This window comes from Hippopotamus amphibius, chromosome 8, assembly GCF_030028045.1.
Source record: "Hippopotamus amphibius kiboko isolate mHipAmp2 chromosome 8, mHipAmp2.hap2, whole genome shotgun sequence".
Classification (NCBI taxonomy): Eukaryota; Metazoa; Chordata; class Mammalia; order Artiodactyla; family Hippopotamidae; genus Hippopotamus; species Hippopotamus amphibius.
Genome location: NC_080193.1, coordinates 83,766,936 through 83,911,114, shown reverse-complemented (window position 1 = coordinate 83,911,114; position 144,179 = coordinate 83,766,936). Strand labels below are relative to the sequence as shown.

Here is a 144,179-nt window from a genome sequence, read left to right as displayed (position 1 = left end):
TAACTGCTGATGTTTGCTAGAGGAGCAGACCCAGATGGCAGCAAGGCACAGTGCAACAGACACTCAACAAAACTTCACAGGAAGAGCTTCTGAGATATTTCTTTGTCTTATCCATTTCACACTCTGCTGTGTTTTGTTTGTTTGTTTGTTTCCTGCCTAGGTTTCAATATGAAAGGACTATAGGTATTCTCTGAATTTAAAAAGTCAGTTTTAGAGAGGAAAGGTAACTACTGGAAAATGACTGGATATATCACTGTTTCATTAAAGAGAGCCGGGTTTTGAGATGCCATCTCTTTACTTCCTCTGCGGAAAAGGTCCTAAAGAGGACTCAGATATGTACATGAGAAAATTCACTGTGACATGGAATCCTCCTCAAACGCCTATATTTCCCTATGTCCCCAGATCTTTAGCAGGATTTCCTCCTTACGCCTCCGTTACACAAAATACACATTCATTGTGGAAATTTCTTGGAGAACAATGTCAAGAAATGTCTTAATTTTCTGTGATGCTACCTATCAGTGACGAACATCATTAACATGTTATCTATAATATTCTAGACTTAGGAAATATAAATGTGTACATATAAACGTGTAAATGTATCACATCCTCTTCATGTGCATACGTGTACATATGTACACACACATATATATATTCTTTTTACAAAAGGTATCATCCTGAAACATATTTTATAATTTACTATTCTTTAATCAACAATGAAGTATGTATACATTTCACATTATTAAATATACGTTTGAATTTTCATTCCAAATAACTACACTGTATCTTGTAGTATGGATGTCCTATAATTCATTTAAACCTGGGATCAGAAATAAAGTCCAAAGCATGACTCAGATAACTGTGATTCCTAACTTCCCTGGATACTCTACTTAAAATACAACTTGACACTTATTCATGCACGCACACAGGCATGCATATTGTGTCATAATATAATGAACCTAGGAAGTGGCAGAAATCCTGGAAGGATTAAAAAGTACACTGAGTGCTGGAAATATTTTTCAAAACTTGCTGGAGTGTGAGTTGATAGTAAGCTACCTTAGCTGTCTTTGTCTGCTGTAACACCCACCACAGTTGTTTTGCGCATGGTGGTGATCAAAAAATATCTGTTGATTGAAAATGAATAAAGGAGAGGAGAGCCTACATGATCCTTGCCATGAGCTGGAGAACTCTGAACTAAGCCACTGATCTTTAAGTCCTTTCACTCCAACTGGGATTAAAGTATAACTCTTTAGAATAAAGGTAAAAGGGGGTGACTGTTGGTCCCAGAAATCTCTAGAGATTCCAAAAGGAACTGTAAGACACAAAGAAAGCCAACTTCTATCTCAATATTGAAAAAAAAAAGAAAAAGAAAAAGAAAATTGAAGAAAAGGTAAGAGCTGTCTTCTTAAGTATAGGCTGCAGTTAAGGATATTTACAAGGTCTGAGTACTTTAATACAATCAAGTTGCAAATTTTCAAGTAAGTGTTAATTGAGATTAGTTTCACTTTCTGTACCTGGCTAGTGTATAAATGGCTTCTAGCATTTGTGGAGGGAATATATGGAATTGGCAGGCAAAGACTGCAATTTCCACTTTATAGAAAAAAATAGGTAAGTACATCTGTGGCTCTGGAGAATGTGTGATGACCATAGCTGTCAGTGAAATTGGCTGAAAACTCTTCAAGGTCCCTGTGCTAGATGGAAAGAACCTAACCTTTGATCTGAATGATAAACCACCAAGCCTTTCTGCGTTTCTTCTCTGTAACAGCGTTTTTTTCCTCAACATCTAAAGTCTAACAGGAATCTCGCTTTTCAAGCTATCAGTAGCAGGACTCCAGCTGGTTTTTCATCATCTTTTTATTGTAAAATGTCTACCAACCTTTCATTTTGTAAAATAGCTTCTATATATCCTTTCAGTAAATGGAATTTTCTTAAATGCACACACTCGATGGATGAAGTTTAGTTATTTTTCACCACAAAGACCAATGGCAAACACCCCAAAGCCAGCCATTGCAGCCCATAGCAAAGGTTTAAAATGCTGCTGAAGTTGCCAATCTGATCCCAGTACACTCATGCCTTCTGCTTGGTGAAAAGCAGCTGCTCCTATGTCAAGTTCATCTGTTTAAAATATTTACTGTATGTAATCCTCACTTAGCTGGCGGGCCTTTGCCATAGAAACTGTCTTAGCAACCGAGATGAGCACGAGCAGGAAGACAAGCAAATATTTGAAAGGACAGAAGCACCTTTGCAAAACAGCCCTAGTCTTGAGAGGAACAACTTCTGTGGTGAAACACTAGGGAAACAAGTACCAGGTACATAAACAAGAGCCCACTAGGATCAAACCCTCTGCCAGCTTTTTGCCATCATCCTTGGTTTTCAGCAAAGAAAGCCAGGATAAAGATGCTCAACTCGATCTGTAATTACACACCAGCTGGAATTACAATTATTGAAGCTCGTAAGTCTTCCTGTTCAGCCTTGCCAGTTTCAGGCACAGTAACCTGCAACAAGCCAACCCAGTCCCATCCAGATTCTGAAACAACCCATTCATTCCTTCAACAATTATTCATTGAGTACTAACCAATGTCAGGCATTTAGCTGTGGGCTGAAGATGCAGTAGCGATTGAGATAGGATCCCATGTTTCATGAAACTTGCATGCCAGTAAGTGAAGGTAGTAAATCAATTCATTCATTTATCCATGATCCATAATCTATTCGTACATATAGCAGATATGAATAAATAAGCAAACAGTCTCAGATACTAATAGGTGCTATGAAAAAAATTTAAGCTAGGTAGTGTGAAAGGAGAGTAGGTGGGGGTAACTCGGGTAACTTGATTAGTGAAGGTCTATTTGTGTGTGATCTAAGCAGGGGGAAGAGCCAGTGCAAAGGGACTAAGGAACAAAAATGAACAGAAGAAATAAACATATAGTTCCATGAAAAAGGCACACAAACGAAAATATAAGCCAGAGAAGATGCCCGATTTTGCTTATGGTAAAATAAATTCACAACACAATACTGAGACATCTTTTCTCTCCTCTCAGATTAGCAAAAAGCAAAAGTGTGAGAAACACCCTGCTGGCCAGATTTGAGGTGACAGACAGTATTGTCATATGTAGCTGATCGCTGCATAAAATGGTACTAACCTAAGCTGGGCAGTTAGCAGTATTTTACAAAATCACGTGAATTTACTCTATGACCTAGCAATCCCAATGCTAGAAATCTACCCTAGGGCATACCTCCACAAAAGGAAACAACAAAACAAGGTTATTCATTGAGGTATCATGTACCGTTATGAAAGATTGAAAACAATTCAAATATTCAATAACTGGGGGCCACACAATGAAGTACTTGTCAGCTGTAAAATAAAAAAAAAAAGAGGAAGAACTTTATGCATGGGTGCAAAGTGGATTCCAATATATAACGTAAGGTTAAAAAGGCAAGATACAAAATAATGCATATGTTACTACTTTTGTTTTTTTAAAAACAGTTTCATTGAGATATAATTGACATACAAAGAACTGAACATTTAATACATACAATTTGAAGAGTTTGGACATATGCAAACACCCTTAATATCAACACCACAATCAAACTCACTGACATGTCCAACACCTCCCAAAGTTTCCGTGTGTCCATTTGTTTTTGTTTTGCTTTGGTAAGAACAGTTACCCTCTGTCAACTACAACTGGCATTCACCTTTGGCATTGCCATCTACCTCTACAAAGATTAAGTCATGTGCTGCTGCAGCTGCTGGCTGCCAACACCCCCCTGAAATGTGTTCAGGGTGGAGAGCTGAAATGAGGCACTCTGTGCTCTTTGAAAACCTGGCAGAACAGGTCTTTAGATAGTCAGATATTTTCAGGAGCCGATTTTATGAGCCCAATTCTTGGATCTCCTCATATCTAGAAAAACACCAAAATCCTTCATGGTGACAACTGCTCCTCGTGACTAGCCAGCATGAGACTAGCAGAAACCTTCTGTAAACAATATGTGCTTGATTGCATGTTTTCCCCTTTCACCAGAATCACATATATACTGAGCTTCCTCTCTGTCTCTTTGGAACAGTTTCTCAGAGCTATCTGGGATGCTGTCTCCTGGGCTGCAGTCCTACTTTTGCCCCCAGTAAAATTTAACTCACAACTCTCATGTTGTGCATTTTTTTTAAGTTGACACCTCTTAAATTGTGAAATGCACCAGATATATTGTTAGCTTTAACCACTATGTTGTACAGCTGATCTCTAGAGTTTATTCATCTGAAACTTTACACCCATTGAATGACAACTCCCCATTTCCCCCATCCCCACCCCCAAGTCCTGGCAACTACTATTGTATTCTCTGCTTCTATGAGTTTGACTATTTTGTTTTAATTTTTTGGCCATGCCACGTGGTTGTGGGATCTTAGTTCCCAACCAGGGATGGAACCCAGGTCCTCAGCAGTGAAAGCGCAGTCCTAACTACTTGACCACCAGGGAATTCCAGAATTTGACTGTTTTAGATACCTAATATAAGTGGAATCATGTAGGGATTTCCCTGGTGGCTCAGTGGTTAAGAATCCACCTGCCAATGCAAGGGACACAGGTTCGAGCCCTGATCCAGGAAGATCCCACATGCTGTGGAGCAACTAAGACTGTGTGCCACACCTACTGAGCCTGTGCGAGCCACAACTATTGAGCCTGTGTGCCACAACTACTGAAACCTGCATGTCTAGAGCCTGTGCTCTGCAATAAGAGAAGCCACAGCAACGAGAAGCGCATGCACTGCAATGAAGAGTAGCCCCTGCTCTCCACAACTAGAGAAAGCCCATGCAGCAAGGAAGACCCAATGCAGCCAATAAATAAATTAATTAATTAATTTAAAAAAATAAGTGGAATCATGCAGTATTTTTCCTTCTGTGACTGTCTTCTTCCACTTTGCCTCATGTCCTCCGGGTTCATCTGAGCTGTGTAAACAGCAGTTTCCTTCTTTCTTAAGACCGAATAATAGTCCATTGTTTATATATACCACATTTTTTTTTAACCCATTCAACTGTTGATGGACACTTTGATTGTTTCCAGGTTACTTTTGTGTGTTAAAAACAAAAACAAAAAACACTGAATAGCATAGACATATATACACTGCCAACTGTAAAATAGATAGCTAGTGGGAAGTTGCTGTATAACAAAGGGAGATCAACTCGATGATAGGTGATGCCTTAGAGGGCCAGGACAGGGAGGGTGGGAGGGAGTCCCGGGAGGGAGGGGATATGGGGATATATGTATAAATACAGCTGATTCACTTTGGTGTACCTCAAAACTGGTACAAAAGTGTAAGGCAATTATATTCCAATAAAGAGCTTAAAAAAAAAAAAACACTGATAAAACAAATGAACATGGGTACGTCTGGGATAACCTAGTGGGATCAGGGTTGGAGAGCTAGGGCTAAAAACAAGAAATCTATGGATGTATCTTTTTAAATGCCTTTTGAATCATCTAAGTGCTTTACATATTCAAAAAATAAAATTAAATCAAAAGGATGAAGAAATTCACAAGATACCAGCAGTCTAAATAGACCCACCTGTTTTGCCACAGATGACCTATGCAATTACTGCAGGCTTGAGGACTTCACTGGCTTCCTAAGGTGCATTTTAAGGCTGTGAATAGAAAATATGTGCTTAGGGAAGGAAAACTGAGATTTTAAATTAGGTTAAGCTGATTGTATTCACCTTCATGAAAACTAATAGCCAGTTACATTACAGTTAGCTGTTTAATTCAGTTACCTCACAAGGCATAGAAAGATATTAATCATAAGTTTTTCATTCTGGCTTTTAATTTTTTTCCCTAAAGTGACTTTGATCACAGACCAAGTTCAATAACTTATTATTCAGTTTCTAAGATTTCAGGAAACAAGGCCAACTTTCTCCTCATTGCTATCATCTGACTCACACACCAAGCCCCCGAGGCAGCAACAGCAAACATATTGATGTCAGCAATTATGGGCTGACTCATCTGAGAACATGCACAATTAACCCATTGAACGTGTCTCTGGCAGGCGTTTCATCCTCAGTAGGACCATCTGCACCACACTCACCCAGGGTAGGAGTCCAGCCAACCCCCCATGTGTTCCCACACATTTCCATTCTGATGACTGGCCAGAAACAATTCCTAACCCCACAGCACCAAGCTGCACCAGCAACAGAGCTCAAACCAGAACAACCCCTCTAAGCTGAACAGACCACCTCCAGGTTACTCTGCTGCCATGGTGCTAACCCTGAAAGCACCCCAAGCCCTGGGAAAATGATTACCTATTGTTGCTATAGTTCACATAACAGTTCGCAAAATGCTGTAGGGATTAGGAGTCTAACAATTTCTGTTTGACTATAGATTTAGCCACTTGGCTTGCTGAGTACATATATAAAAATCACTTAATCTCTCTAAGTTTCAATATCTTCATTTGTAAAACACCCAGCGAACACACTTTTGGTAAGAATTTAAGGTGATACTTGGTATACTGGGATTGCAAATAAACATTCAGACACTACTATTCAATGTGCTGAGAAAAGTAAGCTCTTATTTCCATAGCAGATTGAAATCCTCTTCCCTAAGGATCCTCACGCCTAACCCACCATGAGTAAGGGGGATAAAGAAATAACTGCAACACAATAAAATGCTAAAGTCTGCTATCTAAAAGCTCTCAATTCTTTCTAGTTTAAGAGTCTCTTGAATAACACAGCATGTTTCATATAAACATTGTTCAATCTTCCCACCCTACTTCTCTTTTGCAAGATGGCTTTCTAGGGAGACTTACATTTGCAGGGAAGATGGAGACAATGTTTAGCTGTGATATTCCCTGATCTCTCCCTACTGCAGAGTGGCTGAGCTGGTCTTGCCCAGGCTTCAGCTCTGGTGGAGGTACCAGTGATAGTGAAACCGTGTAACTCAGATTGGGACTTGAATCCATGGTCTTTTAACTGGGATCACACACCTGGTCTCAGGATATAATGAAGTTCAGGTTCTTGATGTCTCATCACAGAAAGAATTCAGTGAGAGACAAAGTGATAGGTAAGAAGTGGATTTATTTAGAGAGAAACACCCCACAGATAGTGGGCCATCTCAGAAGGCAAGAGTGGCACCAGGGAATGGGGCTGTCAGTTTTTACAGGGGTGGGTAGTTTCATAAGCTAATGAGTGGAAGGTATAGTCCAGCTATTTGGGGGAAGGGGTGGGGATTTCCAGGAATTGGGCCACTGTCCACTTTTTGACCTTTTATGGTCAGCCGTGGAACTGTCATGGCACCTGTGGGGGTGTCATTTAGTGTGCTGATGTGTTTCAATGAGTGTACACTGAAGCTCAAGGTCTAGTGGAGGTTGACTTGTCCTCCATCTTGGACCTATTTTGTTCTAATCAGTTTATGTCTTGTCCTCGGGCTATGTCATTCTTTCAAAGGTTGTGCGCTGCCCCCTTCCCTCCTGTTTCATTAGGGTCCCTGCCTGGGGGTAGTCCTTCTCCTGCTGCCCACTGCTCATCTGAAACCGACACATTTGTGATCTATTTTTTTGAATCAGTGAAGACTTGCCTTGCTTCCTGAGCCCTGCTTCAGTGTGCAGGTTTGCTGTGACACCTGGTTGTGACCCCCATATTTTTCTGTCTCTAGCTACTCTAGAAAAATCTTAGCTCTTCTCCTTACCACCAGATAAGGGCTTCGGATACCAAGCAGGACCCTGTAGGCCTCTTGGGTACAAAAGCCTTTCTGTGTCCCCCATTTCTTAATTATAGGAAATAGGCTGCATTCAACCTCTGTGACCTTCCCTGAGTTCCAAAGTGTGGGTTCAAACAGTGGCTCATTAGGGAAGGGAGGGGATGCAGGAGACAAGGGAGGAACAGTTAAAAGAAACAATAGTACAGCCTTGGGGCAGGGTCCTGGTTCCCCCTCAAAAGATATACATAACAATATCTTTGATCTGTTCTGCAGATACTGAATCCCCCACAAACAGTAGACCCCAAACTGGTTGGAACCAGAAGGTTGATGATCCTGACTCCCACGTACCTCACCACCAACCAATCAGAAGAATGTCCACGAGCTGATTCCACCCTCTCTGAACCATTACAATAAAACGTCTCACTACCCCTTCCACATTGGGACACACTTTAGCCTGCTGTGGCCCCCTTTGCCTGGCAAAGCGATAAAGCTATTCTTTTCTATTTTACCCAAAAGTCTTTCTCTGAGGTTTATTTGGTGTCAGGATACAGAGGCCAGATTCAGCTTCACTTCTAGGAACGTCTGGGTCCCTTGCATGCTCCACTGGAGCTAAGTGCAGCTCAGGAAAGTTAGCTTGGGGACTTCCCTGGTGGTCCAGTGGTTAAGACTCCTCCCTTCCACCACAGGGGGCATGGGCTTGATCCCTGGTCAGGGAAATAAGATCCTGCATGGCGCACAGGTTGGCAGAAAAAAAAAAACCTAGCTTGTCTGGTTAGCACTCTACTTCCTTTATGCCACCATTCTCTTGAACATATGGGGCCACCTGCAAAGCAACTTCCTCCCAGGGTTTCAAAGAGAGAATGGGATCAGAGTCCTTGTTTCAAGTGTATCTCATCTCATATAACACCCTTCTCACTCTTGTCCTCCCTGGATCTTTGGTCCGGAGAGAGCTAGCAAAACATATGTCATCCTCCAACAATGCTCTCTTCATACAGGTTCTTTACTGCTTCTCTTTGTCTGGAAAGGACATTGCAGTGGCATATAGTCCTTCTGGAAGTGGCATTCAACTTGCCCACTTCTCTGGGACCATAAAGGTAAAAGAAGATCAGGAAGAGAAACCAGTTTACTGATAAGGGGATCTCCAAAATAGAGTTTCTTTGCTATATATGTAAAGCATTTAGCCCTTCAGTACAGAACATGTACTCAGTAATGCCAGCTATTACTAATAAGGCTCTATATTTGTTTACAGGAAAATACCACTAAGCTTTTGCAGAGTGGATCAGATGATAAGAAATCTATACATTTATAGGTCAGTTGAATTTTTATTGTTAATAAAGGTAAGCAGAAGGTCCATGTTTGTCTTACAAATATTGGAAATGATTATTGATTCAAATGTACACAGTTTTTATCTCTATTTTCATATTGCTAGGAGCCCTATTACCCTGGTTTCATGATGCAAATGGAGAAAATTACATGTGAAATTTCCTTGTGGACAATATTTGCTATACATATTAATTCATTCATTCAACAAATATTTACCTATTACATGTCCAGGTTACATGAATAAAATATAGTCTCTGTTCCTCCTGGACATAAGACAAAGAGCTTATTCTATAACACATAAAGAGCTTTTACAAGTCAGTAAGGAAAGGTCAAACATGAAATTTGACTAAGGATATGAAAAGATAGTTCTCAAACCCATGCCCACACAAAGAAAAACACACAGGAGACCTATCAATATTTTTAAGTGTTGAATCGACTCATAGTGAAACGCAAATTAAATTTCTAAGACACCATATTATAAAGAGATTGTTTCTGTCTCAATTTTAGCTGAGGCACAAAAACAGTAGATTCAAGGGAGACCACAATGTTGAAATTTCTAATTAAGTGATCGAGATCAACCAACTCTTAAACCTTTTGTGTGTAATAAGGAAGCAGAGGGAAAAGGTTAGAACACTGGAAATTGACAGAGAATTTGGGAAGAATGTTTTTGAAAGCTATTGTTTGCTGAGTTCCACTCCTCGGAAGAACAGTAGGGGCATCCCAGCCTCTGACCTCATGTCTGGAGAGAAGAGCTTCCGTGGGATCCTCAGAGCCAAGTCACTCATTCACATATGCATTCAGCTGTGAAAGTCACTGCTGTACTAAGAGATGGAGACACAGCAGTGAAAGAAGGCACAGGAAACACTACCTTATAGAACTTACAATGTCCTGTGAACAGAATTACTGTCCAGCTATTCAATTCAATTTTATATGTTGATCATTCATTCATAAGGATTAGACTGGAGGGACATAGCAAGTGAATTGCAAATAAATCTACACAGATAGGCACATATTAATTCACCTGCTAGAGCAACCAGATTCCAAAACTCCTGTAAAAAAGATGAAAAAAAAGCCTCAAGTACTTGCTTTTGTGTTTTGTTTTGCTGTTTCTGTAAGTGATATGCATTCAACTGATCTTTTTCTTCATCTCAAGTCCTGTTTATCAAATTGCTTTTGCCATAAAAAAAGAAAGCTCTTTATTGTTGATGTATCATCTTCTTAAAAGGTCAAAATAAAACTCTCAACAGAACATCAGCTTTCAGTCTGGCTTCAAAGAATAATTTTTTTTTCCATAAAACTTTCTTTTGGAGACTGATTTCCTTGGCAAGGCAATCTTCCAAACAACATACTGCCCTACTGTCAGTATTTCTGTGGAATGTGATGGAAAAGCAGTGTGCTCAGGGCTGGATGTGACACTGCTTCCACGGTTGTCTCCAGCTCACCCCCCACTTCAGGATGTGACAGGGGGATTGGAGGTCTAGGCTCGGCCTCAGAGAAGAGCAGCTTTGTGCATTTGGAAACTGAGCTATCATCCCTTTATTTCATGTCTCTTTCATGCTAGTCCCCTAAGGATGGTGTGGTTGTGTCCGTAGCCCCTTTCCAGTGGCTTGAGATGGAGCAGCTGTCCAAATAAGGCCACCTGGCAGCCAGTGACTGTTCTCCCCTTTTTTTACCTTTTCTCATATGACCCTTTTGTAAGATTATTCTTCACATCTAAGCATCTTCTCAGGCTCTGTGGTAGACACATACAGCACATTTTGAGTGTTTTGGAAGATGGATACCTCCATCTTCTCCCCATGCAGCTGAAAGTTCACAGTATATCTACTGTCCTCTGTCAGCAGTTTTGCCTCTGAAGAAACTGTGGCTGGACTCAGCACTTCGTACGGAACCGTTAGCCCTCACTCTCAGTCCCATGGCTTTAAAATAAGAAGACTTAGTGAGAAGAGTTGGGAATTATTTTGATACCCAGAGTAATACAAAAATGACAATTAGCAGGAAAACAAGACCACGTTCCTTCATTATTTATTTTTTTAAATTTTTTGGCTGCACCACGCGGCATGCGGAATCTTATTTCCTCAACCAGGTATCGAACCTGTGCCCCCTTCTGTGGAAGCGCAGAGTCCTAACCACGGGACCGCCAGGGAATTCCTAGAATCTAACTTTTAATGGAGAGAAAGATTTCTGAGGTCAGGCAGAGAGTGTCAAAGAGGATTACCCTTGTTATCCCCCAGATTTTTCCATGTTTGCCTGATATCTTATTAAGTGCTGACACCTAATTCCCTCCACCTCTGAAGCCTGGAACTAAGCTCCGCTTTACCATGTAACAGCTGGTTATAAATGCCAGGAGGTGGTGAAGAAGAACAGTTCTTCCAACCTAATTGATAAACTCTAGTGGTTCCCTCTAAGCAGTGTTTAGACAATGTTTGCTTGCTGTTTATAGTAACTATTCATTGTGATGTAATTTCACATGTACCAAAAAGTTGCAAAAATGGCATAGAGAACATGTATACACCATACCCAAATTTATTGACTGTTTATATGTTTGTGAATTTGGTTTGTTTGCTTACTTTCTTGGTTGCTTGTTTCTTTTTGAATAACGTGGCCTTTAGCTTCCCACATTCTCTAATATGGGAATTTGGGTTTTCTTCTTTAATGATCAGTGTAGAGCTACAAGGAGTCTGGCCAATCAAGAATATGCACTTTTCAATTTGGAATCCAGATCCTGTCACACTGTAAAGGAAGCAGGGCATTTGAAGAAATGAATGGGGGATGATGTAAGAATGTTGAAAGAAAGAAAGAAAAAAAAAAGCCAGAGTTCTACTTCAGAGGAGTGAGGGAAGGCTCATTAAGAGCAGCTCAGATGACCAGGGACTACTGATAAAGAATTAAGTTGATGAGGGGCATTAAGCAAATCTTTCAATGCAGTTATCTCTTTTTTTTTGGGGGGGGGGGGTACACCAAGTTCAATCATCTGTTTTTATACACATATCCCCGTATTCCCTCCCTTCCTTGACGCCCCCACCTCGAGTCCCCCCCACCCTCCCCGCCCCAGTCCTCTAAGGCACCTTCCATCCTCCAGTTGGACTCCCTTTGTTATACAACAACTTCCCACTATCTATTTTACAGTTGGTAGAATATATATGTCTGTGCTACTCTCTCACTTCATCTCAGCTTCCCCTTCACCCCCCGCCCCCTCCCAAACCTCGAGTTCTCCAGTCCATTCTCTGTATCTGCGTCCTTGTTCTTGTCACTGAGTTCATCAGTACCATTTTTAGATTCCGTATATGTGAGTTAGCATAAAATATTTGTCTTTCTCTTTCTGACTTACTTCGCTCTGTATGACAGACTGTAGTTCTATCCTGCAGTTATCTTTTAATATGTGACTCTCTGAGAATTGCAGAGAGAGGGGAATGAAATGAAAAGGAGAAGGCAGTGCTGCCTGAGGGAACAGTATGTATTTATTGCTAGGCATTAAACCTGCGTGGCGCCCTATACCATGCACTGTTGTGTGGTGGTCGCAAGCAAGCGCTCCTCTATTCCAAATCCTGTTACGATCACAAAAGAAATATAAAAACATGGTTGCTGCAGCTCCAAAAGAAGGCAGAAGGGTTGTCAAAAGATGGAACAGTTGGTCATGATCTGCATCATTTACTCACCAACAGATACTAATGAGGGTGTACTGTGTGCCAGGCAAGGCAGAAGTCCCTGCTCTTAAGAACCTGCATTCTTGTGGGAGAGAGCTCCCACTGTAAGGGAGTGGTTCACAGTCAAAGGAACTCCATGCAGGCGAAAAAGAGGTTCACCGGGAAAAGGAGTTTTCCCAACAGAATCACAGAATAACTAAGGTCTTAGGGACCCCATCAGCAGACACAGGTAAGACTCCTTAAGTCATAAGAAAATACTCTACACAGAGTTATGCCGAAATTTTTGAAAATGTGTATAAAAAGGATGCTTTTCTCAGAAAGTTTACATATAAATATACATGTATTATATGTAAATTAATGTATACAAGCAATGGCTAGAGCTCCAGTATCTATCTTGGATCATGAGGTGAACTTGAGCATAAAAGCCATACGCTAAAAAAAGTGTAACAATGGAAGGAGTGGGGGAAATAATATGTATAAAATAATCTGATTTGTGTTTTTTAAAATTATGTAAATGTGTTTGTATGTAGTATATAATTCTACATGTATGGTTGTGTATGTCTAGGTGTATGTGGGAGAAGCTACATGGAAAAAAATTTTAATGTTATGCCCCAAACTGGTACAACAGTTTTCCTATGGTGAGAGGAGTCCAATATGATGGGTTATGAGGAATTTTCTTTCTCTCTTTCCCTCTCTCTGTCTTTTTACTTTCAAATTGTTTTAATCTTTAAAAGCCTTTCACATGTCATTTTTTAAATTTTAGAAATAACTAAAAATGTGTTGTGTCATGTTTAATTATAAATTTAATTCTGAATATTCATTTATATTTGATTTTTTTCAAGAATTGTAACTTTGATAAAATGATATTAAAGCCCCAAGAGATCTTATAGATTTTCTAGTTCCATTTTAAAATTTTACAAATAAGCATCCAATGGCCTAGAAAGATGAATAACATACCTCAAGAAATGAAGCTTCCTGCAAGAGTAGCCTAGAACTAAATTAACAAAAACCTAATATAATCCAGGTGCCTTCTTATGTATTTCATCGTTTATTCTTTATTTGAATCCTGCAAGAGATACTGATATCTCTATTTTACAGATAAGGAAAGTAAAGTTTGGATAGTTTACATAATTAATTTCCCTGAGGACAAACATCAGTTAAGTAAGGGACCAGGATTCAAAATCTGACCCTCCTGCTCCCACTTCTTTCCATTTCATCATGTTGCCTCCTACACAGGCCCTTGTGCAGAGCTTTTAAACAACAGTGAATTCTGGCAGCTCCCAAGTTAATTATCCCACCTTTATTATTTGTTTGCTGAGTGTTTATATAACACACACCAGAGAGCTTCATCTCCAGGGATCCTGTCACACTAGACTGCCCATGTGGGCTATGTGATTTAAAGTTGGTCCCCAGGTGTCAAAGGAAGAACGTCAGTTGTTCTATTAATTGAAATGACATGATGTAAAATGTCAGCGATGCATGGCAAAGGCTCACAGAAAACAAGGAGACATTAACGAGATACAGGTTAGGCACTTCAAAGGTTCAAGAAGCAATATCCTCCACTGAGTTTCTGCAAATCATTTGGCCATCAAGGCAAGTGACAACTCCAGGACCACAGACACTCTGCTGACTTTCTCAGTGGATGCCAATCCAATGCAATATGAAGGCTTAACAGGGCAAAGAAGAGTCCTAATGGCAGACAAGTAACACCGGCTCCGAAAAACAGATCTCATAGCACAATGAGAAATTTCACAATTTCTTGAAGGCATATTGTTTTGTTATAGGGTTTTTTTCCCATTCATATCTCTGTTTGTTTTAATATTTTTAAAAGTTTTCTCTTCCAAAATCTTCACCCAAAATTTATACCCTGGAAGATATGTCAGATTTTCCTTTTATTTTTGAGTTTCCACTGCACTGTTGCACACCCAGGAATCTCTTGCTTCAGTAAGAAGTGGGATTCTCACTGAGTATAAAATGTAAGCTCTTGACCACAGGGCATTTCATGACATGACTCCTACCTACACTTATAGTCTTCGTTTCCCATCCCTTCCCCACACACTCTCCAAGGTCCAGTTTCAATGAGCTGTTTGATACTCCTGTAACATGTCATTCCTCTCATTCCTATGCACCTTTGCATATGCTGCTGTCCTGCCTGGCATGCCCTCGCACCTATTCTTTGTCTGGCAGTCTCTCGCTTACCTTCCAAGACAAGGCTCGGATGTCACCTCTGCTCTTCCCAGTCTTCCCAGATGTGACATAATAATCCACCAGTGATGTCTTGGCCCAGTTTTGAAGTCATGGCTAAAAGCTCTTGACTCCTCTTCCTGAGCAGTTTACCAAGGCCCCACCTCAACTGCTTCTCTCATTAGACTCTAACACCCCTGCACTACAATACTCAGGGCTACCCAACTGCCAGAGACCCCCAGACACCTGATACCTGGGGCAGCCCCTTCTTTGGCTCTGCAGAATTACTCAAAATTTCAAATCCCTAGGAAGCCCTTGTGAAATTTGTCTAAACACCCCCCCCCACTTGTTCCAAAGAAGGCACCCCCTTCAGCTCCAGTTTGCTGTTCCCCTGTCCCCAGGTGCCTTCTCTTGTTTAGAGTTATAAGTAAAAAAAAAAAAAAAAAAAATTGTGCCTTTGAGTGTCTTTGTGTTGTGTTCTGCCACTCAAAGAACCAAAAATCACACCTAATATCATATAATTATGAAACACCAGATGGGTCAGATACTTCCTTCTCTGTGCTTTATGTGCTTAGAGATCAGATCTGTTGAATTTCCAGGCCATCGGTATCAGCTGTGACTCAACAAAGAAACTGATAATTATATTCAACACTTCCATCCCCTCTTTCTGAACTCTGTTTCCCCTTTTTTGGTGTTTTAAAATATTAGAATCAACTTTTATTTCTGGCAATATGGTATATCAAATACCTTTTAAAATATCCCAAATAAGAGCTCTTTGAAGATGGAGGGCTAGAACAGAGACTTCTAAATGTTACAGGAACACTTCAACGTCAGGAAAAACCCACTTACCTACCAGTGAAATGTGTCTGTCCTGCCTGAGATGGTAGTTGGGGAAGGAAGGTTTCTTTGAGAATTCGTAACCACAAGTTACCTTCACATGGGTTTGGTGTTAGGATGTACACTCTCTGCTTGCTTGAAAAACCTAAGCCAAAAAAGTAATTTACGTTGGTAACCCCTCAGGACTTTAGATACAACAAATATTGTTTTTCTCTTTAAGGATATACCCCATAGTCAGACTTGCATGATATCCATGGTAAATTCACACTGCCCAGGAGTTCTCAATCCAAAATTTAAATCAAAAAAAAAAAAAAAAAAGAATGGGGAAACATGATGTCACCATGTGCGAAAGTGATCAAAGAAAACAGGCAGCAAAATAACACCCTCCCCCCAAGAATTTCACATTGGAATGATTATGGATAGAATAAAAAAGTATGCCTCAAATGTCTAAAAAATAAAAAATGAACTATAAAACATGAGAAAGGAACATTATTATCCCAAAATGTGAAGCATAATTGAAAAATAAAAAATGTTTAAATTAAAAATATAATGATAATTAAAAACTTATTTAACAGTTGAAAGAGCAGATGAGATATAGCTCAAGAGAGAATCAGTGAACTGGAAGATGCATTTGAAGAACTTACCCATAATGAAGTCCAGAGAGTCAATAACAGCAAACACTCATATGGTACTTTTTATGTTCGGGTATCATACAAAACTCTCGAACTGTATTAACTCTTTCTCCTCTCAATAACCCTATAAGTTAAATATTGTTTTGTTCCCATCTTATAGATGGGGAAACTAAGACAAAGAAGAATTAAATATCCTGTCCAAAGTCACACTACTAGTAAGTGGCAAAGCTAGAATTGGAACCTAGACATTTACACTCTGAAGTCTACAGTTTTAACTAATGTATTAAAAGGCATAAAGGGAAGAAGGAAAATTTTTAACATTTCTCTATCTATTTGGAGTTTCATACATGAAGAAAAGACAGGGGAGGAGTACATTTAAAGAGGCAATGGCTGAGAATCATCCAGAATTGATGAAAAAATGAATTATCAGGGACTTCCCTGGTGGTGCAGTGGTTAAGAATCTGCCTGCCAATGCAGGGGACACAGGTTCCATCCCTGGTCCAGGAAGATCCCACATGCCACAGAGCAACTAAGCCTGTGTGCCACAACTACTGAGCCTGTGCTCTAGAGCCTGCAAGCCACAATTACTGAGGCCCGCGTGCCTAAAGCCCTTGCTTTGCAGCAAGAGAAGCCACTGCAATGAGAAGCCAGCACACACAAGGAAGAGTAGCCCCCACTCACTGCAACTAGAGAAAGCCCACATGCAGCAATGAAGACCCAATGCAGCCAATCAATCAATCAATATGAATTATCAGATTCAGAATAGACCAAGTCTCAAGGAGGATAAGTAAAAATAATTCCACACTGATATGACAAATGTAATTCATACATATTGTTTTAGGATAATGGTTCTATCAGAGATCAGAATATTTCATCTTTATCCATGAAAGTAGAAGTAAATTTCAAATATCTCTGGTAAACAGACAAAAACAGCTATTTAATGTATCTTCCAAAATTATAGGTATTAACATGTATATCGTTATCCATAACACCCAATTAACATAACATAATTGACAAGCTTGATCTGAAGAACATACATGAAACCTTGCAAAAACAACTAGAGAATAAAATTCTCAGCCACAAAATAAGCCCCAATAAATGTCCAAGAAGTGCATTTTCACCACAAGGTAATAAAGTTTAAAATCTATTTTTTAAATGATAACTATTTAAAAACCTTTAAATATTTTGAAATTTAAAAACACATTTCTAAATAACTTATGACTCAAAGATGTCATAATAGAAAGTTGAAAATACCAGAAACTAAAGTATTAATGTCCCAGGGGTCTATCTCCCTTGCATTCATACCTCCTTTTTGGTGAGAAGTTGGTGTAAGTCATTTACCCCTTGGTGTAAATCTCAGACAATAAGCTTCCAGCCCTGCAGAAATTTCCATTTAAAATATGTCAAGGTGGTGAGAGCCTAGGCAATGGGCCAGTCTTGTGGGTTTAAATTTTGTTTCTTCTCCTTACTAATTGTGTGCCTCAGTTGCCTCATTCATAAAATGGGAATTAACATAACCATTTACAAGGTTGTTATGATAATTAAGTATATACATACTGCTAGCATGCTGACTGACATAAAGTAAGCACCATATAAGTCTTTGTTGCTCTTTTTGTTGTTAGCAGAATATCAGTGAACAGATGGATGTAGTATTTGGGGGACAGAGAGGCCTTTGCAAAAGTCCAAAAATCATGTTTGTAGGCAGCCCCTTTTTTTGCTTATGTTTGAACCCAAACCTATCATTTAGTTAGACCGCAATTAGCAATCAGCACCTTTCTCTGCATTCCATGCTGCCATAGGCTTTGTTTGGTCATGTAGGTAATGTTTCCTTTGAATTATTTTTTTTTCCATTCTGAAATTTTCACTAGCAGGCCCTCCTCAAGTCAGCCAGAGGAGATGGATAAAACTGGAAAATTCCAGCATCGTCACATTCCACAATCTTTTTCAGCAATATGTTGATGCTGCATGAAAGAGTTGGCCATTAAAAAGTAAGGAATTATGTTCTATTCAAATAAAATTCAAAATCAAGTAATCACCTTGGTACTACACATGGTATTTGTTTGTAATATGCATCCTTTGAGTAAGAGTAATAAGTCTCCTGCTTAAGTGAGAGAGGGTTAGGATTATTGCTTTTGCTTGTCATGCCCATAAGAAGAAGGAAAATCTTCAGGGTCCAGAGGAGCGGAATTGATTATTTTCTTATCCTGGGTCATGAAGTGCTAGACCTCTCATTTTAAAGGTGACAGAGCTTCCTCTCCTCTCTCTGCAGGTGACATCTTGGAGTGGCCATTTCCATCATCTGTGTTTGTTGATCACTCACTGCTTCCCCTGTGTGGGAAGAAGAGTGACTCATCTGATTGTTTAGGGAAAATCTAGGAAAAAAGGGAAGATTTTGTGTCTTTCCATCTGCATCCTAGAGAAAGACTATCATTCTCAACCTCTCTCTGTCTCTCTCCCTCTCCTCTCCTCTCCTCTCCTCCCCTCTCCTCTCCTCTACTTCTCTGCCCATAAACTGGTGAGTAAATCAGTCTGTCCCTGCCTCATTTGTCTGGTTGTCTTCAATTTCAGGTGGAAGCCAGAAAAGAGAATACTCTACCTTTAATACACCCAGAGACCCTGCACTTTAGTGAATGAAAGAAACTCACTGGGCCATTTATAGAGCCTCCCACAGGGCTTTCAGTCCCTTGGAAGCACATATTACCACCTAGAACTGGGAAGGAAGGGATTGAGTTTAAGGACTCTACACCTCTAATACAAACACACTCATCTCTAATTTAGAATTATGAATATTGAATAACACACAAATAATTTTTGCTAATATATAATTATCTGACTTATAATTTGAAAAGATGAATTAATAACCAGTCTGGCCATAAAAACCTAGAAAATTCTCCTTATGAACACAAGCTATCATTAGAGTTTATCATTAGAGTTGTGTTCAATGATTCCAGTCATTTCAGACCATTGGCTAACACAAGTGAAAGAAAACTTTTCATGGCTCAAACAGGATTAGATATTAACAATTCTTAGGGAAATACCAAGAAATTTTACACCAAGGAAAAAACACAAATGAAACAACGTGTTACTATTCAGATTGATTACAGGAAGCCAAAGTAACCAATGAAGGTAAAATGCAAACCATGGAGAATCTTTTAAATGAGACATGCCTCTGGTCCTCCTCAAAAGTAATAGATTCAACTATGCAGTTGGATCAAGGCTTATGGGAATGTCCTCTAATGCAACAAAATAATTTTTTCAGAGTGATTATAAAGAAGGCAATTTGGTGGCTTTTATTGAACTGCACAGAATAATCTAAGGACATGAAAGCACACACCCTTCATAAGAGCTAACCCTCTTATTGGAAGGCTGCCTCTGCATTGCAACCATGCGGGAGGCATTCCAGGAGCCCGCTACGATTTTGATTAATTACTTTCCTTGTATTCCATTTTATTAGGTAATCACGCAGTGAGAATGAGGACTGATTTGATCAGAAAATAGCTGCTGTTGAGTCAAAAGCTTAAAAATAGTATAGAAATCTGGTGAATCAGGGGAAAAAAAAACAATGGGCCATAATGAGGATCTCAACAGCTGCTTTCATAACATGGGGTCTCCTAAACCCCGTGTCCTTCATTCTGATTCTTGGGGTAAGAATTTAACCCAAATTCAATTGCTTTCTAGCTGTATGATCTGGACACCCCTCTATGAAAAGGAAATGAGAACTTTAAAAAAAACAAACAAACCACTAAACAGATGTTTCTGACACCTCACACAGTTGGTTAGGCTAGTTAGAGAAGGCAGTTTGGAGGAGCAGCCATTGCAAGTGGAAGGGCCAGAGCTTGTGTGATGTCTTATACAGACCACAAGAATTGGAGGATACTAAGTTCTCTGGCTTGAAGAACAGCAAACAGTATGAACCCACATGGGAATTAATTGTCTAAACATAGGTGTCCCAGGACCTCAGTCAGCCCCACCGATCTCTCCCTCTTCAACTTTCACCCCCAATGCAGCTCTTGCTGGTCAGAACCACATAGTTGGCCTGGTATTTGGTTAATATTGGATATTGTTCTCTAATTATTTTGTTTGTTTCTCCTATCACCCCACCTAACTCAAGGGTTCTTCAGGAGCCATAGAACAGATCTCTCACTTTATTAGAATTTCCAGCAGTGCCCAGACCATGCTGGGCACAAAAGAGGTGATCAGCACCAATATTCAGAGTGCTGCTCCCTGCTGCCCTCATGATAAAAGTCAGATAGCTTAGCCTGCTCAAAAGGGGCCCTTCATCCTACCCTGCCAACTCTTCAGCTTCATTTCTCACCAGTGCCAATACCTGCCTCACCAATAGTATGCTCAAGCATACTGAATTTCTTGCAGAGTCTGAATGCGTGTCATATTCTCTCTTAATTTGAGACTTTGCATATGCTATTCCCTCTTAGAGCTACACTTTTCACTTCCTCCCCATCACCTGGATTACACTACCATGGACTTGACTTAGATAATCATTATTATTACTTAAATATTCTTTAGGAGGCTTACCCTGAGACCCAAGTCCACATTACTCTTGGGCACCACTGTGATACCCAACACCCACCACTGTTGTACCACTTGCCAGATTGCATTATAAAAGCCTTACAGATGCCCATTTACCTGGACTACCCAGAGGTAAGGGCTGTGCCTGGGTCACAGTTGTATCTCAGAAACAACAGTTCCTGCCATGTACTCCGTATCCATTTATATTTACTGAGTTAATCAATGAATGAATGATTGAATGGATGGCCTGATCTTGTTGGGTGGTTCTGAATGATCTCTTCTAACAGAAATTCTCATGCTTGAAGGATTCTAAATATTTCATTTCTCACCTGAGATATTCTGCTTTAAGAGGTAGGTTGTTTATTTTGACATGTTATGGGTACCACTTGAAGATTGTCCTGGAAACTAAAAAGTAATTCTTTAAACCATTGCAGGATTTGATGTTAATAAAGTAATGTTGTGCCTTCTCTGAAAACTGTTAAAAAGTGCCTATCCATTTTCACATGGAAATCATCATAAAGCTTTTAGTGTGGTACCTATACACCACATGTGCTTAATAAATGCTGGCTGAATGAGAGAAAGCACAAAATAAATTATGCTCAGGAAAACACTTTGCTAGTAAAATTAGGATACACCCATGGAGTCCTCACTCATAGATCAAGAAAACTGAACAAACTGAGACAAACAAGAGCTTGATTTACATGACATATATGACTTAGCCAATATAATGTAGTTTTAAAAAATTATTTTATGTTTGTATGTGTGTTTTATAGTAAATACACAATGCCTTAATTACAGTTTTCTTTTTTCTTTTTCTTTTTTTGACTGTTTTTTGGGTCTTCATTGCTACACATGGGCTTTCTCTAGTTGCGGTAAGCGGGGGCTACTCTTAACCACTGTACCACCAGGGAAGTCCCACAGTTTGCAATTATGTTTAATGTTTTTCTCCTGGCTGCTTTGGTGATTAGGTAGACACTAGGTCTGTGGTCTTGCCTAGCTGGATGAATTGCCAGCCTCTTTATTTCCTTTATGGTTTCAGAATGTGGAGGGAACTATAAAACCCTGAATTACCATTTGTTCTCTCTTCTTGAGGCTCTTCTGTAAATATCCCAGAGTATTTGTTTAGGGAATAATATTTCCGGCCCATCCTTGATTTTCTGAAATCCTTAAGAAAATTGGTTTAATCAAAGATTATTGAACTTTGTTGACATTCTGGAAGCCTCCAGAGTCATGACTCAGGAATTCAAATGATGCCAAAGGGAAGGCAGTAATCCAAACAAACTCATCCTTAAGGGATTTGAATTAAATTTTCAAAGTTTGAGAGATGGATAATGGAATGGAAAACACTTAACCCTAAACTACAAAGGTGAATATTGACATCAACATCAACAGGGGTTTTGCAAATCAGTTTCCTTTCTTATCCAGAAGGCATCAGTCTTCTAGGAGTCTGCATGTCCAAGCTGTCTTTATTCCTCCATTACTTCATGCCACAGACTCGAATTGAAAATAAAAAATCTGTTGAATTTAGGAAAAAGTGGCAGGTAGGTAACTGTGTCATGCACTACTAAAACTGAAGGAAGGAAATCATAAAGAAATGTAAAAGTCCAAATTACAGTTTAGTTTTGTTGCCAGGAAGAGCTACATTGGACTCCAAGTTGGATCTGTTTCTTTGCCTTTAACCTTGGCTTTTCATTACTTTAATCATACACAATGGCCTGCCTCAGGGAACCCTACCCACATGTGAAATTAACACATCCCTTCCCCAAGGCTAGTCATTCCAGGAGTTGTTTTGCAAGGTTGATAACCCTTTTTACTTTACTTCCCCACCTTTCCCTCTCTGATTCTATAAAAGAAACTGGTATCCAGACCCCGATAAAATGGTTTTTTGACAGACACTAGTCTACCATCTTCTCTGTCTGCCGGCTTTCCCAATAAAGTTGTCTCGTCTCCGATTCATTGGCCTGTCGTGTGACAAGCAGATTGAGCTTGGACTTGGTAAACATCTGTTTAATCCCTTGTAAAGCTCAAGAGAAAATTTTATATCTTGTCAGATGGAAGTTAAAAATGGTCTAAATCAATGTTTTATAGAATTAATATAACCTTCAAACATCAATGTTTTAATAAAGATTTTAGAAATTTGGATTCTCATCATGTAAATAATAACTGATGATAAATTATAATTACATAACTTTCATATTTATTAACTCTGTTTGCCCTGGTAATAAACCTGTGGAATAGTCAGAATATTTTTACTATTTCACAAATAAAGAGACTAAGAATTAGACAGGAAAGTGAAGTGAGTGGACCAGAGTTATATAAGTATTTTTCCTCTTTTCCACTAAGCCCAAAGAAATCTAATTTTCCTCTGGTTAGCAGTTTGGAGTAGAGCAAAATACATCACTATTTTTGCCAATGTCATTTTAATTCAGTTTGGCGATAAGTTAAAACCACTTTACACTTACACAGAAGTAAGTTTCTATAAAGAGAAAATAGATTGTTCCTCTTGCTCAGAGTTGGGAGAGCAGTGAGAACGAAACAATAATTCCTCTACCTTGAGTTCTATGAAATGAGCTAGTTGGCCCCTCAGGATTCAAATATGAACCTGAAAAGCACCTGTAAATCCTGAGAAATCCTGGCCATGTTTTAGTGCATCCTGGATTGATGTTATCCAATATTTGTGTTGCTCATCCTTATGTGAGACTTTTATGCCCTTTGAAGTAGACACGTCTGAAATAGTTTTCTTTGTTTCACTTGATCAGCAATAAGCAGCAAGTGCTCTAACATTTTAGTTGGAAGGGAAAAGGTATGTATTATTATTTTTAAATTATTCAGTTTAGGAAAATCTGATCTTTAGAGACACACTGAAAGTGTAAATAAGTATTAGTAACTTCTCTCCCCTGTGCTCTGGTTTCCATGAGGAGGAATTTTTCTCAAATACTTTAAGCATCTGTCGCAAAGCTTACTCTCTCCAGAAATAGATCCAGTTACCTGTTGGTGAGTAATATCTATAGGTCTTGGGTGGAGTTAATCTACCAAAAGCCATAAGCATGGGGATTTGGGTCTCTTTCCCCTTCTTCTTCCACCCTAGATTGATATAAGGCAATGATTTCCTTACAGATTAAAATCTACCCTTGGATAAGTAGTCCCAAAGTCGAGATTGGGTGAGCAAAGGGGATAAAGAGATCATTTGGTTCTGTCACAAAGCTACATTCTTACCATTAAACTTACCAGTAATGAAGGTGACATGTTGTTTCTACATATGCTGGCTCTTTTGTTTGCTTTCTCAATGTGTTGAAAAAAAAAAAAAAAGCAGGAAGGAAGGGTGATATCTAATGGTCTTTCCTCAAAAACCCTACCAAGGAGAGTAAACTTTACTCAAGTATTCAACATATAAGGAAACAGGATTTAGAATGCAAGCTTATTTTGGTAGACTGAATTTCAAGATGGCCCTCAAGGTTCCCACTCCTTGGAGTTCTCACTTTGTATAATCCCCTCCCCTTCAGTATGAGTGATGTAGTGAATACTGTAGACTATTGCTCCTGTGATTAGGTTACTAATAAAGGGACTTTGAGTTCATCGAAAGGGGGTTATCCTGGTAGGTCTACTAATCAGGTATGCTCTCTAAAAGAAGATGAAGCTCCAAGAGGTATGCTACTATTGACTTGGAAGAAGACAGATAGCTGTATTATAAATGGTCTACGGAGAGACTATTCACATATCTAGAACCTGAGGGAAACTTTAGGAGCTGAGAAGAACCCCTGGTCAACAGCCACCAAGAAAACTGGGACCTCAGTCCTGCAACCACAAAGAATTTAATTCTAAAAACAATCTGAATGAGTACAAACAGGATCCCAAGCTCCAGATGGGACGTTAGCTCCACTGCCACTTTGATTTCAGTCACTGATACCCTGAACAGAGAACCTAACTATGCCATGGAAAGTACAACATAACAAACATACCATTTCAATCTATTATTTGTGGTAATTTGTTATGTACCAATTTAAAACTAACACAGCCATTGAAACTTACAGCTCCAGTTAAAGAGTTGTATCCAAAAACTTCTAAGCCAGTTGCTTTGAGCTGAAAAGCAATTTCTAGAGGAGTAAATTAATAACTTAAAAATTGTTTGTTATTTTCTATATGTAATGAGATCTTTAAAAAAATGTTATTCACCAGAATTCTAAGGGAGGCATCTGAGAGGAAAGCAGGTAGAGCAGGAGACTGATCTACATGTCCCAGAGCTGTGTGTCACAAGTCTAGATCATAGACTTTGAAAGGGAAGGGTGTATGAATGCATTATCAAAAAATGTATGGGCCCTCCCCATGAAGGCAGAGTGCTGTGACATGGGTAGAATGATCTCTCTACTCAACAACTCAAGCCACCAGTAAAAATAACAAAGAACAAGGGATATTTGGGAAGAGAATTTTGCACTAACTGATAAGAAACTAAATGGCTTGTATGAATAAAAAAAAGAATAAATCAAAAGGATGGAAAACTCACCCAAGTTAAGACATAGAGGATGTCAGCCAAGTTTAGTCAAACCTCTAAGGAGAAAAAAAGACTCAAGTTACATTCAGAGTAGAGGAAGTTCTGCAATGCTGTCTGCTCTCTGTATTCCTGAGTTCCACATTTGTGGATTCAAACAACCACAGAGCAAAAATTTTTTTTAAAAATTCCAGAAATTTCCAAAAACCAAAACTTGAATTTATCATGTACCAGCAACTATGTACGTAACATTTACATTGTATTAGGTATTATAAGTAATCTAAGGCTGATTTAAAGTATATGGGAGGATGTGCATAGGTTATATGCAAATACAATGGTAGCAGGAATCGGCTGCTGCAGACAGGACACCGAGGCTATAAGCAGGAAGCAATATTTATTGTACTGGCACAGGCTCAGCGGATTCATATCCAAAGGCTGAGCCCCCAGCACAGCAGGGCACCCCCTTATATACTTTCATTAAACTCCTATACGTTGGAATTTTTTTGTCTCCCAAATAAGGTAACAAGCAAAGGAGCGTATAACCTGATTGGGTACTTCCCCTTCTATGGCCTCTGGGCCGTTGCTAAGTTACAGAGTTAGGCAGGAGTTACATAGCAACAGATTTATGCAGGAACCATGCAAGAGGGGCTTCACAGTTAATGGACACATAAAGATAATGGCAGGATCCAACTGCATTCCTTTCTAGTTGAGTTATGGCCTCTGGGCCCTAGTGTTACTTTGTTCTGGGGGCGCTCCCACCACATTATTCCATTTTATATAAGGGACTTGAGCATCTGTGGATTTTGGTATTCGTAGTGTAGTCTGGAACCAATCTCCCAAGGATACCAAGGGATGACTGTACTTCAAACACAAATATAATGACTCAAATTTGAACCATCAAGACCTTGGACCACTAAGGGGAAAGGAGAAACCTAAGAAAATTCAAAGTGGCGTGCAAAGCATAGGAGAAAATATGGATTTGCCAAAGTAAATGTTGGGATAAGTAGATTTCTATATGTAAAGGATAATGTTAGGTTTTTATCTAACATAGCATTTTTAAAAATCCAGATGTACTAAAAACCTAAATGTAAGCAACAAAAATTTAATGCTTTTAAGGAAAAAAATAGAAATTTTAGAAAAAAAATTAGGGAATTTTCATAAAAGTTAGGGAATTTAATAAACAAGAAGCAAAATGTACAAACCATAAAGAAGAAAACACTAAAATTAAGCTACCTTAAAAATTTTAAACCTAGGCACAACATAAGACATCGTAAAGTTAAAAGATAAGGCACAGCTTAAACGAAGGTATTTTAAACATTGATAACCAGCAAAGATGAATATCCATACTTTATTTTTAAAATAAAATAAAGCCAAGCATATAAATCAATATGAAAAAGACAAATAGTTCTATAGGAAATTGAACAAAAATATACACAGGAATTTCTCAGAAGAGAAAATTAAGTGACCAGTAAACAATGTAAATATTTTCAAGTCACCCATAACACTGGGGGAAAAAAATCGCTAGGGTATTGGTAGTGTTGTGGGGAAATGAGAATCATGCATTGTTGATAGGAGTGTGAGTTGTTCCAGCCACTCGATAGAGCAAGTTCTGGAACTGCCCTATGACCCAGCAATTCATGTCTATCTTGCTGTCCAAGAGAAACTCATTCATATGCACAAAGAAGCATATTCAAAGATGTGCATGTGTTATTTGTGATACCAAAACAGTGAAAACAACCTTATTACCCACCAGGAGAGGAATGGAGACATTACCTCTGGTCTAAGCATATTATGAAATACTACAGAATGAACGAACTAAGTAGAATCAAGAAGGAATATCACAGAACATAATTATGAGGAAAAAAGTTGAAAAATACATTCTGGAAGTATATCACTTACATAATATGTCATTTAATATAATTAATACTAACTATGTGTTAATAAACTACATAACTTTTAATGTATACAAGATATAATGTATATATGCATATGGTAAATATATAAACACACATTGGTATGACATACATCAATTTGGTAAGTGGAGCTTACAATCAAAAATGAGACTATACATTTCATGAGGATAAGGACTTATTTACAGCTATTCCCCATGCCTAGAAGAGTGCCTGGCAAATGGTAGGTACTCAATAATTATCTTTGAATAAACAAATGAATGAATAAATTATTATATCTGGGGAGCATGAAAAGCACTGAATGGGGAACGCTTTGGGGTATATTTGTAACATTTCCTTTATAAAAGAGTTAAGACTCACATATAACAAAATGATATTTTCAATTAAGTCTAAGTGATGAGATTTATTTTTTGAAATAATACCTGATTTAATATTAAAATTTTAAAAACATATCTGTAACACTTTTTCTTATATTGCATATAAAAGAATTACCACCTCCCTTATACTACTATCAGAAAAAAAATTTTTAGAGAACCCACATTTTGTTTCATAGAAGAAAACCTTCAGTGCACAAATCAAAGAACTGGCCCGAATCTTAAATGCTATAGAATAAAACTTGAACTAATAGTTGAGCTACTGCTCTACTTACAAGCACAAGTAATAACCTCCTTTTTTGAAAAATCACATTATTGCCATTTCTAGAAGCAATAATTAATTACAAGGGAGAGAGTAGGTATACTTCAAAGCAGAGTTAATTTAAATTGTCTACCTTTTGTGTAATAACATTTATTCTAATTTCATTTCTCATGGAAGAAAACACAACAAAAATAACTGCAGGCTAGACAGCTGTATCAAGAACGAGATAATCAGATGTCCAAGACATAGTTCCTGCCCGCCATGATCTCATAGTCTAGCAGGCAAGTCAGAGAATTAAATCACTAATTGTGATACAGCATACCTGCTATCACAGAATTATTCAGAAGAGCATTGAGCATGCAGAAGAGGGTCCTCAAAATCTGGGGGTATAAGAAAGGCTTCCTGGAAGAGATGATACATAAGCTAGACCTTGAAGGATAAGTGTTTGTCAAATAGGAAAATTAATGGGTTGAGGAGTTGGGGATAGTGAGGGATTTTTTTTCATGCAGTGGTAGAGTATCTGTAAAGTCCCAATATGATAAGGAATCATAGCATATTTGGAGAGTTAGTAGGGAAATCAGCAGTAGTGTAAAGGTGTGTTTTGGAGAGTGGCAGAAGAAAAGTCTAGAAACAGAGACAGGTACAAGACCTTGAAGAACCTTACAATGCCAAGATAATTCTGGACTCTGTCTCATAAATTGTGAAGAACTATTAAAAACTTTTAAGCAGTGGAGTGACATATTCAGCTTAGGTATAATTTAGATTAGAGATGATGGTGTGGAGCGGGGTCAAATTGGATGCAAAGAAAACAGGAAAGAATCTATTAAAGCAAGAGAGGAGGAGGCTTCCCTAATCCATGACTGAATCATGGGAGTGGAAAGAATATTCAAGACACACTTAGGATATAGAATCTAATATAATATTTGTGGGTATAACTTTCAAGAAGAGATTGTGGCAGTTTGATAAAATGGCAACAAATATTGCCTTCTCTACATCTAGATCCCTCTGCAATGTGGCTTTGCAGCCCCTTCCATCATAATGTGGAGACTCTCTCTCCACCCTTGGCATCTGTGCTGGCTTCACCCCTTGCTCTGACCAAGAGAAGGAAGCAGATGTAACACTGTGTCACTTCCCAGCCTGGGCCTTCTCACTCTGGAAACTGTTAAACTCTGTTCCCTCCTGAAAATTCACTAAACTACAGAGAGGTAAGTGTATGCAAAGGCTTAAATACTCATGGCATCAGGGGGAAAGGGCATCAGAAATGACAAAAATATTGGGGTTAAATTAACTGTTTTCTATCAAAATACCTAATAATACTGATATTAAACTGGAATAAATTATTTTGAGTCCTTCTGCTCATGAAGCCAACACATTGGCAGCTATTACCTTGAATTTAAAATGAGTTAGATTAATTTAAAAATGCAGTAACTTGATCTAAATGAAAAATCATGATATGTAACTAAATCTTCTTCAGCTACACATATTAAGGCATTGATTTGGGGCACGGTTTCCACAAAATAATTGCTGATTTTTAAAATAGTTGCAGACCAAGGATGGATTACCTAGAGATTATAATACTGAGTGAAGTAAGTCAGAAAAAGAGAAATATCATATGATATCACTTATACGTGAAATCTAAAAAAAAAAAAAAGATACAAATGAACTTATTTACAAAACAGAAATAGACTGTAAGACATAGAAAACAAACTTATGGCTACCAAAGGAGGGAGGGGGAGAGGGATAAATTAGAAGTTTGGATAAAAATATACACAATAGGACCTACGGTACAGCACAGGGGACTGTATTCAATATCTTCTAATAACATATAATGGAAAAGAATCAAAACATGAATTATATATATACACACATATATATGTATGTGTAATGGAATCACTTTGCTGTACACCTGAAACTAACAAACACAACATTGTAAATCAACTATATTTCAATAAAAATTCAAAAATCAAAAAACAAAATAAAATTGAAAAACAAAATAGTTGCTGATGTTACCTTAAAAGATTTGTGCCCCCTGGATCTCCTATGGTCAATTTTATTGTAAGAGTTCCCGTGGTGAATGACAAACGTGGGCAACGTTTTAAGCAAATTAAAAGTCCATCATCAACTTTCTTGAGGAATAGAAACTTAGCAGTTAATTTATTATTAAGCACACACACATCATTCTTTAGCTCATTTCAGTTTTTAAGGCTTATTATAGAAATTTAAAAAATCATCAGAATATATAAGCAGTTGTTGACTTGTAGCATAGGATAAATTATAAAACAACAATAGTAAGAATGTTCCAATAACTTTCCAAGCACGCTATGGCAGAATAGATGAGTATCTCTTCCCCACATGTATTTCATGGTACCTAACCTATAATTTTTGGAGTTTTTCCACTGACCTGAACCCCCACCAAATGGCAGACTGGCAACCATCTGAATCACACAGGTCACAGCTAAGGTCATAGCATCACTGGGCAGCACAACAAAGCTGGCAAGAGCAACAGCTTCAAATACTTCTCCCACCACCATCTGATACTGGGAAGAGTTAGCCTCCCCTAATCTCTTGTGTCTGAATGTGCTTTGCTTTGTTAGGAAGCATCCTCCATGCTGTCTTTGAAAGAAAAGTGGTTGTTACATTGCATCTAGAAATGGTTAGGGAAAGAAAAATGAGTTATTTCCAATTGTCTTTCAGATATAACCATGTGTTAAAGAACTCTGTTCTCTACACAGGAATCTCAAAACTCTGTCAGTGTGGCAGCAGTTGGAAGTACACAGTGGAGAGTCTACGAAACCCATCCCAGCATATTCAAATATAAGTGCTAATTAGAACGCGTCTTAAAAATGAAAAATTCAAGAAAATGTTAAACAGATAAGACACTAAGACAACAGGCCCAAACCTATACTGCTCTGGGTAAACTGGGACATAGGGTCTTCTATTTTATGCCCCACCCCCACCTCTACCATGATAGTCCATTCTCAGCTCTTGATCCATTAGCATAGGCCAAGGACCCAGGGTCCAGTGGCAGGGAACAGAACTAGGAATAAAGTACCATGAAAGCCACAGGGAGGAGATGCACTCGTGGCTTTCAGACTTAGGCTTTCTGTCCCAGCAGCTACACCTGCCTTACCTTTGAAGACTAGCACGTTGGTTACATAGGTTATAAACCCTCCACACCAAGGTATTCCAGTTAACATTCCACTGCATATAAGACGTTTAAGGACCAAATATGGTCAAAGGCACATATAATGCACAGTCATTGTCCTAGAGGCAGCTCTCAGTCTTGTGCAGGCAATATGTGTGTGACAGACAGGAAAAGCATGGAAAAAAATCCATGTTCCTTTATTTCCCTCTTAATGTCTCTTCAGGTTGGTCACCCATGTTCTTCTCAACCTTATTGCTGAAAGAATTATTTGTCCCCAGTGATCGCAGGAAGTTGCTCATCAGAATGAGGTAGAGAGACTGGGGACAGAGAACATGTTTAACTTGCAGCATGTGTGATTGGATTAATCAATTCTGTGAACTTTATAGCAGAAGACACTGTGCTTCCTGAGTCCCAATAACCTACTGAAGATTTCATGAGTCACCTATTTTTATCTTTTACAATCAGTAGATATGATTCCCACAGAGTCAGGATGTCATTCCAGAACCATGAATACGTGCCTTCAGGACTTTCGCACTTTCACATCCACAGCCTCCCTATCACTCTTTTTTTTTTTCCCCTATCACTCTTAAGGAAAGAAACCTGAAAGATGCTATTCCTCAAAAAACAGACAAACGGACAAACAAAAAGGACAGTAGCATCATTTCCTCTTTTCTTATTCCCATCCAAAACCACCAATTGCACCTTTTTGGAAAAAGAGACAGCTTCTATACTGAAAGTTCAGAGACATTGGGAAGGGCATCCACCCCACTCACCATGCATCTGCTGTTAAGGCAATCCATTATGAGGGATCTCAACCTCTCATTCTACCGTTAGAGATAAGTGTAAATCCGGTGCAATCTTCCTGGAAAGGAATTGATACAACAGTGTAAAATGACAACAGTGTCCTCATAGACAAGGCATTCACAGACCCATAAATACTTGTGCTGAAATGGATGAGTCTTTAAATCATCTGGTGCCTGATTATGTTTTACAAATGAGGAAAATGAGATTGGAGCAACCTAAAAGTGGCCGACCTACACAGTTAATTGTGATCAGGACATGGACCCAGATCTTCTGATTCCTCAGCATTGTTCTTAGAGGAAGAAGGTAAAGGTGTGTATAGAAGACACTGGGTACAAATGGAAGCCAGAAAGGGGTCCCAGGAAAAGAAAGGGCAGAAAATAGGAAACCTCATGTTGCCCAACAAAATCCATTTACGTCTCCATTGCCCCAGACTAATTATAGGGTTAGTATGATTCTGGGCTTGCTGTTCAAACTATAGAATCAGACCAGCTGCATCAGTCCCATGGAGAAGTCTGTTAGAATGCACAATCTCAGGCCCACCCCAGACCTTCTGAACCAGAGTCTGCATTTTAACAAGATATCCAGGTGATTTGTGTGTACATTAAAGCGTGAGAGCACTGGACTAAGACACAGGAAGGTTAGATCCACAGGCAGCAACTCAGATCCACCTTGCAGACTTTCCTCCTGCAGAAAACAGGACCAGCCTCTGGACTACCACAACACCTTGTTATTTCAAGACCCCAATTCCCAGGGTTTTTTATATAGACCCAGAATCCTCAAAGAGGATAAAGGCAGAGTCATGATGCATGAAGAAGGGGAAAGCCACCAAAAAATGCCTGAGCAGTTTGGAAAAAAGCAGCCAGGACTTTACAGGTGTGCCTATAACCTAGATCTGCTTTGTTTTACTTTGTTTGATTTGATTTGATGTGTTTGTTTTGTTTTGTTTGTCCATATCAAATTATTGTACTTACTTCATGAAGCAGACAAATTTGAAACTGTTTCACAGACTATTCCCTAAATGTCTTATTCTTCTTGTTCTATAGTAATTTACACATAGCTCTATTTTATAGTTTTTTTAATAGTTTTTTTTCCAAATAAGCACTTTCATAAGGCAGTTCCCTAACTGGATTGTGAGCCCCTCAAAGGCAAAGCTGTATGTCTGATTTATCTTTGTCATCCTAGCAGTTAGTGCCCTAAGTTTAATAAAAAAAAACAGTAATGAACGATTTTAAAAGGAACGAGTGAATGGAAGCAGAATGGAGAATGAATGAGTGAAGCAGAAAGGAAAGTTCTCATTGTCCTGGTTTCAGCTCCAATACTCTGCTATTATTTCTCTTGTAGCTTGACCTTGTCACGTGACTCAAGCTTCAGTTGTTGCATACATTACAGAGAAGTCAGCCAGACTAATTGTTGCTGTGTCCTGGGATGCAGTCAGAGCACATAAGCTACAACACATAACATGCCAAAAATAGGGACTTCCCTGGTGGTACAGTGGTTAGGAATCTGCCTGCCAGTGCAGGGGATGTGGGTTCAAACCCTGGTCCAGGTAGATCCCACATGCTGTGGAGCAACAAAGCCCATGCGCCACAACCACTGACCCTGTGCTCTAGCGCCCGAGAGCCACAACTACTGAGCCTGCATGCACAACTACTGAAGCCTGCATGCCTAGAGCCTGTGCTCAGCAACAAGAGAAGCCACCTCAATGAGAAGCCCAGCTCCACAATGAAGAGTAGCCCCTGCTCGCTGCAACTAGAGAAAGCCCGGTCACAGCAACGAAGACCCAATGCAGCCAATAAATAAATAAATAAATTTACACAAAGACAAACAAACAAACATGCCATCAATAAATCACTTTGAAATCCTCAGGTGAGAGTTACCCTCCAACATGCTTTCACTGCAAGGACCCAATTTTCTTTCTTACACTCTGTTGTTGATTTACAATGTATATGCAAGGGAAGAAAACACATTATCAGAGGAAAGGAAAAAGAAGTAGCAATTTTTTCTCTTTCCCTCAACACTCTCAATCAAAAAAAAAAGTTAAAACTATGAAAAATCTTAAAAATAACCATCTCTTGCAAGTACTTTGCATGCACTCACGGCTAAGATGGTCTTCTCTGCAGCCATTTGCTGGCACTACATTATGAATCTGACAGTAAAAATAACACTGATGATAGGATCACAAATTTCAATTACTATTTCTTTATGATGAGAAAGAATAAAAATCTTTATTTTGCCCATAACTAATCCAGTCATTCTCCTGAGCCCTCGTTACTGGATTACCAGAAAAACAAATTAACTTAATATTCAATACAATAATTTAAACAGTCTCTTCAGGAAATAATCTTCCAATTGTTAAAAATTCTAGATCTCTTAGATCATCTCCTATCTCTTTTCTCACCTTAAAATGGTGTTTAGTTTATAGGGTAAAGGGTCAGGGGAAGACATATGTGTCCTAGAAATCCCAGGAAATAACTGGAGTCCTCTGCAGTAGTTTTATCATCTCCCTCTGGTCTCCAAGTGTTTCAGACACGGAGGCCCAGCTCTCAGATCTCACCCAAGAAACAACTCTCTGCCCATTTGCAACACGTTAGCTGACAGCCTCCAGATGTTAATTCCTTCAGGGTCTGACTCAACTTTCAAGCTGGGGTCCAGCTTTTCTTAGGTGGTCTTGATCAATGTCTGAGTAAGGGACTGTTCTTGGAAAATGCTTTCTGCCCACCATTCATTCCTACAGTGGGAGTTTTCCAAGGATGTAGCCTTGAAAGAGTGTGGTATTGCTGAGCCCATTTGGACTTAATTCATGGCTGAGCCCAATTAAAGCCTCTACACAGACTTTCAAGATTCTGGTGGGTTGGTGCAGAGATCTACCCAGCTTGCAGCTGCCCAAAACAACCTTCCCTAACTTATGAAAACGGCTACCTACCAACCTGGAATGGTTTGTCTCTTTCTTTGGTCTCTGCTTGCCCTCTGTGCATGGGTGCCAGTTTCAGATTTCACCTGGGTAGCTCCCAAGGGCACAAACCAACACTCCCTTTTTCTTTCAGGGGTGCTACCCTTCAATAAACATTTTGTACCCTTACCGCCATCTCAGGGCCTGCTTCCCGGAGAACTTTTACTGGCACTCTGGGACAATGGCCCTTGTCCAACTGAAGGCTACTTGCCCTGCTGGTTTTCCAGGCTGATCTCACTCATAGTTTGATCTCTCTAAGTTTTGTCAGCGACTGGTAGTAGCCCCTGGTCAATTAAGTCTCACTTCAGTTTCCCCTGGACACATTCCTTTGTCTGCCATGTCTTTCAACAGCCTCAAGCCTGGGAGTCCAGCAAGGCAATAGACATATGCAGATATAAAATATTCAAAGTCCCAATAAATTCTATCTCATAACATCATATATAAATCCTTAGGGAGGAACCCTGTTTAGCCCAGCTTGGATCACATGTCTATCCCTAAGCCATCAGTAAGAGGATGGAGTACCATGATTGATCAAACTCAGGATTCTGTGTGGTTCTGTGGTGGCAGGTGGGGATGTACCACAGTTATCAGCCCCAACATATACATAGGAAATGGGAGAGGCAGTCCCCGAAGCAAGGGTGGTGGTGTGATCAGAAGAAAGAGGGAGTGGGACGCTGAGTGTACAAAAACAAACAAAAATACATAATTCCTCACTATATATTCCCTGTTTTTAAGAAGCTCAATATTTTATCATCAAGCTACATAGAAACAGGTAACTACAGTAAAATACAATAGGCACTGGTGAAGGAGTAGTTACTACAAAGAAGGAAAAGACTAAATCTGGGAGGACAGTGAAGGCAGGGTGTACAGGGCAGGAAGTAAGGCAAAGCCATGTCTGAAAAGGCTTCAAAAGGTCACATCTTAAAGAATGAACAGGACTTCCTAGGTGGCACAGTGGTAAAGAATCCGCCTGCCAGTGCAGGGGACACAGGTTCGAGCCCTGTCCTGGGAAGATTCCACATGCCATGGAGCAACTAAGCCCGTGTGCCACAACTATTGAACCTGTGCTCTAGAGCCCATGAGTCACAACTACTGAGCCCATGTGCCACAACTATTGAAGCCCATGCGCCTAGAACTCATGCTCCACAACAAGAGAAACCACTACAATGAGGAGCCTGCACACCACAATGAGGAGTAGCCCCCGCTCGCAGCAACTAGAGAAAGCCTATGTGCATCAATGAAGACCCAATGCAGCCAATAAATAAATAAAATAAATAAATAAATTTATAAAAAAAAAAAAAAGAATGAACAAAAGGTTGGTAGAAAGACAAGATGGAGGACCATCCAGATGGAGAGAATGGAATATGCCAGGTCACTGAGGTATAGAACATCATGGTGGCACGTCCTTCCTACCCTGAAGTCCGTATTGAAGCACTTCCGCAGAGGTATGCTAAGCTTCAGAATGGACTAGACACTACACATCTCTAGCCCTACTGCACCCTTAGTCCCAAGATGCTTCCAATTCATGGCAAATAAGAATAAACTGTGCATTTAAGAAATCAGGCTGTTCTGTTAACTTACCTATCTTTTTGTAGATTTTTTTCTTTAATTTTATAGTCACAGCTGCATTCACAGAAAAGTTTAGGATTTCAGCTGGGTAAAAGAGAGATGACAATTCCTTATGAGGAGAGGATGGGGGGCATATATTAAGTGACATTAGCAATTGTTAAACTTGTTAAGACTTTAAATATGTAAAATAACCAGTAGACTTGTGTATATTTGCACATGTGTACATGTAAGATTAACATATGTGGAGTTTATCGCGTGAGTCTGTTCATTATGTGAAAAATGCCTTTTTAATACACATATATTATGTGCATATATTCACATATATTATCACATATATTATGTATATCACATAGATTTACATATATTAAGAAGGCATCTTTCACATAATGGGCAGACTTAAAAGTGAGCATTTTATATTATATTGAATTCTGTTCTCCAACCATTCCAATTTTAATATAGTTGCAGTGTATCTGTTGAACATACACATTTTTAAAATTAAACCTTTAGTTTAGCTCTGAATGGAAGTGAATAGAAATATATTGAATAGAACACAAAATTAGAAACTTTTCTCATTGTTTTTTGTTGCATGTAACTTTCCTTTAATAATATGAATCTCATCAGGATCCAATCTTAAACTCAATAAATAGAAAGCACAGACTCCATCCAGCACTCTGGAAATGCCGCTAAACCACCAAAGAGGCTCAAGTTGGCACTGCAGTCTTCTTATTTTTATTTCCCAGAGATGCAGGAAGCCTGAAGTTTAAAGCACAAAATTGCTTCCACCAGTCTCATGAATTTTGAAGCAGCTCCTGCGCTGTGTTAATTTCATATTGCAGCATGGTGCTATAACCCTGACTCTCCTGCTACCATAGCAACCTGTTGGTTCAGAATGAATTGAATTGTGGGACTACCACGAAGAGGGAGGAGGAAAGGGCTTCTGCTTTATTTTTTAAGTCAGTTCACTGTGTAATGCCTGTGAATGGTAAGACCAAGAGGAAATAATTCTGCTGTTTCTTTTAAAATCTATGTTACATTTTGAACACACTGTGGTTATTAAATACTCATGTTAAGTTTATAGGGCTGAGCTTATCAGTGCACCCCCACTGGGGTGTAGAGAATAAATAAAATCAAGATTAAAGTTTTCATTATTTCATTGAAAATTCACTTTTTAAACAAAAGACGGGATTTGGGCAGTGTGCAGAAAGGACACTATATGAAATTGGAATTTGATCCCATCAGTTTTCTCTGCCCACATTGGGTAACTTTAGCAGGATTTGCAATTTTAAGCTTAAAATAAACCTGAAGTGTTGGTTCATACCACCCACAGACGTCTGAATATTCCAATTCCCGTGAAATGGCCCCAGTTAAATTGGAACCTATGACAGATGGAATCAGAACTTGTTGCCTCATCACAAATCATTTTCTCAAAATAGCCACAGCATGAGAAGTAATCCTGTTCGTAAATGGAGTAAAAGCTCTTTCCCAGTGTGATCTATTTTTTGTAGAAATACATTATATTTATCTTTTACACCTCTCTCTCTACATAATGTCTAATGCTAGGATTTACATATTGCAACTGGTTAATAATAGTTGTTAATTAATTGATTGAGAAATTCTACCTTATATATTTAGCAACTACTTTGTTCTGGGCACTGTGAAGCCACTTCACACACATTACTGATAAATCCTCACAAAAACTTTGTAACGTAAGTGTAACTCCTACCTCAGATCCAGCTAGTTTAAGTACCTGATCAAATAAATCACAAAGCCAGAATTTTACTCAGTTTTGTTTTGTTTTGTTTTATTTCGTTTATTAGCTCCAAAGCCTCTTCTCCAAGTAAATGTTCCAATCCATCAGGTCAGAGGGACTTTCTGGAATTGAAGTCTGAACACTTTTTGAGCTGTGATGCAGGAATTGATATGCCAGCCAATGTCAGAAAGGCTAAATTATTATGTAGTTGTCCAAACTCACCCTGTAATACATATGTGAAAACTTAATTGTTCAAAACAGCAAACTCGTGAGTGTTTCTAGATCTCAGAATTAGAAAATTGCCAGTTAAAGAGGGATACCAGTGAGGTGAGCTACAGTTGGATTCAAACTCAAATTAAGGTAAATATTAAATTAGATACTCTTTGGGACTTCCCTGGTGGCACAGTGGTTAAGAACCCACCTGCCAATGCAGGGGTCGCGGGTTCGATCCCTGGTCCCAGAAGATCCCACATACTGTGGAGCAACTAAGCCCATGTGCCACAATTACTGAGCCTGTGCTCTAGAGCCCACAAGCCACAACTATTGAGTGCAAGTGCCACAACTATTGAAGCCTGTGCACCTGGAGCCAATGCTTCGCAACAAGAGAAGCCACTGCAATGAGAAGCCCGTGCAGCCCAAGGAAGAGTAGCCCCCACTCGCTGCAACTAAAGAAAGCCCCACAGGCAGCAATGAAGACCCAATGCAGCCAAGTTAATTAATTAATTAATTAATATTTTAAAAAATAATAAAAAAAATAAATTAGATTCTCTTTAAAGCATAAACCATTGTACTATTCTGGGATTTCAGAAGTTCTGAAAACACCAGAGTAAAAAGCTCCTCATATGACAATGTGGAATCCACAGAAGGCACTTTTTTCTTTTCTATTAAATTGAGCTGAGGTTACAGTAGGTACATGCACAGACTCCATAAAGCACCAGACAGCAAAGAGGAAGGTATGTGAGATCTTTCCATTTATTCCACACATGTATACTGAGCAGCTCACATGAAAGAGCCATGGTTTGGGCATTGTAGAGGATATGGAGAGGGGATTCAGAGCAAGTCTCTGCCTTCAGAGAGCTTATAATTTAACAGGTGAAACAGACAGGTCAACATGATTAGTCATAGCTATGTAGAAAGACCAAGAGAAAAAAAAATATTGCAACAAAAGTGAAAGGAAGTCACTGTGAAAACTTAGAAAAAGGAGCAATCAGTGCACTCTTCTTTTTTTTTTAATTGATTAATTTATTTTTGGCTGTGTTGGGTCTTCGTTCCTATGCACAGGCTTTCTCTAGTTGTGGCATGTGGGCTCAGTAGTTGTGGCTCACAGGCTTAGTTGCTCCTCAGCATGTGGGATCTTCCCAGACCAGGGCTCAAACCTGTGTCCCTTGCACTGGCAGGCAGATTCTTAACCTCTGCGCCACCAGGGAAGCCCGCAATCAGTGCACTCTTAATGGAGGTGGCAGCATGTACACTAAGTCCTGAAAAATGAGTAAAATGTGGGAAGAGTCCAGCAGGCTGAGGAACCAAAAGCATCAAGATATAAATACATGCTGGAGCAACAGGAAGTACCAATGTGGCTCTTGCATCATTATGTCTTAGCATAGACCTTATAGCCCATCTTCACCAAGACCTTCCACCTCACCACCCACTGTTCCCCAATGACATCTAGAAGTCACAACAGTGAGAATGATTTAATAAAAGGTCATCAAGAAAAAAAGGAATCTGATAAAATAACAAACCTCAAGGCATAAACAATGCATTTTTACTTGAAAAAGTCCTGAGAATAGAAAGCAAAGTGGATGTAGGCGTATGTAAATGATATGGAAATTAACTACAAATACACTTGTGGCTTTGGCCCTCCAGAAAGAAACTTGCTGATGATTGCTATAATAAACCCTTTAGAAGGTAGATACTGTCTGAACACTTGCAGACAAATTGTCATCTTTGTTCCAAATCAAAAGGCTTAAATTTGCTAGGAAAACTCCACTGGCTTTTCAGTCCCTGGTTCTTTTCACCCTTCAGAAGTTCCCTGATCAAAGCCCATGGGACTTCCTAGCCTTCCAACCGTCAAGAAGAATAGGTATAGCATAAATATCGTTAGCTGTTGTAGCTACATATTTGGGCTAGCATAACTTATATCAGCATGTGACCAATTTCCATAGCATTTATAATAGCAGTAATTTTTGTTCTTCTATGGGGTAAAATAACTATAATTCTCACCTATATTGATAAAAATACCAAAATAACTATAATTTTGTAATGCTAGAGAACTTTAGAGGATTTTCTAATCATGGCATAGGCCCTTCTGATAATGCGTAAGTTAAAGTGAAAATGTATCTGGGCCCAGTTGTCACAGCTGACAGCTCCTACCTACCCCCTTTCTGCTAATGCTCAATTGCAGACGTAATTGAGTTCCAATGCTACTGCTATGTTTCCTTTAGGCAAAGGTGAAAGACTTGCTAAAGAAAGATACTGAAATCTAGATCAAAATTTTTTATTTCATTAATTTTATTCTATAAAAATTTAATTACTTCATTAATGTTATTAATTTCATTAATTTGATTCTGTAAAAATTTAAAATGAGTCCAACAAATCTGCACTGATATACTAAAATTGATATTCCTTTATTCTTTCAACAAGGATTTACTTGTTTCACTGTTCTAAATTGCAAGTCAAGCTCAATTCTTCCTATTTTCTCTCTTTTTTTCCCTACCTTATTTCTTCATTCTAAATTCATTCCTTTAGTCACTATCTATTTTCTGTTCACTTTCTATATTCCAGTAACTGCTCTAGGGAGTTAGAGGTACTACAGTGAATAAAAGAAACAATAACCACCCTCAGGAGATTACATGTTAGTGGTGGAGGAGTAGGCAATAGAGGAAAAAAAGTAAACATTAAGAATGTTAGATAAAAGTGTTAAGGATAAAAAAATCAGGCAAGGAATGGAGATAAGAAAAGTATGCAGGAGTTGAAGTTTCAGAAAGAGTGGCATCGAGAAGTCCATATTTGTACAGAAAACTCGAAGATAGAAAGAGAGAAAACCATGTAGATGTTTGGGGAAATAGCTCTTCTACAGGAGAAAACAGCAAATGCAAAAGTTCTGAGGCATATTGAAGGAACAGTGAGAAAGCCAGTGCAGGTGGAGAGAAGAGAGTGATGGGGAGAGTACTAGGAAATGAGTTCAGAAGCAAATCATGCAGGCGATGTAGACCATGGCAATAACTTCGGCTTCCATTCTTTGTGATCAGCTGATCCAGATTATAACTGGATCAAATTGGTAGCTGTGTTAGAATACGGTGGAAGCAGGGGAAACCAATAGAAGGATGTTCCCAGGTGAGAGATGATCATGGTTTGTAGCATGTTGGTAACAGTGGGGGTAGTGAGAAGATGGAATGTGGACATATTTTGAGGTTGAGACAACAGGATTTGGTGCCAGTTCATGATAAAGAGAGGAGTCAGAGACAAAACCATGGGTTTTGGCCTAAAGAACTCAGATGGAAAAGTGTGTGAGAGGAGCTGAAATTTTTTTAAGGAGTAGGAAACCAGGAGTTCTTCTAAGGTCATGTTATATTTGAGACACAAATTGGACATCCAAGTGGGGATATTTTTAGACAACATTGAAGTTCAGGGAAACATGGGCTGGACATACACATTTGGAAGTTGTTGGCCAATAGTTGGTGATAGGCTCAGTGAGAATCACCTAAGGAATGAGTGTGGACAGAAAAGAAAAGGGTTCCAAGGTCTGAGTTCTGGTCTCAAATGTTCCAAATTTAGAGAGATAAAACTGGATAGCAAAGGAGACTGAGAAAGAGTAGCCAGTGAGGTAGTGTGAGAGCCAGGCATGTGTGATGGTCTCGACACCAAACAAAGAAGGTATTTAAAGGTAGAAAGGTGATCACATTGTCAAATTTGATTGCTAAATCAAATAGGATAAGAACTTGGAATTTATCATCAGATTTGGCAATAAGGTCATCGTTGACCTCAACAAGAACCATTTCTGTGGAGAAGAGGGGGCAAAAGCCTGACTGAAAAGAGTTTTAGAATGTGAGGGGAGAATTTGGATAAGTACACACAACTCTCAGAGTTTCCTATAAAGGGAAGAGGAGACGTGGGCAGCTGAGTGTAAGGCAAAGTGGGATCAGGAGAGGTTCTTGTGTGCTTGTTTTGTTGGTTTTGCAGATGAAAGAAATAGCAACCCTTTTGTACACTGGTGGGAATGATCTAGCTGAGAGGGGAAAGTTGATGCACAAAGATGGGGAGAAGGGGGAGAATTACTGAAGCAAGTTTCTTGAGTAAGTAAGAGGGCAGGGTTGAACGCACAAGTGGAGACATTAATAAAGACAGGAGCGGGACTTCCCTGGTGGTCCAGTGGTTAGGACTTCGCACTTCCAATGCAGGGGGTGCAACCAAATAAAAATAAGTATTAAAAAAATAAAATAAAAACAGGATCACAGACCAGTTACTCACAAGAACAGGAAAGCAGAGAATGTATCACATGGATGCAGGTGGGTAGGTAAAAGCAGAGATGAGAGTTTGTAGATGTCTCAGGTGCTTCATTTTTCTCAGTGAAACAGGAAGCATGATGATCACATAAGAGTGTGGATTGTGAAGGCAGGATTGGGTATTTGTAGACAGAGGAGAAAGTATGATATTATTGTCTAAGGACAGAGAGACTTAATGGTGAAGGGAATATTAGGATTCCAGGACAGCCTTATGGGCCACTTGAGGTCAGCAAGTGTGTGTTTAAAGTGCAATCTATCAGTGTGGTTATGTGTCCTCTCCTGTTATGTTCAGTTGCAAGAGAGAAGGTAAGAGTGGGTAAAGAATTGGACTTGACTAGAATTCTTGTTTAGCAAAGAACTTACAATGAAACATGAGAGACAGAAGGGAGTTAAGAATGTTTACAAGGTAATGATTATAATGATGAACCATGAAATTTTAACTTAACAACGTGGGTGGTGAAGAAGAAAGGGGATAAGAGAGAGTGGAAAGATGGTAGGGTCCACAGATTACATTTTTGGTGAGTGTGGGGTTTATTGGAATTAAGGCACTAGAGGGAGTACAGTGGAAATATAGAAGGTGGTTATTAGAGTGAAATGTTTGGAATTCGGATTTAGGATATGTTGCAGTTATTAGTAAGGAAAAGCTCAAGGGCATAACCATGCGAGGGAATAGCTGATGGAGGATGGAGCCTGGAAAATATTGGAAATATCATCTCTATGAATATTGAAATCAACAAGTATTAACACAGAAGCAGTGCTAGAAAAAGTGACAGTGAGCAGGAACTATTTTTCACGAGTGAAGGTAAATGACCTGGGGCAGAAGGTGTCTGCAACAGTGGCGGGGTAAAGGATGGGTAGTAAGTGATGGTATGAGATTCAAAGAAGGATGTTTTTATGGAGAAGAGAAAATGTACTGTAAGCAGGAAAGAGGAACAAGACAGAGAGTTTCAGGGGAAGCAGGAACCTCAAAGGAGAGGTAAGTTGAAAGAAGGTTAAAAAGAACATTTACAGAAGAGGTTGAGGATGCAGGGGATTTTGCTGATGACTGACCTTAAGTATCAAACCCAAAGAACAAATGAAAAAAAGATATAGGATATGGGACAGAGTGGGAATTGGGGTCCAAAGAATTGATATACAAAGTTTGGGGGGATGAGTATGAGAAATGAGGGATGACTTGGAAGTCTTGTTATGAAGGGCACCATCAACTGTCCCCAAAACGGGTAGGGTCAAGAGGCTGTGAGTGTTGAGGGGAGGGAAGGGTTGGTAGGTGGTGGTCTTGCCAAAAGCATACAGAGTGCTAGGCCATCTGGCTCCTGATCAAGGCATGGACTCCTACAAAGGGGCGCAGTCTTAGTGCAACCTTCCAGTGGTGGCCTGCAGAGGGCATTTGTGAGGAGGGCTCAAGCTACTTCCTGACTTCTGCTGAAGGAGGCTTCTGGGCAGGAAAAAGGGCAGGGTTGCCCTAATCCCAACTAGCCTGTCATCCACATCCTTAAATGATACTCAGAGCTTTATTTCTTATGCTAGTAAGCAATGTACTAAAACACTTATGAAAAAATATATTTGGATCAGGAATAAACAAATCTGACGACTCAATAACCGGGGTATGGTGATACTGCAAAAAGGCAAAGATGCTTGCTGACTGGTGTCTGAGAGAAGTCAGGCAGAAATATATATCCTAAATTAATATATCTCCCCAACTGCCAATCCTGATGCCAGAAATGTCACCGTTAGAGAATCAGGGAATTTCAAATATAACTGAGACTTTGAGAAAAAGCAGAATGGTGTAGCAGGATAAATGCAGGGTTTGCCATCCCACTGATCTGTGTGTAAATCCCAGCCTGAGGCCTCATCAGCTGTGTCGTGTCAGTCAATGTGCTCTCATTTTCTAACCTCCTGGTAGAATATTCACACATCACAATGTGGGCAAGTTTCTGCTGGGTGGAGACATGCCGAGGTCTCATTTCTGCTTAGGGCAAGCATGGAGAGAGTCACATGGTTGATCTAGGATACTAGGAGTGACTGGCTGCATGAAACAGAAAATCAAAGGGAATATATAATGGGCAGATGGAGCATGTGAACATCTGCAAAGCCTGGCATATAAGTATGTACTTAGACTTTAAGCTGCACAAATATCCTGGTTCTCTCCATAATCTTCAGTTCAGGGTACTGCCCCATGAGGGATTTGAGTAAAAACCACTTATTAAAAACACCATAGAGACAATTCACCTCTAATGTCTCCTCCTCATATAGATTCTAGAATTCCATGAAAGTGTATGAAAATTGGACAGAAGAGTCAGGGCAAAGTTATAAAGTAGGAAAAATCTAGTGTTTTCCCCAAGGTATGCAGGGCCTTCTCATTGCCTTTTGATCTTTCAAGGATTGCCTCTCCTCCCTGCCTCCCCCCCCCACCCCCACACACACAGGTGCCGTCCCTTGGAAATGACCCATACTGAGACTGCATAGCCTCTCACCACCCCACCTCCACTGCCCCATCCCTCAGCTGAAAGGGCCCTCCCCAGAGAGGCAGTGTAGTGAAGTGGTTAGGAACACAGACTTTGGCAATTTATAATACTGGGTGACTTGGGGAAGTTATTTAAACTTTCTGAGCTTTGCTTTTTCTGAGGTAAAAGGGAGATAAAAAGAGACCCTTGACAGCGAAACAATACAGACGGAAGGAGGTAAAATGTTCAGTACTGTGCCTGGTGCACAACAAATATTCAGTAAATAGTAACTATGATTTATTCCCTTGGTTTTTTGTGACCACTGTTGTTTTGTTGCTCTATGTATTTTCTCACTGCTGTTGCTGTTGATTCCCTATTGATGTATCAGGATGCTGATAGCATCTACCCCTGGAGCTATGCATATTGTAACAATTATGTGCTTCCTAGCCCACTCAGGATTCTCTCTAGCACAGGAATGAGAGAGGGCAGCTGATGTATTCCCACTGTGCCTGAGCCATTCACTTACCTGACAGTCAGTTGGGAGTCCTTTGGCCCCTCTCAGATCATACGAAAGAGTAGCAGCCTTGTCTTCTGGGGACCAGGGTGACCTGAGAATAGGTAGATTGCTTCCAAGTCTATAGTCATTTCTGATTGCCCTGTATACATCTCTTCTTTTTCAGTGCTGGTTACGGAAGACTTAAGTGTTTTTATATAATTCAGGGTAAAAGGTATAAATATGATACCAAAAGTCTTATTCCATAATCACAAATATGAGAAAAACTGTAGGAAAGCATTAGGTAGTGGGCTGCTAGAGGATGTTGCATTCTACAAATGTATAGTATGATCATATATTTAAATTCCTTATTTCTTACCTGGATTGACTGTGGAAGGTAATGATTTTCTCTTTTAGCTCCAAACTTCTTGTTCCAGAGTCATCATCTCTGGTTTTCCAGAATGAATAACCCACAGTTGTCCAGAAATAACATTTATTAAACAACAATAAAACACACAATAGAAAAGGCCTTATAAATAAAACTATATATTTATAATGCTTTATTTTTTTTGTTGCTCCAGTACTCCACAAAACACTACAGACAGTAACAAAATAATTCAATAGATATTAAAAACTTTCAAGAGAATCAGAGGACACTCTTTATCATATGTGAGCATCAACAATGCCACAGCCATTAGATACACTATTAAACACTATCATAGATATCTTTCTTGAATAAGGGATATGATTAATATTTTTATTCAGAAGTCATAACATTTACACATATCCATACACAAGAGAACAGCTCAGAGTAAGTGAAGCAGACACTCCAGTGAAATGGAATCATCTGCCTGTACATCATTTAAAGGTATTACAGTGTTAACAAGATAGAAGTCAACACACTAAAGAGAAATGTTGGTGTTTGCTTGGGGTGGGAGGGGTGAAAGTAGGGCAATTAATGAAAGCTTCTTACATATTTTCCATTGCTCTCTTAGCAATATGCTCCCTTCCCTTCTCTGCCTTTTCTTGGTTGAGGTATTCCAGCACTTTCATTAACAGATCTTCATCCAAGTACTGTCTGTTGGGGGTTTCATCACTCTTCAGGGACCCCATAGGGAGCCTTTTGCTTACCGAGGCCAGTTTGTCAGTCTCCTGAGAGCTGTGTTGATTCAAATGCTCTTTGAGGACCTGCTCAATTTGGTTCTCTTCCTGTAGATCATCTTCGGATGAGCCTTGACTGGGAACTCTCTTCACTTGGCTTGAACTCATGATCTCAGGGTATTTAACTAGCATCCTGGCCAAGTACTCCCCTAATTCTTGATCCTTATCATTCAGGTTTTCATATGCCATTTGTCTGTTTTCAACATCTGGCATCCAGACAGCTTTGGGAAGTTGGTTTACTTTAGATCTTCCAGTGCCATAGGGGAGTGTCGATAGAACCTTCTCTTGGTTATACTGATTGGGAAAATATGGAGGCTTTTGATTTGCTGCATTCTCCATCCCTAAAAGATTTAAAATGTCCTCAACACTGAGCCCATCTGGTAGAGCCTCTGCCACAGCACGACCAGGTGTTTTGGGGTAGCCATTCTTGGAGAGCATCTTATTTTGGAACAGATCTGGATGGTCTAAGTCAACCTCTGAGATGTCTTCAGCGTCAACGGGAATTTCAAGCTCCTGTTCCGGTTCCGCAGATCCATTTGGCTTCTCTCCAGTTTTGAGCATGTCAATTAAGTCTTCAGGGGGTATCTGTAAATTCCTTGAGATTTCAATCAGCTGATAAATAGATTGAGAATCAAGTGGTTTCTCAAAAAGCCTGGTTGCTCTTTCCCCATTTTGCCCATTCTGTGACCTACCACTTCCCACAGCATTCACTAACCTTTTCAGGTAGGCAATTACTTTGGAGACATCATCTGAGAGTTGGTCTTTACTCTCTTTCCAGAGATCTTCATCCTGGAGTCCCAGCTGCCCTGAACGCTTCATTTCATCATTGATTTGTTCATTTTTTTCTATATTCTCTTTGCTGTCTCTTACCTCTTCCTGGGTTTGACTTTCTATTTTTTCCTCTACTGGGTTCCAATCTTCTCCCCCAACCACGTCTTCATAGGCAATGTTATTGGCCTTGTAGATATCATCTTCATCTTCAGTGTAAAGTTTTTGCCCCTCATCAACCCTTTCACGCTTCTGGTTGTTTGGTCCCGTCAGTTTCCCCAGCTCTTGGAAGACAGATTCCAACGTAGCAAGACTTTGAGGAGTATATTGTTCCTCCACTATTTCATTTGTGCGTTTAAAGGGGTTGTCCCTGGAATTCTCTTCATACATAGGAGGGAATCTCATGTGCTTGAGCTTTCTCTCTGGCCACTGTTGAGTCTCATAATCATCAGGTATGTCCATTGGAAAGTTCTTTTCTGAATTCAAGGCATAGGGCTTGTTTTCTTTTGGTGCAGACTGGGGCTCATTTTCAGCCTGTCTCAAAGCTTCAAGTATTATCTTCATCCATTCACCTTCACTCAGGGAATCCCTTGAACTTTCTGGCAAGTCACCATTTTCTTTTTGCTGAAGGGGAACAGAGATACCTTGGTAGGGATTGTAGTCTGGGTTGCTTTCTTCTTTGTGAGCTTGTTGTCGGAGCTTTTCTATGTATTCCAAAGCCCTGATCATTTCAGGACTGGGAAACCTTTGGACATTTTCCAATCTGAGATCTGGTTCCTTCTGAAGCAGCTGGTTTCTCTGAAATGAAGCTGCTTTGGCATCAGAGAGGAGGAAAATTAAAGGGATGAGAGACAAGGCTGCTCCAAGCCAGTGAGTCTTAGCTTCTGCCATGTTTGAAAGATTCCTTAAAGCATAGAAAACATGAGTTAACACAAATGAAACAGACTAATAGACGCTATAGCAAAAGAAGTAATTGACCAATGAGAGGGGAAAAAAACATAGTAAACATTATTCCACATTAATTTAGGATGACTCTTTTTAAAATCTATAAATATTTCCTTACACGATCCTCACAAGCTAACCACAGGAATCTTTAGCAAAATTGTTACCCATTTGCATCAAATTTGTATGGCATTCTCTTGGTTAAAATAATTGCAATTACATAAACACTTTCCAAGATGAGTTTTAGTTATCTTGAACAGCATTCCTATTGAAATCACTGGCAAAAAAAAAAAGTAGCTGGCTTAATTTAAACCATGCATGTACACACACACACACACACACACACACACACACACAGGAGTTATCTCCTTAGCAAAAAAAGCTGTGATTTTGTTCCTGAATTGTCCATCTAATTTGTTGTAGAAACAGAGCAGCAGTGACATAATGAAGTGATACACCACGTTAATGTTAACCATACTGAATTACCTTGTGGATGAGTCTCATTCACATACATTTTCAGAAATAACTTGTTCTCACTCTGACACCAAATCATACTATTAATTTTGGAAGGTCTATACCTTAATGACCTCCAGAATATGGCTCTTCTCAGGTCCCAGCTAGTAGACAAACCTAATGAAATTTTTTTTTACTATCCCCAAAGCAGTATTTATTTACCCTTGAATTCCAAAATATTTAATTTAGAAGTCTGGCATTTTATAATCACTCATCTTGATTGACATGTAATAACACACATGGTACTGTCAGGATACACAAACATAATAGCCAGAGTTACAAAAAAAAATCCATGGTATCCAATGAAGTTTATTTCAGTGAAAATGTACTAAAACATAAACTGTTTTAAAATATCTGTGCTTCATATTTCTTCTAATAATTATATTGTGACTCTCTTGTAAAATGCAATCATGGTTATATTTTTTCTCAGCCCTCAAGAGTGTATAGTAAATAATAACAGATGCTACAGAAAGAACATAAGTTTTCTTAACCAGTCTATTTTTGAACTTGTGAGTGTTCAGATTCAGCTTGACTTATGTGTGTGTCTATTTGGGTGTGGACCTATGAAATCTTAAATGACTCATACTGTTAGAAAATCTTAAAATAACCACTATGTAACTCCTAATTTAGATAAATACAGACACTGTTTTGAATTCTTCCTACTTGAAATTTTTCATTCATTTTTTTCTCCAAGGCCTCATAGTCTCACATATGAATTAGCAAAAGGATTAGTTTTCACAGGTTTTACATTTGGCATTGCTGACATTAAAACCTATTTTAATAGTTTCAATTTTTGTTACAAATAAAGTAAATGTAAAGGAATTTTATGTGTGTTCATGATATCTTACCTGAATTATGGTTTTTTGGTATATAAGCTAAGTTATGTGGGTACAATTATCTGTTAGCTTAGACATCAATTATAGAAAAATATCATTGTTCACTAGATCATATTGGTATTTAAGTAATGTTTTCAGTTTTTAGAACCTAAAAAAAGCTGTACTTACATAAATTTCTTTAGCACAGATTTATGTATTAAAATGATTGTTAAAAATAATTATTAAAATACACATGTATTTAAAAGATCCCCATTAACTTGACTACTTAATTTACTGAAAGGAAAATCTTTAAAGGCATGTCAGAGAAAACTTCTCTAAAGTATTTACTATGAATCAATGCTTACTAGAGGAAATTGTATTCATAAATCCTTAAGTTTTAATAAAAGTACATTAGGTATTCTTTTTTATATTATTTCAGGATTTAGATTTGGAAATCAATTTTCAATATTAGGATTTGGGCTAGTAATTTTAAGAACCTCAGTGAATTTATTTTCTTTGAAACCATTATCCTGAAGTATTCTTAAAAGACAGGTTTTATATGCTAGTCTTTAAAATCATTATCTTGTAGGTGGACTTTGCTGTGGAGTTGGGGCAGAATATTCAACGCAATTATTTAAACCACAGCCTAACAAGAGCTACCATTTAGTCATGTATTCAGATTCAGTTTGGATGACATAGTTATTGCCTTTGAGTAAGACTCAAGGGACTTTTTTCCCCAGGTAGCAGCTCATCTAAGTAGTAAAGGTGGTTTTAACAGCTCTAATATTCTATATAGAGTTTGAACTAAAGCCTCATAAGTCAAAATGTCTTTTCTATTGAAGTTAGACTAGAGCATTGACAAATGCAGCTGGATATATCAAATCTGAGCAATTCAACTAGTTAGGATACAGAAAAAAGAAACACTTATCCCATTCAAAATATTTAGCAAAATATTGTACAACCTCTTTCAACCAAAGCATAATAATAATAATAGTTTATACAGTTATGAGTGTTTTCCACATGCATTCCAAATTATGATCTCTGTAATCCATGGTCATATCCAACCTACAACCCAAGGCAATATTTCACCCTGAATAAACGAAGAAGCTCATTCTAATCTTACTTCCCTAGAACTAAAATTAGGAAATAATAACATAAGCCCTTTCAGAGTCATCCAGTTGAGAAAAAAGATTATATAGTTAGTTAAATTTGAGCTCTTGCAAGGTAAATGTCAAAGAAAAAAAGAAAAACCTAATTCCAAAATTGGATGCTTCTGTCACTAACGTGTTTAACAGCCTTTGAATCATTGGAAACCTACTGTTAAGAATATTAAGCACATAAATTACATCCATGGCCTTGTACCTGGTTCTTAGGGAAAGAAACAATAAATTAAGGAAAGAAACAAAATATCAAGCTTGGTTAACTTTACATTAATAATGTGTATTGACACAAACATCCTTAACTTTTTCATTCTTCTTATATATGGTTATCTAAATAATACTGTGATTAGTAAATATCTAACAGCAAGTGCTATAAATCACAGATTCAATCATATATACACACATATATAGTGTCCTTACATTGGCCAATGAGCAGCAGGTTGCTGTTCAGTTATTCTATAGATATAAGCTTGCCAAATGGTCTTTTTCTTCGTAGCTAGGAATTAAGGAGAGAACACGCAATTTAGAACTTTCCAGTAAATCGAAGGGAAAAGCAATCTTACCTCTTTTTTATAAGGTAGAGAAGGTCCACAGCATGTTCCTCCCGGTCCGCTGCGTGAGCTGCTCGGACCGTTTCAGCACCCGGACAGCTCCTCGGCTTATAGGGAGCCGCCGCGCCTGACTCCGCACTGCCACACTGACGTCACCGGCTCAGCCACAAACCGGAGCACAGGCGAGCTTTTTCAAAGAACCCGAGAAAAAATAAGCACTTTATATATTTAAAAAAAAAAAAAAAAATGTTGCATGCTTACGCCACCTGTCTTTTTGTGGCCAAAATTGCAGTTTCCTTTTTTCTTTTATCAAAATCCTTGAGGCTTGAAATAAAATGCTTTGCACAATTTACCTTAGAAAGAAAAATCCGTCAGACAGACATGGCTAATTGCAAGACAATCTCATCTGTGTTCTAATAGCTTGTGAGAAGGGTTTCCTGTTGCTATTGCTGTTGTTGGCATCGTCGTTATAAGAAAGTTTTACAGACAAGGACTTTTTTTATTTTCCCTTCAATGGCCACAAAGAAATTACATTACCATTCCTCAGTATGCTCCAAGAGGAACAGAAGACACATTATCAGTAAGAAGTCATATTTCATATCATAGCCACAAGCAGCACTGTTTTTAAAACCATATTTATTTGAGTAAGAAGTTTTCTCCTTTTTATGCGAGTCAATTTTAAGGCTCTAATGAGTTGGAATTTTGCTTTAGAGTTTCAATATAATTTTGAAGTGGGTATTTCTAAGGTCTCAGGCCCAGTAATTGATAATTCTATATGAATCTGTTGGCATCTTGTACAACATCTGATCTCAAAAAGAGAAGTTCAGAAGTTGAAAATACTTCCAATAAGAAAAAAATATATTCACTGTTTGAGAAAAGAGTGACAAGTATGTAATTGTAATTCATTTGTAACTGAAAGGAAGTTATACCACAAATATTTTCCTTCTCCAGCTGAATCAAATTGAATACATTCCATAAATGTGACCAATTCAGGGAATAATACTTAACTTCCAACCTCTCAGACTTGTAGTTCATAATCATTGCTGTGATTTACCAGGTAACCTGATTATATATTTTAATAATTTATATGTCTAAATTTTTGACTTTATATTATTAAAGATATGATTTTTATAAAAACTAAATATTTTGAAATATACTTTAAGTATGCAAAAGAATTTTGCTGTATAAGAGATCCCTTTGTCTGTTAAATGAATAATCAGCCACTGACTTATCCATTCATTAAGCTATAATGCCTACTAAGTGCCAGATACAAAGACTAACAACATATATATATGTATATATGTACATATATATGTGTATATATATATACATATACACCTTTTTTCTCTTTTGAGGATCCTTTGGTCTAGTGGGGATGAGAGACAAGCAGATTATTTTGATTTGATATAAATTGGAAAGCACTAAGAAAGATGTCAGCCAGCAGAAACCGGAGCACTGTTCAATATAGAAACTTGCAGAGAGAGGAGGGGGTCCTGAGAAAAGAAGCCTGAGATAAGATTACTCATTATCAGGTTTTGCTTAATGATTTCTAACTATGTTTGGTAAACCACAGTACCATTGAACTCCTCAAGGAAAGAGAAATAGTTTGAAACCTTAGGGAAAAAAAATAATCTTGGGAAAAGTAGCCCTTGATTCTCTCTCTTTGATCTCCTGGTGAAGATATCTGATTCCTAATGACTGGTAGACCATAGTTTGTGGATTGACATGGAACTCATTTAGGCTTAGACTGGAGTCCTATGGCCAGTTTGTCTAATCTATTTATGCCTCATAATGGGTTTTTAGAGCAGAGTTAAGTGCTAGGTTGAAGAGGCCTGAGTTAACAAATCTCATTTCTCAAGCACCACCTCAATGAAATCAGTTCATTTGCAGATATCTTTGTCAGCTTTACATACATGACAACATTTTCTTAAATCTTGACAAAGATAAGCCACTCTGAATTTCACCTAATTTGCTTCCCCGTAGTTCTGTGTGGCCAATTGAACTAACCAGTATTAACAAAGCCTCAGAAAATTCCAGAAGGTTACTCTTAGGAGGTTGAGTTGGTTCAGCAGAGGTCTCAACAACCCTCAAGAAAGTCACTCATGATCAGACTAGTGCATATGTGTGCAACTACAGTTCTTCGAAGGCCCCATAGTTAGCTTCTTTCCTGAGAATGTCTTTAATCATCCAAAATCCATGTAAAATCTCATTCAAAAACTCCAAGTAGAAGTGAGATGTCAGGAGACAGTCATTCGGATGGACCGGCTCCATCAGCTGATGGTGTGGGGGGGCAATGAGCTGTATGTGAGTAACTGAATTCCTGCCTACTATCTAATGCTATGATAAACACCCACCATTCACTGAGTTCCATTATGTTCCAGGCACTGTACTTGGAGCTTCAGCAACCTAATTTAACCCTCATGTCAACTATAATAGATAGTTATTTTTGTCTCCATTTTGCAGATGAAGAAACCGAAACTCAGAAATAACTAAATTGGCCACTGTTAATTCACTCATAATTGGTAGAGGTAAAGTTTGAGCCCAGTTCTTTCCAAAAGTATTTCCATAATAAAGCCTATGATTTAGGCACTCTGCTGGGTGATAGGAATACAGAAAGGACTATGGCCTGGATCCAGTCATTAAAGACCCAAGTCTAGAATATGGTCACTTTGACAAAAATCCTCAGGGGTTGTCCCAGTTGTTTTTCCTGGTCACTGCTCAGGTGGCACACACCCAGACGTCTATCTGGGGCAGCAAAAATGGAAAACAAGAGTCAACATTAGATCACTTCCTTGATGCTATGGGGCATATTATAATGTCTTCCAAATAAGAAAGCAGTTATTGAATTTAGCAAATTCTATCCAGTGGCCTGTGTTTTATGGATTTTTCAATGAGTTATATTTAATATATCTCTAGAAGTCATTAATTTTTTTGGCAGTAGTTATTTGTTCTAAAGGGAACTATTTTCTCTAATAGAAATCTATTTGGAGAAGAAGTTAAAATGCAATATACATAGAGAAAGCAAGCTTCATGTTGCTGCGAAATCTTTAGAGCATGTATAATATATTAAAGACAACCTATAAATCTTTTTATCGCTAAGCTTGAGGTAAGATCATTTGAAACATTCCTCACACAATTTTAATTTTCTGTTAGGTCTAAATTGCCAATTATCATTGCCTCCAAGAAGCAAAGCTCTATATCTTAGACATTTTCAAAATAATTATGTACTGTGTATGATAATGGTTTTTACTAAATTAGTTTGCATCCTCACCCTGGTGCTGTTAAGATCCAGCTAATCATTCACAACTTAAATCTAGGTAATTAGAATGGACTAATTTCTTTTTATGATCAGATTTTCTTAAATCTTAAAATCTTAGTCATTTTGTTCTTTGTTATTCAATTTCATATTTCATTTAGACCAGATTTGAATTTTCCTATCACTTGTACATGCAATCTTGTACCTTAGTAATCCTTCAATTTGAAAACTCTCTCTTCCACTCCATTACACTTCTCATTTTGTTTCAATTTATATGAAAGCAATTAAGATCCAGAAGGCCAATACGTCTTCTTTCTCCTCTTTCTCTTCCTTCTTCCCTGACTCTAACTTCCTCCCTCATCCTTCTCTCCCTTGGAAGACAAGACTTCCATGGAGGATCCAGCCTGCAGCATATGTGACCTGAGGTCCTCCAGCACTTGCCAGGGGATAGGGGTGGTCCGCACTGTCTTCCCCAAGCCCCTCAAAGGCCTGGAATACTTTTCATTGCTCATTCCTTGCCTGTTTTTTTCCTCTCTTCCCTTCTTTTTATTTTCCTTCTTTATACTCCTTGTTAACTTTTTACCTCCCTGATGCATCGCTTCCAAAATTTACTTAAAATTCTTTCTTTTAATTATAGTACAATTTATTAATAAATGTTCCTTCCTGAGGAAAGATAACTTTTTTAAAAAACTCACTATTGGGACTTCCCTGGTGGCACAGTGGTTGGGAATCTGCCTGCCAATGCAGGGGACATGGGAAGATCTCACGGGAAGATCCCACATGCCACGGAGCAACTAAGCCCGTGAGCCACAAATCCTGAGCCCACATGCTGCAACTACTGAAGCCAGGGCACATGCCTAGAGCCCGTGCTCAGCAGCAGGAGAAGCCACCACAATGAGAAGCCCGCGCACTGCAATGAAGAGTAGCCCCCACTCACTGCAACTAGAGAAAGCCCACGCTCAGCAATGAACACCCAATGCACCAAAACAAAAACAAAAACTCACTATCAAAGAAGAGTAAAACGTCTTTCCACTTCCTTTGCAAAAACAGAGCCTGTCAAAGAACATATAAATCAGAAACTGAGTATACTTAATACTGCAACTACCTAGTTTTCTGAGACAAAATTCATTTGGTTCTAGGAGGCCTTGGACAATGGCTGGCAAAAAATATGTTCTGTTAAATTGAGTTAACATTTTTTCATGCTTACTGTCAAAGCTTCACACACTCCATTTTGGAATTTTTTAATCCTCTCAAAGTGTCTGTATGCAAATGAACTGCCTTTATTTGTTTGAGCTTCAGGCACTACTAGCAAATTATGTTTAAAAATCTTGCAACAGGGCTTCCTAGGTGGCGCAGTGGTTAAGAATCTGCCTACCAATGCAGAGGACATGGGTTCAATCCCTGCTCCAGGAAGATCCCACATGCCTTGGAGCAACTAAGTCCGTGCGCCACAACTATTGAGCCTGCGCTTTAGAGCCTGTGAGCTACAACTATAGAGCCCATGTGCCACAACGACTGAGGCCCATGCGCCTAGAGCTGTGCTGTGCAACAAGAGAAGCCACGGCAATGAGGAGCCCATGCACCACAACAAAGAGTAACCCCTGCTCACTGCAGCTAGAGAAAGCCTGCATGCAGCAACAAAGATCCAACACAGCCAACAAATAAATAAATAAATATTAAAAAAAAAAAAAAAATCTTGCAACAAAAATGTTTTCATTATAGGATACTCTGTGTTTTTCTACTCTTTCCCTTATTTTGTAAAACATTTTCCTGATATTTGAGTTAAAATTTTAGATTACACATAAAGAAAAATAAACTACTTATTTTGCCAGTATGTGTTTAGTTTTTGTAATTTTTTTTGCTTTCTAATCAAGATACCACTTTACTGGTGGCCCTATATGGACTAGATAACATTTAAAGCCTCTTCTAAACCCTTGGACCCTGTGTCTCTTTTCTTTGTGAAATGAAGATTGGCTGTGAAATTATTTTTGCATTTATCTGCTAGGTACTAAAATATGATCTTTCTCATAAACCCTCAGTGAGAACCACTTAAACCAAATAAATTTAGACTTTCTTCTCCATTGCGTTTGGATTCTGGAACCGTGTGGTGCTTGGAGAGAGAGAAAGTACCATTCTCTTAACCTAATACCATGCATGTTTGAGCATCTGCTGCTTCAATGGGTTTTGGGAGAACGAAGTTTGTGCACTAGAAGTTAATTACTTTGCCTAAAACAACACTGAATGTCTCAATCTTTCAAATTCTCCTGGCATAATTGTTTTGTGAATCAACATTCTTGGTATTTACATGCAAATATTTTAATAAGGATCTTTTCTGTTTGGAAACAACCCAACTACATACTCCTACCCCTCCTTTTAATAAGAAGCCCAGAAAGATGTAGGAGAATCTTTAAAGTCAAAGTTTAGCATATTTAAGGTTAAGTTTAGCAGTTTGTGTCTGGGGCTCCCACTGACTTACTGGATGACCTTCACGGTTCACTTAGCCTTTGTATGGATTTCAGAGTGCTATTTTGATAAAATGAATATATCAGTTCTGGAGGTAGGACACTTGCATACATAATATGAGGTAGAGAGCTGAAAATATCCTCCTAAAACCTAAAACCTCCTCCCTCAAACCCAGCCATCATGTCTGTATTCCACATCACAGTCAATTTTTTTCTTGGATTTTTTTAGGTCCAGAAATTAGTGCACAAGTGGAATCATCTCACTACTTTGACACTGAAGCTGTTTGAACTGTAAGTGCGCTGTTGTAAAGTACATGTTAGAGCAGTGGTTCTCAAAGCGTGGTCCCTGATTGGCAACATCAGCATCACCTTTTAGCAAAACATTCTCTCATGGACCACATATCTCTCCTGGTTAGTACTTATTACAGCTATAATGCAGCATTCATTTGGGAAATTCTTAGATTACTCTCTTCCCGGTTGACTATAGTCTCTTTGAGAACATGAAGCCAAGGATTTTTTTCTCTCGCCCTATACCCGAAAGACATCCAAACCAACCTTAAAAATAATAACATCTACAAATAAACATATCAAGACCCAAGCCAATCACATTCTCTCCCAATCTCTTACCTCCTTTTCAATGGCCTCACATGATTAACTATCATCTCTGACCCTTGGTTTCAACCACAGAATCATTATCTCCTCAGCTCATTCCTGAACTTTCTCCCTCTCCACTCCCTTGCCCCCTCCTTCCCCAACCCCTATCAAGTCTTCCCAAGTTGCTCCTGTCTTATTCATCCATCCATTTTCACATCCTCTTACATTTGGTTTTTCTGAGAATCTTGCCCCCACATGTCCAGTGTTTATCACTAATGTCCTTCTACACATGTCCTTTTCCTCCAAGAAATTAGGTTTTGACATCTTAAGGAAAATACTTTCTACTTCTAATCTGAGTCAGCACTCAGGAAATCCTGTTGACTGAATGACTGGGGTATTTGATTTAAAAAAATTAAACACTCAACTTATATTAATTGCCTAATAAGTACAAACCATGGGGCTCAATTCTTAAAAATACAGTAGCAAATTAATTTTCAACATTTTTCCATTATGAGTCTTCCCTGCTCAACAGATACCAACCAGGTTAACTTTCCATAGTTTCAGGTCTTTCACTGATTTTTTTTTCTTAATGATCTCCCAAACCTCTCTAGTCCCACATCCTTGGGTTTTCTGTTTCAGTTGTATAAACCTTTCTACCAGAAGATATACTTCATCTCTTCAGACTTGTTTCCATTCACATCACTCTCCTTGCTCAGAAAATGGTCTACCCTTCTTCTCTACTATTTTGGTTCTTAAAAAGAGTTTGCAGTTACTTCATTTATTAGAGCATAGATTTTTAACTTGAGGCCCATTGAATCCATGAAAGGGAATACAAATATTTATATGTCTATTATAATATGTTTTTTATCAGGCAGCTCCAGAGCTGTATACAGATGCTCAAGTGAATATGCAAACTTAATTTTTTAAATTGTAGCTCTTAGTACTATTCACTAAATATTTCTGATTCTCCCTTCTTCTGAGCATATGAGAGAATTGCTCAGAATTCTATCATATGCTTGGACTTCTTGGACTCTAATGATTGGGTGCTACCCTGTGCAAATAGTAGCCCATGAGCTAGAGCGGACATGTCACAGAGTTCAATTGCCCTCACTATAGCAATAGGCAAGGTTTGAGATGGTGGCTGCTCACATATCTTGGTCCCTGAATGACAGCCACCAATGTTCAGCTTTGCCTTCCAAACCTTTTATGGGCATGTAATGTGAGCAAGAAATAAAGTTGTTTTATTGGTTTAGGGGGTGTTCTTTGTTACCACATATAACCTACCCTGTCCTGACTGATACAAATATTGAAATCAACTGGTTTGGGACTTTATTATAACTTGAATATCTATAGCCTTGCAGTCATTGTCTTAACCAGAGAAGAACGATGAGACGAGCTGGCAGTGAGGATCTTGTCTTGCTTTTTCCTGGGACTCCTGTTCTCAAAGGAGCCAATCAGATGCATCTATGTTTCCCAAAGTATAGAAAGCAAATACACAGCACTATGGATTTTAGATTTTATGTGATTTCATAAAGTGATTTTATGCCAGGTATAGGCATAGCATCAAGTATTACTGTATATCATAGTCCAAAATGTATTCCTTGCACAATTTTCTTGGTTATACAAAGAAGAAAATTTCGGTTGGGGGCTAGTCTGTTTTTAACACTTTCTAACACTTGAAAATCTTCCTTTTTGATCTTAGGTTCAGAGCTCTCTATAGGTTGCAGGATCTAAGACATTTATTAACAACTTTATATTTTTATTGAATTTATGCTTTGCATTGCCTCCTACTTAGGTGGGTGATAAATTTTTCAAATTGAAGCAGTGATACAAACCTCCTTATATTAAGCTTAACAAAAAAAGTAATTATAGAACAAATTTTTCTATATTTTCTCTTAAATATAGAAAGCATATACTAAGAAAATAATAGTATTGATAATGCTTATAGATAACAAAAAGAATTCTTCAACCGACAATTTTTTTTTTTTGGCAATTTTGTGTTACACTGTAGTTTAACTTTGAGTGAGGTTTACTCCTCATTTTGGTCCAGAACTATTGGTTGTATAGTCACATCAGCCTCCTCCCCTTCCCATCTCCAAGAATGTTATATTCAATGACCAACAAAAATTTTTAATTAAAAAAAAATGTTTCACATTTAAAAGACAGACAATACCAAGTGTGATGAATGAGGTGGAGCAGCTGGAATTCTCACACACTACTGGTAGGGATGTAAATTGGTACAACTACTTTGGAAAACAGTTTGGCAGTTTCCTAAAGAGTTAAACATTCCGTGTGATCCAACTGTTTCACTCAGATATTTTCCCAAGAAACATGTCAATGCAGTGACTTGTACACAGACGTTCAGGGCATCTTTATTTGTAATAGACCCCAAATGCAAACAATCTAAACACCCATCAACAGGCTCATGGATAAACAAAGTGTGATATAGACACACAATGGAATACTACTTAGCAACGAAAAGGAATAAATGGTTGATACATGCAATAACATGGACAAGTCTCAAAATAATCCCACTGAGTGAAAAAGACTAAACAAAATCAGAGTTCATATGGTATTATTCCATTTACATAAAATTCTAGAAAATGCAAACTAATCTAAGGTCACCAAAAGCAGAACAGTGTTTACCTAGAACAGAGAAGGGAAAGAATGGAAAAGAGGAGGGATAACAATAAGGTATAAGAAAAGCTTTGGGAGTAATGGATACGTTCAATATCTTGAGTATAGTGATGGTTTCATGGGTGTGTGCATATGTTAAAACAATAAATTGTATACCTTATATATATTTTGAAAAAATGTTTCTGTTCCACAGTAAAACTTGTCTCAGAACAAATTCAACAGGCAACAGTTAAAAGCTTCTGTCTAGCTGTGTGCCCTCAGGCAAATCACTCAACCTCTCTGGGCCTCGGCTGCTTCATTTGTCAAATGAGGGTGCTATGACCTCGGCTGAGGGCCTCAGACGGTTGCTGCAAGAATCCAGTTACATAATAGCTGCAGAAATGCTCTGGAAAGTTTGAGGCACTCTGCCATTGGGCTGCCTGATTATTGGAGGTGATTATTATTCACTTTCCAATCCCTGGGAATTCACTGAAACCGAGCTTGCGGTACCTGAATTTTAAAACGGTAACCAGGTCAAAAAATCATTTCCTTTATACCAATGTGATGAGAATTGATTTTTGGACGCTGCTGCAAGGCAAGTCATTTGCAACCTCGCCTCAATTAGAACGAAGAGAAGAAACGCAAGTGTTTGCGTAAATGCTGGAAGCAAGTCCGGCTCTCCGGCCGGCGGAGGTGGAGTTTCTTCTGGGAGACTGACTGCTTCTGGCACAGGCTGCCTTGACTTCAGCCCCGCGTGGCGTCAGACGGATGAATTTAAAGTCAAAACACACACGGTGATAGGGAATAAGACGTGAGTCACGGTTTGCTGGGGCTGAGAGGCAGCTATGAATGAAAGCGAACGCTTCTTTTCAAGCGCCGCCTCAGCTCAAGGCCAGGTTCCCGGTTTAGTCACCAGTATCTCCGCGCAGCCCAGCACGAAGGGGCACAGTGGAAGCAATTTTCACATTACGCTTTCACAGAGGCGCGGCCATTCATATCATTCATCCCCTGGCTCGCTCCTAATGAGACTCGGGAACGAGGCTGAAATGTCATGACACTTTGGTGCCTTTTCCTGATGCGGGAACCGCAGGATGCTGATGATGCAGTCAACGCAGCAGCTGCGTTTCAGAGAACCAGGGATGGGGTTCCGCACGCAAACCCCGAAATGACTGCCCTCCCGAGGACTCCCTGCCAGCCATCTTGGTAGCTGAGCCAATTAGAGTGTGCTGAGCGAACGAGAGCCTTCAGAGTCCCTTTTGGGCTTTTACTTCCTGACCTCAACTCCGAAATCTCTAAATTGCCTGTGTTTGTCTCACTAGTATCCATCAACTGAAATAGGATTTGGGGGACTTTTAACAGCAGCAATCAAAAGCCGAGGACATAAAATCCTGTTTTTCTCCTACCACAGTGAATTCCTTCCTTCTGAACTGTGCTGCATTACTCTTCATCTTAGCTGAACGTCAAGAATCATTCATCTGTTTAAAAGGAGGGAGAGGCAGTTAATGGGCAAGTTCTGGCGTCAGACTGCCCGGGCTTGAACCCTGCCTTCTGCCACTTACCAGCTGTGGAGGCCTGATCAGGCTATTGTCTTTGTGCCTCTGCTTCCTCCTCCATAAAACAGAAATCATAATATTAGGCACCTCATAGGGTCTTGTGCAAATTCAACCAGAACAATAAGCATTTAATAAACATAGTACTATTACTATTAGCAAACATTTATTAGATATTTTCTTGCTGCCAAGCATTGCATTAGGTGAATAAGACTCTGGGGCTGCCCACGTGGAGTCCTAGTGGGGAAAATAGCTTTGAGGGAAAACATCTATACATAAATAAATGTAATAGGCTGGGGTAAATGTATACGCAAGGAGCTGTGGGTGGAGAGAGACCACAATTAGTTCTGCATAGGAGAGTTGGAGAAGATTCAGATAGCAGGGAAACTTTAAACTTGTCTAAGATGGTTTGAAGCTGCCAGGAAAATAGAAGCATTTGCTTCACCTCAACCTCCCAAGCAGTCTGGATCTTTACACAGAGCTTTCTTCAACTGTCTAAACAGCAGGCTGGTCCCATACTCTGCATGTGACCCACAGGGTATGTGGCTATTCTGAAGTCCACATCAGAATCATGTCTGCGTCCACAGCCTCTTTCCCCACACCTGTGCTTCTCCAGAAGACACCACGTGTTCCAGGGATTAGCTGTGTCTCCCAAACCCAAAGATAATAAACCCAGTAAAAGAATGAGTCTATTTTAAAAATAAGAAAGGGATTGCCAGAAGCCAAGATTTTCTGTACCCTCAGAATAGCGTACTCTTTGGGTCTGGAAATTATGATCTCATAGTTTTTATCAAGTAGCCACGATGCAACAGTGAGATAGCCATTTTTCAGGAATTCTTGGATGAGGAAAGGTAACGTACATACCATACACCAATATGGATGACTCAGAACATAATGGATACAGGTACTGGTTGCAAATGACATCTACTCTGGAATTCATAGAATACAGCACAAGTTTTGTTTTGTTTTTTTTCTTTACAAATTCAATTAAATCAAATTCAATTCAATAACTATTTATTGAATTCCTACTATATCCCAAATGCTAGGGATACTGCTATAACTGTGATAAAGGGAGCAGAAAGCCACAGAAACACACACAAAAATATAAAGTAGAAAAATGAAGGGTATGGTGAGAATAGCTAATGTTTATTAAGTTTACTATGTGCCACACACTTGACAATTACTGTATCTTTACAACTAACCTGTAAGGTGGGCAATATTATATATTGCACTCTCTGAAATTGTCATTTTTAGATAAAAATAGTTGAATACAGACAATATTATGCAATTCAAACTAATGTCATCACTATTTTGTTGATGAGGACAGTGAGGCTCAGAGAGTGTCATGAACGGACACAAGTGACCTGGGATCAGACTATCTGGGTTGTATTTCTGGCTTTACCACATAATGTTTCCTAACCTTATAAGGACTCTGGGAGAGTTAAGTGGCAAGCCATAATAAATGCAAAGTGTCTGGTACATAATGAGATCTTAGTACTTTTTTCTTCTATAATAAACTCCATGCTTAAGGGAGAAAAAGAAAAGATGTAGACTGACCCCATTTCCTAGGCCATCAGGGGATTAGGGTTGGGGACTGGGCTTCCTGGGACCCTGGGCCAAACACCAGGTCTGACCCTGCTTGCCCCAGGTCCCAGAATCTGGAAATATAGAAGCATGTGAAGGTAGCAGTTCAGCATAAGGCTAGATTGGAGCTAAAAAAAAAATCATCCTACATCAATGATGAACACCAGGGAACTGGACAAGAGGAAGGGTCTGAGTTAGAAGTTAAAGGAGCAGACTCTGAAAGAGGGGATACGGTGGTAAGTAGAACCTGGAGAAATCAGTGAGTTCAAGGTCAGAAAACTGGAGAGGGAGGACTTTTGTTGAGTTTCTGGAGACTTGGGTGAGCCTGCCAGGTTTAATTAAAGTGAATGCTGGGAACTTGACAAAAACTACTGGAATGGAGCATGAAAAGAACATAGAGAGTAAAAGAGCTAAAATGTCAAGAGCATCCCATTGGTGGTGTCACTGATGGCAATTTCCCAGAAGCCATGGAAATGGAAAAGCTTTCTAAAGATTCTCAAAAAACTTCCTCTACTACTGTCTTCTGTTTGCTGCCCTGGGGCTAACTATAAAGGAGAGCTGGCACCTGGCAATTATGCCAAACAGTGATAGGAACTCTCAATCCCCTATCAGAATTGAGATTACAGTTTTCACCCTCACAGTCTCACTATTTTCTCCCACCCCCAAATGTGATGATTTAAATGAAATAAATTTGCTCGAGAATCTGGTGATCATCTTTGAAATAAGTGGAACAAATTTAAATCTAATTGGGGATTGCTGGAACCCAGTTTTATATAATTGGATCTCACAAAGGGCTACATGGTGAATGTGTTTTCCCTCAGCCTCCCACTACACACCATTGATCTTTGATAGAAGCAATTCTCTCCTTCAAGAGTCACCATTACTCAGGGTTGCAAAATCCAGCAAGACAGGTCAGATTTTCATCATGCAGCGCTTGCCATCATCTCTCTTGTGATTACTTGTCACCATCAACACAAACCAAGGCTGTAGAGCATATTTTTTTAAAAAAAAAAGTGAAGTAGTACCTGTTGGGGGGCCCTTTCCCTTCCTTGGCCCCACACAGGCCTGGCCCTTCTTGGCTGCATTGCCAACCTCAGACCTTAGCCTCCCATGAGCACCAACCACATCGACACTTGAATTCCCTGAAGCCCTGCTCCCTGATTCAGCCAATCTGTGCTAATGACAGAAAGTGTCATTTGAGTAACCTTCCACTCATGCATTCATTCAGTCATTTGCTCATTCATCAGATGTTTATTGAACTGATTGAATTATTCAGGAAGGAATGAGCTGTGTTCCCTGCCCTCTTATAGCTCACAGCCTAGTGGGTGGGAGTGAGGGTGGGTGCATGGAGGTGGGTGACAAAGGCACACAAATCATTGTTAGAGAAAAAAAAAAAATACATTCTCAAGAGAGTCACAAGGAAAGGGCCATGAAGGAATAGGAGTTATTAATTCTCCCAAAATTCAAGAAAGGCTTCATGTATATGTTAGCATTTGAACCGGGATTTGAAGAAAGAAATATGAACAAGATACAGAGTGGGGAGAAAACAGGTCTGTAGGAAAAAATAGAATCTGGCTTGTCACGACGAAAGCTAACATTTATTAAATGTTTTCCTGTTCCAACCACAGGAAGTTTTTAAAAAGTAAATTATAATACTTAATCCTTGTAATAATCTCGTGAGATAGGTATCCTTATTCTCACTTTACAGAGAAGAAACATAAAGGCGAATAAATCCAGCAATGTTCCCAAACTCAGGCATTTACTGAGGGGAGGAGCTGTCTGCCTTCTAACCATGCCCCCAAACTGCATGGGATGCTGTGTAGAGCAAGTCCAGCACCTTGATAGAGGACCCCGCCCGCCTTGGAATGCCAGGTGAAAGGGCTTGGGCTTCATTATTGTCAAGCCTTCTAAGGAGAGAAAGGGAATAAATGACAACACAAGGAAAACAACTTGGGCAGCTGCATAGAGAATTAATTTGCATTTTAATGAGAACGTTTACTGCCGCCAGCCAGAGCCTTGAACTAAAGGAAGTTCATTGTCTGGGGTAGCCTAAGAGGTTAGAGACTTCCAGATGGAGCCAGGGTGGGGGCAAGGTCAGCAGAAAGAGACTCTTCACACATCCAGCGAAGATAGCTCTCCACTGGAGTGGAACCCACCCCCACCCCTTCTCAATCTATAAAGAGAGAGAAAACCTCTGTTGTTTTGTCTAAAGTCACAGAGGTGGAATGTGGCAGAACAGAGATGCAAACGTGGGTCTCCTGTCTCCAAGTCCTGTGTTCTCTCCATGGCATGACTCGTGTTTAAGCTTCCCAAAATTTAACTTGGAAGAGCCCTGGAACGGGCTGCCGTTAGCGGGCTGTCTGGAATCCAGCTTCCAAGCTCTGCAGTGCTTACAGCACAGGGGAGACTGTCAACTGCCCCTCTTGTCCCCCCACCCCCAGCCCGGGCTACTTCAGGGTTCACTCCTCCACTGCCTGGGTGCCTCCCACTCTCACCCACTCATGCGTTTTCTTCAAAGTTTAGATCGAAGCAAATAATCCTGAAGTTCCCAGAGAAAAGTTAAGACAAATCAGGTTGGGATGGCAGGTGAACCAGATGCAGAAGATCAAGTTCTTTCTGTACTTTAAACACAGGACTCTTAATGAGAACTGAATCTCAAGGGGGCTGTAGGACTTATGCTCCTTCAGCTTCACGATTGGACACATGGACCTATTGGCCTTGTACCTAATTGGTCCAAATTAAGTTTTGCATCTAATTGCATTCAAGCCTTGCTGATTTATTATTTGTGTATTTTTAATGGGAAAACCCAGTCTGATTTCAGCTCTGTGCTCCTCTGCATACCATTCTCTCATTCATTAGCTAGAGTGTCTCAGGAGGAGACAGTGCTTCCTGACAGAGGAGCGCTTTCCATCAAGTCATTCAACATTTTGCAAATTTGACTAAAGTAGCCCCACTAGAATGACCCTCTGTTTGCTGGGACGGCAGCTACACGGACTAAGAGAGGAAGACCAGAGCTGTGCAAAGGGAGTTGCGACACTGGCTCAGGCTGTACCGTAAAGACAGCCGGTGGGGGCAAATGCAGGCATGGTTGGTCAGCCATCTGTCTAAGGAAGTTCCATCTGCTGGGTGAGGTAGGGGTAAGTCAGTGATACTCCAAATCAGGAATGTACCAGCGCCGATGGTGATTCTAGTATCTAGAGGGAAAGCAACAGGATCCACTTACACAGAGGAGGGCTCTGTTTATATCCAGGTCAAGTATGAGCGACCAACCAAGCAGATGGGTATGGATTCTTGACCATCCCCTATTGAATATCCTTCGATGGCTAGCCACTGCTTTCAAATTAACATCCCAATTCCTAACATTGCTCACCATTTCCTGTGGAGCCTGCACCAGCTTGCCTCCCAAGCTCCACCTCCTTGCACTCTAGTCTTACCTTTCTGTTCCTCAATCACTTAAGGCTTTCTGCCACCCCAGGACCTTTGCACATACCATTTCCTATATGTGGAGCATAGCTTCTAAGCCCTTCTAATTAACTTCCATTCAATGTGTAGCCTTCCCTTTAGTCATCATTTCCTAACAGAAGCCATCCCTGAAACCCCAGGTTAAAATAGGTTCTTGTTTCACAGACTCTCAAAGAATCCATTTTCCTATTGTATTGACTATATTTTCTTAATTTTTGTATTATTGATGCTCTGACATTCTTGGTCCTGGAGAGACTGCCCCTTTCAGGGATAGCTAACACCTAGACACAGTAAATGACTCGCCTTGCAACCGTGCCTTTGAAATAGACCAACCAATCCAGAGCCTACACCCTACTGTCTCCCTTATCCAACTCTCATACACCAAATCAGTATTCCATCTGCATTAAATCACCCCATGGCCATGTACTAAACAATTTGGGACCTACTCTCCAAAACCCACCAAAATTCTTCAAATTATTCAACCCTAAACTTACTCAGAATACCTACCTTGTCTCTCCCCATTCCTTCCCACCCCAACCCCAATAAAGGTTCTGGGTCATGCTCTGCCCTTTCCCCTTCTCTGCCTCCTGATTGACGCTGGTCCTTTACCACGTGGCCCTACATGGCATGTGATGTCTCCTGTTTTTAGGGATCTGTGAGTATAAACTTCCTAAACTTATGAAAAAAAATTTCTGGGTTTTTTTTCTTTGTATCTATATGAGATGATGGACATTAACAACTTATTATGGTAATAATTTTGTGGTAGATATAAGTCAAATCATTATGCTGTACACCTTAAACTTATACACTGTTATATGTCAGAAATATCTCAATAAAACTGAGGGAGAAAAAAGCCTTCCTTCAAGACAATCTTTTCCATGCCTGCTGTCTTACCATACCCGATGAAAACACATCCTGGGTATACTTGAACACACTTACTGTCATAGGACTTTTCTCGGTCACTCCTATGACTCCTTCACTAGATTGTAAGCTCCCTAAGAGAAAGTTCTATATCTGTCTGTGCTTCGTTTTGTGTTCCTAGCTCTTGAGAGATGCTCTGGAAAAAAGAACCAATATTCCCAGCCCCAGGAGAAGAACTAGCAAAATTACAGAGGAAGAATAAGGCAGAAAGCTTCACAGAGCTTCTCCAAGACAGAGAGGATGCCAGGTGAGTGACAGGAGAACCAGCTCCAAAGCCTATCAACTGGAGAGATAAACCTAATTCCAGTTAGGTCTGGGTCACTGGTCTGTAGGTTAAAGGCATCAATGACTTGTTAAGAGAGTCTGGGGGCTTGGAGGGACATAGTCAAACTGGCCGTTAAATCAGACTTTTAGTATGCCCTACCTGAGTGAGCCTCCAGAGCCACTTACCTCACCTGAGGATTTCTATTATCAACATGAGGATGGTAAAATCATATATGAACGAGGGGGCAGGACATGGGAGCTCCACCTTGCCAAGGAGAAAGTCATAAGTAGTCAGGAACTTACTTTATGTGTGTGTACATATGTGTGTTTATTTTTTATTATTTATTTAATTCTTATTGTAATATAATTGAGATATAACATTGTATAAGTTTAAGGTATACAAAGTGTTGATTTGATGCATTTATCTACACACCATGATTACCACCATAACATTAACAAACACCTCTGTCGCATCATATAATTATCATTTCTTTTTGGTGGTGAGAACATTTAAGATCAAGTCTCTTAGCAACTTTCAAGTATGAAATACAGCATTGTTGATTATAATAGGAACTTACTTTTAATATTTGTCTGAAAGAAGGCATCTGTGTTCTCAGCAAGCCCTTAAGACATTGCAGAGTGTTTTTGGAAATATGTCCATTCCATTGACGCCCAAGGGCATTTAGGAACACAGTCTGAGTGATGGTTGACCTAGATGTAACTGTAAAATAACAGCACCAATAGCCAACTCCCAGGGCTTAGTCACAGGATGCAAGAGTGTCACTGTTGCTTCTTGCTTTCTCTTTAAAATGTGTCACAGAGGCTAAACATACATCCTGTGCGTTTCTTTGGAAGCCCCTTCTCTGATCTCTGACACAGCATGTCCAATTAGAAGCCCAGCATCCAGCACCTCTGACCCCATCTGTGGGAGGCAGGCTCCCAAGCTCTGGATTCTATTTCCAGCCTCGGAGATGATGAGCCCAGGGAGGTGACGCATCCAAACACCTCGCTTGTTGTTTCCTAATTGACAGCCTGAGAGCATCACATCAAATGATCCTCTCTCCAAACCCAATTAAGTAGCTTGCCTCTCCCGGAAGGCAAGTTTTTTTATAATTCACTTTTATCCCCATTCTCCATTCCCATTTCCCAACTCCTGCCACCTCCCCATAGGCAAGCATACTAATGTATTTACTCTTTATCTTTTTTGCTTCTTTTTATCCTTTCAAAATGGGCTTTATTGTTCTATATGCATGTGTTTTAAATTTATGTGCATTGTATTGTGTTAGATGCCTCCTTGAGTTTCTTGCACTTTTTTTTTCCACTCATCACTATGCCTCTATGGTTTAGTTGCTACGCATGCATCTAATCTGTACAGTACGAATGTTCACGACATACCTGGACACTGACTCAGTGATGGGTCCTTGCATTGCTTCCAACTCTCCCTCACTGCAAACAATGTTGCAGAAGACACCCCTGTGCATATCTCCTTATATCTGTGCATATTCTTATTTTGCTAATGGCCAGATTGCTCTCCAGAGGCTCTTAAGAACTCCTCTGTCTTCACATTCTCATCCTAGCCAAGCCTTTGGCAAGCCTGCCATTTTTTGCCAAACTAATGTGTGTAAAGCATTATCTCATTAATTTAACTTGCATTTATCTGATTACTAATGAATCTGAGCAAACTTCCATATGTTTGATGGCCTTTTGGATTTATTTTTCTGGTTAAATTGTCTACTTATATCCTTTGCCTATTTTTCTTTCGTGGTTGCTGTCTTGTTGAGTATGGATATTAATCCCTTGTCAGTGTTAAACATTGCAACTATCTTATCCCATTCTGCCATCTATTAACTTTGTCAATCGTGTTCTTTGCTGAACATAAGTCCTTAATTTGGATGTCATTGAATTTAACATTTTTTATCCTAGGGTATTCATTAAACATTTTATGTTAAAAGATTTCCTTTACCCCTGTGTCACAAATATTTTTTTTTACTCCTAAGTTTATAGCTTTCCTACTTCTGTTTGGTCTTTAATCCCTTTAAGGTTCACCTTTAGCTGTGGTATTAGTAAAAATCCAGTTTTATTTTCTCCATATGATGAGCCACTTTTCTGAATCTCATTTACTAAACCATTTGTCAATCCCCCCATGGATTTACGGTGCCACATTATTGTAGTATATGGAGTTCTGTATATTCATGGGACTCTTTCTCAGCTTTTCATTGTATTTTACTGGTCTGTATATCTGTTCTTGAACATATGCCATACTTTTTATTGTAATAGCTTTGTAAGATATTTTTACTTCCTGGAAGACTAGCATGCATTCAATGCTTTAAAGGTTAGCTTAGATATTCTTGGATCTTCCTTCTCCAAATTAAATTTTAGTTTATTGAGTTCTTTTTAATGTCCAACTGGAAAATTGAATGGTATTCATTAAATTTAAAGATCAATTTTGTGAGAATTTAAGACATTATATCCAAATAAATATGTTTTCATTTACTTATATAATATTCAATGTACTTGGTTTAAAAGTGTATGCACTTTTGCACAAGTTAATTCCTAAATACTTTATGGGTTTTGTTCCTATTATAAATGGTATTTAAATTTTCATTATATTATATTTGGTACTAGTATAGAAAAAATTGATTGCTCATTGTAGTTTAATTTTATATCCTTAAACTTACTGAATCCCTTTGCTAGTTCAAAGAGTTTGTATGTTGATGTGGTTGCATTGTTTTAGATTAGTGTATATCACCTGCAAATAACAACTGTTTTATCTCTTTTCATAAGAACTTATATCAATTTCACATGGCCCAGGACCTACAGTTCTCTGAAAACAGAAGTGCTGGTATAAGGATCTTTATCTTTTCTCCAGCCTTAGATGTAATACATTATAATTTCTCTATTACATTTAATATTTGCCATAGGTTTTTGCCAAAGTTAATCAAGCTAAGGAAATTTCTTTCTATTCTACTTTTTTTCAATGCCATAATGCTTAGCTTATTTATTCATTTCTAAATCTTTCATTTCTCATATTATTGCATTATTATTATTGAAGTGCATGGTCTGCTAGATATCGATGCTATAGAGTTTTCTCAAAGACACCATGGTAGCTACTCCAGTCATGCTTCACCAACCATGGTATTTGGGAGGAAAGGTCAAAGTTTTAACCAAAAAATAACTTTCAATTAAGAACCCATTTATGGTTGATTGTGTTCAATGCTAAGCTGAAACTGAGGGAGATTCAAGGGGTAAGTATAAAGCCATCTCCTTTCAGCCGAAGAGCTTATAAACTTTCTATGGTGTCATGACTGGAGCACCTGACAAAGTGGCAGATTTTAGTTCACAACACAGTTGAGACATTTGGAGGTTTAGAATGCTATTTAGATTTCAAAGGAAAAGTCCATCAACAATTTGACAGGAGGCAGAAAGGCTGCATGTACTTCAATGAGGCCTTAAGAGTATGGAAAGATTCTAACAGGAAATGAAAAACAATAGAAGCTGAAGAAATCAGGCAGAGCAGAACACAGTTGAAAAAGTACGAAATAAAGCTGGATAGGCTCGGTGAGGCCAAAAAACGAAGAGTCTTGAAAATCAGCAGAGCAACTTAGTTTTAAAATGGTGAAAACTAAAGGTATTTGACAAGAGATTAACATAATAGGAGTGTTTTTAAATTATAATTTTCTAATTCTATTGGAAATATATGTATGCACCCTTTATAGCACAGGCATTAGTGAAGTCAGGCACTGATAAGAGTGGAAGACCTATAGTCTGAGACTCAGCTAAAGTGTTCTGTTTAGACAATCGATCAGACCCTCCCAAGAGCTATTCAGGTTTATTCTTTGCATTCACTTGCTTGCTCTTTAGCTGCTTTGTTTCAGGCTTTAATTTAGCATGTCCATGTGCAATAAATCGCTTAGATCTTATTCGAGGATTTTTTATTTAGCCATGCTTTACACAGTGTAGAACTTTCCATTCCTGCTGACTGGAAAACAGGCTTATTCATTAACTATATTTTTTACTAAGCCCTGGCTAGATTTTTCTAAACAGAACTTATTTATTTGACTGGTAGATTAGTTGGCTGGAGTTATGGGTTGAATTGTGTCCCCCAAAATTCCTATGTTGAAGTCCTAACCTCCTATACCTCAGAATGAGAACATATTTGGAAATAGGGTTATTGCAGATATAATTAGTTCAGATGAGGTCATACTGGAACAGAGTCCACCCATAATCCATTATGATGAGTGTGCTTTAAAAGGGGGGATCTTGGAGACAGACATGCACAGGGGGAAGGCTCTATGAACATGAGGACAGAGATAAGGGTGAGGCCAAGGAACACCAAAGACTGTCATGAAACCACAAGAAACTAAAGAGAGGCATGGAAGAAACTTCTTCACTGTCCTCAGAAGGAACCCCACCCTTGCTGACACCTTGATCTTGGACTTCTAGCCTTCAAAACTGTGAGACAAATTTCTGTTGTTTATGCCACTCAGTTTGTCGTTCTTTGTTACAGCAACCACAGCAAACTAATACAGTAGGTTCACAATTTTGCATTACTTTGGCTCTGTCCAGAGGGCAAAAGTGAATCGCAGCAGTAAAGCAGCAACATGAGGAAGGAAGAGTGACAGTCTGGCTCTTTTGCAGATCCTTGTAGAATTAGCTCAAGTTAAGAGATTCCTGTTAGAATTTTAGTTGAGAAGTTCAAAATGTCTGGATATGACTATGTATCATGGAGGACATGTTTCTCCTCAACTCCTGGAGATAATGGTAAAAGCTTGTTCAGGAGAGAAACAAGGTATCTCTCAAGAAGTAGTGTGCATACAAGTGTCCTATTGTCTGTGCAGAGAGCCCTAATACTCCACAGCTGAAGGACAAGGCCTTGGGCTGGAAGAGGATGCTGGTGAAAAGGTTGGCCTCCCAGGAATCAAGCATCCTTAGCATGTGAGAGAATTCCCAAATAGGTGGGAGGCAGGCTTGGAAAAGAGCAACACTAGTAAAACAAAGAGGATGAGGCATTTTCAAAATTCCTCTTGGCATCTGGATTTGGGGCATTTGACTGAACTTAGCCAAGCAACAATGAGCACTTTGAATCTTGGTGAGAGTTTCAATGAAGTAGGAACAGTTAGAGGTTTTCAAGGATGTGGAGCAGAGTCCAGTGGCATGGTGACAAGTGTCTTATTTGGGAAGGTGCCAGTGGTGGCTACCTACCCTAACTAGTATGGTGAGGGGACTTTGCCTTGACCTTATCTTCCAAACTCCCTGCTTTGCCAGTTTGCCAAGCCTGCCTCTATAATTCCCATTGTTTAAAGGAGCTGCTTTCCAATAACTGCTGCTTAAGTTAACCAGCATTGGTACGTGTTGCTGGAAACCAAGAACACTGACTGGTATAGTCACTTGTCTATTTTACCCATGTGGGCTCCCAACACTGGTGACCTCAAGTTTCTTGAGACTCTGGGCCCCCAGAGAGCTGTATCCCTCTGCTGTGCTTCCTCAGCATCCTGTGTGTGCCTCTGCTGCCCCAGCCATGACCCTCCATCTGCTTTTCTGCCTGCCCAGCATGACTATGAGCTGTTTAAGAAACAAGAAATAGATAATATTTGGCTTTGGAGCTTCGGGCTCAATCTCAGTAACATATGATAAAAAAAATTGTGCGTGGTTGACTTCCCTGGTGGCACAGTGGTTAAGATTCCGCCTGCCAATGCAAGGGACATGGGTTCAAGTCCTGGTATGGGGAGATCCCACATGCCACAGAGCAAATACTGAAGCCTATGCACCCTAGAGCCCGAGCACCACAACCACTGAGTCCTCGTGCTGCAACCAGTGAAGCCCATGCTGCAACTACCTAGAGTCCGTGCTCCGCAGCAAGAGAAGCCACTGCAATAAGAAGCGTGCGCACTGCAATGAAGAGTAGCCCCTGCTCGCCACAACTAGAGAAAGCCCTCGCACAGCAACAAAGACCAATGCAGCCAAAATAAAATTTTTTTTTCTATTCATCATGCTTATTTATGGAGTTGTTTCCTATCTCCCCCTAAACCTCTTACTCACTTTTGAGGATCTGAAAATAATACAGTTCCCAAAGGAAATGGAGGAACAGTGTATGAAATACAACCAGGGATCTTCAGGATTTCCCTAGGTGCTCTGTTGCCACACTCTTGAGCTGGCTAAACTCCAGCCCCATCCACCCTTAGCCTAGTGCTCCTGCCTCTAGGTGAATTCTGTCTCTGCTACTTTTATTTTTGTATCAGCACCATCTTTCCCGTTGGTCTTCCAGCAAATAATTGAAAGTTGAATGTATTGCATTCTAACTTTTTTAAAAAACTAATTAGGCTCTCTTAAGGCAGTAGTAGGTCTGCTAAGACTCCTGCTAATACCTCCTCAAGCATATTAAATCATGAGATTACACAAAGGGCCCTTCTCCCAGCTCTTTTTGGTCCTCTTGGACTTCCATTTCTCCAATTTCTCTTTGGTTCCTGGAAACTCCATCTCCAGCAGGCAATATTACTTAATTAACGATATTTGTCTACAAGCTTTAAGTAAGCTTTTCTAATTGCAACAGTTTCACATCACTTTTGTTCATGTTGATAAGTTATTTAAACACCATGAATAATTCAAATTCAGGTTTTGAATTGTTAATCAGAATAATGATAGCAGCAGTTCAACACTCTAACAATTTCACTTGCAGTGACTTTGAAAAACGCCCTGAAACCATTTCCTTCAACAACCTGAGGCTCTGCTCTCAAAGCAAAACAAGAAATAGCCAAAATAGAAGCTTCTCTGCTCCTCAGACAGCCTTTCCTCAAGAGTGACTATTTTGTGTTGACTTTGGACGTAGTAATACAGTGCAGACTGATGCCACTTGATGGGTACATTTCACAACTGCAAATATTTTGCATTCTCCCTCACTTTGATTTGCAATCTCTCTATAAGCATCATGCCCTAAAAGGCAATGGAAATGCCCCTTTCTGCTTAAGGACTGACAAGCAGGCAGAATTTAGCAAGTGAGAACAGTTAAGGATTGCTATCCGTACAGAATATTCCTTGCTTCACCTGTACCACTTGGTAGATGACACACTTCCCAATGTATCACTGCAGGTTCTGTTTTCATAATAAGCCCCAGCTTGCATGCCCAAAGGCACCTGATAGGGCCACTTGGATATCCCCCCATCTCAACACATACACAATTTCACTGATTCCCCACAGCTTAGTTTTTTTTTCCCCAAACACTGAGTCTTGGTTAATGCTGGGGTGGCAGCAGGGTATAGTGGTTAAAAGCACATCAGCTGTAGTTCCCAGCTATAAATTCTAACTTGCCACTTACAGCTACATAACCCGAACAGTCTTCTCAGCCTATCTGTGCTTCAGATACCCTCATCTGTAAGATGAACATGATAATACTCTCACTTATTTCATAGGGTTATTATGAGGATTAAATGAGTTAGCATTTCTAAAGCACTTTGACCAGCTCCTGGCACATAATAGACATTCAAAAAGTGTTAGTTAAATAAAATGTTGTCCTCACACCCTGAATGGCTCTGGTAACTATCTTCTCTCCACCTTTCTTTGCCTGTTTCATGTCCTACCTCCCCCATGAATCTCTTCTTTATCACATCAGCTCACAGTGGTCCCTCCCTTTCTCAGCTGCAGATAGCACATGGAATTGATGGAGTTCTGTTCCCTCAGGGGTACATATCTACCTTACTCATCATGTCTCCCACTCATTTGTCATTCCTCCTGGGGTAGATATCCGAGGGTGTTGATGGACTTTGTTTCTCTTTTATTAATCATCAGAGATCAGGACATTCACAATTACCAGCCGACCATGCTTCCCAGTGCTAAGCATATAGTAAGCATTAGATAACCAGTGATTAATCTGTTTCAGTAGTTGAGTGAAACAAAAGAGAAAAAAGAAAAAGATTATTACAGGAAAATATAAGAAGCACTGAGCCTGAGAGAACAGATCGTGTTCCCTAGCCCTCTGCTCTCTCAGGTCACAGCCTTCGGCACAATTTTATTACTTGTTTAATGATTACATCCTCTTCTAGAATGGAACATCCAGAAAGGTGAAAATCATGTCTAAAATTACTTGAGAAACAATGTTCTAGAGAATGCATTTCCACTGCTTCCACGATTCTTAACTAAGTATGTGGCCATCGCTCTGATAATGCCCCCAGTCATGGCAGTTATGACATTTATGTGGTGATACAGAAGAGCCTGAGTGTGAGAAGAATTAGTCATTTATTGTAAATCACCAAAAGTCACTACAGTTAGATTTGTGCAAAGAAAACTATTTACAAAGGATTAATAAATAACCCTCTACCTATAGTTCAACTCCAAAGACTTTCAATATCCTAGACCTGAAATTCAGCATTAAGGAACTGACTGTTCCACCTTAACTTCACAAATTTGTTTCTTTTTCTGACACGTAGGAGAAATCTATAAATTCAGTTTGGTGTTGAAACAAGAATGAAGGAAAAAAAACTAAAATCATCATAATTTACCACGTCACCAAGCTCTATTTGTCTCTGCAATTTACTCTGACAGGCATCTCATAGTTTGACTGGGGTAGAACAAGTTACCTGAAGAGTGATTGACATTCGATTTGTTTCCATTAATTTGTGGAACTAGAGAAATAAAAAATTTAACAACCACAAATTACGCTGGTGACATTTTATCTGTTTTAAGCATTTTAGCAGATTGCCAGTGAATAAAATGTCCTATTTCAGTACATTCAATTTAAAACACCTCATTTGCCCTGTAAAAAAAAAAAAGACAACCATTGGTAAAAAGTTTATTTTTCAAAAGTCAAAAGCAGCTGAAACACATCATGGTCTGTCAGAGAGCCTGCCTCAGTGACCCAGATTTTCCTTGTGTGCTACTCAAGAGATAATCTCTTGAATGGCAACTAAGTTACATGAAAGACACTAAACTATGAAACATAAGGTTAGAGACCATTCAGGAAGGAATCATGACTATCACAAGTTTCCCTTCTTATAATGCCTATCAATGAGGCAACGTATTTCAGCCAGAGGTTTCTCTAAACACTAACTCATTAATGTTCCTATTAAAGTATAATTTTCAAAAAGTTAAAAACCTGATTCTAATATAAATACAAAATGAACACATTTCCAACTTCAAATTTTCCATTCAACTCATTAATGAGTGAGCTGGTAAGATATTAAGACGTGTTAAAAAGGGAAGTAGAGTCAGACACTCCATAGAAAACTAAAATATTTGCTAATAGTTTCAAAACTTGTAAATGTCCTAGTAGGTGATAAACGGTAACCCAAAGGGTGACCTATTTTATGGGTAGGAATTATTTGCTTTGCCCCCAAACATCATTTGCAATGCTGTCAGTTTTCTACAAGCTAATATCTACCTTTACAAGGTTGTGAAAATCCCTCATTAATAGGAAATAGGAAGTTCAACAAAGAAATCCCCTCCCCTAGAAAATTAGATAGTTCCCAGGAGAGATGGGCCTGCTAGAAACATGCAATATTGCACTGAAAAAACACTCAGTAATGCTATCCTAGTTAGCTTGGCTGCCATAAAAAAAAATGCCATAGACTGAGTAAACTGCAGAAATTTATTTCTTACAGTTCTAGAGACAAGAAGTCCAAGGTCAAGGTGCCAGCAAAGGTAAGTTTCATCCTGAGGCCTCTTCTCTTGACTTGGTTTGATTTGCTGGCAGCCACCACTGAGCCCCTTCTGTGCACTCAGCAGAGAGGCGGCAAACTCACAATGCTTCTCCTTATAAGGCCATTAATCCCATTATGAGGGACCCACCTTCAGGACCTCTTCTAAGCCTAATTACCTCACAAAGGCCCCATCTCTAAATACCATCGCTTTGAGAGTTAAGGCTTCAAGGTACAAATTGGGGGGAGGGGTGCATATTCTGTTCATAACAAATGCCTTTTGTCTGTTTCCAGGTTTTCAGATAATTTTCTTAGCTCTCCAAACACTTCAACCTGATAAGTGGAAACATGATCTGTTCTGCTTCAAAGGCAAGGAAATTAAGACACCGGAGATAGTTTTGAGGAAGGCTGCTCTGAACAAATATGGGAGAATTAAGTGCGATGTGAGAGATTCAAGGTCAGAGACTGTGAGTTTGTGAGGAGGAGAAAACAGAAAATTTCTCACTTCCTGGCCAGCTGACCTGCACTGGCGTTTCCTGGCCTTTTATCTGAATGACTCAGGCAATCAATAGAGTGTCCATAACAAATAGGAGAAAAACCATCTGTTACGTGCCTACTGTGTCGGTCACTTCATATACATTGTCTTGAGAGCACACAGTCATCCCACAGTGTTATTAGTCCCATTAGGAAAATGGCTTGTTATGAGAGCTTGGTGACTTGCTCAAGGACCCTGCTAGCAAAAGACAAAGTTGAGAGTGAGGCTAGTTCTACCTGGCTTCACTGAACGTGGTTCATTCTGCAACAGAGCCTCCCACTCTAGGCTTCATCCGTGAGCGTTATATTCATGGGAAAGCACCACACATCCATTTATTCTCTTACTGAGCCCCTCACATGTGGAGAAATAGTGACATCCAAGACATACCAGGTCTCCGGCACCATTAATTGGGGTGGGAAAGACTAGGAGAGAAACAGAACCTCTGTGGGGGAGATAAGAGTTCTGCTTTGGAAATGTGAAGTCTGACATGCCCGTGAGACATCTAGGCAGAGATGTCAGGTAGGCAGTAGAGCAGAAGAGGGCTAGAGATGTAAATTTGTGAGTCATTAGCATAAAGTAGTTACTTAATGTGATAAGCAAATTCATGCCTCCAGAATAATACTCCTCTGTGAGAATAATCATGGGAATAACAACCAAGCCTGATACTCAGGGGTGTGGTCATGCGAATTACTGAAATATTTCAATAATTCTGTACCAGTTGATTAATTGTGGCTGCCTCAAGTCTCCCAAAGGCTCTTCATCTCCCCGCAAATCCCCAATACCCCTGGGCCTGCACACCTTCCAGTTACTAAAGGTATGACATCTCCAGGCAGTGACAATTCAGATTGTTCTCTGTTCATGCCCTACCACTTAGCACATTTCAAATATCACCCCTAATTCATGACTAATATTTCTTCAGCTCTTAACATATGCCAGGCACTATGTTAAGCCTTGTAATGGATTGCTTCATGCGGTTCCCACAACCACTCTTTGTAGTAAATATTAATATCATCCCCATTACACAGTTGAGGAAACTGAGGCTCAGAGAGGTCCGTAACTTGTCCTAGGCCACATGGTGAGTCAAGACTGAGCCTAACAATCTAACTTTGGAGCCTCTACACCATTCTGCTTCCCCACACCTGGAGAGCCTCTGTCCTTGGCTGGGTGGCATGACAGCCCTGACCAGAGCACAGGGATCTATTCAGCCTATAGCCCCGACTTTCTAACCTGCTAGGACAGTGCATAGACAAAGCCCTTTCCTGGCGCTGAACGCAAAGTTGCTGAATGGTTATTTACTTCCTCCAAACTCTCTGTTATAAAGTACAACAAGAATGGGGAATTGTTGTATCTATTCTTTCCTGCCGGTCTGGATGATTTGTGCTATTCATATGTATTCATTACGTAGTCACTTTGTGTCACCTGTCACACTTGGTAGCACTTAAACAATATGATTGTCTGAACATCCCTGCTCATACTTCAAGGATAATGTTCAAAGACACAAACAGCGTGATCTGCTGGATGATTTTCCTTTATTTCAAGTCCTAATAATTCAACAATGATGAGGATGACGGTGATGGAAAAATAAAATTTTAAAGTAGAAAGTTAACAGATACATACTACTATATATAAAATAGATAAACAACAAGGTACTACTGTATAGAACAGGGAACTGTATTCAATATCTTATAATAACCTATAATTGAAAAGAATCTGAAAATTCTTATTCTTATGAAACTGAATCACTTTGCTGTACACCAGAACTGAGCAACATTGTAAATCAACTATAATTCAATTAAAAAAAAAAGTAACCTCTCCTTAAAAGATGTTACCTGCTTTTTGTTTTCTGTTGTGTCTCCCCAAAATTCATATATTGAGACAGTTCTCAATGTGATGATATTTGGAAGTGGGGCTTTTGGGAGATAATTAAGTCATGAGGGTGGAGCCCCCATGAATGGGATTAGTGACCTTATAAAAGAGACCTGGAGAGCTCCCTCACCCCTTCTGCCATGGTGAGTACATAGCAAGAAGACAGCCATCTACGAACCAAGAAGTGGGCTCTCCTCACCAGACGTGAATTTGCCAACAACTTAATGTTAAGAGTTCCAGCATCCAAAACTGTGGGAAATAAATTTCTGTTGTTTATAAGCCACCAAGTCTATGGTAGTCAGTGATAACATTCTGCACAAAACACTAACTCACACATCCACCTTCCTTCCCATATTAGAGTTCTGACATATGCTACATCATGACTGAATTTTAAAGACATGCTATGTGAAATCAGCCTGTCACAAAGGGACAAATATTGTACTGGACTAAATAAATTCATAGAGACAAAAAGTAGAATAGAAGTTACCAGAGTTGAGGATGAGGGGAGAAAGAGGAGTTATTGCTTAATAGACACAAGGTTTCTGTTGGGGATGATGAAAAAGTTCTGGTGATGATTGCACAAGGTGAATACACTTAATCCTGCCAAACTGTACACTTAAAATGATTAAAATTGTATTGTATTACGTATATTTTGTCACTCTAATTTTTTTAATCCAACAAACTACTCATACCTGAGCAATTGACAAAACTTGGCCACTTTAAGGGAAAAAAAATTGCAAAGGCAAGATAAAGATTTTTTTTTTTACCCATACAGAAGCTGACAAAATTTTTCATCAGCAGAAGCTCATTACAAGAAATTAAAGAAAGTCCTTGGTACAGATGAACCCAGGGGAAGGGCAAGAATAAAGATGCATATGTAGAGAATGGACTTGAGGACATGGGTGAGGGGGGTGAAGGGAAAGCTGGGACGAAGTGAGAGAGTAGCACTGACATATACACACTACCGGATGTAAAATAGATAGCTAGTGGGAGGCTGGTGCATAACACAGGGAGATTAACTCCATGATGGGTGAAGACCTAAAAGGGTGGCATAGGGAGTGCAGGAGGGAGTTTTGAGAGGGAGGGGATATGAGGATATATGTATAAATACAGCTGATTCACTTTGTTGTACAGCAGAAACTGGCACAACAGTTTAAAGCAATTATACTTCAATAAAGAGCTTAAAAAATAAAATAAAAATAAATTAAAAAAAAGGTAAGAAAGTCCTTCAGGCAGAAAGAAAATGGTACCAGATGGAAACGTGGAAATATGAATCTACATAAAAGAATGAAGAGCTCAGAAATGGTAACTACATGGGTAAATATGTATTTTTTTTATTGACTCCTTAAAAGGTAATTGACCTTTTTTTTTTTTTTTTTTTTGGCCACACTGCACAGTTTATAGGATCTTAGTTCCTGACCAGGGATTAAACCCAGGCCCTTGGCAGTGAAAGCAAGGAGTCCTAACCACTGGACAGCCAGGGAATTCCTGATAATTGACTATTTAAATAAAAATGTTAACAATGTAGTGTGGGACTTCCCTCGTGGCTCAGTGGTTAAGAATCTGCCTGCCAATGCAGGGGACATGGGTTCAGTCCCTGGCCTGGGAAGACCCCACATGCCGTGTAGCAACTAAGCCCATGTGCCACAACTACTGAGCCTGCATTCTAGAGCCCAAGAGCCACAACTATCGAAGCCCACATGCCTAGAGCCCATGCTCTGCAACAAGCCCACCGCAATGAGAAGCCCACGCAGCACAACAAAGAGTAGCCCCCTGCTCGCCACAATTAGAGAAGAGCCCGTGCACAGCAACGAAGACCGAACACAGCAAATAAATAAATAAATTTATAAAACAAAACAAAAAACAATGTAGTGTGAAGTTTATAATACATGTGAAAATAAAATATAATAGCTCAGAGGTCAGGAGGGGAGAAGAAATAATTATACTATTGTAAGGCCCTTATACTATATGTAAAGTGTATAATATCACTTGAAAGTAAACTTTTTTTTTTTTTTGGACACACCATGGGGCTTGTGGGATCTCAGTTCTCCAACCAGGGATTGAGCCAGGGCCACGGCAGTGAAAGCTGAGAATCCTAACCACTAGGCACCCAGGGAACTCTTGAAAATAAACTTTAATAGCTTAAAGATATCTTCTATAAATGCTAATGAAACCAGGATCATAGGTTCAGATTCATAATTTGGGGAGAAAATAAGGATTTCACTAAATATAGGAAAATTGGTTAGCACATCCTGAGAAAGTACCAGTATAAATATAGAGTCAGCCCTATTTTATTCAACAAACATGTGTTAAGCACCAACTACATGAAAGGCATTGTTCCAAGTATTAAGAAGGACAAAAAGACAGTCCTTGTTTTAGTTGAGTTAAAGAAACTCTTTGCACTGATTTTTTTTTTTTTTTTTAATTTATTTATTTACTTTATTGGCTGTTGGGTCTTTGTTGCTACACACAGGCTCTCTCTAGTTGCAGAGAGCGGGGGCCACTCTTTGCTGTGGTACACGGGCTTCTCATTGTGGTGGCCTCTCTTGTTGCAGAGCACGAGCTCTAAGTGTGTGGGCTTCAGTAGTTGCAGCACATGGGCTCAGTAGTTGTGGCACACGGGCTCAGTTGCTCAGCTGCATGTGGTATCTTCCTGGGGCAGGATCGAACCCGTGTCCCCTGCATTGGCAGGCAGATTCTTAACCACTGCGCCACCTAGGAAGTCCTGCACTGATTTAAAAAGCACACAAGGCTGCATAAAGTATGTGCTATAAAATATGGAGAAGTAAATGCTATTGACTAGGGTCAATACACCTAGAAGGGCCAGGTAGAAAACTTAAATCAAGGAAGCAGGTGAGCTTGGTGAAATAAATCATGAGTAGTGGGATTGTTGCAACCTCAGAGCACACGTCTTTCTCAAAGCAGATTTTGCTCTTTAACTTTAGCCAATGGTTACTATGAAGCATTAACCTCCAACTTGACATGATCCTGCCCCACGTACCTCTCCCACACCATCTCCCACTATTGTTTCCTCCACTTCACACTCCTCCAGTTATACTGATTTTCTTTCTTTCTCCAATTATACTATCAAAGGTCTTGTTGTTCCCTCTCCCAAGAATGCTGTTCTTCCTGACCTCTGATATCCAGATGACTCACTTCCCCACTTCTTTCATATGTCTGCCCAGTGATGCCTCCTCTAATCACCCCATATAACATAGAACCCCTCACTCTTACCCAGTAATGTGCTGGTAAAAGCTTAACTATTGGCTCTCTGGGGAAAGAGTCCTCATTTCTGGCATTTGTTCATTTCCATGCTATAAATACCCTCATCATGGCCAGTTTCAATCTGTCACCATGATGTCACTGAGTGCTGACTTGGGAAGACATGCACACAATTGGGTCTTGAGCACCCAGTTTCTGTACTTGGCACTCCCTTCCCCTTTATCCTGCTTTATTTTACTCTATAGCACTTATCTGACATAGTACATATTTGCTTGTTATTTATTTCTGGTCTGTTTGCTTACATACCAAATGTTGGTTGCTATTAGCAAGTATGTTTTTTCAAAAATAAAGGCTTTTAATATATATTTACTAAATTGATAAATCAAAGGGCAACCATGGTTCTCAGAGGTGAGAATTAAACTTATTAAGAATGAAATATTCTTTTCGTTCTTATTTGTTTTGTTTTTTATTGAAGTATAGTTGATTTACAATGCTGTATTAGGTTCAGGTATACAGCACAGTGATTTAGTTATATATATATATATATAAAACAATAGATACATGTATAGATACATGTATATATATATACACATGTATCGCATCATATATATATCTCACATCTTCTTTTATCCAAGAATGAAACATTATCTGTGAATAAATGCCATAAGTTATTATATAACAGTAAAATAGTAAGACCACAAAGATTGTCTTCTAAGCCATAGGTTTCCATACACGGGTGGGTACATCCAAGAATGTGCATGAGACAATCAATTAGAGACCAGAGGAAAATAGTAGAACCTCTATTTATATGTTCTTATTTTAAAAATAAAAAATACATTAAGCCTTACTAATATTTAATATGAGAATCAACTGCGAAATTCCATTTTGGTCAGACCAAATGTTGGTTGCTATTAGCAAGTATGTTTTTTCAAAAATAAGGCATAGATTGCCTATCCTTCAAATTAAAGGTGCCAGTAGGGACTTCCCTGGTGGCATAGTGTTTGAGAATCCACCTGCCATTGCAGGGACTTGGGTTCAATCCCTGGTCTAGGAATATCTCACATGCCACAGAGCAACTAAGCCCCTGCACCACAACTACTGTGCCTGTGCTCTAGAACCTGTGAGCCACAACTACTGAAGACTGCACTTCTGGATCCCATGCTTTGCGACAAGAGGAGCCACGGCAATGAGAAGCCCTCACACCACAATCAAGAGTAGCCCCTGCTCGCTGCAACTAGAGGAAGCCCGCATGCAGCAATGAAGACCCAACACAGCCAATAAATAATAATAATAATAGTAAAATTTAAATTAAAAAAAATACAAATTAAAGGTGCCAGTAAGAAAATGGCTGCTGAAAAACAGCAACAACAGTCCTCTCTCCTGAGATGGCCCAAACTCTGTCTGGGGAGTTTGTTTCTCCCTACATAAATCCACTTCTTACCCATCACTTTGTCTCCACTGAGTTCTCTCTGAGAGAGAGACATCATGCATGTGAGCTTCATTAAGTCCTGAGACCACGTGTGTGATCTCAAAAGAACGTGGGTTCAAGTCCCAATCTGAGTTGCACAGCTTCACAATCATGAACAAGACAGGCATGATCCAGCCTAACAATGTTCTCCTCTTCCCTTGTGCCAAAATCAAGTTCGTGTGCCCAGTGCACAGTGAGGCCAAGCAAAATGAAATGTCAGAATTTGGAGCAGAGAGAGATTTATTATTGCAGGGCCATGCATGGGGAAGCAGTAGCTTGTGCTCAGAAGACCCAAATTCCCTGATGGTTTTCAAGGAAAAGTTTTATAGGCAAAATTTGGAGTGAGGGCTGCAGGTTGTGTGGCTTTCTTCTGATTGGTTGCTGGTAAGGTAACAGGGCAGTATTTCAGAAATTTGTGCTCAGCCTGAAATTACCATCCTCCACCTGGGTGGGGGCCTTAGTTCTGTAGAATAACTCAAAGATATATTGTTTTATATATTCCTTGAGGAGAAAACAGGACCCTGCCCCACTGCTACACTATTGTTTCTTGACTGCTCCTCCTTTGTTTCTTCATTCCCTCCCTTCTCTGATAAGCAAACTGGATCTGCCTTCTGGTACTCAGGGAAGCTCTATGAGGCTGAAGTCTTTTCCCTACAAACTAGAAATTGGGGACACAGAAAGGCTTTTGTACCCAGGAGGGCTCCACAGAGTTCTGCTCAGTTTCACCCTCTCTTACATCCTGCTCATCTCCCCTTCCATCCTTACCCTCATTTCACTACTTGGGGCTCCAATATGAAGACCTTTCTAGATGTATTTCATCTTTGTATTCCTAGGGCTCATCACAGTGAGCCACATTTCATACATTTTTCTGTAATGAATGAATGAACTCTCCTTTACTGGAATTATTCAATCAGAGCCTGGATGCTAGAGCTGCTGCAGAAGGAATTGTAAAACTCCTTAGAATTTCTAGGGGAGCAGAATATGCCACCCCCAAATATATCTCTTTAGCATATTACTTATTTTAAGCTGAGTACTTTCTAGGAAATAGCAGCCATAGGAAAAAGTCTGAAAACCAAATAAGAGTTACCTTTTTGTTAGAAACATTTACATTTGCAAGGGAAACCTTCATTTGTAAGAGTATCTCCCTCTCTGTATCTGGAAGAGGAGGATAAAAACAGCAACAACAACAACAAAATCACCAACAAAATTTGCACCATGGGAGCTTGGGGAGAGAATTTTGAAAACAGGTATTTGGAAATAATCATCAAAGAAATCCTTTATCTCCAACAATTATCCCAGCCATATATTCTTTCCCAAACCCATAGCTCAATATGGAGGATGCTATTTAGTGCCTTCTGGTTCTATTTCCAAACTTACCTACAGATTAGTGATTATGTGGAACATATTAGTTAAGTCCAAGTTCAGCAGTTTTTAGTTTGGTATGTGGATGACCTGCATTAGAATATCCTGGGGGTAATTATTATCAATGCTAGCTATTATTATCACAGTTGTAATTACTTGTTCATTGGGTCTTCCCATGGTCAAAGGCTCTTATCGTGTTCACCAATGCACGTCCAACCCCTAGAATAACATTTGACACAGAGTAGGAATTTAACAAGTGTTTGTGTAGTGAATGAGATCAAGGATAAAGAGCTTACAACAGACAGGTAGAAGGGCATTCTTAATGAACTACATAGGCATTGGTTTTATACATTTTTCATGGCATTTTGAATGGCTGGGCAGGTGACATTCATATAAGAATTCTAGGATAGGGAGGACAAATTAATTATATTGCTTTGAATTGTACATAGGTTATGGACATGACTTGATGTTTGTTATAGTCAAGATTCAATGCAAAAGACAGACGTTACTATAGGTAATACAGAAGATTAAGTGCTTTAAAAATCAGTTTAAAGGCTGGAGAATGTTGGCTCCAACTTCCCATCATTGTAAGTGTAATGCAGAGGTCAGGAATTGCTACAGCTATCACTACTGCTGCTAATTTCAAGGTCAATTCCACCCACAAAACCAGTGACCAGAGTGAGATGTGGAATCTAGCCATTGCTAACCTTTATTTCTGTCAGAGCCTAATTGTCCATCCATACTCTACTGAAAGATGACACACACCATCCTTCTGCCTTTCTGATCTCACAAAAGTTCATCAAATAATTGAATCTATGCAGTGTTCAGGACCCTAAATGCAAGAGTCAGGGTACTGTCACATTTTTAGCTTTCCAACTTCTCTGGGTAGAAGGAAGGCAAAATGAAGACAGAGAAAGTCAATCTAAGTAACCAAAAAAGCTAAAACTAGTCAAATTGGCTGAGAGAATAATTAACTCAACATCTGAAATCATTTACTAACAACAAAATAAACCATATTATCTATTTCCATTTTACTTGACAGTTTCTCAATTTATAGACTAATAGCTCTTTTAAATAGAAGTATTGATTTTAGAAGACTAATACAAAAACCCAATTGCAAACACATTTGCTTATTTCTGTGCACTTTATAAAAAGAGTTCAAATCAGTACGCTGCACAAAAAGAAGTTGATCTAAGATGCTTTTTAATACTGTTGTACCTATTGAACCTTATTTACCTTGCCTATAATATAGTAATGAAACAACACTATTGAAAATAGTTTCAGGGTGCTTTTCCTGGTCACTAAAGCTTTGTTCCCTTTCAATGGTTAAAACAAAATGGGATTTGGCATCCACAAGGGGAAATGACACAGGTAAAGATAAAGATAAGTGAACCTACCTATAAATGTCAAATGGGTTTAGGGATCTTGGACTGAATGGAAATGTCTCAAAACATATTGAAAAGGTACATACAGTAATGAAAACGTCTACTTATTCCATGGTCACATGAGGCAGAATTAAGACAAAAAAATTTGTTTAGTACTTATTAAAATGTTCTTGTCAAACCTTTTTTGAGCAATGACTCTACTACTTTTGAGCCAAGTCAGGTCACCAAGACTGGCCCAGGTGAAAATGACCATTGGTCTCATGAATCAGCAAGCAGACCTTGCAAAAGGTGGGCCTAAGATTCCAGAAATGTAGTGTTGTAAACTGACTGGGCTTTTGAATCCATTGTTGTTCGTCTTAGGAATGCAAAGTTCAGTGGTCTCAACAGCCCAGGTGGTCCGAAGGAAGAGAAAGAGTTGCACTGAACTTTGGGCTCACTGCTTTGTGTTTTACATCAGGCCAAATAGTGTCAAGCTGGGGAGAAGATGTGTCACTATTCATAGGCCTAGTTTATTAGCATATATATCTGTAATTAAAAAAAAAAATTATATGGCGTCTATTACATATTTTGCAAATGTGCTTTGTAAAAACTCCTATAAGTAGATGCTATTATTACCCCTTTTCACAGATGAGGAAACTAAGGCACAGAAAAATGAAATAATCTGTCCAAGGTCTCACAACTAATAAGTGGCCAAACAGGACTCACACCCAGGAAGTCTGTCTCCAGAGTACCTATGCCAGTCCAAAATTGCCACAGCAAGTTGCTTTCATAAAAGAATATCTTATAATGCCACATTGTATACTTTCAAGTTTAATTTCTTGCTGTACCTTCAGGACTTCTTAAGTTTTTGGTGCAGTAGGCCCAAACATGAAACAGTTTATTAATTTACCTTATCTCCAGTCAAAGCCAATGGTTCAAATTACTCTCTGGATAGGATAGAGTCCACCCAGCTCTTTGCAAGTAAGTCTGACTCTTTGCAAGTGGACAGGATTCTATATTGAGGCCACTACATGTTTACTTTTAAAACATTTGTTTAAACCTATTAAATTCAGGGAGTATGCCAAAGTTGCTTACAAAAACATCAAACCCAAGCCTGATAGACTCACAGAGAAGGAATATATTGACTCACATAATGGCACAGTCCTGTGGTTTCAAGTGTCGCTTAATTCAGGACTCAGAGCATGTTCGTAGGAGCAATCCGTTAGCTCTGCAGTCCCAAGGCTCTGCTGATAATACAAACCAATTGCCAGAACTGAATCCCATCAGCCCTGATTGGCCTGCTTGGAGTCATGTGACCTGCTTTGACCAAGCAGGATGCTAGGGTAGGGAACACACTGTCTGCTGTGCAAAGTAACAGGGACCTCAAGCTCTAAGATCTTGATAATCACTTCCTCTGCTCCACCCCACATTTCCTAACTTAATAAGACAACCTGGAATTAAGAGCATTTCAGTTTTGCATTAAAGAAGGGATATACCTTGAAAAAAAAAATACTGGGCACTCACTATCCTTTACATTTCTGGTGTGAAATAGGCCATGTTCCTAGAAATAGGACCTTTATCAAGTCAGTATGTGCACTGAGTTTTCAGGTGATTTTCTCAAAAAGTTTCAATTTCAACTGTCTTACAGACTCACAGAAAAATGCATTTCACTACTAAAACAAACATGTTTGTATTTTTACTGTTTTCTTTACAGTAGTTTTTTTTTTTTTTAAGAAATGACACCTGATATGAAGAGATGACGCTCCCATCCAGGGCTGAAAGCTAGCCTTTGCGTTAAGCTTTGGTAGTATCATAGCACCCATGCTACTAGATTGTTGGCTCCTTGAAGAATAGCACTAAGTCTTGCCCATAGTTGAATATTCAAGATTTACTACAGTGCCTAGAACATACAAAAATATTCTTTTAATGTTTGGTAAATGAATGAATGATAATAGTCAACACTTTGTACTTACTGAGTGCCAGAAACTATTCTGAGTTTTATATGTATTAACTCAGTCTTCAGAAAAAGCTTATGAAGCAGATACAGCTACTATTGCCATTTTTTCAGATCAGGAAGCTCACACACATAGTAGGTGATGGGATGATGTTTCATTTTTTGTCTGTTTTATTTTTTTAAATTTTATTGAAGTATAGTTTATTTACATTGTTGTTAATTTCTTCTGTACAGCAGTGACTCAGTTATACATACATATATGTATATATACACATACATGTATTCTTTTTCGTATTCTTTTCCATCATGGTTTGTCAAGGGATGATGTTTTAACCAGGCAATCTGGCACAGGAGTGCACGCTCTTAACCACCATAATGCAGCGCAAGTGCCCCATGACACCGACACTTGTGTCCATGGAGTAATGACTACATGAATAGTCTTAGGAATGGAAGCTACATGGCAGATAGTGAGTCTCTTCCTTGTGAAACCCAAGTTTCTAAACAGCTCTGGTATTAGTTTGCTTAATCCCTCTGGGTTTTATTTCCCTTTCACCAAATATCCCCACATATCCCAGCACACTAGTCACTTTGACAAGATCCCTTCCACCGCAAATATTCCACGTGTTCTATATTTTAAGATGCGTCAGAAAAATAGCTTATCCCATACTGGGAAACAGAGGTCTCAAGCTCAGGTGTCTCTGGGTTCTCATAGATAAAAGAGTTTTGACAAGTGTGGTCAAATGTCACTGGCCTTTCCTGCCTAAGGACATTCAAATGCAAAATATTTACTTTTTAGTGGTGGCCAAACAAAAAGATTGAGAGGGCTGCACTAGGGCCCAGCAGTTTTCAGCTCTTACACTGAGCTTGGAGGCTTGTTCTAAGCAAACATCACTGAGAAAGCCCAAATGGTATCAGAGGCCATCCCTAAAATAAAATGAGAAGAAGACTACTTAAAATAAATCAAGTGGGGTGGTTCCAATTTATCTGCAGTAGAAATCTAGGGTGCTTAGAGTTTACTTTTTTATTTAATTTTACTTCTGTTTTTCAAACAAATTACACCGTAAATACATGTTCTTATAGATCTTTCTTTTATCTGTTATTTTACCTTTTATATAAGTTGTGTATTTAATAAAAAATGTTGATTTCTTTAGTTTAAGAAATGCAAAGGATCTGAAGTTAAAAGGACAAAAGTTCCAATTTCATCACTTTGGAATCTATTAAATATTAATAGAGTCACAGTTTCTCCTTGACAATGATAACATCTGTCATTTTGTTAGGGCTTGTTCTTTCTTTGTAGGAGCTCCACAGGCAACCCCCAAAGGAAAATTTCCTGAATGTAAAACAATGGGAGCTCACCAAGGGGGGACGGAACACTTTCTGCATTGAAACTGAACAGCCCTACATGTGTCCAAAGGGAATCAATAAAAGCCAATAAAAAAGAAAAGCAAGCACAATAATTAACCAGAGAAGTGCACCAAAAGTTGTGATTCTATGAAGACAGGCTTATCAAACATCTTCAATTAAGAAGTTTAAAATGGATCTGTATGCTAAAAAAAAAAAAAAAAAAATGTGGAGGGGTACCCAGACCTTCAGTTAGCTCCAGTTTAGGAATGTTGTGGTTTATTTTTCCCTTTTTGTATCCCAAATGATCTAAAAACATGTCATTTAGAATGCTTTTAATCTGTTCAGTAAAACATCAGTTAACTAGACTGTAACTAATTACAAATTTCATTAAGCAAATTTTGTTTTGTTTCTCAAATGCTATCTTTAAAGAAAAGTAACACTTAAAAATATTATAGATTTCTTTAAAATAGATTGCAGGGACTATCTAGCAGTTAGCATATATTCATCTCAATTTTCTATGCCTTCTACATTTATAGGATTGTTCCATAAAAAAAAGATTACTTTGAGATAAAGCTCTGAATCATCAAAGAAAGATTTAATTTGAATCATTATGCTATATTAAAACTAAAGCAGAGGAGTGGGCTCATACTTTTATCTACATGTACTTGAGAAAGATTTTAGTAACAAGTTAAAGCTGAGTAAACAGAATACTCCACACTCTGGATATTCTAGTTAACAGAAGTTTTAAAATAAAAGACTATATTTTGGAACCAGGGAATCACTTCTTCCAGGACCATATTGATGAGATTTTTGAATCCAACATATTTTCTTCTAGAAAAACTCCTCAAATCAGAGAAAAGAAAAATAAGGTCAGTCCTGCTGGAGGGAGGATTCATTACTCTTAGCAATGCTTTCTGAATCACCTTTATGAGAAAACAAACAAACAAACAAACCCACAATCAGTGGTGGGCAGGGGATAGAAGACAGCAAAGAAGAGGAAAAGGCCAGTTTGCTGAGACTGTAAAGAGCAGATAAAACCAGTTCCCTCAAAATGAAGAGTGAGCAGGTGCCAGGCACAGCCCAGTTCAATACGTCACCTTCATCAACTGTGCTCCATGTAGAAATAGCCTCAGCTGAATGTTGAACATCCCCCAGAGAGATCTGTGCTCTGCCGAGGAGTATTTCCACATCTGTTTAGAGTTCTCGTCTGAGTTGCTTTTATCCACTCTGCCTTTTGTCAAAAAGCCATAGTGGAAAAAGTCTCAGCTTTGTGATTAGGCCGTTAGGGAATGACTTTGGACAATTCACATCACCTCCTTAAGCGTGGTTTCCATACTAGGGTGTGAGAATCACATCAAAAAGAATAATCTTGCTCCTAACCAGGCACATGTTGGGCATTCATCATTTATGTTCATTTCCTTTCCTAAGTCCTAAGTAGGGAATCCCTGGTACTGAAAGCCAACATGCAGTCTCCACTTCAACTTTTCACAAGGGAATTGCCTTACATTGGGTTCCTTAGGACCAGACATTAAGGTACAGAAATGTATGTAGAAGCTTTATTGAGAAGTGTTCTCAGGAGATAGACCTGTAAGAACGTGGGGAAGGCAGGTTTGAGCAGAGGGGGAGCCATGTCTGTAACCAGATTGCACCTCAGCCTATGGCAAGTACGTGTATGTATGGTAATTTGACCCATCTGGGAACAGCTTCTTAAAGATTCTGGGTGGTCTTGTTTCCTGGGGAACTTAAAAGAGTTAGGCAATTTATATCTCCAGGTAAATATAGTGGACAGCACTATATAGTACACTTGGAATTTGCTATGAGAGTAAATCTTCAGTGTTCTCACCATAACAGCAACAACAACAACAAAATGGTAATTATGTAAAGTAAAGGGTGTATTAAGTAACCTTATTATGGTAAATCTTTCCCTATATATACATGTAGCAAATCATCACATTGTACACCTCAAACTTTTACAATATTCTATGTAAATTATATCTCAATAAACGTGGAGGGGGCAGTTATAGCTAAGGTTCACTTTGAGATCATAACTGAAATTCTCATTCCCTTCTCCACCTCCCATCCTAGATTCCCCTCATCCTCAGGCAACACCTTTGCCAAGTGGCTCATGGTGGGGGAGGGGGGGAGCAGGGGGCAGGGAGTGACCCCTCACACGTGAAACATTATTTTAATCCCTTCCTGCCCTTCTCTGCCACCTGCCTGCTTTCCCTTCCACGTTGTGAGGAATAATAATAGAACTGGAGTCTGGGGAGACCCTGACATTCGCTGGACCATGGTAACCAATGGGTTCTCTGTGACCATCGCAGTGAACAGCACTCAAGGCTGGGCCATCTCTTATCTCTTTTACTCTTCCACCCTCTTGGACTTGTCCACAGTCCCAGAGAGGTAAGTGTTAGCGTGTTTAGTCTCATGTCCATCTCAATTATGATCAGCTTTGATGCTCTGTAGTAAAAGCACCAAAATTTCAGTGGCTCAATGAAAGCTGATTGCTCACTCACCCAAGTCTGCTTTGGGCCTGGGACATTCACAAGGTCACTGTTTTCCAAGTGGTGGCTCTGAATTACAGGCTGCTTCAGTCCTGTGGTATCTCCACCTGGCACAAACTTCAGGCCTTATCACAACAGGGGCAGACAGTGCTGGAGAGCTGCCAAGCGTCAAGGTGGTCATTGAAGACAGTGAGTCAAACTGAAAGTAGCAGAAGCCTTTATTCACTTGTTGTGATACTATAAGCAAGAGGACTAACAGGAAAGGGAGAGAGGGTGTCAGCTTCCAAGCCTGTGATGGTCCATTTTTCCCCAGGGCACAGCACCAGGCTAGGGACAAATGACATGTGTCACAGATTGGAGTGAAGGAGAAGATCCCAGGACAAAAGGATCCTGCTATTCTTTGGATCCAGGGGCTGGGAGGAAGAAGAGAAGGAAGGGTTAGAAGTGGAAACATATTGAGTCAGAGTGGCTAAAATATCTAGAAGACCCCATTCTTTTTGGAGGCCTCCAAATGGAGGTGCCTAGGCTTGGAATGCAGATATTCATAAAGAGCAGACCAGGGACTTCCCTGGGGGTGCAGTGGTTAAGAATCTGCCTGCCAGTGCAGGGCGCACAGGTTCGAGCCCAGGTCCTGGAAGATCCCACAGGCTGCAGAGCAACGAAGCCCGTGTGCCACAACTACTGAGCCTGAGTGTCGCAACTACTGAAGCCCACTTGCCTAGGGCCCATGCTCTGCAACAAGAGAAGCCACCGCACTGAGAAGCCCACACACCACAATGGAAAGTAGCCCTACTCGCCACAACTAGAGGAAGCCTGCGTGCAGGGATGAAGACCCAAGGTGGCCAAAAATAAATAAATAAATTAAAAAAAAACAAAAAAGAGCAGACCAGCTGGGGGTCGAGAACCTTAGTTCCTTCACACAGTGCTGTGCACCGTCTGATGTGAAGAGGGCAGCTTCCCCCCATCCACGAGTCCTGCTGGGTAAAGCCTTTGTAATTGTCTGTTTGTCCGCCCTGCCCCAGGAGCTGCATTATGACTAAGGATTAGCAGTTCACATTTCTGAGAAGATACTGAAAGTGCTTAATAGCAAACCATCATCTGTGCCTACTCATTCTGTCCCCATTATGCCTCCGGCACAGGAAGAGCAGAAGCATTGACACAGAACTCCTCCAAGCAGCCTCCAGATGTGTAATCTTTTTACAAATTCTCTGGAGAAATAATCTATCTTCCAGTCTAATTAGACATGAAGCAGAAAATCATGAAACACAGATATAGAGGGTATCGAGTTGATAAGGCCCCTTTGCTTTAAAAAATACCGCATAAATCATTCAAGTGGAAATTATCTTACAATGTTACACGATAGTGGGATCAACAGCATCTTTTGAGGTTCTTATTTTCTCTCTCTATCCTTCTCTAAACTCGTTTGCTTTGAATTCTTCATTTTTTTCCCCTTTTTACAGCAGAAGATAGCCATATTTCTAAGGTTTAGCGGAGAGACAAAACGTTTCCCACGTCAGAAGAAAGTGCTGCAACTGGGGAAAAAATGTTTATGGCAGTAACCCAGTTATGTTCAGCAACTTATGTTCCTTTTGCAGAATATCTTAGCTTTCCATGACACAAAATATTAGAGTTGCAACTATGTTAAAAAAAAAAAAACTATATGTAGAAAAATCCCTAGAGGCTATATTACCAACATATTAACCAGCTTTGTCTTTGGATGATGAGATGTCAAGTGATTTCCTATGCTAATTACGCCAAGTTCCCTAGAATGGTTTACACTTTATTCTGTTGGGACCCAGGGCTGGTAAGATGTCTGGAAAATGAGTTTCTCTTCCAGCTCCCCCTTGACCTTGAATTCTCTCTCTCTCTCTCTTTTTTTTCTCTCAGCTTTATTGAGGTATAGTGGACAAATAAAATTATAATATATTCAACGTGTATAATATAAGGATTTGATATACATATATATCATGAAAGGATTCCCACTTTTGAGCTGATTAACACATCTATCATCTCACATATTTACTCTTTTGTATTTAATTTATTTAAACTAAAAAAAAAGCAGTTCACCCATTTTTCCCACCTCTGGCAACCACCAATCTATCCTCTGTACCTATGAGTTTGGTTTTGTTTGTTGCCAGATTCCACATATAAGAGAGATCATGCGGTATTTGTCTCACTCTGTCTGACTTAGTTCATTTAGCATAATGCCCTCAAGGTCTGGCCATGTGTTGCACACAAATGGCAAGATTTTATTATTTTTCATGGCTGGATAACATTCCATTATTACCCATTACCCTTTCTTTATTTGTCCATTGATGGACACAGGTTGTTTCCGTATCTTGGCTATTTTAAATAATGCTGCAATGAACATGGGGATGCAGATATCTTATCAGGTTAGTGTTTTCATTTGCTTCAGATAAATACCCTGTGAAGTAGAATTGCTGGATCATATGGTAGTTCTATTTTTTATTTTGGGGGGAACCTCAGTACTGTTTTTCATACTGGTTGAACCAGTTTACATTCCCACCTAGAATACGCAAGTGTTCCCTTTTCTTCACATCCTTGCCAACACTTGTTATTCTCAGAGGGAATTGCCCCATATGTAGCTGTACATTTGGTACATCCATGGGAGGAAGAAAATTCCAGAGCCTCCTATGTCACCATGTTGGCCTGGAGTCAACCAAATTCTCTTTTATTATCTGAGGAGTCCTCATTCTTTCAAACCAAAATAAATGTGTTTATTATAATCACACCAGAATTTCAGTTATTTGTAAAAAGAAGAGTTTCTACATCTATTTAGCCCTCCTTGTTATTAAAATTGCAACTACAATATTTTTGTTATGAACTGAATGTGTCCCCCCAAATTTGCATATGTTGAAGCCCTAGTCTCCAGGTGACTCTCTTTGAAGATAGGGTCTTTAGGAGTAACCAATTTTAAATGAGGTCATAAGGCTGGGAGCCCTAATTTGATGGGACTAATATCCTTATCAGAAGAAACTCAAGAATGCTCTCTACAACGTCCTCCCCCGACAGGCACACTAAAGAAAGAGCATGTGAGAACATATCAAGAAGGTGACCATCTGCAAGCCAGGAATAGAGCTCTCACCAGAAACCAAATTAGACCATGTCTTGAATCTTGGACTTCTCAGACTCCAGAATTGTGAGAAAATTAATTTCTGCTGTTTAAGCCACCCAGTCTATGGTATTTGGTTATTGCAGCCTGAGCAGACTAAAACAAATTGTTTTCACCCCCCCCTTTTTTTTTTTTTTGCCTTTTCAATTTTTCTTCAAGGAGTGTGCATTTCTTCTAAGGAGATTATTAGTTCTGTTCAATGAATATTTCTGGCTCTCTGCTTTCTGAGCCCATATAGCATTGCACTCTTATCTCCTTTGACGTTAAGCACAGCCATGAGATTTTATCTGGTCAACAAATAGAGCCTGATGGTGATACACTTCATTCTCTTCCCCTAGCTGGGGTGATCCTGGAACCTGGAAGCACAGGATGTTGACATAGTGTTTCTATCACACAAGGTTTTTGAGTAACTATGATTAGCAGAGACTTTCTACCCAATGGTCATTGATTGAAAAATAAATCTATGATTTCTGGTTATTTGTTCCTGCTGCATAGCATAGCCTGTCCTGACTGATACAGCTTTGCCACTTTTATTCAACATAGTTTTGGAAGTTCTAGCCACAGCAATCAGAGAAGAAAAAGAAATAAAAGGAATCCAAATTGGAAAAGAGGAAGTAAAACTGTCACTGTTTGCAGATGACATGATACTATACACAGAAAATCCTAAAGATGCTACCAGAAAACTACTGGAGCTCATCAATGAATTTGGTAAAGTTGCAGGATGCAAAATTAATATGCAGAAATCTCTTGCATTCCTGTACACTAATAATGAAAGATCAGAAAGAGAAATTGAGGAAACAATCCCATTTACCATCCCGTTAAAAAGAATAAAATACCTAGGAATAAACCTACCTAAGGAGATAAAAGACCTGTACTCTGAAATTTTAAACCTTTTAAAATTTAAGTAAATCTGCTTTTGCATGGAATTAGACTTTACTTAGAACAAATTAAGCCATGTCTGTTGTCATCTACCTTGTGGGGTCAATGAACACTAAATTATCTCCCCAGCCCAAATACTTGTTATATTGCTCTGTCTTCAATTATTAGTAGTTTTATTCTTTTGAACCCAGGTATTTCTATTTCTTTACATCCTCTTGCTAAATGATCATACCCATAAGAATAACTCATTAAGAAATTTTTTTTATCAGGAGTAGCTTAACATGAATACAATCTAGGATCCTTTATTGCTAGGTAACTGAATTCTTGCAGGACAGGAGAGAGATGAAGACAATTAGGTAAATTGCACAAAAAAATCATTTTGGACAGTAAGGGCATGAATCTTCTGGAAATAAAAAGTGACAGCTGATTTTTAAGACAGCTAGAATGTCTTCACAGTATTACTCAGAGAAGACTCCAAGACACTCCAAAAGAGTGTAGTGAGTGCTTTTATCTATGGAAAATTATTTTCTTACAAATCAGAAAAGGCTGGACGAAGAAATGGAATGTGAAATGCACCAATTAGAGGAAAAAGCTGGACAGCAGTAGGAAAATGGAAGTGCTTCTGTATGTCACAAGATATAGTTATAGGGACCTCATCAGAAACACAACTTCCCTCTGAATTCAGCATTGCTTGTTACAGTATGAATAAAATATTGGGTACTATTTCCAGAAGAATAACCTGTTATAAAAATGGCAGCAGTGAAAGAAATGGGAACAGCAGGAGCAGTCAGGCAATTATACTATGAATGCCATAACACATATTTTTCCACTAAAAATAAATGCCCCACATAAAAATACACTGCTTCACAGTAACTAATCTGTTTTGTAGCTTCTGTGAATCAAGCTAGGGCTATTAAGTGTGTAAGAGTGGACAATAGTGTGTCTTCTAATTACCATCTTGTCCAATTGGCATGGAGCATGGATGGAAAAAACACAGTTTGTAGCTCCCTATTAAAAACTAATCTCCCCACAAATGTTTTCTAAAATATACCATTTTCTTCTTTATTTTCAAAACATATGAATGGTGACAAGATACTCTTGCCTTTCCCACTTCTGCTGATAGGATTCCATAGTAATTTTTTTGCAGGCATACTCATGGTTACTAAAAGAAGAACCAAATGGATCTTCAAATATGATAATGTTAGGAAAATCCCAAAGTATTTGAATTAGATCAGTTCTTCTGTTTGCTCTAGTTTCTCCATCTTTCTCACTCCACTACTCCTAAGACATTATTTCTTTGACTTCTTTGTGACTTCCAGGTGAAGAGCCCTTATATTCTCCCTGAATCAGCTCTCTCCTGTCATCATTTCCTTCCCTCTCCATCTTGGACCACAAGGTCCATCATCTCAAGCAGGATCTAGCCAATATCTTCAATGCCTTTGTGCCACTATCTTTCCAATGTGCTCATCCAGTGTATTAGATTCAAATAGCAAAACACCTATTCAAAACAGCATAAGCAATAAGGTAATTATCTCACATAACAAGAAGGCCACTGGTTCGATTACATTAATAGGGACCAAGTTCTATCTTTCAACTCCGCATCCTTATACGTCACCTTGCCTTCAGGCCACTTCACCAAGCAGCACCTGCAGGTAGGCAGTATCCCGAGGTAGAAAAGTGACCATTTCTTCCTTCTCTCTCTTTTTAGAAGCAAGAAAACATTTTCCTGTCTGTGGAATCCACCTCATTGCCTAGAATTCAACACATGCTCATGCCTTTGCCCAAATTAGTCATTGATAAGGGACCACCATGGTTGGCTTAGACTAATCAAGACCAGCCCCCTTTGAAGAACATGTCTAAACTGAGGAGAGTGGTCACCTAAACTAAAACAGGGCTCTGTTAGGTATGAGGAAGGGAGAATAGTGAGTATGATGTGAGCAATGGATCGTGCTTGAATTGCAGTGCAGTCTCACCACCCGCTTTCCTGCAGCCTGGCCACGAGGCTCTGCTGGCAAAATCATGCAGCCGGTATGAGAAATGCTCATTCATGACATTTTGACAAGTTGGACAAGAATACCTCCTGACAGCTCATCTAGTCATGTCTTCCCAGAGGGGATAATCTAATCTTCCACGTTGTTTCATACCCTACCACTCACATCTCCCTCTCCCTGAAAATTACAAGAAAAATTGATGCCATCAGACAAGAGCTCTATGAATTTTCTAAACTGATTCTGCACAAATACTTACATCTGCCCCGAGCTGTTCTTCTTCCTTCCTGTGGCGATGGAAAAGTTGTTCTTGATCCTAAATACAGTAAACCCTTTAACCTCTATTACTGATCCTGTCCTTTCTCCCTTTTCCAGGATCCTTCTGCCAGTACCCCCCACCCCCACCCTATTTTCAATCTCTCCTTCACTGCCAATGTAAGCCTAACAATACGTGGGGGAAGCAAGCCAGCTGTTAGATGGGAGATGTATGGTGGTTTTGTTTACTGTCAAAATATTTCTTTTCTGATCTGTGTTTCCTTTTGTGATCCTGAAGGAAGTCCTTATAACTCAGCATTTGTTTATCTAGTCTTATAAATAAAGAGGGCTTTAAAAAAACAAACTCTATCAACATGTTCATCTCTACCAATTTTTTAAAAGAAAAATTCCCCTTTTACCCCACATCCCCATCCACTTCCACACTATCTGTATTCTCTCCATCACAAGCAAACTTCCTGAAAGTGTAGTCTCCATTTCCTGTCTCTTCTTCCTTGTCTCCAATCACATCCCAAACCATTAAACCTGGCATCGACTCTCATCATTCCTCTAAAGCAGCCTCACCCTGCTTACTAACAACCTCCTTGTCACTTAACCCGAGTCACTCTCAGGCCATTTCCCACTTGACATCTTGGCAGCATCGATCACACTATTGTTGACCCACGCGCACTTCCTTTCTGCTTCATAGGTTGTTCCTGCATCCTCTGTGGTGGTACTGGTGGATCTCAGGCCTCTTGCAGCGTTCTCTTTTCATTTTATTATAGATACACTTCGTGAGAGATACCACTTATTCTAATGCCCTCAGTGACCATCTGCGTGGTATGTAGCTGAGAGCACTATGGAATAGACTATCTGGGCTTAATTCTAGATTTTATCACTAACCATTATTTATGTAACTTGGGCAAGTTACTTAACTTCTGTAAGCCTCAATTTCCATATTTGTTTGAAAGGGATAATAGTATTCACCTTGCAGGGCTGTTATGAGGAAATAGATAATGACTATGAAGCACTTAACAATGCCTGCATGTAGTAAGCCCTTCAATGTTAATTTTTATTATTAAGTTAATTATGCTGATGACTTTCAAAGCCACTTGTCTGATCCAAATGTCTTCTAAAATTCAGGACCATTTATTCAATCACATATTCAATAACTTGACGGTTTCTCATGGGCCACTCTAAATCAAGATATCAAAAACTAAAACGATCATAACTTTTTAGTTTAAAAAATAAAAAATATATTAATAAAATACAAATAAAAATAATTTTGAAAAAAACCTAAAATAATCATCTTCCTTCTGATTGCCAAATGTGTACCTCTTCGCGTTCCTTGTCTTTAGGAATGGCAACCTCATCCATGGGATTGTCCAAGTCAGAGGTGTGGGATGAATCCCTGAGTCCTCTTACTCTTTGACCAATTCCAAATCCTCCGCAATCCACCTCCTGACTCCCTCTCCACCTTTCCTATCATCACTGCCACCACCCTGGTTCAAACCATTATCTCTTACTTCGATGACTGCTGTTCATCTTATTAGATCACTATGAGAATTTTCACATCACCTTCCTCTTTAACCCTTCCCTGCTCTGCCCTCACCTCCCAGCCTTTGTGAGTATTCAGTTTCTCAAGTATTCCGTATTTGTTATGGCTTCCTCAACTCTCCTGATACTCTTTGCCTTCCTCAGCCTGTATCTAATGCCTACTCTTACTTCACATCTCCACTTAAGTCCCATTTCCTCCGGATGTCTTCCCTCACCACCACCTCCTGAATATACACACCCTAAGTCAGATGGTCCTCCCATTTACTGCAAAAGTACCAAGTACTCTTCCCTTTCAATGCATGGATCATTTAACTTCCTCACTAGGAAATACCAGTAAGAGCAAAGTCCTTGCTCGCCGTGACATCCCCAGCATCTACCACTAAGTTGGGCAATTCAGAGAACTTGTTCAGTGAGTGAATGTATTTTCCTTCACCTTTTCTTTAATTTTCATCCTGCCTCCTTTTCATTCTTCAAACCCAGAATACTCAGTTCTTTTACATTATTCCCACCCACATACTTCCTAGAAATATTTCTTCCATCAAATCCTCTATTCTTTTAGTTCCCAAACCAGGCTGGCACTAGAATCATCATGGAGCTGTTCCCAAACAACTTTCCTGGTCTTGTTCATAGACCTACCCAATCAGAACTTTTGGGGTGTTAGATTTTTTTAACTATCTCAGGTGATTTTGATAATTACCTGGCACTGAGAATCCTTGCTGTATGTAATCCCTATAAGACCTGGCTTACAAATATGTGTTTCTGGACATAGAATTGCTCAGTCAGGCTGACTAATCCAAAGTGATATACTAATGAATTAGTGTGATACCCTTCCCAGGGAATCTAAAACAACACAGTGCCTTATTCTAGTTAAAGCCACTGTCTCTGAAAGCCCCTCAAAATCTGAATTTAATGGAGATATTTGGGGGCAGGTTGGTGGGTGTTATTATACTTAACAACATTTATCTGAGCAACTCTGGTGTCTTTATTTCTGGGCCAGTCAGTCAGAAACAGTGACACACAGGTGTGGAGTTTACATCCTAGTGGGAGGAGAGTGACATGCTATATGGTGAAGAGGCCAGAAAAGGTATGAAACAGCAGTGGAATATAGAAGTGCTGTTTGGGCTGAGACTTGAAAGGTACGTAGTACTTAATATGTGGATTTGGGATAAAGAATATTCAAAGCAATAAGAAGAACAAGAACAAAGGTCAGGGCAGTAGAAGAGCATGTTCAGGAAATAGGGAACTTCTAGATCCAATCGGAACATGGAGGAAGGAGTAGAAGTGAGGCGGAATGGAAACTATGACAGATGGGAAATGAGACAAGACAGTTAGATTGAAGTTAGATCAGGGTTGGCCTTGAATGCTGAACCAAGGACTTAATTCTGTAAATGCATTGGGGAAACATTAAAATTTGGTGTTTTGAGAAGTAGCGGTAAATACAGGGCTATCGCAATCGGATAATTTTTTACTCAACAAAACATGTTGAGTGCCAACTATGATTAGTATTATTCTAGATATTGAAGCTGTGGTGGTGAACAAGACAAAAAACCTGTTACATTACAGAGTATACTAGGTAACTCTAACTTGGAGGAGGTAAACACTAGGATTACTGAGCAGATCATCGCAATGGTTTACCTAATAGATCATCAAGATCTGAACTAGGGCTGAGAAAACAGATAGGAAAATGAGAGAATGTACTGGCGTTTTAAGAATTCTTAGAGAAGTTTGCAATCAGTCAAAACCAAACTGCCCAGTGTTTCCCTAAAGGGGACATTGGAATTGATTACTACAGACCTTAACTATTGACCCTCTGACCCAGAGACTATTATTCTAGTGGTAAAAGATATAGTTACCAAAGTTATGAGTCAAACATAACCTTTTTTTTTCTCTGAACAAAGGCAAAAATGAATAACACTTCAGCTTTCTCTTTGGAAGTTATGGAAATTATTCCTCTTTTAGGTTGCTCTAATGGATGTGCACTAAGGCACCTGGGAATAAAATGCTTACTATAGCCTAGTTTCTTACATGAGGTACCTGATTTTTTGCAGTTCATGATGAAAGAATGTCTTTCATTATCATATCCTCTAATCCTTACAGTGAAAGACATCACACATACACACACCCAAAATATGGAATATGGGTCATTTTTAAAGATCTAACTTTAGGTAGAGATGCTGATCACTTCGAACTGAATCATCTCAACAAATCTGATTGCAACTCTGCTACTTATGTCTATTTAATCTCAGTAGAAAATTAGTAATGAACCTGAGTAATTGACTTGAGTATACTTTAAATTTCCACTTCATTTTTATTTGTTTGTTTATTTATTTACTTATTTATTTATTATTGGCCATGCCGTGTGGTTTGTGGGATCTTAGTTCCCTGACTGGGGATTGAAATTGTGCCCCCTGCAGTGGACGCACAAAGTTCTGACCACTGGACAGCCAGGAAATTCCCTTAAATGTCCACTTTAAAATGTTTAAGCCAGCTCATCAAAAAGACAAGAAATAACAAATGCTGGCAAGTATGTGGAGAAGGGGAAGCCTTGTGCACTGTTCGTGGGAGTGTAAATTGTTATAACCACTATGGAAAATAGTATAGAGGGCCCCCCATAAATTAAAAATAGAACTCTCACATGATCCAGCAATTCTGCTTCCAGGAACATAGCCAAAGGAAATGAAAACACTATGTTGAAGAGATATCCACACCTCCATGTTCATAGCAGCATTATTTACAATAGCCAACACACGGATATAAACTAAGAGTCCATGGAAGAATAAATAGATAAGTTGTGGTATTTATACAATGGAGTATCATTCAACCATTAAAGGAAGTCCTGCCATTTGACACCTGGGACAACATGGTTGGATATTGAGGACATATGCTAAATGAAACAAGTCAGACAGAGAAAGACAAATACTGTATGATCCCGCATATACATGGACTCTAAAAAACAAATAAACGCATAGAAAAAGAGATCAGATATGTGCTTACTGAAGGCAGGGATGGAGTGGGAAAATTAGATGAAGGTGGTCAAAGGGTAAAAATTTACAATCACAGGGTAAATAATTGCTGGGGGTGTAATGTTCACCGTGATGACTATAGTTAATCATTGTATGGTATATTTGAAAGTTGTTAGGAGAGTAAATCCTAAGAGTTCTCATCACAAGGAAAAAAACTTTTTTTTCTGTTTTTGTTTTTTTTTTGGGGGGGGGGCACCTATATGAGATGATGAATGTTCACTACACATGTTGTGGTAATCATGTCACAATAAATGTTAGTCAAATCATTATACTGTACATCTTAAGCTTATACAGTCAATTATATCTCAATAAAACCAGAAAAATTAAATTGAGAAAAATAAAGTGTTTGAGCCAAAATGCAAAGGTATAAGTGTATAAAAGTTGCTGTATATGAATGATAAAGGTGAGAGCTATCTCAGAAACCCTATGTAGGCTGATTTAACAACCAAATACATCAATATTCTGTAATAACCTAAATGGGAAAAGAGTTTGAAAAAGAATAGATACATGTGTATGTATAACTGAATCACTTTGCTTAACACCTGAAACTAACACAACATTGTTAGTCAATTATACTCCAATATAAAAGAAAAATTGAAAAATAAACAAATACAAATCCATCATGTAATCAACACATGCTGAATGGTTAGTAGGTACACAGCCCTGGGCTAGACTCTCATTCAGTGATGTCTCTGCAATGGACAGAGAAGCTGGTGACTCCATGAAGTCTCCACTTCAGTTCAGGATACATCTACTGAGTGTGTCCTCTGCTCAAGTACAGAAGCACACCTTTCTTCCCAACCATTTTAATAACAAAATCCATTCAGGCATTGATTAAAAGTTCCAGTCACTCTCCCGAAGAAAATTAGCATGACTCAGCATTATTCCAAATATTCATCTAATTAACCTTTCTCCCAAGCAGGCTGATTAAGAATAGGTGCATAGTTGTTTGAACACAGGATTATCCAACATGTTCTAACTACTCTTTGCAAAGCACTAAAGCTTAATACGTTGGTCTTACAAGACAAATTTCCTAATAGTTTCAGAAGTGTGAGCAAATCGCAGAGAACAACCTGGAGTTTTCAAATAGATATGACCATTTCAAGCTGAATGAACATCTGAGGCAACTGATGATGAAATGGATGCAAGGAGGGTGAAGTATCTTTCCCAAGGTCATAACTTGCTTACTTTACATAAGATGTGACACCTTGAGTAAATTGTGTAGCCCTCCTCACCTTCAGGTGCATTTGCTGTAAAACAAGTGATAGAGTCGTAACTGAATAACAGACTAAGAATGTAAAAGCCTTCGAGGGAAGGGAACAGTCTTTCTCTCTCTCATTCAAGTAAGTGCAGATAATTCAGGGATTCATGGGAGAAAACAGCACAACTTGGAAAACACATTCAACTAATTTTTCTATGGTCTTCGAAAAACATCAGCAATCCTTCACCCCTGTCACTGTACAACTGGCTGAGACTGACTTAGAGTTCTTGGCTGTGTTGTTGGGGGAATGGAATCACATTTCTTTAAAATAGAAAGTTGAGTGACTTTGAAGGAGAGATGGAATCTAAACCTCTAATTAACAAAGGAAGACTTGCCTGCAATGCCAGGGATCTGAAGAACAAACAGAATAAATCTGGATATTGATTGAATGAGTACAGCTCTACCAAATGAGAGAAAAAGATTCCCAAAAGAGGGCAAGAACCACTTTTTTAATCATCCAAGCTCAGTGCATGGCATTGGTAGACTCTAAAAATTTCATGAGTTACAAGGATCACAGACAACATACACAAAGATGCAGGCACTGAGGCTGGTTAAACAACCAGAATAAAAACATCACAGTATTATGAGAGGGAGCCTGGGACAATGAGAAAAGAGATGAAGAAGAGGATGCCAGTCCTGGAAGCTGCAGATGTAAAGTACCACCAGCCCTTTTCTTTTCCAGTGTACAGAAGACATCAGGAGATATTTTACCTGCAAAGAGTCACACAGCAAAATATGAAATGCACGGGGGAAAACATTTTAAAGAGCTTTTGTGTAAAGTACTTGCTACCATACGGAGAGGGAGGGAAGGAAAAGTAATGAAGAAGAGGAAATAATCTGATAAAAACAAACAAAAGTAATGTTGAGAGATGTACCCCTGAAATTCTTTGACTCACAAAATGCTTCCCCATATTAGGAAAGACATCCCAAAGAAATAACTAATTTGGTAGCACATGTAGGTCCCTTTGCTCTGTGTATCCTTGGTCCCTTATTTTGCCTGGCAAACTCCTTCACTTCCTTCAAGACTCTGCTCAGACCTTATTCTCGCAGCACACTGTTGGTTCCCACCCTCAAGAGTTCCCCAGGTGAAATTCAAAACTGGCCCCTGCACACAGAGGGCAAGGAGAGACCAAAGAAAGAGGCAGACCACTCCTGGCCCGTGGGTGGCAGATTTAATAAGCAAGGGAACTTATATATGAGTCTTGTCTTGGGCAGCTGCAACCCAGGTAGATCTCTGTACCTGTTCTCCAGAATCCTAAGTTTATATAGAGGCCTTAATGGGGTTCAGACAGGTATTCAGTCCAGATAGTCTCAACAGTACCTTACTCTCTCAAGGCTACATCCCTGAAACAGCTCCTAGTGTGGGAACTGTGGGCAGAGCGTACATTCCAAGGAAGAGTGATGAGGTGAGGAGCCTCTGATTACCTAGGTCCAGCTCTTAGGTTACCTGGCAGTCGTGTTCTTTCTGTAACCCCCCAACACTAACCTTCCCTGAAACTTCCCTTTGAGGCCAAGGGTGTACATCTAAGTTTTGGTTCCTCTGTTAATCTCCTGGTAGACTTGTCTTGTCAATATTTGTTTCTGTGGTTATCTGCCCCAATTGGCTATGAGCTCCTTAAAAGCCAAGACTTGACTTAGAAAAGTTTGCATTCTCATTGCATGCATGTCGTAATTCTTCTCACACAGTATGAGTTCAACAACTGTTTGTGAATTATGGTGGCAATTCTATTAAGGATACAACACATTACAAGAAATGAGAGTTTATATTTTTCTCGTGGTTGACATATAGATTAAAAAAGAGACCAGGAGAATTTTTTTTTTTTTTAATGGGAGAAATTTAGGGTTTCTGCTTCTAATATTTCAGTTTGGAAATGTCACAGTTTCCAAAGGTAGCCCCTGGCATAATTGCAAAAACCAGGTTAAAGTGCTGAAACATTCACCTCAAATTGCAGTGAAATTAGAAAATCAGTTTTTTTAAATGGCTGGAATAACTGAAAAACTGTAATAAAAAATCTGGTGTGGTCATGAAATGAAAAGAGTCTTAAAACTGCTTTATTAATGAGCACTGCATTTTAAACCATTGAAACATTAACTCTTTGTTGCAAGGGGTGTCAAAGGCAAGAGATCTTGTAATGCTAATTGCTAAAATATTCCTAGTTTGATTCCAAGGGTTTGAAATAGATCTTAATTGCTGCTCTATCTTTGATCAAGGCAAAGAAAAAAAAATCATGAATGTTAAAATCATTTAGTATTCCCAGTGCCCAACAAAGGGCATATATGTTAAAGTTTTTAAAGCATAACCAAAAATTAAAATCTAGACAGTTGGCAGAGACTTTAGATGATAGTGAATGTAAAGATGGACTTGTCTCTTCCCTCTGTACTCATGGTATATGGATATATCATCATCACGCACTGTTATTTTACAGAAATTTCAAGATTGTATTTTTCTCACATGAATGTTGAAAATATTGTAAGACCATTATATATTTTCATTTCTATAGCTTGGATATGTTCATTTATGTCATTTTAAAAGATATAAATCGCAAGTAAGACTACATCAGGATTACCTGAAATTTTTCCCAAAATAAAAACCTGTGGGTTTCATCAAAAACCACTGATTGCTTTTATCACAATTCTTCATTTAAGGTCATGAAAGTGTTTTAAAAATAGATTCAAACCACCAGGTAAATGCATCAAAAAATTAATTTACACAAATAAAAAGGAAGGAAAAAGAAAAGCTAGCAAAGACAGAAATTAGATTATATCATAAATCCATTAGAAGCCAGAAAAGCTATAAGAAAAATAAAGAGGCAAAACACAGAGCTGTTAGCAATGAATACTAAAAGGAAATCTTAACTCTCTTTCAGTGAAAGGATTCCACTATTCTCTGAAAACGTACAATAATTTCACTTAAACAATCCCAACAAGTACCAATATAATATTAAGACACTAGTAGTTGACACTGCTGGTTGCTCCGCCAACATTCATCTTAGTGAGTGTACACTCTCCTTTATGTAATATGCTCAAGGAAGATGCCCAATCCCCAGTCCAAGGGTAAATCTGAATCAGTCTTAGCCTTTTATGGCGATTCTGTTCCCTTTGCCAGGGATTACTGTAAGGGTGGGCATATGTCATCATCTGATTAAGGCAACTGAATACATATTTTTTCTTTAGATTCTCTCCCCTTATAGGTTATTACAAAATGTTGAGTACAGTTCCCTGTAAGTCATACAGTAGGTCCTTGTTGATTATACATTTTATATATAGTAGTCTGTATCTGTTAATCCCAAACTCCTAATCTATCCCTCCTCCCAGCCCCTACTTCTTTCAATTTTAATGCATTTTAAAAAGTGTTCAGAATAGCTATGCTTTCTCTTTACACTATGAAATTCCTTTTGAACACTCCTCACAGGAGCATACCTTTAGAAACAGTAAGCAGAAAAACATAATTCTGGAAATATCTTAAGCATTTTCCCAACTGGGTTCCTGAGAAGACTAATCCCACAGTTGCATCCATACGTACACACACACACTCACACACACACATTCACATACTCATCACACACACAATATTTCTGTAGCCAAATTAGTAGGAAAAAACACTGGGTCAAATAGCATTAAATGCTTCTATCACTCTTCAAGATATTTATGAGCAACTCACAATAACCTTCTAAGTAGTCGTTCACTCAACCTCCCCCCCACTCTGATCCACTCACTAGATCACAGTCAGAGGGATTTTAAATCACAACTACATCATGTGGCCACCATCGCATTACAACATAAACCCTTTTAACAGTTTTCAGTGGAGTAAATTGAAAACTTCTCACCATGCCCCAAAGCCCCTGTATGATCTGGCCATACACCTACCATCCCAGCTCTTCCTCTGGTTTACTATACTTACCTTAGGATGTCATAGAACCCTCCAGGCTCTTTCTTACATCAGTGTTTTTGCACTTCCTGGACTATATGATGAGAATGGCTACCTGCTCTTTGAAGAGCTTTCAGCATAAATGTACCCCTTCAGAAGGTACTTCCCTAAACACCATCTAAAGTACTTCCTCATGCTCAACAAGTTTTTTTTTTTTTTTTTTCCTACATAGCAACCTCTTCCTTAGCTTTTCCACAATTAGTAATTTTGTTCATTTGTATGTATTTTCTGGCTCCTCACAGGACTATAAGCTTCATGAGGGCAACAACCATGATTTCTTAGTACACAGTCAGTATTCTCAGGTCCAAGTACAGGGCCTGGAGCATAAGCACTCCATAAATATTTGATGAATAATTGAAAGAATGAATAAATGAACATTTGAAAAATTTGTAGGGCCCCACCTGATCTATACCTGAGATAAGCTTCCTTGCTACTTTTCAAAGTCAATAGGTGACTTTTCTTTTCCAAAGTTCCTTTTTCCCTAGAACTTTGCTCATTCCAGCTTTATGCAGAGCTTTGGTTTCAGTACTCAGCCTACACCCACTCAAGACACTGCTCTTCCAACTGTGTTCTTCTTTTGCAAAATTAGTTTGGCTATTCAGAACTTTTTGTGGTTTCATATGAATTTTAGGATGGTTTTTTCAACTTTAATGGTAAAAGATACCACTGGAATTTTGATAGGGATTGCGTTGAATCTGTAGAATAATTAAAACAGTATGGTGGGGGCATAAAGATAGACATATAAGCTAATAGGATAGAACAGAAGAGAGAGCCCAGAAATAAATCCACATATTTACAGTCAACTAATCTTCAACAAGGGTGGCAAGAATGTGGATGATGGTCTTTTCAACAAATGGAGTCAGGAAAATTGGATATTCAGATGCTTTTGGCCCCTCATCTTATACCACATACCAAAATGAACTCAAAATGAATTAAAGTTTTACACTTAAGCCCTGAAACTATAAAATTCCTAGGGAAAAACATAGAAGGAAAGCTCCTTGACATTGATCTTGGCAATGATCATCGCATATAATCCCCAAAGCAGAAGCAACTAAAGCAAAAAAAAAAAAAACAGTGGGATTACATTAAACTTAAAAACTTCTGCATGGCAAAGGAAACAATTAACAGAGTACAAAGTCAACCTACAGAATGGGAGAAATATTTGCAAACGATGTATCTGATAAGGGGTTAATATTTGAACCATATAAGAAACTTCTACAACTCGATAGTAAAAAGAAAAAGCTAGTAACTTAGTTTATACATGGGCAAAGAACCTTTCTCCAAAGAAGACATATAGGCAAAGGTGATCAACATCACTAATTATCGGGGAAATGCACATCAAAACCACAATAACACCTAACACCTGTTGGGATGGCTATTAATAACAACAACAACAAAAAGATGTGTTGTTGAGGATATGAAGGAATTAGGATACATGCACACAGTTAGTGGGAAGGATACGTGCACACAGTTAGTGGGAATGTAGAATGGTGCAGCTGCTATGGAAAACAATATGGAAACTCCTCAAAAAATTAAAAATAGAACTACCATATGACCCAGCAATCCTGCATCTGGATATATATCCAAAATAATTACAATCAGAATCTGGAAGAGGTATGTGCACCCTCACATTCATTGCAGCATTATTCACAATAGCAAAGATATAGAAACAACCTAAGTGTCTAACAATAGATGGATGAGTAAAGAAAATGTGGTATATACATATAGTGGAATATGAGTAAGCCTTGAAAAGAAGGAAATCCTGCCATTTGCAACATCATGTATGAACCTGAAGAACATTACACTAAGCAAAATAAGCCAGTCACAGGAGGATAAATACCTGCATGTTTCCATGTATATGAGGAATCTAAAATAGTCAAACCTATACAAGCAGAAAGTGGAATGGTGGTTGCCAGGGGCTGGAGGCAAGGAAAAATAGAGAGTTGTTTTCAATGGGTATAAAGTTCCAGTTTTACAAGATGAGTGGTTCTGGGGATCTGCTATACAACATAGTACCTGCAGTTAACAATAGTGTATTGTGCATTTTAAAAGATTGTTAACAGGGTGAATCTCATGTTGCGTTCTTATCACACACACACACACACAAAGGGTGCACATGAGAAACTTTTGAAGGTGATGGACATGTTTATTACCTTGATTGTGGTGATGGTTTCGTGGGTACGTGCGTATATTCAAACTCATCAAATTGTGTACGTTAAATATGTGCAGTTTTTATATATATCTCATGAAAACCTTCTAAAAATATAAGCTGGAAAATGGAATTAAAGGTAATTGTAGAAAGAAAAAGACACTGTCCTCTGTCCTTGCATAGCCCATGCCATGACCAGGTCTAGTAATACCCAAAAGGTGGGTCCTAAGATGTGGCTACAATTCTAGCACATGTACATTTTATGTGTCAACTTGGCAAGGCCACAGTGCCCAGGTATTTGTTGAAACACTAGTCCAGATGTTGCTGTAAAGGTATTTTTTGGATGAGATTAGCATTTAAATCAGCGGACTTTGAGTAAAGCAGATGACCCTCCATAATGTGGTTGGGCCTCATCCAATCAGTGGAAGGCCTTAAGGAAAAGACTGACTCCCTGAGGAAGAGGTAATTCTGTCAGTAGACTGCTTTATAACTCGAGTTGCAACATCAACTCTTCTCTGGGTCTCAGCCCGCCAGCCTACCGTGCAGATTTTATGCTTGCCAGCCTCCACAAATGCACATACAAGTTTCATTAAAAAAAAAAAAAAACTCACACATACACATACATCCTATCGGTTCTGTTTCTCTGGAGAACCCTGCCTAATAAAGTCATAATAAACAAAGAAAGAAGAAAATGATGTCTATTTTTTAACCCAAAAACTCTAGATGTTTACAGAAGTTTCTATATTAGCCTAGCATTTTTTTTAAAGAGGCATCCAAATGATTCTTAATATTTTTAAAGAGAATTAATTTTATCCACAAAACAAGGGCATTGTGGCTTATTTCCCTTCTCTTATTAAAAAGCTATAATATGAAAGTTAAAATTTATGAGTAATAATAATTTGCACTGAAGAAAAACTTCTTGAGGTAACATCTACAAAAAGAAACAAACTGAACTTAATCAGCCAGGATTACACATCACATTTAATTATCAGAGGAGGATGTTTAGATGGAGCACTTCCAGCTTTATATGTGAAGGGACATGCTGCTTTAATCTCTAATTAATTCCAAAACTGTCATTTCAAAAGACCAATCAGCCATTCTGCCACAGAATTTTCAGATTTGATTGTCAATAAGCAACAGTTCAGAGTTTCCTAATAAAGAGCAAAATAGAAGAGCTTTTTATGGAGATCTACTAGGATTTAAATAATTACAGTTGTTAGGAGATTGCTATTTGATTAGCATCCATAGGTTCTGCCTCTGAATCCTAATAAAGGCAAGGTTCGCTGTCAATTTCAAAGTTTATACATTTGTCCCCATAGGCCACTAGGTACTATTCTGAGTGTACGTGGGCACCTACATACATACACACGCATAAAATGTCATATGTAATACTAGTAGTAATTATATTGATAGGAATCACAAACACACAGTGAGTGTTTTCTAAGTGGCAGTCACTGCATTAAGTATTTGCACAGTAGTTGTCTCATTTAAAGCCGACTACAACCCGGCAGGGGAGCTACTTTTGTCATTCTCAGCTTCTAGGTGAGCAATCGAAGGCTTCCAAGGATTAAAAAATGTCAGTGGTGAAAACTGACAGAGATGTGGCCCACATCTCAGCCTAGGAGCTCACTCCCTAAGCTTCAGGCTTCTCTGTGTAGAAAGGGAAGAATAATAGTTACAGTCATAATAATAATAATGGCAGCTGCTGCATACAAAGTGCTCATGGGTTTTAAAGCACTGTTTCATAGGTTCTGGATATTTTATTGGCTTAATCCTCAGTACTATAACCCCCATTTTATAGATAAGGAATTACGGTTAAAAGAGGGAAATAACTTGCCCAATATCACACAGCAAATAAATAGTGAAGTTGGGGTTCAAACCCAAGTACCCAGCTCCAGCATTAGCCCCCTTATCCACTATTATACTACAGTGATTCTTGAAAGAAACAAAAGATTTACAGAGATTCTGCAAGATCAAAACTATTTAAATAACTCTACTGTTATTTGTCCTTGCTCTCATTCTCTTATGAATGTTCAGCTAGCGTTTTCCAGAGGCTACATGATGTGTGATATTACCACGAACTGAATGTAGAAAAGAATGTGAGAATCCTGCAGTCATCTATTAAGGTAGTTGTTAAAGAGACATTGCAAAAAAATGAGAAAGAGGGCCACTCTTTGGGAAAATACAGCTATTTTCACTTGAAAAAATAATGTTTACGTTGGCAAATAATAGGTTTATTATTGTTCTTCCTTCTTTAAAAAAAAATTATAAATCAATGTCTCTTTCTCTCTACCTCATTATTTTATGTATTTTATTTTATATTAATTTTTCATATTTTATTATATATCATGTTATTTATATTATATATATAATGACTAGATTATCAATACAAAAAACAGGAGTTCTAGCAATCATTTAATTATTTTGGTGGTATAAACTTCTAAAGAAAATTAAATCATGTAAATCAAGCTGTGTCTGAGGAAGTGACTTACTGTGCTTCTGAAATATTAAACCAGTGATTGAAGAGACTCCTCTTCACTTAGGGAAAGAATTAGGGAAGTTGTGGGTGTAAACTGCTTTTGATTTCCCACACGATGGATTATGTATGTCTCGTCTCGCTAATATAAGAAAATATCGAAAAGTCAGAAAGCAGTGATTTTGCTAACAAGTCTTAGCTAAAAGGGCAAAGCTAAATTGCTGGGCAGGTTATGTCCACTTATCTGAAGTCCCACTCCATTCATTACAGTCACCAAGTAAAGGGGTGACTTTGGGATGAAAAAGTCTCATTTCCCAAATATTTTCTTTATTAAACTGTTTGCTCTGCTGTACACAGACATGTATTATCTTTTTTAAATTCAGAGGAAGAGCTGGGGTTGTGCATATTAGGTCACAATGAGTCAACACTGCTGGAAAAGCAAAATTAGAGTTTTGGGGATATTAAATTAATAAATAAATAAATAAATAAATAAATAAATAAATAAATAAATAAAAATTTGTAACCTTTGCTTTGATGAAGGAGAATTAGGGTAAGAGTAGATAGACTCTAGCTAACCCAACCCTCACAGGTGAACATTCCAAGATTTAAAAGGGTGACACTGTCACCTCTTTGGGGGTCATTAGCTTACAGGTAGGTGGTGTGCTATGGATGAGAACTAAATTGCTCCCATAAAAATGACCCAGATATTAGATTAAAGCACAGATTCCTGGAGTTCACCAGGGAATCTACACATTTTAAAAGTGTCCCAGCTTTTGAAAATTAATGGAGAGTTAATTTGGAAACAGTGACTTACGAAGCAAAAATGTCACAATCAAATCAACTTTTGGTAAACTAATCTGTAACCATCTAATGACATTTCAGCAAAAAAAAATCAAAGTATGTAATTTTTACTTTTAAGCAATCTTGCAACAGTGCTGAAACAGTCATATTCAAAATAGGAAAGATTTAAATAATCCATGAAATATTTTTGTCTTTGATCACCAATTCAACATTTTTTTTAGTCGCCTATCCTACCTAATTGAGCAGTTAGTTTTGAGTTATACACACACCATTTCCATCTCAATTTCAAATAACATAAAATTGAGGGACAGAAGTAAACTGAGACTATGGACTCCGTAATGAAATATAAAGGTTAACACTATTCATTACTGAACTAATTAGCCTAATTGCCTTCTCAGAAATCTCGATTTGAATATACTGTAAACAGTGACAGTTTATTCCCACATGACTAATGCTACAGTTGGAGTTTAATCAGCAATTCCATGATGCTCTCAAATTCAACCTTCAAGTTCAGGCAATCTTTCTGGGCAAGAGCATTAACAAAGTTACAGATTGTAATCGTGTCCTCCCCGAGAGTTTTTCAGCTTTCAGTGACAACATGGCCTAGTGCCAATAGTACTGGGATAATTGAAGACCTAGGTCAGTGATTTCCACGGTGCCCTTCTTTTTCACCAGAATGGGAATCACCCAGGAACCACCAGGGGCAGCTTTGAAATCTGCATTTCTACAAACTACACAAAGTAATTCTGATGTGAGAACACTGCTCAAGATTCTGTTTTCAACTTTGTCATTAAATGTATAGGCTGGCATCGACAAAGTACAGAATCTCTCATGTCTTGGTTTGCCAATCTATGCATCAGAATAATGACATTTGAATCTTCCTTTCTCCTAGGAATACTGGAGAGAGAACATGAGTGAATTACATTTAAAAATTAAAACTGAGGATTATGTTTAAAAGAGTGGCATAACCGGTTTAGCATTAGAAAAATCTGGATCCAAAACCCAGTCTACTGTTTACTCACTGAAACTTGCATCTCAATTTCATATCTGCAAAAAGAAGATAAGAATTATAGCGATTATGAGATTAAAGAAGGTATGAAAAGTGCTAGTCTCATTATTGCCACATTGTGGATACTACAAAAAAAAAAGTAGATTTTACTAAGGAGGAGAAGAGCTACAAATCTGGTGAGTTTTTGCCAAGTAAGAATGAGAAATAAAATTATGTTGTCATAACCAATATTGGGGGAATGTTTCTTATCCACTGCATATAAGTAGGCCCTCCTGATTGATACAGGAGTCAATTGATGGTAGAGTGTTTTGCTTTTAAATAAAAAGAACTACTAGTTAGGTACAGCTTTCTTTGTGAACTTTTTGGGTGTTATGGATATAAAACTCTTTAAGCAATGAATCACCTGCAATATGCTGATCCTCTGCTTATAAATATCACTTGTAGAGGCAAACACAGAGAGCTCCTGGCAGGAACACACCTCTTGCCAGATGTTCAGTTTCACGTTTAACCAGATGTCCAGCTGTTTTTATTTCCCAACTACAATTCCTTCCTCATGAGGATGCGATCTCGCAAGCCTCTCTCAGTGGAGAGTTTGACCGCTACCTCGGGATCCCAGACTCTCTAGAGAGGATTCTGTTTGCCCAAATGCGTCAGTGCTTCTGCTGCATGAGACACCAACAGCCCACTCCCCGCTTGCTTATCTCCGGCAGCTCGCAACTGCTCCTCTCTGAGGCCCAGAGGATCCCTTGAGTCTTGCCAATGTCTGTCCCGGTCCAGGCGCTTGCATGGAAAGATGCCGCCTAACATGTGCCAGGAGAGAAAAGTAATGATACTTCACTCCACCAGGAGTGAAGTAGAAAGCCTATTATTGTTAAGATCAACATCGCTTAAGAAAACAGAGCAGAGGGGTTAAAACAACACAGAATTTGGAGTCAATAAACAGGGATTTGAAACCTCAGCTCCTCCAGTCCTACCAGTAATATACCTAACATTTACTTAGCACTCTCTAATCACATTACATGCTTCATCTCATTTAGCCTTCACAGTAACACGTGAGATGGATTCTACTGTATCATTACCCTGGTTTTCGAGATTGGGGAACTGAGGAAAAATGAGGTGTGCTACAAACAAAAATGTTGCTTTCAGTGCATCGAACAGTTCCTCTTTTTAAAACTCCTATGATGGTCAATTCTTCTGTACATCTGCCAACTATATTCAGGGAGACAGGGCTCTGAAATGTCTGTGTAATTAATTTCTGGTACAATCGAGGGACAGTGGGTCTGTCCCTCGGAACAGAAATACCTCCTGCCAAGCAGAGCAGTGACATTTACTAAAGGTGACATGTAAGACAGCAGCGTGTGAGTATTAGATAGAATTGGGCAGAACTGGACAGAAATAAGGCTATATCATTTACAGGCTAAAGTTAGTTGGTCACTTTCTTCACACTGGGTTAAATGAGCATTTGCTCAGATATTTTCCTCCAAAAGTGTTCCATGTAGATGAAAATAACTTAAATAGCTCTAGATGTCTTACACTACCCACTTGAAACATTTAGCAGCTCAATACCCAAAGAAAAAGGTCCATAACCCTTAATAAGGAATCGCAGGTCTTCACAATCTTCCCCCAAACACAGCCTTCAGCCACTCTTTGTCTTCCCCCCAAGTGTATATGCTGACCCTAGGTCAGGGGTCCCCAACCCCTGGGCCACGGACCACTCCCAGCCTGCAGCCTGTTAGGAACCAGGCCACACAGCAGGAGGTCAGCGGCAGGGGAGCAAGGAAGCTTCATCTGCTGCTCCCCGTGGCTCACATTGCTGCCTGAACCCCTTCCCCACCAACCCCTATCTGGGGAAAAATTGTCTTCCACAAAACCGGTCCCTCGTGCCAAAAAGTTGGAGACCGCGGCCCTGTATCACAGGACCTTGTACCTCTGTTACCAGAGCATGCCTTTCCCTCCATGTCTTTGTCCATGCTGTTCCCTCTACCAAGTACACCTTTTTCCTAACCATCGTCTGTCAATACAATATCCATGTGTATGAGTGTGCTAGGACTGCTATAACAAAGTGTCACACACTGCGTGGTTAAAAAACCAGAAATTTATTGTCTCACGATTCTGGAAGCTAGAAGTCTAAGATCAAAGTGTTGGCAGGGTTGGCTCCTCCTGAGGACTCTGCGGGAGAATCTGGTCCCTGCCTCTCCCCAGGTGCTGGTGGTTTTCTGGCCATTTTTGGCACATCTTGCCTTGTAGATGAATCATGCCAATCCCTGCCTCCACGTTCCAGTGGCACTTTTTGGGTGTGTCTGTGTTCAGATCTCCCCTTTTTATCAGGACACCAATCAAAGTGGTTTCGGGACCCGCCCTACTCTAGTTTGACTTCATCTTAACTAATTACATCTATAACCACACCTATTTCCAAATAAGTTCACATTCTCAGGTACCAAGGCTGAGGATTTTAACAGAGGAATTTTGGGGAATGAATACAATTCAACCCATAATACAACGGCTCAATTCTGACATCAAAAACTACCGCTTCATTTAAAAATGCTCCCCCCCCAAAAAAAAGTCCCCAAATTGCAAGGCAAGATGTAAGTTCCTCGCCTATGAATTTACAACAGTGACTCACACTGAACGACCTTCAAATATCTTGTGGTACATCATACACTTCTGTGTTTCCTAGTTGTTTGCCGTGTATGTTTTTCTCCTGAAGGTAGGATTTATGTCATGTTGATCTTCACATTCTCTTCATGGATAATACCTTAACATGGTGCCTCATGCATGTTTGCAGTTAGAATTTTAATCTCCTCCTCATTCTCATGTAGTTACTTTTTCGTTCCTTGTTTTTCTACCAAGAAGCCACACCCCAGAGCATGTTCATTCCCTGGCAACATACATCACCATGGAGCTGAGCTGGTGACATGCATGAAGTAACCACATTCCTTAACATTTTAGCTGATGTTTTTTAGAAGCTTTACATAACAGCACAGACATTTCTCACAAGTAAGCCACTTGGTCCAGAATACTAGGCTAACACCTTACACAGGTAATTAAACACATATGTTTAAATTCTTGCTCTACTAGCAGAATGCCACTAGACTTATTGTAAAGAATTTGAAATTGTCATATTTAATCTTTTAAACCTGAAGCCTCTTTAGATTCCAAGGAGCCAGTGCTGTGTGGCTTTTTCTAGTCTACACTAGTAGCATCTCAGATAACTAGGGAGTTTATCTCTACAGGTAAGGATTTCAGAGGATTCCAGAGACGACTACTTCTAACATTATTTCCTTTCCCTGAAAAAAAACAGACATTTAATCACAGCATCTACATAAATATTAATAAGTTTATGCTCATGGACAAATTACAGAAAATGATATAACACCTTAAAAGCAGCATTTAAATGCCTGCACCTAAAACTAGTATTTAAAGACAAGAAAGACTGAGCTATTTGAGATGCCTCACCTTTTTACTCTTTATTTCTTGCATATCAGTTGCTATTTACCTTATCTAAGGTTGCCAGCCTATTTTACTCTCTCTTCTCTACCCACCCCTTTCAAAGGTTTCCAAGAGCTAGCATAGAGAGGTCAGGATGTCTTTCTGCCACCCCAGCTTTCCCTGGCTTCACTCTTTGTACAAGAAGCTTGTTAGCCAGAATCTTTAATACATGTCAGTGAGTCTCATCTCTGACTGCATATTAAAATCACCTTGGGAGATGTAAATGATTCTGATCTCTCAAACCCAGATTTTCTGATTTAATTAGTTGGGAAAAGGGCCCATGCACAAGCATTGCTTTGATATTTTTGAAAAGCTTCCCAATGATTCTAACATTCAGCCAGTTTAAGAACCACTGAGCTAACTTCAGCCTGCTTCTCAAAACCATTTTTTTCTGAATGTGTGATCCACAGACTTCCTTCATCAGAGTCATCTGAGAAGATTATTAAATGGTAAATCTTCGGGTCTTATCCCAAAGCTACTGAATCAGAATCCGTGGGACTGAGGCCCAGATATCTGCTTTCAACCAGTTTTAAATGATTCAGAAAACTTGAAAATGACTTTTCTAAAACAGTGCTTTCCCAGTTTCTTTTGCTGGGACTCGTTTTTGGTCACTTTTTGTCATGCAAGGGGCAAAGCCTGCGACATGCCATGACACACACTGTTGCCTGGCTCACACAGCAGCCAATTCTAACCTGGTTGTCCCGCTTGCCTTCCAATATAGACGCCAGAAAAGCTGAATATTCACTTTTGTAGGCTTTCTCAGCTGCTAGCAATACGATGTCACCATGACCCAATTTGGCAAATAACTCACAAGGGGAGGGCTGCTAGTGGGACTGGGAAACTCTTGCTTCTTTATAAGTAGGACTTGTGCAAGCTACATGCTCCTGGCTTCACCTCTTCCCTGTTCTTTCTGCACCTTTGAAACTGGATGTGATGCCATCTCGTGACCATGGGGCAGCCAGAGTAAAGACAAAAGACCAGCACACTACGGTGGGTGAAGTAAAACGATGGAAAGGCCCTGGCTTGTTGATAGCATTAAGAAGCCCACAAATGCTTTCAGCATTCCTAACTGTTGAAGCACTTTCCTCCATAACCCATTCTATAGAAGAACCATATTCAAGAGGCATGATGCATGAAAAGTCTCAATTTTTATTCCTTGTCAAACATGTACTATTATCCAAGAATTAGTCTACAAAACCTAATATATAAACTCTTGTACCCCAGCCTCCACCTCCACTTCCACCCTGTCTAATCTGGGAGGTCTTTCATTCCTTTGTCCCCACCCCCCAACCCAAAAAAGAACTGTCTTACCCAAGTCATCCTGCTTCACCTTGAGGTTCTTTGAGTCCTTCCTTCCTCTTTGCAATGCTCTGTCCTCTCTCTGAGGACAGTGTACCTTCACAGGTTATTTCCTTTCTCTTCTAAGAGGATGGGAGGAGCAGAAAGAATTCAAACAAGGAACAAGAAGTGGGAAAGCTGTGGACCCTTCGTATTAATGATTTTTAACCCCTCACACAAAAACCTAAAATGTAAAAATACATAGAAGTTTTAAGACTGAAGGCAAAAAGCAGAGGGTAGTAGGCCTCTGCCCACATTCATCCATAAAACTCCAGGGACCCATTCTCAACCCAAGCTGCCCTTCTGGTTAACAACTGGAGTTTTTCAAATAACAGAAGCCAGACTCTGCCCCTGGAGATTCAGATTCAGTAGATCTGCGTGAGACTCAGACATCTATTTTTTTTTTTTTTGTGGGGGGGGGTACACCAAGTTCAATCATCTGTTTTTATACACATATCCCCGTATTCCCTCCCTTCCTTGACTCCCCCCTCCCTCGAGTCCCTCCCACCCTCCCCGCCCCAGTCCTCTAAGGCATCTTCCATCCTCGAGTTGAACTCCCTTTGTTATACAACAACTTCCCACTGACTATCTATTTTACAGTCAGACATCTATTTTTGAAGTTTCACAGATATGTGATGAGATCCAAGACTGATAATCCCTGACCAGAGAGGGCAGCTTGAAAAACAACTCTCATTGTGAACAGCAACTCTCGGTGAAACAAGGAAATCTTGTACCTTCCTCTACTCTAGTCCACATTTAAAGTAATTCAAAAAATGACCAAGGCAGTTACCCAGTTCTCTGGTCACTGAGATTTCATTTCACCCAATGAGAAAGAACTTGCGACTTCACAAAAATGTGGATTCCTTCCTTGATTCCCCAGAATCTTCCTATCTAACATAAATGCTTCAGCACAAAGCAAGAATGGCCTAGTCATCTAGCATTTCTATATCAAGTCATGTTATTTTATCCACAGATTGTTTGATGGGTGACTCTGACTGACAGTTAAAATGAATTTCTGCAATGAACTAGGAAATGAAACCCTTTACATTCATACATTTTCAGAACAACTAACAAACATATAGCCACTATAATCATGCATAGCAGTTCAGATCTGACCACATTTTGACCACATTTTTACCTAGCATTCTAGGCTTATCTGTGGGGAAAAAAGAGGGAGAGAGACAGTTGAATATCTTAGTCTATTTCTAATTATGAAATTTAATTATAATAATGAGAATCCTTTGCCTTTTGAAACTATGCTTGGAATCTCTAAATGCAGGATGAAATAATTGGTGAATACCAACATGATGGGATGTATCAAATGAAATGTACTTTTTAAAGGATTTGATAGGATTCAGTAGAATTTAATGATAAATTCACAGGCCTAACATTATATCATTGCACATTCCAGATATGTCATTGCTTGCTAAAGCTTTCCAATGTTTCTTTTTTCTTAGGTTCCCAATCCCTAAAATAAAGGTGAACATCCATCACGGCTGTCCCTCTCAACAGTACTTTGACACTAAATACATTTGAGAGTGTAGTATGTTTTCAAAAATTACTAAATGCAGAGTTTAATTTCCATAGCTAAAAGATGTTTGTCATTAGTACAAGTTATTAGCTCATCTGTTTTAGTGAAATGATTCTCCTTAGAAACTGATTTTCCTTCATTAAACATGCTGAACCCAAATGAAATTGAGGCGTTGTAATTCCCAGGAGAAGGAAAGATCAATTGAATTGATACTGTGCCACAAAGCTGTCCTTTTCATTTCTTTCTTGTGAATCATATGAACTTCAGGGAGATCTCACACCCATGCTTTTCATTAAGGAACAGGTAATGCATTTAGTTTTCTTTTTATGACTCAGTCTAGAGAACACTATGATCTGGCCCCTGGGGTTTCGAAATAAGCAAACTACTTTCTCATCAATATTGAGATAATCTCAGAGAAGCTGGGAGATAGGTTTTACTCAGCATAGGAAAAAAAACAGTGCATTTTACAGAGACAAAAAAAAATATCTACAGCGTGGTGTTAGGAGTTGTCTTCCAAGGTGTACAGCACTTTACTCACCTGGGCTGGTAGGCCAGGGGAGTCATTCTTTCTGATGCAGCAGCTTCCGGGGTCAACTCTGAGAGGGAGGCCAAGGATTGTGTTACCACCCGCGCTGACAGTACTGATTCCCACTAGTCTTCTGATAAAGGCAGTAAATCACCTCTATGTTGTGTACCCACATTGTCTTTAAGGCACAGTTAGACTCTAAGTACAAGGGGAGCAATACTTGGGACTGGGTGGGGGCGAGGGGCAGGGATCTGTGTCCTCACTGGTGGGGCAACACATGTGCAGCCCTCCATCCCCATAATCAACTACACACCTTCTATCCCCAGTCTACCTTTTTCTAACATGTTCTCAGCATAGCCTTCCCTGTTGAGTTAACACATTACTCTCTTTTTATAGCTTTATTGAGATATAGTTGACATACAAAAACTGCATCTATTTAATGTATACAATTTGATGAGTTTGGACATATGCATATACCTGTGAGACCATCACTACCTTCAAGGTAATAAACGTACCCATCACCTTCAAAAGTTTCCTCCTGCCCCCTTGTGTGTTTTTTTCCCTTTGTTATCATTGTGTGTGTGTGTGTGTGTGTGTGTGTTAAGAACACTTAACCTGAGATCGACCCTCTTAACAGAATTTTTCAGTATACTATACAGTATTAATAACTTTAGGCAACATATTACTATAAAAAGTTGTCGAAAACGAGCTACGTTTGCAAAATGTGCTCAAGGAGAAAGACTGTTTATCCTGACCTTCCCCTAGCAGTGCTTCTGACTGTCATTAACAGATTTTAAATGGTCACTAAATAATGTCATCACTGTCCTAAAGAAGGAGAAACTATAGGATGTATTCCTTAAAATGACTTTGTATGGACTCTGGGAACAAACTAAGATATCAACTATATGGACCCAAAGTCTTATCCTTTCCCAGAGATTATTTCTTACTCCAAATAACGTTCATTCAGATTAAGAAGGCAGGGTTTTTTGTTCATTACAAACAAGTACAAATACTGTTAAAAAAAAATGTCCCAATCTATTCTTAGCACCTTTTGAAGTCTCTCAGTTCCATAAAATCTAGCACACATTGTTTCTACTCTTTCCTGGTCGCTCAACCGAATTTTCTCTAAGGTTTCCTTCTCTCTGACATGGGAAATGGAGATTGACTCGTACACACACTTATCAAGCTAACGTCTTTACTATCTTGATTACAATATGAGAATGAATTCAAGTCATCTACCTCTCAGACTCTTGCCTTTCTGTTTTGAGTCCAGCCACCATGTCCTCTTAGAAACGGCTTTAATATCCCATCTCAGGGGCCTTCCTGGTGGTGCATCGGTTAAGAATCCATGTGCCAATGCAGGGGACACGTGTTCGATCCCTGGTCCAGGAAGATCCCCCATGCCTCGGAGCCACTAAGCCCGGGCACCACAACTACTGAGCCTGTGCTCTAGAGCCCATGAGCCACAACTACTGTGCCCATGTGCTGCAACTACTGAAGCCTGCGCACCTAGAGCCCCCACGCTCCACAACTAGAGAAAGCCCATGCGCAGCAACAAAGACCCAACACAGCCAAAAATAAATAAATAGATAATAATTTTTTTTTTAAAGTGAATACCCCATATCAACAACTAGCCTTTCTCGCTGGTACAGGGGCATTAAGACGTAATAGAGGAGGAAATTATTGTTTTGGTGCAGAAACTAAATTCAGGAAAGAGTGGGGTAATTGTCAGGTAGCGGAAAGTAATGATTGAAAGGGAGTGGATTTTTGACTCAGTTGTAAAACTTGATCTCATCATTATGGGAAAATTTCAAATCAGTTCCAAGCACAAAGTTAGTTTACTTGGATTGTGTTAGAGGCACAAACGGGGATGTGAAAGTTGAGAAAGTTGAAAGGAGGACAAGAAAGAAAAGAAAGGAAAATGAGGAGAAAGAGCCTGAACTATGCAGTCAGTGTTTAATGTTAACTCGTAGTGCTGCCCATGAGTCACTTAATATATATTTGAAAGAAAATGGAGCTGTACTTAGATACCTCCCTACCTAGTTAAAAAGAACATAAGGTACTTTGGAGTTCATCTTGAGACCTTTTGCGTGGATATGATGAACAAAGATGAGTTATGACTCAGTGACTAACTAGAGGAAATGAGTCATAAGATGGAGTATGTAGCTGTTTGAGCTTCTGTACCAAAATCAGCCAATATGACATTCAGTTTGTAAGCTTACTGAACACTACTACTATTGTTAATATATTCATTTCTCAACATAACATACATTTCTTGATGTTGTAACTTTGGATCCAACTTCATAATGAAGTTCACTCTCAAAAGCCAGGGGGTTTTTTATTTTCTTCTGTTTGTCTTTCCAAGTAAAGATCTGCATTGATCATGGAATTTATTCAAATTACAGGAAACTCATAAATATGAAATAACCTATGCTGTCTTCCTGTGGGGCATAAAAATTCATATGTATCAAAAAGAAGTTAAATTAACTATTTCAAAAAGCAACTATGTCACAGCCACATCATGAAATATACAACCTCAGGGTCTAGAAAATATTTTGCAATTTATCCAATGAAATACAAGATATCAAATTTTTCATGTTACAGGAAAAGATGGTCTTAAATTTCTGTTACAGTTGGTTCTCTTGTATCCATCCAAATATTTGGATTCATATTCATAATGAATAAACATCTCTCTTGAAAGCAAAGTGAGACTCTGAAGATCATGAGAACATGTTTTCTTTTTTTCCAGCTTTATGGAAGTATCATTGACAAATAGAATTCTATGTATAGTGTACAACCTGAGGAATTGATAAATGTGTATTATGTATTGATAACCATAATTAAGTTAATTAACACACCCATCCCCTCACAAAGCTATGCTGTGTGTGTGTGGTGAGAATGTTTAAGATCTACTGTCTTAGCAAATTTCAAGTATACAGTACAGTGTTGTTTACAATAGTCACCATGCTGTACATTAGATCTCCAGAACTTCTTCATAACTGAAAGTCTGTACCCTTTGATCAACATCTCCCCACTCCCCCTTCCCCCATCATTCTACTCTGCTCTATGAGCTTGACATTTTTTTCTTTAAGATTCCTCATATGAATGTGACCATACAGTATTTTTCTTTCTCTGTCTGGTTTATTTCACTTATAATGTCCTCCAGGTTTATACATGTTGTCACAAATGGCATATTTGCCTTTTTTCTGGCTAAGTAATATTTCATTGTATATATTTATACCACATTTTCTTTATCCATTCATCTGTCAAGACACTGAGGTTATTTCCATATCTTGGTTATGTGACTAATGCTGCAACGAACATAGAAGTGCATGTTTTCTCCAGATATAAACTAAGAAGTGGGTTTGCTGGATCTTATAACTATTTTTTAATCTTCTCAGGAAACTCTGTACTATTTTCCATTATTGTACAAATTTACATTCCCACAATCAGTGCACAAAGGTTCCCTTTTCTCCACATCCTCACCAACATTTGTTATTTCTTGTTTTTTTGATAACAGCCATCCTAATAGGTATGAGGCAATATCTTATTGTGGTTTTGATTTGATTTGTGGTTTTGATCTATTTCCATAAAGATTAGTGATGTTGAGCACCTTTTTACATACATGTTGGCCATTTGTATGTCTTCTTCTGAGAAATGTCTATTTAGGTTATTTGCCAATTTGTGTTATTTGGGGATTTTATTTGTTTGTTTGTTTTGGTATTTTGAGTGCCTTATACATTTTGGATATTAACCCCTTAACAGATGTATGGTTTGCAAATATTTTCTCCTATTCTATAGGTTGTCTTTAAATTTTGTTGATTGTTTCCTTTGCTGTGCAGAAAATTTTAAGTTTGATGTAGTCTCACTTGTTTATTTTTGCTTTTGTTGCCTGTGTCAAGGAGATTTATCCCTATGTTTTCTTCTGGGGTTTTTATGGTCTCAGTCTTACATTTAAGTGTTTAATTTATTATGAGTTAATTTTTGTGAGTGGTCTAAGATAGGGGTACAATTTCATTCTTCAGCATGTGGCTGCCCAGTTTTCCTAACACCATTTATTGTAGAGACTGTCCTTTTCCCATTGTATGTTCTTGGAGCTCCTGTCAAAGATTAGTTGACCACATATGTGGTTTTATTCCTGGGCTCTCTATTCTGTTCCATAGACCTATGTGTCTGTATTTAATCCTGGTACCATACTGTTTTAATTATTATAGCTTTGTAATATAGTTTGAAATCAGGAAGTGTGATGCCTCCAGCTTTGTTCCTCTTTTTCAAGATTGCTTTGACTATCCAGGGTCTTTCATGGTTCCATATGAGTTTTAGGACTGTTTTTTCTACTTCTGTGAAAAATGCCATTAGGATTTTGATAGGGATTGCATGAAATCTCTAGATTGCTTTGGGTAGTATTTTAACAGTATTAATTCTTCTAGTTCATGAACACAGGAAGTCTTTCTACTTATTTTTGTCTTTTTCAGTTTCTTTTATCAGTTATACTTTCCAGTGTACAGGTTTTTCACTTCCTTGGTTAAAATTATTTCTAAGTATAGCTACCCCTACTTGCTTTTAGTTTCCATTCACATGGACTATGTTTTTCCATCCCTTCACTTTCACCCTATGTGTGTTCTTAAAGGTGAAGTGAGTCTTGTAGGCAGCATATAGTTGGGTCTTTTTAAAATCCATTTAGCCATTCTCTGTGTTTTGATTGGATAAATAATCCATTAGCATTTAAAGTAATTATTGATAGGTAAGGACTTACTATAGTCATGTTTTTATTATCCTTGTCTTGTTTTGGTTTTTTTTTTTTTTTTTTTTTTTTTTTGACTTCAATATGCAATATCATATATTGAAGATATACACATTTATTTAAAATATTTTATCAATCATCATTACCTAAAGGTGTTGGCAGAATTTACAAATTACTTTTGATAGGTAGAAAATCAAATAGCTGCTCAAGATTTTTATTTTCCATTCATGATCTTCATGCCTTGACATCTCCTGAGAAATGTAACCTCAACTGGTGTAGAAAAAAATGATATTCACTCAAAGATTCACTAATTTAAATCAGCAACTGGCAAATTGGCATTTTCTATAAGAGATAAGATAGTAAATATCTTAAGTTTAGTGGCTTTTACAGTGTTTGTCACAGCCTCTGTCACAACTACTCTGCTGTTGTGACACAAAAACAGCCATAGACTGTATTTAAAAGAATGGACCTTGCTGTGTTCCAGTAAAACTTTATCTACAAAAACATGTGATGGGCCAAATATGGCCCATAGACATAGTTTTCTGACCCTTGATCTAAATTATCACAGGTGATTTTACATGTCCTACTGTTCATTAATCAGGTATTAATGAGAAAATGAAAAATATAAAACAGTAAAATTCAGTCATGAGAATAATCCTTAAGACTTTAGTTCTCAAAGAATAACATGATAAATATTTTTTTCTTCCATGTTTGACTTACAGTGATGTCCTGAACTAGTAGATGGGTTCAAGATATTTTTTGGCAAGAGAACTAACAGCAAATAGGACTCACTAGTGTAAGAGAGGAATCAATGATGACTCCAAATTTTTCAGCATAAGTAAATGGTGATTCCATTTACTAAAATAAGAAAGAGGAGGTAGGTATATACTTGTGGCTGGGGGTAGAAGTGAAAGTCTAGATTGGAATGTTGATTTTGAAATATCTATAAAACATCAAAGTAGAATTGCCAGCTAAGCTATTGAATGTACTCAGATAAGAAGTTTTGACTAAAAAGATAAATTTGGGAGTCATCAGCTCATAGATAGCATTTAAAGCCATAGAAATGGATGAAATTATCTAGGTAGAGGATGTAGAAAGAAAAGCAAGATGTACTTTCTGAATCACCCAAGAAAGAACAAATCATGTTCAGCATAGTTAATCAGTACTAAGAGGATTTTATTGTACTCCCAATCTTGGTGAATCTATAGGTGAGGGGCAACAAACCCACTTCTCTATTTCCCAAATAATTTTTTTTTCAAATTTATTGAATCACATAGCCTATTTCCAAGAACTCTCTTGGGGTACGTGTTCATCAAAACAAAATTTGGGAAATGCTGATAATTGTGATTACTGTAATATATTTAATATAGCTTTTTTTTTTTTTTTTTTTTTTGGTCACGCCATTCAGCAAGCAGGATTTTTGTTCTCCCACCAGAGATTGAACCCATGCCCCCTGCAATGGAAATGCACAGCCATAACCACTGGACCACCACAGAGTTCCCATAATATAACATTTTTTAATAAATTCATTTTATTATACACATCACCTATTGTTTTCTAGCCAAAGAGATAATACTAGCCTTCCCAGCATAAAGAAAAGCAGCTGATTTCAAATAATCTCTGCAATTCAGACTTACACTGTATTTTATTTCTATCTACATAACATACTCATTGCACTCCCTCTGGAGATGCTACCTGCCCAGAGATGTAGGTCAATTCCCTGCAGTTTAATAATATGGAGAGAACAAAAACTAAAAGAGTAGATACTTTCTCGTCATCTGCTCGAACATTTTATCCTTCACATATACAAGACCACTACCTATTTTTAGGAAGGCAATAAGGAAAGGAAAAAGGAATAATAGGTGAGAGAAAAACAAGACTGCTCAAGGCAATGAATGTATTGCAAACAGCCATTCCATTTTCTGGAAATGGGGAAAGAGGTGGTGTAGTTCTACTTTCAGTATGGTTGAGCAGCTCCTATCAGACCAACCCTCCAGTAAATAACAACTACAAACTCTGGACAAGGTGTAAGACACAATTAACTAAAGGTACTGAAGGGTGAACAGAAGCAGGCAGAAAATGGAGTGGAGTCAATATTTGTAAAAAGAGAATGGCACTGAGTAAAATTTCAATTTTATAACTTTCTGATGGATGGCAGTCTCAAGGATAAAAGAACTGAACTGATATTTGAGCTGCCACCTACTGCAGGAGAGACAAAAAATTTTAATTTCAGTTCGACTAAGTTACCAGCCTGATTTTTTTATTAAATCAATATTCTTCAAAGGAACATAATAGAATCAAGGTTTTCTATAACACATTCTTTACAATGTCCAGGATACAATAAAAAATTGCTCAACACAGAAATAAACAGGAAAAGCATGGCCCATTCTCAAGAGACAAGATAATATAGACCAGTCCTGAGATGACCCAGATGTTGACATTAACAGATGTTGACATTAACATTAGGATTCTAAAGCAGCTACTATAATTATGCCAAAGGATGTAAAGGAAAATATTTTCATAGTGTATGAAAGTTGGGATAACTCAGCAGAAAAGTAAAACCTATTAAAAGGAATCAAATATAATTTCTACACCTAGAACATGCTATATCTGAAATTAAAGTGTTACCAGATGGGTTTAGCATCAGGATAGAGATGATAGAGGAAAGATCAGCCACCTTAAAACTAGAACAATGGAAGTGATCCCATGTAAAGACAAGTAGGAAAGAAGATTGAAAATAATAAAAGGAACAGAGCCTCAGGGACTTGTGGGACAACATCAAAAGGCCTACTATATGTGTAATTGGAGTCCCAGAATGAGTAGAGAGAAGTATGGGGTAGAAAAAAAGTTGTGAAAAAATGATAGTTGAATTGTTTTCAAATTTGGTCAAAGTAACAAATTTACAATGAACACCAAGCAGAATTAATGCAAAAAGAACAATTCCTAGACCCATCATAGTCAATCTGGTGAGAACCAAAGAGAAAATCTTAATAGACGAAGAAGAATAACACATTGCACACAAAGGAACAAGAATCACTGACTTCTCACCAGAAACAATGATATTTAAAGTGCTGAAATTTTTTTTAAAATAGTGAGTGCAAAATTTTATCTCCAGCAAAATTATCCCTCAAAAACCAAGATCAAATAAAGATATTTTCAAATTAAGAGAAAACTAAGATTTCATGGACTGCAGACCTGCCAAAAATGCTAAAGTTCTTCAGGCTGAAAGGAACTGAAACCTAATCTTTAGGAAGTAATAAAGAGTATTAAAATGGAAAAATATATGCAAATATACTAAAGATTATTTTTCTCCTAAATTTAAAAATACATATGGGACTTCCTAGGTGGAGCAGGGGTTAAGAATCTGCCTACCAATGAGGGAACATGGGTTCGAGCCCTGGTCCAGGAAAATCCCACATGCCACGGCACAACTAAGCCCATGTGCCACAACAATTGAGCCTGTGTGCTGCAACTACTGAAGCCCTTGTGCCTAGAGCCTGTGCTCCGCAATGAGAGAAGCCACGGCAATGAGGAGCCCACACACCACAACAAAGAGTAGCCCCTGCTCACCGCAACTAGAGAAAGTCTGTTTGCAGCAACAAAGACCCAACACAGCCAATAAATAAATAGATAAATAAATAAATTTTTAAAAATAAATAAATAAAAATACATATGACTAAAGAATCACATTGATCCAAATATTTGAAGATAGACTGGATTTTTCATTTTTTATCTAAATGCTTTCAAGCTTTGATCTTATAAGGCCATCAAATTTGCCCTGGCATGAAATTGACATTTCAATATAATGCAGTTATTATTTTCTGAAATAAAATATGTTTTCTATCAACATTTACTTGTCATATTCATTCTATTTGCATTTTTTTTCTCCTCTTTGTAGAAAAATGTGTCTAGAGTTAATAAGCTTAGCAAGCTTCTAGCCTAATAGGATTATTCTCAGAACATCTCTTTTGAAAGAGAGACATTTTCCTAATGGGCTTTCATTTAGAGAGACTTCTGAGTTGTGAATCAATGAAGCAATAAATAATGAACACACTCCTGTGTAGTTAGAACTCCTAGGTCACAGGACATGTACTTTGTTCATTAACTCTGCTGACCTTTAAGTTAAAATAAAGGTCAAAACATGTTCAGATAAGGGTAAAGTTCTTAGAGAAAAACAATAAAAAAATTATAATGTAAAACTCCTCCAAAAAATAAAAAAGCCTAATTTAAAAATTAAGCTAAAAATGCATTGAGAAGAAGGAAATTATATACTATTTAAAATCTTGAGCAAAAATCTCCAAAGTAAAGTCATCAAAATCGTATTATACTCAGAATCTTTTCATAGTTTCTAGAGGTAAGCAAAAAAAAAATTCTTTTCCCAGTTCTTGCATTTGCCTGCTGGGCATTTATTCTGGGTGCTCTGAGAATGCCTCAGCATCTATATGTCAGCAGTTGAAGTCATCGTCTGTCTTGACATGTTTTTCTCTCCTAACTTCCCACTCCCTGGTGTGACCATTGTCATTGTCTCTGAAGTTCCAAACCTAAAAATGAGCCTTGGTTTCCTGTCACCCTCATAAAAGGACTGACCTTGTCCTGACTATTTTTTAATTACAAAGTTTCTCTAAAATAACCTTTTCTTTCCCTTGCCCCTGCTTCCAATCTAATTCAGCTTACAGAACATGTCACTTAGGGGCAAGAAACCTGGATCTGGGGATAAAGAATACAGAGGTAAAAAAGATATTGTCCAGGCCTTAAATTAACCAATATATATTGAGCATTTAAATTAACTCATCTAATCTTACTACAACCCTATGAAGGAAACATTGTTATTACCCTAGCTTTAGAGAGAAGACTAACATAGAAAGAAATTAAGTAACTTGTCCAGGTAACACATATATGTACAGTAGGGCCTAGACTAAAGTCAAGTCAAAGTATAAGACTTAACCAACACAAGTGTTGCCTTCCTGGGCCGATACTCAGGTCATAACGTAACCTAATGGCATCATCATGCCTTTACTCCAGGACAAGTACTCAATCAGTTAAGTTAAATGTGCAACAGTAGTCACAGAAATTCTTTCCCTGGATCAATACCTGGTTTATTCCATTATGCTCTCCTTCACCCTCAGCTTTAGAGGAAAGATAAAGATGGGATCTATCTAACTAATTGGCAATATTTTCTTGTATAAGGGGACAATCTATTCTGTTTCCCAGTGGGTTTAGCTTCTGCTGGGTTGGCCCTAATTATTTCTCACCTCCCTGCTTTCAGTCGCTAAGGTCACTCCTATCCAGAGTAGGAAGAGTAAGATGCAAACATTTTTTTTTAATGTTTTATTTTATATTGGAGTATAGTTGCTTAACAATGTTGTGATAGTTTCAGGTATATAGCGAAGTGATTCAGTTATACATATGCATGTATCTATTCTTTTTCAAATTCTTTTCCCATTTAGGTTGTTGCACAATACAGAGCAGAGTTCCCTGTGCTATACAGTAGGTCCTGGTTGGTTATCCATTTTAAATGAGATGAAAAAAATTTTAAAGCAGCTGGAGTTTACAAGTGGCCTCGCCAGACCTTGAGGAAGATAGAAGAACTGTTGCTATTGAAAACGCCAGTGCCACCAACAGAAAGCTATTCTTGCGGGAACTTGATGATACAGAAAGAAAAGAGCTGGAGAGGGAGAGGAGAATTTATGGGGCTGCCAATGCTGCCTCCATAATAGGAAGTTTTTCCATTGCCTTTTGGGATGAACATTCTTAGTATGAAATTCATCTTCAAGTGTGTATGAGGCCTGTGGTGGAGAAACTCTGTTCCCCTCTAAATCTGATTATCCTATTATCACAGATTAGGAAGAGGGTCCCAGAGACTGGGCTGGGATAGCCTGGAGGACAAGGAGGATTTGCTCCATTTGGGAACCCAGGAACAGAATGTTTCATCCAACCATCTATTCATCATCTCAGCAACAAGTGTCTGCAAGCAGCTTTCAGACACAGTCACAGCTTAAGGGGCCATACTCCTGGGTGAGATTGGCAGGATCTGAGCTTTAAGCCTGGCAAAATCCACACCAGCTGGCACAAGAACAGAGATTCCTTTTAAAATTGAACATGTCAGCCAAATCAATCCAATTAAACTCTAAATGACCCTCCATTGAGGAAAGCATATTAAGAAGATTGTTGCTATATTACAATTCCTTCTCTACCACAGAAATCTTCTTAGGAAAACAGAATTTTTTTTAAATGTCATAGAATGTCAGAGGTAGAGGTAATCTTGTAAGACTATAGACTACCTTAGTGATCATCCCATCCAACCATTTTATTTTACAAATGCTTGGCATAAGGAGAAAGAAAATTCATCAAAATATGTTGAATCGGACTTCCCTGGCGGTGCAGTTGTTCAGAATCCGCCTGCCAATGCAGGGGACATGAGTTCAATCCCTGGACCAGAAAGATCCCACATGCCATGGAGCAACCAAGCCTGTGAGCCCACGCGCCACTGAAGCCCGTGTGCCTAGAGTCCGTGCTCTGCAACAAGAGAACCCACACCTCAATGAGAAGCCCATGCACCGCAACAAAAGCAGCCCCTGCTCACCACAACTAGAGAAAGCCCATGCACAGCAACAAAGACCCAATGCAGCCAAAAATAAAATAAATAAATAAATAATAAAATAAATCTTAAAAAAACGAAATATGTTAAATCACCTAAGGTTTTTTCCCTTAATTGAAACATAAAATATATATAATATATAATATCCATAATTTGGTTTATAAAATAAAATAATAAATTCTGATGATTTTAGCCCCTTAAAATAAATCTCAATATAATCTAATCCAAAGCCTCTTCTAAGGATAACTTGAAATATCTCTTTAGGTAAAGTTCTAACCTATACCACTCCTGTTTTGATGCAGATGTCTTCTCTGGCCAGACTGATCTTCTCTCCACCATTAGAAGAAGCCTTACAAAGCATTTTCCTTCTGAGCTCTAACCCATTCCTGATATTTTTTTCACAGGTGAAATCCACTCCCGTATCACTATATATATCTTGATATCCTTCTTCCTATGTACTTAATTCTAGGTTGAAATTTTAACATGGTAGAAAGTTCTTGTATTGCAGGTTTTGGGCTTCCAATGTCAATCAGACTTTAGGAAAAACAAGCAAAGTCCCCCATGAGATACACTATTGTCAACTATCACTAATAATAACATTACAGGTAATATGTAGAGAGTGCTTACTAAGTGAATTATCTCATTATCATGACACCTGATTTTATCTGGAGGTTGGTGATATTAAACTCTCCATATTGCCTATAAAGAAAGAGGCTCAGAGTTAGGAAATTTGCCCAAGGTCACATAATTAAAAATAGAAGAACCAGAATTTTAATCCTAGCAATCTGATATTGGAGCCCTCTCTCTTAACTGTTATGCAAACCTGCCTATAAACATATGCTGGACAGAGTTAGAGATGAAGCTGGAAAATAATTTGTGATTAGATTTATTGGGAGGCTTCAAATTTTGTGCTACAGGGCTGAGTATAAGAGGGGCACCTAACCTAGCCTGGGGGTGCTCCAGGAAAAATTCATAAATGACTTTCCTTCAGAGCTGAGTTTTGAAGAGAAAGTAGGAGTCACACACTATGGCAGAAGTGTTCTCTAATCAGTAGGAAGACCACTGAAGACAAAATGGAGGTATAAAAAGATGTGGGGCAATTTTTTAACAATGTATTATGATTTATGTGTCAGTTAAAAAACATCAGTCCATTAAACTATGTAGAAATAATATGCAAAAAGTTGACGAGACAAGCATAATTTAGATATGTCCGAGTAGATAGGTTATCTGACAGTCTGGATTTTTTCAGTCACTTTATTATTATGCTATGGCAGCAAAGTAATCCTTAATTTCATCTGAAGTAAGACTTGTAAGCCTGGCTTCACTGCAGACTCCAACTTCTACATTATTTTCTGTCCTTTGCCCTTCCAAGCTTTCCTTTAGGGTTAATTTGGCTGTCGGAGTGGCATCTTCAAGTTCCAGATCTTCGCTTTGCCTTCCCTCAATGAAAATTTCCCAATCACATAGTTCTTGCCCATTGATGTGACTTTCCAAGCAAAGTAAGGTCCAGATGGATCTAACTGAATAAAATACAGTTGACCCTCATTCCCACCACAAATAAGTAAAAACAAACAAAACAACTCCAAGTGAAGGAACACCACCTGACTGAGTGTATTCTTGCATCACAGAAGTTATGCTCTCTACCAGCAGGGTTGTAACAATGGGTTATTGGTACACAAGATAGCGTTGCTGAGCTAGTTTTCCAGCTCTGTGCACCAGCACTCTGAGATCTGGGCTCATGCCTCCATACACCAAACCTCTACGCTTGGTCACCGCTTCCACTTTGTATACACTTCACTCATCTCACATAATGGATTTCTGCTTCTCCTCAGTTGCTGATACCACACCATTTGCAGCTATAATTCCCACTGAAGGGGCTCCTCCAGCTACAGCAGCCAAAGCATATTCAATCTGTACAAGTTTAGCAGACAAGTGGAATGCGGTCAACCAAAAGCTATAACTGCACCCTGCCATCTTTATCTGGAGAGCCCTTTTTTGTTATTTAAAATAGCTTTATTCATAATTGCCAAAAACTAGAAATAATTTCCACACCCACTAAGCAGTGAGGAAAGCAGAGTGAGTTCAATGATTGGTGAGTAGGCAGTCAGTAGGTGTCAAAGGATACCATTGAACATTCTCAAACCAAATAGTGAAGATTAAACAATAAAACATAAGAATGGTGACCTTTCAAAAAGATAACAGTACAAAAGTAATGGCTAGATGTAGAGAACGGACTTGAAGACACGATGAGGGGAGGAGAGGGGCGAAGGGGAAGCTGGGACGAAGTGAGAGAGTAGCACTGACATATATACATTAGTGGGAAGCTGCTGCATGACACAGGGAGATCAACTCAGTGATGGGTGATGATTTAGAGGGCTGGGATAAGGAAGGCGGGAAGGAGTCGAGGGAGGGAGGGGATATGGGGATATATGTGTAGATGCAGCTGATTCACTTTGCTGTACAGCAAAAACTGGCACAACAGTGTAAAGCAATCATACTCCAATAAAGGGCTTAAAAAAAATAAAGTACTTATAATTCATAAGAAAAAAAAAATAACTGCTGGAAAAGTAAAACCTTCCCAAATATCAAAAGAAAAAAAAAATTAAAGAAAAAAAAAACACATGAAGAAACACAGAAAAGAGTATAGTACATATAAAATAATTTGAAAAAATTAAGACCAAACACAAAAATCCTATCAATAAATGTGAATGGGCTTAACGCACCTATTTAAAGAAATAAATCTCAATTATACTTACAGAGCAAGACCTAAGCTCATACTGTATTCAAGGGACACACCTAACATAAAGTAATTCAGAAGTTTAAAATGAAATGTGCAAAAATATAGTAGTAAAGTAGAAATAATAAGAAAGCAAGTTTTCAGATTGTGTGTCTCAAATAAATAGAATTCAAGCCAAAATTCATTAATGATAACAAACGTCCATATAAATACTAAGTTTAAAATTCACAAAAAAGATCAAACAGAATCTGTACTGAACTTTAACCCTAATAATAGAAAACACATTTCCCCTCAGGCACACATAGTATATTTACAAAAGTGATCAAATATTAGGTCACAAGGAAAACAATAGTAAGTTACATAAGATAGAAAAATAACTCTGATGACAATACAATAAAATCAATGATTATTAATAAAGTATTTTTTGAAAAGCTAAAAGATCTTTCCTCTCAGAAATTTGAAAGCTGCTATTTAACTGGCACAGCTCAGAGGAGACTAAGGAGATAGGATAACTATATGTAGTGTGATACCCTGGATTGGATCTTGGAACAGAAATCACATTAATGGAAAAACTGAAAAATCCAAATACAGCCTGGAATATAGTTCACAGTATAGTGTAGCAATGTTGGTTCTCAGGTTTGACAGATGTATTATACCATGATACATACAGGGAAAATCGGTTGAAGATTATATAGGAACTCTGTATTATCTTTGTAATGGTTCTGTAAATATGAAATCATTTCAATATAAAAAGTTTGCTTTAAAAACTTTTGATTGAAAAACACTTCTGTCAAATAGCTATTAAGTACAAGGAGCTATACAACTGAAATAACAGAATTTCTAAAAATTATTATATTATTTTTGACTCAGACATTTATTACTTTCGAAGACATCACCAAATGGGCCTACTTATCATTCATAAAAAACAGCTAAAAATCTATTAAACTCTGTAGTGTCTGTACACTGAAATCAATACTTCAAGCCTTATTATTAAAGAATTATGATAGCAAAATCGACTGAGAGATTTTGATATAGAGCCTAAAATATAGGTAAGCAAAGCCAAAAGAAGACTCACTGTTCCTCATTAATCTTTATAATTGGTTGAAACACTACAATTCAGAATCTGTGGGATATATTTAAAGCTGTTAATAGAGGAAAATTCAAAGCCTTAAACACTTTATCAATACAAGAAAAAAAAATTTTAGAAAGCTAAACTCCCAACTCATGAAAGGAAAGAAAAAAGAAAAAAAAAATAAAAACCACCACTGCAACAAACAATAAACCAAAATATAAAACAAAGAAAGAAATAATAACTTTAAAAACAGAAATTAATGAGGGAAGCTACAGAAAAGCAGCATATCTAATTAGCAAGACAAAATATTAATTTTTAAACATTAAGTAAAGCACTGACTAACGTAAGTATAAAAGCACAAATATACAAAATTAATACACTGGGGGAAATAATCATTGAAATAGAAGACTTTTTAAGTAATGTTAATTTGCCAGACCTCTATACAAATACATTTGAAAAATTAGATGAAATGGATAATTATGTAGGAAAATACAGTTTTCCAAAACTGACTCATCGGCTAGAGAGCTCAAAAAGATACATTTCTGTAGAAGAAATACCGAAAGTTTCTAAATTGCTTGTATAAATCAAAATAAATAAAAAGAACAAAAAAAGCAACTTTTGAAAAACTAAAAAGGTGAATTCTAGACTCCCCTCCTATTCTGAAATTCTACATTTTGATTCATTTAATTTTTTTCCTGTTACTCTCTTCTGCGCATTTCCCTCCATATTTTTCAGGTTGAACATTGGTTCGGAAAGAATTTTCCTATGTAAACTTCTCTTTTTGGCTTCAATTCATATTAAGAGATCTTCCAGTAACTTCGTCAATAATGTAATTTTGGTTTATTGTTCTTACATCTAGTCCCAAATGGCAAATATAACTTTCATATGCCCTTCTGAAAATCTTATTGTTGCTTAAAATATTAATTTGTTAAAGGCTAGGAAAAATTCAAATTCCAAGCAAGAGATTTGGCTTTACATTTGAAATAGGTGTCTTCACAAGCAGACCTGATCAATGTCTTACAAACTGTCTTTGAATTCAAACCTGTCATTTTTCCTTCTGAACTCCTCCTAGAGGTACCATTTGATCTCTCCCCTCAGAAACACTTCTCCTTCTCATAAACCATCACTTGAGCGAGTAAACAAGCTTCTTTTGATCATTGCCCCACATTTGCCATCATTGTGATATTGGGTATTTTTCTCTGAATTCCATCAGCCCTAGTGGAAGTCACTGGCATGAACGATCAAAACCATTTGCATGGTTCGTGATGGGTTAAAGTCATTCTTATTTTAATGGAAATAATAAAGTACTGAATGATCTTTGTTATCAAGTGATAAGAAAAAAATATTTCTATTTGATGATTCTTTTCCTTTGAATTTCCTTGGTTTTTGTTGAGCCAAACTCTTAAGAAATAATGTTAATTGGACAGGTGCTATTTTTTCATTTATACATTTCATGCTGTCGGCAGAACCTCTTTTTGCTGCCATTTAAAATTTTAAAGAAAATCAAGTTTTTCTTCTAGAGGAGTTATAATGAATATACAGATAACTCTGTATAGGAGTCACTAGAGACTCTGCAAAGAGGAAAGTACAATTATTTATTATTTTTTCTTAAATATTCCTCAATAGAATAAAAGTTTAAAGATGCTATAAAGTGTCCTGGTTTTATCTTTCACTTCCCACTGCTATCTCTCTTCAATTTCCTTCTTTCTGTGACTCTTTTTTTTCTTTTAGAGCTTAAGACAAATTTTGTTTTTCATCATTATCTTGGGTTAAATTCAGTTGGGAAGGAAATGAGAACTGTGGGAGTTGATAAGCACAAAAATTCAATTCAAATAAAACTGGCTTTTGCATTTTTCAGTCTTCAAAGAAGAATCACAGTTAGGTTTGGGGTGGGGGTGAAGTTCATTCTGCTGCAATATTGATGCCCAGTTACTTATTCAGTAAGTATTTCCTGCATGCCAACCGTTGGGAAGGGGTGTTGCTGGACTCTGGGGACACAATGGTGAGAAGAACAAGACAGAAACCTGACCCCACGAAGTATAGAATCAACTCAGGAAGATTAATTAAATAATCATGTAAATTAATGTAAGTTTGGAGCAAGCAAGATGGGAAAGGTAGGTGGCATGATGAGCACATGTTACAGGGAGATCTGGAGCATTCCACCAGGGTCAGATGAGGCTTCCCCAAGGAAATGGCGTTGTGGTTGGGAGTTGAATATGGGTGGTAACTAGGCATGGGGTAAAGGATGAGCAGAGTATTCAGGCAGGGGCATGGACTGTACACAACTTCTGTCATCTGAGGAATGTTGGTGTAATAGGAACCATAAGAAGTGCTTCATAATATAACTTTGCAGCAATGCATCAGTCATTTTAAGAGGGAAAAAAATAGAAAAATGGGTCACAGTACTTAGCACAGAAAAAGTACTAAATAAACTTGGGTTTCTATTATTATCATTTTCCTTTTCAACATGCTGCCTCCCACCTCTCTCCACAGCTGCAACTCTCCCAGCCAGATTCCAAACAGCTTCTGAGAATGACAGAACTGTACTCTCAGCCTCCAAGCAGGAACCCCTTGCAATGTGTATTCTAAATCCTGTTCTGTGACATAGCAGAAGTCTTCCTTGAATACATAAAAGTAATGTATTGGTCATTTAGCAAATACGTATTAAGGATTAACAATAAAGATAGCTAGAATTTGCTGACAATGTACCCTTATTCCAGGGATGTCTTATGAGCAGTGAGCCCTTCAGAACAATTTTATAAATCAGGAACTTTTTTGGCCGTCATGTTAGCAATAGAGGACAGAGAAGTTAAACAAGTTCTCCACGGCCACGTATCAATACCTAGTAAGTGGCAAGTCTGGACTTGGAATGCAAGAAGTCTGTCTCTAGGATGTGAGAGCTCCATACTGCATCTTTGAAGACAGACAATGTATTTGCTCACCTAGAGCTTACAACCTACTTGAAAAGAGGCAGGAAGATGGTGGAAATTCAATAAAAAAGTAAATGAACAAGCTGGATAATTGCCATTTGTGATTAGTCTTACAAAGGGATGAAACTGAGTGATGTGATGAATAGGGATTAAGGGTGGGGAAGGGAACATTGCTTTAGAAAAAGTATTTAGAAAGACCATAATCCAAAAAGAAACGTGTACCATAATGTTCATTGCAGCACTATTTACAATAGCTAGGACGTGGAAGCAACCTAAATGCCCCTCAATAGATGAATGGATAAATAAGATGTGGCGTATATATACAATGAAATATTACTCAGCCATAAAAAAGAATGAAATTGAGTTATTTGTAATGAGGTGGATGGACTGAGAGTCTGTCATACAGAGTGAAGTAAGCCAGAAAGAGAAAAACAAATACCGTAGGCTAACTCATATGTATGGAATCAAAAAAAAAAAAAAAAAAGGTACTGATGAACCCAGTGACAAGATAAAAATGAAGATGCAGATGTAGAGAACAGACTTGAAGACACGGGTTGAGGGGAAGGCAAAGGGGAAGCTGGGACGAAGTGAGAGAGTAGCATTGACATATATACACTACCAAATGTAAAACAGATAGCTAGTGGGAAGTTCTTGCATAACATAGGGAGATAAAATCGATGACGGGTGAAGGCTTAGAGGGCCAGGATAGAGAGGGTGGGAGGGAGTTGCAGGAGGGAGGGAATATGGGGATATATGTATAAATACAGCTGATTCACTTTGGTGTACCTCAAAAATTGGCACAGCAGTGTAAAGCAATTATATTCCAATAAAGATCTTTAGAAAAAGAAAGCGTATTCAGAGACTACTTCTCAAGGGAGGGGCCTTAAAACTGATATTTAAAAGATGGAAGAGACAGCTCTATGAAAATGTTGGGAAAAGAATTCCAGCAGAGGAAATAGCAAGTGCAAAGATCTTGAGGTAGGAAAAGATTGGCGTATGGGAGGAGCTAAAGGAGGCCAGAGCAAGAAGGTGAAAGAGGAGGGAGATAAACCTGCTGCCATGTTGGGAGGTTTGAATGTCACCTGGAAAACAATGGGAAGCCAGCGTGCATTTTAAAGCAACAACCAGGATAAAAAGATCTGATTAATATTTTTAAAGTTTCACATTAACTTTCACAGTGGAGAATAGATTATAGGAGTCAAGAAAGAAAGAAGAGCGACTTCTCCTGCAGTCCAATGATTAAGATTCCACACTTCCACTGCAGGGCGCGTGGGTTTGATCCCTGGTCAGGGAACTAAGATTCCACATGCCATACAGTGCTGCCAAAATGTGAAGAAGAAGAAAAAAAAAGAATGAAAGAAGAGACACCAGTTCAGAGCTAATGCTGTCAACCCAGTGAGAAGTGGCCATGGTTTACGTTAGAGTATTCACATTGGACATGGAGAGATGGGAATAGAGATAGGAATTTAAAGTCTAACTCATGAATTGGATATAGAGAATGAGGCCAGGGAAACCAAAGATGACTCCTAGACTTTTTGGCTTAAATAACTACAAATAGTGGTCCCTCCTAAGGGAGACAAGGAAAAAGCAAGTTTGGGGGGAAAAGTCATGAGTTCCACTTTGAATATGAAGTCTAAAATACTGATCAGATCTTCATGTAAAGGTGTAAAGCACAAAGTTGTATATGCAGTTGGACCCTAGGGCTAGAGAAAGACATGTGAGAGTCATCGACATGTATGGTATATAAAGCCATGGAAATCCCCCAAGGAGGTAAAGAAGAGAAGAAGGTTTAGACCATAGTTCCTAGGCACCACTGGCTAATTCCCCATCCCTCTCTGGGTCTCAGATTCCCTACCAGTTCAATGGGGGCAAAGCAATAATGATACATCCTGTCTCAGGCTGGAGGAATCTCGGACTAACACTCTTTCCTTGTATTCATTCTTGATCATTATTCCACATTGCTGGCAAGTAAGGAGGGATTTTTATTCTTTTCCTTAATAAGTTCTCAAATTGGTTGAAAGATCGATGAGGGCTTTGGAGCAACACAAAGAATGATTCTTAGAACACAATTTCAATTTTCCTTCTGTTGAGTGTGGCCTGCAGATAAAGCTCCCGGAAAGTCCTTATTCATTTTCCTTTCAGAATGTTCATGATAGCGGAACCAGGGATGTTAGTAACTTCTTTATGTAAATCCAATGAATCTGAGTGACATTCCATGGCTCTAAGAAGTAAATAAGCACAGACCTCTGTATTCCCACCACATAATCATATCTGAAAATTCAGTTTCAACACCAAGATTTACAAGGACCCGGCAGATGCTTTTGTCAGTCAATCAACAGGCATTTACTGTCTGCCCTTAGGGTGCCTGGTAGTGGATGAGGCTGGTTTTGTGAGCAAGCAAGCGGGTTCTCTGCTTTGAAAATAGAAATTTAATCACTTGTTCATCCAAGCATTTCCCTTCAGCTTTTCCAATATGCCTTTTTGTGTGTGTGTGTGAATGACTAACAGAATAGCTCCTGCAAAAGCAGCCTGCAAATCCCAGCCAGAGGCCCTGAGAGGAAAGATGACTCATCTGCACCTGACGTCAAAGCCTCTGTTCCTTTCAGGGGAGCAGGAAACGAATAGTAATGGCCTGGGTAGAATGACCCAGATGCCTTCCTGAGTGTGTGTGGGTCATGACCGCTTCCTCCGCTGCCGCTGGACAATGATGATTTCAACCCAAAGGAAGTTTAAGCTGTGAAAACTCCAACTTCACTGTCAAGGTGACTGGAAAGCTTAAAAAAGGAGTTTTTCTTCCTGTCAAGTAATAGCCAATCTTCATTGTATGTTTTTTCTCTTTGGAAAATGCTGAAGGAATGCAGTCCCTTTCAGAATATGTTTTGTATTGATTTGTCTCTTATTTCAGGCTACTATATCAAATACCACCAACTGCGTGGCTTCAACAACAGACAATAAATTATTTCTCACAGTTCTGGAAGCTGAGAGAGCCAAGACCGAAGTGCCGGCAGATTTGGTGTCTGACCATGACCCTCTTCCTGATTTGCAGATGGCGGCCTTCTCGCTCTATCCTCATGTGATGGAAAGAGAGAGAGAGGGAGAGAGGGGACTCTGGTCTCTTCTGCTTTTTATAAGAACACTAATCCCATGGCCAGGATCACCATCATGACCTCCTCTAAGCCTAATGACCTTCCAAGGGCTCCACCTCCTCACACCATCACATTGGGGGTTAGGGCATCAACTTACGAATTTGGAAGAGACACAAATATGCAGTAAATAACAATTTACTTACAACGTATTAAAAGTAATCATTTCCAGTTTTCCTTTTACTTCATGATTTCTAAGGACTTTACCAGGGCCATTCCACTACTTATTCATACTTATTCGAACAGAG

The 144,179-nt window shown here is 38.7% G+C and overlaps 1 protein-coding gene and 1 pseudogene across 1 annotated transcript; both read right to left on the bottom strand.

Annotated features, from left to right (window-relative positions):
• Positions 1–46,048: 46,048 nt before the first annotated feature.
• Positions 46,049–120,655, bottom strand: SCG2 (secretogranin II). The gene is made up of 3 exons (XM_057745901.1): positions 120,624–120,655; positions 51,426–51,600; positions 46,049–48,336 (listed from the first exon to the last, which is right to left on the bottom strand). Exon 3 carries the CDS (start codon positions 48,321–48,323, stop codon positions 46,473–46,475), a length of 1,851 nt encoding a protein of 616 aa, XP_057601884.1. The 5' UTR covers positions 48,324–48,336; positions 51,426–51,600; positions 120,624–120,655; the 3' UTR covers positions 46,049–46,472.
• A 14,654-nt stretch (positions 120,656–135,309) lies between these two features.
• Positions 135,310–136,023, bottom strand: LOC130859521 (proteasome subunit alpha type-2-like; annotated as a pseudogene).
• Positions 136,024–144,179: the final 8,156 nt, after the last annotated feature.

What these genes read in the sequence shown, in the direction of transcription:
- SCG2 (XM_057745901.1), bottom strand. Translation starts at nt 48,323, where the DNA reads ATGGCAGAAGCTAAGACTCACTGGCTTGGAGCAGCCTTGTCTCTCATC.